Source organism: Lynx canadensis, chromosome F2, assembly GCF_007474595.2.
Source record: "Lynx canadensis isolate LIC74 chromosome F2, mLynCan4.pri.v2, whole genome shotgun sequence".
Classification (NCBI taxonomy): Eukaryota; Metazoa; Chordata; class Mammalia; order Carnivora; family Felidae; genus Lynx; species Lynx canadensis.
In genome coordinates this window covers 43,010,785-43,154,963 of record NC_044320.2, presented here as the reverse complement: position 1 = coordinate 43,154,963, position 144,179 = coordinate 43,010,785, and the positions used below count along the sequence as shown (strand labels likewise).

Genomic DNA, 144,179 nt, shown 5'->3' with positions numbered 1-144,179 from the left:
GTGGGTGGAGGAATGTATGAAATAGGTGAAAGAGATTAAGACTGCACTTATCTTGATGAGCACTATGCAATGTACAGAATTGTTGAACCACTATACTGCACACTTGAAACTAATATAACACTGTATGTAACTATACCAGAATTAAAATGAAAAACTTAATTTAAAAGAGTAATAATAATGCCTACCTATCATTGTGGCCAAGGTTATGTATCACTGGATCACATGCCCTCTAGGATCTATTCAAACTTTAAAATTCTGGAACACAGAATTTATATGTATATATTATATAATGTATGTATACATGTTATATATATATATATAATATAATGTATACGTTATATACATATATAAAATATAATGTATACATGTTATATACATATATAAAATATAATGTATACATGTTATATATATATATATATATTCAGAATACATACACACATAATAAAAGACAGGAGACACCTGCTATATTAAGCATTTACTCTTTTGGCTACTAGGCCAGATAGGTACTTTACATATTTTACACCACCTTTGAGTAAAATCTTACTTGGTGTCAATTAGGATCATAACATTTAAAGGCTTCTTGTTTTAAGAAGAATTGGTCCAAGATGAAAGCTGTATGACAAAAAGCTACTGGACTGTAATCAAGTTCTATTGCAGCCAATTAATCTTTGTACAAAAGCTGGAAGGTATTTCATCAACCAGAAATGAAGGAGAAAGTTTTATTATAACCCAGTAGTGAACTGACCCTTTCATACTCCAGGGACTGGGAAAAGTAATCAATCCATGGGTGTTTACCATGGGAAAAACTGAGGCTTTAGGAGGGAGAAGCTTAGCCCCAGGGAGGGGATCCTGTAAGTCTGTCAACTTCTTGATAGAGCTCCTGGCCTAGACCCAGCACTCCCCTGGCCTTCTAGCAATTGAGGCTGTATTTGACTTATAAAAAACAAAACAAAACAAAACAAAAAAACTTTATTAAACTAGCCTTTTGTCATTGAGACGTGAAAATTCACTCGGGTACAAGTATTTTTTCTTCGGTGTTCTCATTTGAAATGATATTTCGTTTTGTTTTTCTCTTGTTTTCTTTTCCCTGTCTGCTCTCTCTGCAGTTTCTGGTAATCATGAGAACCGTGGACATTATCATTCCACCAGCCCTCTCTCCATTTTTTGCCAATTCCAATTTGTTCTGAGTCCTGCAATAAATGAAATAAATAATACATGAAAAGGCCAGAGGCAACGGCACCATCACCCTGCACACCCAGGGGAGAACCCAGAGGTTGGAGGGAGCTCTCTGCAGAGAAGATGGAAAACAATGTCTCAGGGGCCCAATTATTTACTGTAGCTGCTGAAATGAGATGATTTATGTCGGTGACAAGGCTGTCCTGGAAATAGTACCCAACTGGTATAAATTTAGATCTATTATGAAAAAAATGATCCTTGGACCAAAAAGAGCCCAACTTAAAAAGAAATTAAATGACTGTGGATTGTACATACACATACTGTAATACGTGTGTGTGTGTGTGTGTGTGTGTGTGTGTGTGTGTACACATAGATACAGGTATTTGCTACATATTCAATATTTAACTGGTGGAAGTTCAAGAAGCTAAGAATATAAACACTTTGTATCTCAAGTTTGTAAGGTCACACAAAATAATTTGAGTCAGGTCACAGGTGGAAGAGGATAGACTTTTAATTGAGGACAGGCTTTAATTTTTTGGTGCGTTCTATGAATACCAAAGCATTTAATTGGCCATGACACTGGTAGCGAAACAGGCAAGGGTTAAACTCACTAGATTAAGATCAGGATTTGGTTACTTCAAAACAACACCCTCCAAGGTCACATAATGAAATGAAAAATTCAAAATGTCAAATAGCAGTGCTGGTTCCATTGGACGAACATCCAAAGGAAATTCATTAAAGCCCTGGGAGAGTCCAAAATACAAAATTCCCAGGCCTTAGAAAGTCATCGGGAAAGAGGAGCCAGCAGTTGGTTAAAGCTGAGAGGATCAGGTTGCTGCCTCATCAAGATAGCTGATAGTAAAGTTTTTTAAAGGTATACAGGATCAGTTAAAGAAGAGTGACCATATGTATCATGTGAACATGCGCATTTTCATTTACAAATACGTGCTCCACTGTATATCATATACGTTATAAAACACGTGCAAAAAAAAAAAAAACCTTAGAAAGCAATAAAAAATAAATATAATCCTACGTTCTTTTTCATTCTTCCACTATGTCAGCACAGGTTATAGCAATGTCGCCAAAATTTAGAGACGAAGATAAGTGTTATGGCATCAGGACAAGATAGGGATGGGGGACGAGAAGCAGGAGGATCGGGGACTGCAGACACTTCAGGTGTGCTCAGTACCTAGTGCTCAATAAAATAGTGAGTGGACTTTGGGGATTATTAGTGTAATTCCCACCCCTCCAAACTAACACCGCATTCCTTTCCTTGTGATTGTCAAGGACTATACCCACAAGGAGGTATGGTCCTGATTTGCCCTCACCCCACCACTCCTTGGACTCAGCTTTCCTGCTGTCCACATGGCAGCTGGGAGGCCAAACGCTGTTGTGAACAAACAAAGAAATAAAAGCCAACTAGCCCTTCCTTTGACTGTGGCAGCAACGGGACTGATACCAGGTTTTTCTCACAGACTGTCTGCCCATCTGTGGAGAGTGGCTGTCAGACCTAAATCACCTACACAGAATAGTTATTTCAACTGTGGATGTTGCAGAGGGGCACCTGGGTGGCTCAGTTGGTTAAGCGTCAGACTTCAGATCAGGTCATGATCTCGAGGTTCGTGTGTTCAAGCCCTGCGTCGGGCTCTGTGCTGGCAGCTCAGAGCCTGGAGCCTGCTTCAGATTCTGTGTCTCCCTCTCTCTGCCCCTCCCCTGCTCACACTCTGTCTCTCCCTCAAAAACAAATAAACATAAAAAAAAATTTAAATGTGGATGCTGGGGCGGCTGAGTGGTTCAGTCAGTTAAGCGTCTGACTCTTGATTTTGGCCAGGCCATGGTCTCACGGTTCTTGAGTTAGAGCCCTGCATGGAGCTGTGCGTTGACAGTGCAGAGCCTGCTTGGGATTCTTTCTCTCCCTCTCTTGCTGCTTCTCCCCCCCGCCCCCCACCCCATGCTCTCAATCTCTCTCTCTCTCTCTCTCTCTCTCTCTCAAAATACATAAATAAACTTAAAAAGAAATTGTGGGTGTCTGAACTCTATTTCCTCACCCTGGAAATTCTGCTTTGGTTGGTCTGCTATGGGCCTCGATTCTGCATTTTATGATTTCCAGGCTCTGCTGAGGCAGGTGACTGACTGCAACCATAAGGAAGAGGCTAGACTTGCAGATTCTGAATCCTTAGGCATCATGGCTCAGCCTCTAACCCTCCACACTCATTCTTCTGAAGACAACCGATCAGAAGATGTTGACATCAAGGAACTGTCAGAGACCCTCTAGGGAAAGATCCGAAAGGGTGGAGTTAAGGAGGTCCCCTGTCCATCGTTTCATTAAGATCCACAGAGGCCCTCCGACAGCATTATGACAATCTCCACTAGTGTCCAATCTGTGGCTGATGAGCTTAGCCACCCTACCTACAGCTCCAATTCCTAAAAACAGTCATTTCTGCAGGAAAACTGGAGCTCAGGAAGCACACTGGGTGAAGAGTCAAGGGACAGCCTTAGGATACAGGAAGAAATAGGATTAAGGAAGAGCATGAAGGGGTATGTGGAACTGAGAGAATGTTCACGACGCTGGGCCTGCAGTGAGGGACGAGAAGGATGTTGTGAACGGGTTTAGCAATCTACATGGGGCAGACAGGGAGAGTGCTGAAATGCTACTGTGGAGTCGAATATAACTCAATAAGCAATGGGAACCCCCGAAGGTGTTTTCAACAGGTAAACAGGTACAATGAGATGAGCTTGGAGAAATGAATCTCAGAGCAATGTGAGTGATATATTGGGGGCATGGGAATTTGAATGCAAGAAAACCAGACATACTTGCAGGTTCAATAACTTACTATTTTTGACACCTTATTAAGGAATTAACTGAGAAATTAATTAGGCCTCTACACCAAGCAACCTAGTGCTAGGGGAAAAAAAGTAAATTCTCATATATCTTATATATCTCATATATATCTCATATATAGCTGACTGCAAGGAGATATATGGCTACCTATTCACAGAGAAGTGCACATATACAGTCCATCAAAGTCTTAAAATCAAACGGCAGGTTTAATACAAAAATACCCCCTCCACGAACTCCCAGCTCTCTGCCTATACCACACCCATTATGACCAAAGGAAAAAAAAACAAATTTAGAGACCTTAATAATTGAATTAAACTTTGCACATCGAGAAATTCTTTTTGGTGTTGCTTTGGCTTTAAAAAAACAGAAGTATCAACATATCTTTTTGTCCAGAAAGAAGCGAAAATGTGCAAAATAAATGCAATATGCCCTGTCTTGCCTCCCTGAAAACAACCATTGTTGTATTGTATTTTACATATCTGTTTCCCCTTCCCAGATTCTTGAAAGCAGGGGCCAATCTGTTCGCCATGTTAGTTCCCAATAACAAGAGCAATTCCCCGCTGAAATGCAGGACATACTTATGAAATATCCTTGATTAAATAAATTGTTCACTCAGGTACATTAGAATGTCATAGAAATACTTTAAGAATTCATGCATGGGGACAGCTATTTTCAAACCCTACCGCTGGGGTACCTGGGTGGCTCAGTCAGTTAAGCCTTCGACTTCAGCTCAGGTCATGATCTCACAGTTCGTGAGTTTGAGCCCTGCCTTGGGCTCTCTGCTGTCAGAAGGGAAACTGCTTCAGATCGTCTGTCTCCCTCTCTCTCTGCCCTTCCCCCACTCATGCTCTATCTCTCTCAAAATAAACAAATAATAAAACATTGGGGGAAAAAAAAAGCCCTACTGCTTTGCCAAACAAATCTAAGCCCCTGAGAACTAAGACCAAGTGACCCAACTCATTTTTTACGGGGTGGGTGGCCCTCTTGCAAGTATGTTCACAAACACAACAGCAGAGCACCCTCCCCTCACATGACGCATGTGCCCCAGGTCTGGCACAGGGGCCATACTCTGACGTGTCCCATACGTGTGTCACATGAATCACAGCCAATGTAAGGCAGCTCCTCTGAGAACTGAGATCTGCGTATTGTTATGACCTATTTTATGCAAACTTGATACTTGGGAGTTACAATACTAACCTTATTCAGTGTCTGAAAACCTTAATTCATAGATTACATAAACATTTATTGAATTAACCCCGGTGTGTTATGTGATTATGAGGATAGATGGAGTGGTGCTGAAGATGGAAAATGGAAAAGCAACAGTGCTGACGTTATCTCATGGAAAGCGTGCTGGGGCAGAACAACCGCTGTAGCAAACAATTGCAAATGTCTGTAGCCTTGCACAGTGTTCGATACTGTCTCCCTCAGGCAAAGCCAGTGTGCACGATCCTGGTTCGCTTTCCTAGGGATCCCTCCTCGAAGTGTGCCCTAGGGACCCAAGCTCCTTCTGACGCCATTGTCTTTAACACACAGTCTCCATGGGGGAGAAAGTGAGACAGTCAAAGATCAATCATGGAAGGTTTTTTTTTTTTTTTTTTAACGTTTATTAGTTTATTTTGAGATAGAGTGTGAACGGAGGAGGGCAGAGAGAGAGGGAGAGAAAGAATCCTAAGCGGGCTCCGTGATGACAGCACAGAGCCCAATGTGGGGCTGGCACCCACAAACCATGAGATCATGACCAAAGCCAAAATCAAGAGTTGGAAGTCTAACGGACTGAGCCACCCAGGTGGCCCAAGCATAGAAGATTTTTATAGGCCAGTTCTGGAAGTGTCACATATCAGCAAGGGTGATGGGAAAGAATTCAATAGTGGACCCAGAAAGAAAACCAAGTAGATTTGGAGAACACATAGCATTATTTCTGTCTTAGAGGGTTGGCAACATTTCTATTTACCTCATCAGTCAGTGGTTTTCCCTGTAATTGGGCCTAAATCAAACACAAACTAAAAGGCGATGTGGTAGAGTAGGAAGCTATAATTATTTGATATCATATTGCTTATAATTAATTATGTACAATTATTTATTAGCACTATTGTTATTCAATCCCCATCTCAGTTTCCAAAATCTTCTTTCTTATGTATTTTATCATTAATTCATTCTGGTAGCCATACCAGAATCAAGCTGGTGCTTTTTAAATGGTTATTTTACAAGAGTGATCCACTTTTCCCATTCTAGTAGAGATGACCTTTATAAATTCTAAGGCCTAATCATTTTAGTTAATTCAAAACAGGTGGAAAGTACGTTATAGGAAGTCATTTGTTATGCACAAGATCAAGCTGAAATGTCATCACCTCTCTGTAGCTCTCTCTCCTTGAGACTTCCTTTCCCAGATATAATTAATTGCCCCTGATCTGTGTTTTCACAGCATTTTATATACACTCCGTTTTAGAATGAATCACGTTATCATATAGTTATTTGCTTACGTATTTGTCTTCCCCATAGACTTGAACACCTTGGGGTTAAGGGAGTTTTTATCTTCAGGGCCTAAAAGAATTGCTGGGACACAACAGGTGCAGAATAATTGCTCCCCCATTGTGCGCCACCACCTTTGTGGCACTGTGTCCACACCGCCTTTATGGCACTTAGAAAACTACACTGTAATTTTTTTTATATGTTTCTGTGACTCTCTCTGACTCCTAAATTGTGTAGATTAGGACAGAAATAATATCTTACGTGTCAATTGCCTACTATATCTTTGTCTATACATTCAAACGCCAACTCATTCTGAAAATGATTGTATATGCTTTGTATCATATGGAGCAGAAGAGGGTTAAAAATACATAACTGAGGAAATAATGACAAAGGGTAAATAAGGGTAGGAAAATGATGTGAAGAGTCCAAGAGTGAGATGAGTACATAAAATGCCTGGCAGAACATCCCTTACTGTATTTGTGCAACGTGAGCCATAAACTTCGCTCTGAGCTTTCTAGTAGCAAAGCAAAAGGGGCCACAATCTCATTTACAAAATGTAGTGTCTAAAATGTTTAAGCCAACTGTTTTCTTTTTTTTTTTTTTTTTAATTTTTTTTTTTCAACGTTTATTTATTTTTGGGACAGAGAGAGACAGAGCATGAATGGGGGAGGGGCAGAGAGAGAGGGAGACACAGAATCGGAAACAGGCTCCAGGCTCTGAGCCATCAGCCCAGAGCCCGACGCGGGGCTCGAACTCACGGACCGCGAGATCGTGACCTGGCTGAAGTCGGACGCTTAACCGACTGCGCCACCCAGGCGCCCCATAAGCCAACTGTTTTCTTGAGGCAATGGTGGTTTGCTCTGGCGTTTTAAATTTTTATTTCTGTTTTTCAGTTATCCAGTGTTTTTTCTTTCTTTTTGGAGGGGGGGTGTTGTTTTGTTTTGTTAAACCAGGTATTATAATGATGAGCTGCATATTTGCTGGAGGTTTTCCACATAAACCCAGGAACTGTCCTTAAAAGGTGAGAAGTGAGGCCTCTGCTAAGCTCTAAGAGGAAGTTCCAGGGGATTCACAGAGAACAAAAGATATCCACTTGAATTACAGAGCCCTTCAATTTATCTCTTTCCTCCTCCCCACTGATGTCACCAGTCCAGAAGTGAGAGCACAGGGGCCCTAGTATGCCTTCAATGAAAACCAAATTAAGGTTGAAGGTAATCTCTTCTACCTGGTCTGGAATGTCTACCAAATAATGGCATTTAGATATCAACCACCCACTACAAGGTAGGATGAGGCTTCTCACATGCTGGTATCAGGCTAGCTGCATACAAATTACTGGTGGGAACTTGTTTGTTAAATAGAAATTTCAGGAAACTCTAATTTATTAGGTCCTAACTCTAGCTCAGATTCTTGAAGGCAGGGCCCAATTTATTAAAATTCTCCCACATGATTCCAATCAAGTCTAAGTTTGCAGAAACTATCAACTTATTCCTTAATTTAAGAATATGAGTGCAATTTCCACCAGATTTATTCCCTAGGTTTCCATTTCACTAGTCACAGGGCTTGGTGATTTAACTCATTTGTTCCTAGAGCTACACATACAGGAAGTATCTTTCCCAGCCCTCATTCTGGGATGTAAAGCCCATCAACTCCATAGCCATACCCTTGCATTTATGGCTTAGGCAACAATTAACCTGTGGGCTCTAGATTATCCAAACAAGCATCATATGTCTTATTAGTGGAAATGCAAAATTTTTGGCAGAGAATATCCAATGTGCTAGCAAATCAATCCAGGAATCAAATAAATGGCTTTCATTGTACAATACCAACAATGACAACTGACATCTACCAAGTACTTGCTATGGTTAATATGGTTCAGGTGCTCTACTATGGGCTTTATAGGGCCTCCCACTTAATATCCTGAAGAGACCTAAGAAGTAGATATCATCATTCTTGCTTTACAGACAATAAAATTGAGGTATAAAAGAGTTAAGTAACTTGCCTAAAGTTATAAAGATAGAAAATGGCAAAGCCAGAGTTTGTTAGTACCCAAAATCTATAAAGAACTTACCAAACTCAACACCCAAGAAAAAAATAATCCAGTTAAGAAATGGGCAGAGGACATGAAAGGACATTTTTTCAAAGAAGACATACAGATGGCTAACAGACACAGGAAAGGATGCTCAATATCACTCATCATCAGAGAAATACAAATCCAAACCACAATGAGATACCACCTCACACCTCAGAATGGCTAAAATTAACAACACAGGAAACAACAGATGTTGGCAAGAATGCAGAGATAGGGAAACTCTCTTACACTGTTGGGGGGAATGCAAACTGGTGCAGCTACTCTGGAAAACAGTATGGAGGTTCCTCAAAAAGTCAAAAATAGAACTATCTTGTGATCCAGCAATTGTACTATTAGGTATTTATCCAAAGGACACAAAAATAATTATTTGAAGGGGCACGTGCACCCCAATGTTTATAGCAGCATTATCTATAATAGTCAAATTATGGAAGAAGCCCAAATGTCCATTGATGGATGAATGGATAAAGAAGTGGTATATACATACACGATGGAATATTACTCAGTCATCAAAAAGAATGAAATCTTGCCATATGCAATGACATGGATAGAGCTAGAGTGTATTATGCTAAGAGAAATAAGTCAGTCAAAGACAAATGCCATATGATTTATCTCATATGTAGAATTTAAGAAACAAAACAGATACAAGGAAAAAAAGAGAGAGGGAAACAAGCCATAAAAGACCCTTAACCATAGAGAACAAACCGAGGTTGATGGAGGGAGGTGGGTGGGGGATTGGCTAAGGGGGTGATGGTAATTAAGGAGGGCACTTGTTGTGATGAGTCCTGGGTGTCATATGTAAATGATGAATCACTAAATTCTACATCTGAAACCAATTTTACCATATATGTTAACTAACTAGAATTTAAATTAAAAATGAAGAAAGAAAGAAAGAAAGAAAGAAAGAAAGAAAGAAAGAAAGAAAGAAAGAAAAAGAAAGGAGGGAGGGAGGGAGGGAGGAAAGGAAGGAAGGGAGGGAGGAAGGAAGAAATTGGCTAAGCCAGAGTTTGGATCCAGGCAGTCTGACTTTAGAGTCATGCTCTTAACATCCTCACTATCTTTCCTGAAGCTGGAAATGGCAGCTTAAACTTAACAGATATTAGAACAGAAACCCTAGCCTTCCTTTGGATGAGATTATTTTACCTTTACAGACTGGGAGAAAAATATTTGAAACCTTTAATAAAAGTGAATGAGCCTACTAGAATTTAATAAACGTGTAATATTGAAAAACTACCCAGAAAAATACTACATATCAGGTTATCTACTTCATTTATCCCAATAGGACATGTTCCAGGAAAGGAATTTTAGTCCTGATAGGGCCTTGAATATTACAGGCTTCTAATTCACTCTTAATAATAAATGAATGCATGAAAGAATGAATCAATGAATGAATGAATATATTAGTATTGATTAGTTTGATTAGAATGATTAGCCAAATTGATGAGGGAAAAACATAGAGAAAAGGGATGGAGGAAGGATGTAAAGTATACTGTATCATAACTAAATTGCATTATATTTTCACACTAACAATCCAAAAATTAGGATATCCATTTCATCACTCTAGACCTTCTCTGTGAAGGGATTTGGCTCATATGATTACTGTGTTTCCTGGTAGCTCTTTTAAAATAGGTTTTATGTTCACTCAAATCTTGTGTCAAAGCAATTTCCAAGGAGGTCTGTAATTTCTCTCCCTATTTTGCATACATTATCAAGACAATTTGAAAGGGCAAGTGCAATACTATACACCCTTAAATACATATATTATACTATATCTATGCAATATTATAGACCCTTAAAACAACTTTAGAGGAGTTCATATACACACATATCATCTAAGAATTGCTTTCATATAAGCTCAGAGAACGGAAGTTGTTAGACAAATAATGATTCCTCATTAGGAATCATGTTAGTAGGTTTATTTATACTGGGGCCTCTGGGTTTAGGACACACACAAAAAAAACCCAACATGCTTCCCACGGAGCACATCTGAAGTGAATGCAGTTTGTTCAGCTGATGTATTTAACTGTCAGGAATCATCATCTGAATATGTGTGAATTTCTGTATGTTTGTAGCTGTAGCATGAGGGATTATGACTGAGATCCCAGAGAAGCAACCATTCATTCCATGAGACTCCTAGGGAATGAGTATGAATGAAAGAGAAACATGGAGGAAATTGCACTTAGAGGAAAGTATCAGGGTATTTTGCATCCCCATTTCTAGCTCTAGACACACTCATACCCATTCTCACACACTCACAGGTACTCACAAATATGCAACCGACATAAGTATGGGAAAGTCTCCAGAGTCAGATGAAGCCCTAAGGCCATGTGAAAAATTTAGGTTTGGTGGAAAAGTGGAAGCCTGGGATACCCCTATCCTAGAAACCAGATAGCGTGTTTGTCTCCTGCGGTGAGCGTCTTCAGAGATGAGTCTTGCTCACTCATTTGTATCCCTCACATCTTGCATAGGCCTGGGCACATAATCCGTTTTCAATACAAGTACACTGAAAGATTGAGTAAACAAATCAACAGATGTATGAACACTAGATTAGAATAGCCCACTGTAGACCAGAGACCCTGCAGAATAACCATCTCAGCCTCTTGATTGCTCTTGCTGCCTGGACAGGAGCCAGATAAAAATACTACCTTCCATTATTAGAGTGTTTTGAAAGTTACTAAGGAAGTTCATGACTATTAAATTCATTTTCTCCTCACAGCAACCTCTTGTTATGGGAAGGGCAGATACCTTGACCCTAACTTTGCATATTAGGAAGTTATAAGGCACAGAAGTAAAGTAACTTGTCTCAATCCACACATCAATGGAGTCTATTGATAGAAATGGAACTGAATCCAAGGGTAGTTATTATTCCCCACTTACTCCTCCACCGAAAGATGTTTACACACACACACACACACACACACACACACACACACAAACGCACAATATATATGTAACAGTTGATTCTCATTATTTGTGGTAGTTATGTTTTACAAAGTCTCCACAAACACTGAATTAGTGAGTTAGTGAACACTGAACCATTGCTCCTTGGAGATATATATATATATATATATATATATATATATATATATATCACATAGATCATAACCTTAAATCCCAAAACAACTCCAGTCAGTGGGTTCTATTTTCTCACAAGTGTTTCTCACAAGCTCACACAAGTGTTGAGTGATTTGCCTACAGGCTCTTCATTAACAGATGCTAGAATTGGGCTTCAAACCTAGTCCAAGGCCCCAGAGCAAGAGCTTCTCATACTACACTTCCCTGCCACATCTTGTCTCCATCCTCTAGTCCCTTCTGTTATGAGAGAGAGACAGAAACATAAGGATTCCTTGTTTGACTCCAATGAGGAACTTGTGCTTAGAAGGGCTATATCTCTCTCACTCTGCATGTATCTGTGAATGGTGAGCAAGGCACCAGAATATTGATTTGGAATTATGAATACATTTTAGTAAGTAGGCAACTGCACAAATATGGAATCTGTGAATGATGAAGATGACCTGATTATATCATATCATATTATTATATCAATTATATCATATCATATCATATCATATCATAACATAGGAATGACCTTTCTTTTAGGTCTGGTCTCTTGACAAGAGAAAAAAGACTAGTTTTGTGAGAAAAGCTGATCCACTGGTAGGCAAGAGAGACTTCCACGAATTTCTACCTCTACCTTCAGGCTCCAGTCTGTTAGACAGACAGTTAAACTTCTGGCCTCCACGCTTTCGTTACCCACATGATACTTGTGGGCACCGAACCAATGTAAAAAGATAGAGGGGAATGTATTTCACACAAAGGACTTTCGTTCCCTCTCAGATCACCTCATCTTTCAGCATAGGAAGGGAAAGACTACTGTCCACAGGGTGCATGTGGGAAGCACAGTGAGGCAATCACAGCAGAGCAGAGAAAGCAGAGGTGGAAAACCATGATTAAGAGGTGCAGAGAAGACAACCTTGCTGTGTGGCCATCAAGGGAGACAATGTTGACTGAATAGGCTTTGGGCCCGGCTGACATCTAAAGGGCACAAGTGCAATATGGCTGGGCTAGAAAACAAGTCAATGGTGGCAAGTCAGGGAGCAAAGAGTGGCCGGAGTGAGGAAAGCAGTACACCTCTATCTCCATCTCTGCACCATCGGGTGAGGAGAGTAATGAGGGCAGCATCTCAGCCAATTGCTGCAATTTCCAGAAGGCCTTATATGAAGCATTTTGCATGCACGTACATTTCATTCTCACAAGAGCACAACCAGGAAGTGTACTGTGCTCTTTCCACAAGGGAGGTAGTAAGTCTTACAGAAATGAAGTGATTTGCCCATGGCCACTCAACCAATCAGTGGCAAGGCCAGATTTCAAACCTAGTGCCATCTGAAGCCAATGGCCATGTTTCTTCCACTTTCTAGTTACTCAGCTGCCGTCCAAAGGTACTAGAGAAAAACATAAATATGAATCTAAAAATAGCTGGCAGGAGTTTGTTGGCACTAGAATTCTCTACCCTGTTCAATAATGAAGTCATATTAAAAAGCCTACTTTGAGAGAAGGGAAAATGCAATTCATCAAATTGATGGCTGTGTTCTTGTATTAAGAAACTGACTTTCTGAACTGAGTGTGTCAATGTGTGTGGTGATAATATTTATGTTCTAATAACTATAGATCTGTCATTCTTGTTATCACCAAAATAAGTAATTTGTTACAAAAGACGCAGTTCCAAAGTTATCCAACTATCCTTATTGTAAAAACTGTAAAAGTCTGGAAACACGTAAACTCCATCTTGCCATATAATGAATCAATTTAAAAATCAAATATGAAGCAATGTTCAGCTAAGGAGTTTGGTGTTTTGCTGAATGAAAGATGTTTGGAGAAACGTCATGGGATGTCCCATGATTCCCCAACATGCCTGAATTTACTCATCCTTACCCAGGTACATTTGGAACCCAGCCACCAACACATAAGGAAACATGCATTTACCCTGTGCTTCTAGGGAACAAGAGCATTACTTCAGTGGTCTTCTATCCTTCTGCCTCCTCAGTCTTTGTAGTCTGTGAAACAGGAAAATAGATGCCATTCCTCCAGCCCCCAAGTTTTATGTATTGTATTCTTTTAATGATGTACAATTGATTCAGTGCCTTTGAACTTCCTCTAAACATCTAAAGCACTTAGGATCATTAAGATGCTTTCAAAATGCAGAGAATGTATCCCTCAAGTACTCTTTGCCACTTGTTGTAGATGGAACGTTGCCTCTGTCTCACCCAGCCTGGGTGTCAGCTCGTGGCTCATTACTGTAAATTGCTAACATTAGAAATGGTGACTCACAAAGAGGAATCGTGGAAAACTTACACAAGAGGAGTTACCAGGCCACGTGTTTGTGGGGTGTGCTAGGTGTTAATGCAGGAAAATAAGATGCAAGCGTTCTGAAAGATACCCATCTTCTGAATCAATAATCATACTGCTGTGCTGGAAAGTAGGATGGAGTTTTTAAAAGTGGGGACCACCATCCTGATTTCCTTAACTGAGACGTCTTATTCCTAAGACATGCCTCAGCTTTGACAATATATAGTGCACAGTGGGAATGACAGCAGAGGGGCCAGGCTAGCTGGCCAAAGGTAGGAAGATAGAAACTACACTTGACTGTGTTGAACTAAGTCTATTGCCTTGGGCTCCCCATTTGAGGGATCCCCAATTTGCAGTAGTAAATGGCAGAGGGACAGGGACTCAGGGAGTAAATAAGTCAGGAGGCCTAAAGTAGGTAGAGCTGGTGAGTTTAAAAATAAATACAGTTCTCATAAATCACACAAGGAAATTAAGCATAATACATTTATCTATCATGTATTTAATTATTCTATGACAGGACCTTCTTAACTTAATTCTACTATTCTAACTTCTACTCACAAACTTTATACTTGTTAAACTTTTCAAGATTGCCCTCCTTGAGTTTCATCTTAACCTGACTTGCCTTTGTAAGAAAATATTAAAGGGGAATAGGTAGTCTCAGAACTCGTCTATGAGTAAGCTGTTGGCTCTCAGACGTTTTGGACCCTAATCCATAACAAGAAATACATTTTGCATTGTGATACCATACAAACATACAAATATATAAACAAAAGCATACACATAACACAATGCAATACTTCAATAAGTGATGACTATAGAAAGAGTACAACCAAAAAATGATGTATTATGCAGTCGATAATTATATTTACCTAAAATATTTAATACCATGGCACAATGCTCACAATGAAACAATAAAATGGAATCTAGAAAATGTAGGAGAACAATTGTGTATATACAGTATGTACCCAATTTTTAATTCAATGTTATCTTGATAAATTCAGACCACTAATGCAATTTTTCCTTAGGATTTAAAAGGAAAAAGGACATTCTTTTTTTTTTTTTTATTTATTTTTTTTTTCCAACGTTTATTTATTTTTGGGACAGAGAGAGACAGAGCATGAACGGGGGAGGGGCAGAGAGAGAGGGAGAGACAGAATCGGAAACAGGCTCCAGGCTCTGAGCCATCAGCCCAGAGCCCGACGCGGGGCTCGAACTCGTGGACCGTGAGATCGTGACCTGGCTGAAGTCGGACGCTTAACCGACTGCGCCACCCAGGCGCCCCAAAAAGGACATTCTTAAAGTGAACAGGTCCAAATCCTATTTACTCTACAGAAAACCAACAGAAGTGTGGCTTGTCAAGAAAAGAGATGAGAAACCATATAAAATTATAAAAAGGAACCCACAATTTCCTGATAAATTCAGACTGTATAGAATCAATTCATATTATTCAAAATATGAGTCTTAATTAATTAGAATAACAGCAGTAACAACTAGTAAGTACCTGCATTTGGGAATATTCTTATTGCCAACCAAAAAGAAAAATAAAACTAGGGTGATTCATAATTTATGCCATGCAACTAATGAGAAATATTGAGCTGCTTAACTATCCACTCATTCATTCATTCATCTGAGCATGTAATATGTTTGAGCCACTATGATATTCCTGGCTCCTTAATAGGATGTGGAGATCCCAGAGATAACTAAGACAGAGATCCTGTCCTCAAGCAGCTCAAAACCTAGTGGATGATCCAGGCAAGTAGACACTCACATTGAATATGGTGAGCAGGACACCAGACTCGAATATAAAGTACTATGGGGACAGCGACCCTGTGGGTCTTGGGAAAATGGGAGAAGGTTCAGAGAGTGGCTAACCTTGGACCGAGTCCTAAAAAGTGTGAGGACTTTGGCAAGTAGCTAAAGGGGGAGGGCATTCTCATAAGAGAGAATAACAAGTTCAAAAGCCCAGAGATGGGAGAAGATGTCCCCTGTCTGGAAACCCCTCTATTTTGTATGGCTGAAATATAATAGATAGTGGGGAGAATGGGAAGATATGAAGTAAGTTGGAGAAAACCAGTGTTTTTATGCTATTCTGAAGAGTTTGGGTCTCTTCTGAAGACAATGGAGAGCCCATCAAATGTTCAGGGACAAGAATTAACAGATTTCATTTGTCTTTCAGAAAGATTATTCTGGGATGGGTTTAGAGACATGCATGACAAGAGACAGAGACTTATTAAGGAGTCGGACTTAGATCTGCAGACACTTGTCATCGTTCAATTGACTCTGCCAAGAGAATCTGCAAACAGAGACCCTGCCCTCAGTGAATCCAGTGTCCAATGTATAGAACCCCAAATTACAACTGATGGAGAAATGCTCTTTCCCGAGATGAATGTGTTCTGTTTGCCAGCACTTTGACACAAAAGGAAGCACTGGCTTCATAGAAATAATTAATCCTCTTTTTCTGCCACTGGGATAAACAAAGAAGGAAAAAGAAATAGATGTTATAAAAAAATAAAATCCAAGGCAGATCAAAGGGGATGTGGTGGAGGATTGAACAACTGCTACCCTTAAGCAAAGAACAGTAATGAAGAAATGAGTTTTGGCAGCCCAGCCAATGGGATAGTAAAGAAATTAATCCAGAAGGGATGTAATGACCTGAAAAAAATGATGAACAAAGACCAGAAGCATCAGGAGAGAGAAAGGGGGAACAGACAGGTAAGAGCCATTTTCTTCTCTGTCCTGCCTATTTGAAGGATATCAGATTTAAGGCCTCAGTAAAGAAAGAAGATATGAAAAAGCAAGCCAAAGAATGATTTGGCAAAGTCATTTAAATTTCTTATTCTTCTTATTCATTTTTTGTTGTTGTTGTTAAGGCAAAGAGTGGTATTTTAATTTACTGTCACAACAGAGGAACTGACTATTGATAACAGCAGACTGGTTCAGGAACGATGAAGTTTCAGTAGACTCAGGATGCATTTTGAAATACTTTGTTTTTCCAGCTAAAGATTAGAGTTTTACTTTTGAGACTCAGACCTCTAATATAATGTACATTGATGGTTTTTATTTTTTCTTTCCAGAATGGACTTTAGTGCAACAGGGAATTAAACTGAAATCATTAAATTCTTTCTACTTAGCACTTTAGAGAACATTTATATCCAGCCTGCCTAAGGTTAGTGAATACTATAATAATAAATTGTTAATACTCAAGTCTTTGGTATTTATCTGATTTTTAAATGATTTTTCCACCTCATTAGGTAGAGTCTTATTTTCTTTTAGTTCTGTGAACTCGAAACAGAGAAGATAATCTTGATGGCCTGAAAATCTTTTTTTGACCAAACGCTCTCAAATAAACTTAGAAATGGCACGGATGTTCACAAGGATATGTCTGAATTTGTACAGTTCTGAGTAATAGCTCCAGAGGTTAAAGTTCTCATTTATGAACTGGTTTGTACTTCTTACACACAATTTGATATCTGTTTCTCAGGCTTCAAGTGAAGACACTCACTGTGGGAAATTTAAACCAGCCACTCAGTCTCAAATATTTTTCACAAACATCCATCCTTACCCATTGCTTTATGAATCAGGAAAATGGATTATTAAAAGTTCTGATTATTGAAAAAGCTGCAGAACAAAAATCAAAATAAGAAACCCTCAGATAATTTGACTTAATAGCGGTACTGTGCTCCAGAGTATGAGAAAAGCTATGTAACATTGTGGCCATTCACCTGTTTTTTAGTGTAAGATACCTTTTTGAAGCTGATACCCCAATATTGCTTAAGCCAGCCATCTGATTTCTTGAATTTTAACCTCCATCATCCCTCCTCAAGCCTCTCCACTCTGGTTACTGCTCACACTGAAGAAAGAAAAAATTTCTATCCACTCCCTCCAAATCAAGTCGGGGGAGCATTTGCCAAGAAACCTGCCCTTTACCAGAAGTGGGCAAAGTGGCAACCACAGCAGACGACATCCCCAGGGGCCTAGTCTTGTGGTCTGGCTGCAGTGAGAATTTTCTCAGCTTCCTAGGGGAGAGGGGCACTGACCCAGCTTTCAGCCTCAGCCTGCTGCTGCAGAACTAATTACTAGTGTGAAAAAAAAAAAAAAAAAAAAAAAAAGACTTGATTCAGGTCAGTGTTTCCTCAAACATTGTTTACATTTGATTTTAAATCCATACAATGGCAGAATTGACATTTGCAGCTTGCTCCCACATTCATTTGAGGGGTTTTATGTTATTTTATTTTCAGGTTAGAAATGTTTGAGGAGGCATTTATCATTAAAGCCATGGCCTTTGCTCCTAAAGCTTCACCTCCCAAGTACAATAACAAAAACTGCTAATTACAAGAGGGAAAACAACCAGGAGTGGATCACAAAGGGGAGCCCTTTCTTCATCAGCATAGAACAATAGAACAGCTCTTTCCAAGGCCCCACACAAGACTTGGGACTGGGAAGCCTGCTCTACCCACCCGGGTATTCACTTAATTCCACTGTCTAAGAACATGAGGGAAGGAAAAGGCATTATTCTCTTACGGAGTCATAATCCAAGGTAGACTAAGTTATGTGCAATACCAAACAACCCCCAAATCTCTCTGATTGAATCTGAGTGAAGTTCATTGTTCACAGTCAAAAAATCCATTGAGGGTCCAGGTAACACACTGGAGCCACTTGCCCCCATACAGTGTGACTCAGTAATCGAGGCTGAGAGAGGCCTCCATCTTGTGGATGTACCATCTGGAATATTGTCCTCCTTGTTCTATCCAGCAAGGGAAGAAAGTGCTGGTCTTACACCAGTGATTCAATGCTTCATCCAGGAAGTAAGGAATGGCGCATTTGCATTCACAAGATCTCACCTAACTGCCGGAGGGCAAAGAAATATCATTCTCTGATGATAGCTGAAGAGAATCAGATTAGGGTGAGCACTAAAGTCTATAAATAATGGCTTATGTATACCATACTCACATGCAGGCAGGGTGGAATAATTGTGTTTTTGTAATTTTTTTAAAGTTTATTTTTATTTTTGAAGGAAAGAGAGACAGAGACGGGGGGGGGGGTGGGGGAGGAGGTGCAGAGAGAGAGGGAGACACAGAATGTGAAGCAGGCTCTAGGTTCTCAGCTGCCAGCACAGAGCCTGATGCGGGGCTCAAACCTGTGAGCAGAGAGATCACGACTTGAGCCGAAGTCGGACGTTTAACCGACTGAGCCACCCAAGTGCCCCACAAACAGGGAGCCTTTCTCTTTTTCAATAAATTTTTAAATTCCTCAAAAATACTCCCTTTTTTTCTCTGATGTCTTCGCTTTTTGCATTGACAGGTGAATTTTTGTTCCTCGACGATGTCATATAAATCAGTTGAGATAAGAAAGTTGACTTATTCAAGTGAGAATACTTTAATATGTGTAACACTGCTCTCAAAAATACATTGTGGGCCGGGGGTGGGGGGGGCACCTGGGTGGCTCAGTGGGTTGAGTGTCTGACTTCGGCTCAGGTCATGATCTCACAGTCCGTGAGTTTGAGCCCCGTGTCAGGCTCTGTGCTGACAGCTGTACTGCCATGAACTATCACCCAAAAGACAATCTCATTAGCTCTACGTTACAGTCAAATAAAATATTTCCAAAGTTCTCTGAATTGGGAAAAGTTTGAATCAGGATCTTCCATTTTTGCATACGGGGAAAGAGGTTAAGTAACTTGCTCAAGATCACACAGATAATGAGTGGCAAGGCCGGGATTCACTCCAGGTATCTTGGGTATACATCCCCCTTAAAACACCATGTTACACAACCTCATCTACCAAAAAAAAATATCCAATATTTCTATTAGAGACAAAGTTAAAGAACGTGAATCTGGACAGCTACAGAGAGGACATATGTTGGAGGGCCTTCTGTGCTATGCTAAGACGGTAAGAAGGTTGGGGGAATCCTCCGCCGCAGGCCAGCAAATTTTTCCTGGAAAAGGCTCAGATGGGAAATCTCGTAGGTTTTGGAGACCCTATACTCTCTTCCAGAAGTACTCAATTCTTCATTGTTTATGGCTACTTTTATGCAATGGAAGAGTTGAGTTTGTACGTGAGTTTTATTTGTACAGAAACAGAAGATGGGCCAGATTTGGCCCATGAGCCACAGTTTTCTCTGCTCTGAGCCAAGAAGGACCTTGAAGAATTCTGACTGATCATTGACATGTTCAGACTTGTGGTGGATGGATGGTGTTCATAGTAGATGGCAGTGAGGGGCAAGACTAGAAACTGGAAGCAGCACAAAGAGGGCATAGAAGAAACAATGGGTGCCTAAATCTGGCAGAAGGAATAGGAAGTAGAAGAAGGTATGGACAAGAGAGGTCTTGCTTGGGCTTGTACAATTGATAAGACCATCATTCAGTTAGCTGTGTGGGATAAAGGAAGGGAATATATCCAGGAGTCCCATGTGTACATAGTGGTGCCAGGCACCTCTTTTAGGAAATACAAGAGAGTGAGTAAGGTGAAGGGAGTTAAAGGGGGGCGGGGGGACATACTTTGGGATGAAGCAGATTTGAGGAGTCTGGATTGGCCTGATGTACATGCCCATTAGACACCTGAACATACACGTCTGAGGCATAGGAAAGAGGTCTGAGTGGGAGATGTGGGTTCACAGTCAACAGGACAAAGATGGATTTTAAGCTGAGGGGGTTAATGAGAGAGCCCAGGACGGAATAAAGAAGAGAAATAGGCTGATGAGAAATTCATGATGTCAATATTTAAATAAATATCAATATTTAAGGGATGTTGTGAAAGAAGAGACACCTTGAAAGAAGACCAAAGAGAAGCATAAGGAGTTCAACGAAGAAATCAAATGAGGAAATGAAATTGAAGAAGGATGGCATTGTCAGCTGTGGTAAATATTGTAGGGAAACAAATATGATGCCTGAGAAATATCCATGAAGTTGACCATTAGAGGGTCAATAGTGGTGTTAGAAAGAAGAGTTACTTCAGACTGGAGAGGAAGAGCACCAGCTTATAATGAGTTGAAGACAGAGAGGAAGACAGGTTCTCAGGTGAGAAGGATTTGTACCTTACGTGCAGGTAAGGACTCACATAAACAAAGAGAGGGACACTTGGAGGTTACAGGCAAGAAAGAGAACGCAGTGGAACAAGATGTATAAGGTGGAATCCAGAACACAGGGAAACGGGCTGGCCTTGAGTGAAGGAGGCAGAGGAGCAGGACAAGTGCTAAGAGGGATGCAAAGACTGATGTTCTAAGGTGGAGAAGCAGAATGGTGAGGAAATTCCTAACTTAAGGGCCTCTGTTGTGTCTGTAAATAAGAAGCAGTGTCTTAGATGCCTGTATATCTGGAGACCCAAGAAAAATGGGGGACAGGACTACTTCACAGAAGCCACCAATAATCAGTACCTAGTAGTTAGAAAGTCCACCCATTTTCGACAAGTCTATGTGAGTGCAGAAAAGGCAGCTGCCACCACCTTCGGGAAGTTTTTGCTAAGGCTCCCCTCAGACTATTCCCAGTAGCTCTCCCCAGCAGCATGGCCAGCAAGTCCTTCATTACCATGGTTCTACTGAGGCCAGTTACAGTGCCTGTGATTCCACCATTAGAATGTGTCTCTGGAGAAGGCAACATTTTCCAGTTGAGGATTCACAGTTTAGAAGGATTAGTTGACAGCTGGCTGCAGGCAAGAGAGATGGTCTGAGGACCAGAAGGGTGTGGGGATGGCTAGGAATCCCAAAGAAAGGGAATTACAGGGAAGTGCAAATTCACTGCCTTCACATGGAAATTAGTGCTGGCCTTGAGCATGGGGGTTGGGGGGGGCGGCTGTGGGCTTGTGGCTGCTTGCAACCAACCCCACAAAGCATTCATCCTTTGCAGCATTATAATATCCATGAGAGTCAAGCTTGTGAAAGGGAGATAAATACTATTAGTTATTTATGAAAAGATATTTTTAACAATGTCCTGCAAAATAAGACAAATGTGGGAGGAAAGATTCATCTCTATGGAAATAGCAGTTTTGAGAGAAACAGTACTATTATTTTTGGAGATTCGGAAGATAGGACAGTCTTGGGAGAAGGAGAGCATTCTCAGTAGGAATCCACTGTAGTGCTGGGGTTACCGACAGCTACCATTCTGTTTAGGGGGTGATGAGCTTATGATATGCCATACAGTCCTCACACACAAACACCTGGACAAGTTGCAAGTGTAGAGTTGCGTGCTACCTCCTTATCTGAAGGGCAGGGAGGAAGCAAGGACAGGACAGTCTTGAAATGAAGAATGCTAGCAGAGCCTGGGGCCTTTCTTGTCTTGAGCCTTCAGATTCTGCATAACAGACACAATAGAGGAACATTAATCACAATAGGCCAGGGGAAGGTCTCAGTGGAGAGGTGGCTCAAAGAACCTTTCCTTATTTCCTTCCTCCTTCCTTCTTTCCCTGCCTGTTTTTCCTCCCTTCTTTCCTTCCTTCTTCCCATCCTCCCTCCCTCCCTTCTTTCCTCCCTTCCTCCCTCCCTCCCAGCACCCCATGTGACAGTCTGCTTATTTTTGACCCAGTTCCAACATCAGCTCCTTGTGAAGCTTCCTCAGTGTTCCTCCCACCTCAGCAAAATTCTGTGAGCCCACCTCAGTGTTTCTGTTAAACGGCAATACCCCCAACTTAGCAACTCGTTTTGAATTGTCCTGCTTCCTCACTGGACTCTGGACATGCAAAGACTGGCGCGTTTTCCCCCTCCTTCAACCTCTTTCCCTGGTTCCCCAACAAAGTGCCACACACCTAGAAAGAATATACTGAATGCGTGTTGAATTGAAATACATATGGGAATTTGGCAAATCAAGAATGTTTTTGAAACTTCAATTTCTTGGCTAATTAGACATAAAATTAAGAAAGTGGCTGAATGACAAATATTAAATTCTGAATCCTCTTCAAAATGTATAATAGTGTGTGGAGCAGCAGGAATCTTTATTCTCTCCCCCTGAAAATATAATTATAGAGCTAGAAATGACTAGAAGAATCATTCGCTCCATTCTCCTCTGCCTCCAGGTAGGTTATATTAAATTATCTCAGACAGATGAAAATCTATCCTTTTTTCATTTCAAAAAATGAGATTTTAATTCCACTATTCTAGTATAAAAAAAGGCCTCAGCTAAGCAACTCATCCTGATTTCTTCTCTAAAGCCCACATGGCACATTTTGAGTTGGATAAAGCCAGCTGGATAAGATTCCTTTTGTTATAGTTTTACAAATTGCATACATAGATTTATATTTATATGGAATCTATATTTGTATATAGATTTATAAATTTACCAATTACATACCTAGATACTATACAGATACAGATTGAGAGTGTGTGTGGGGTGTGTGTATGTGTGTGTGTGTGTGTGTGTGTGTGTGTGTGTAGGGAGAGAGAGAAGGAGAAAGAGAGAGACAAAGAGAGACAGAGAATTGGCTCTATTTAACTTAAAGTTTCTGAAATGATGAAGTAGGGAATATTTTTTTACCTGATGCCCCAAACTCTAGGAAGTTTTAGTCTGGACCAAATCAGGTTTTCAATATGAGGCATGCTGGGAAAACGACACATGAAGACAAGTCTTTAAGTCATTATATATGTAGTGGTCCCTTCTCAATCTCTCTTCCCTGTGCCTGAAATCCCAGGATGTGGGACTGTATCTACTTATTTTCTTTCTACTGCCATGAGAATTTTAGATCTGAACTTGTGGACATCAGTTGTCATTTCTGCTAAGAACTAGAAAAAAGAAAAGAACTAGAAAAAAGAACTGGGCTTTGGGAGAAGAGGAAGGTGGAATAGGGATTGAGATTATTGTGGTGAAGCCTCAAGAGGTTCAGGGCATAGAGGAGAAGCCAAGGGAGATTGTCCTGCATCAATGGATGGAAGAAGGGTCAGAGCCATGCAGCAAGAGCTCCAGCCTAGGAAAGCAGGGGCTCTCTAAGGAGCTACCCCACCTCCAAGCTACTCCAAGGAGGTTCAATACAGGTTTCCATTGTCTCTTTTACGGCTTTATTTCTGGGACTAAAGTCAGACTCCAGGAATGGATTCCATAACTAGCAGAGAAAACAACAATCAGAGAGGTATTGGGTATCTGGAAAGAGAACCAACAAGGAAAATAAACTACTTATTAGGACAAAAAGCAACATGATAGAGTTAAAAGAATAGAACTTCCGGGGTCAGGTTCAGAACCCAGTTCTGCAATTTATGTGTGAATTGGAGACGTAATTTGTTCTGTTTTAAGCTTGCTTTCCTCATCCATAATGGGGATAACGGTATCTTTCTTATAGGGTCTTATGAAGATTGGATAAAATAATAAATATCTGCAATACAGTATGTGCTCAGTTAATGGCAATTATCAATATACTATTTGTAACAGAGATAAACATATTTGTAAGTATCTTATTAAAGCTTAGGAGAAGGGAAAGAGATAAATAATAGATTAATTAATTATAGAGCATTAATTATAACTTATTTAAGGTGTGTAAAATATTATTGATAGCATGTGTTTGATTGTTATATTTCAGTAAATGTAAAACAAATAGGGATAAGATTCTTCCTAACCTTACTTGTAACCTTTATTTCTCTGCAAAGTCTTGGCTTCCTCAACTGGGAATTCTACAATCAGGGTGTAGTAAATGCAGTGATACCCCGCCAGATCCACCCTGGTTAGACCCAACACTCATTCCCCCAGCCGCTAGGCTTGTTGGTAGCTGAAGGGCCCCGACTGAGTTTCTCCCCAAGAGAGAGCTGCCCTTAGTCACAGGGAGATTCCTTACCCAAGACCATGTCCCTTCCTGGGGCAGCCAGCCCCTAGTGCCCTTTGAGGAAGGTTTTCAAAGACCCAGCTGTTCTAGATGGTGGGCTTCACATGGTGGGAGCTGAGGCCTTTGCTCCGGCTGCATCATCATTAGGTTCTTCCTCAGCCCCATCTTGCTGCCTTTACTCCCACACAGGAGGTGGGCCTGGGAGCCCTTCCCAGGCTCTGCCGCTGAGTACTTCCTGGGACCCAACCAGAGGCAGAGGGTTCAGGAAAACACACTTTGCCATTGGAGACAGACCACCAGGACTCCAGAGAGGAAAGAGAGAATTTGGGCAGTGGTAGGTGCCCGGTATGTGGCAGGGGTCACTAATTATAAAACTGTGAAAGAAGAGAGGTGGGCCAAGACGAGAATGGCAGGCCTGGCATGGAGCGGGGTGGCTTGGCCTGAGTGGGAGGTCCCGGCATCAGGAAAGGCCCACAGAGTATTACAAGTCTACAGGGAAAAACAAACATTGAGAGAAAGGCTAGAGTTCCACCTGGCATGGCCATATTGGGGGGATGAAATGCCAACCCAAAACGGGTTGCCACTATTCTGACACCTTGTTCAACAAAGGTGTTTTTTTTTTTTTTTTTTAATAAGTTTGTCCTCAACAGTACAGTAGAAATTCAAGAGAAGAAGGAATTTATCTGATTCCAATCCTCTTTCCAGGAATTTTCCCCTGGGCCAAAGCAATTCCATAAAGACACTCACTCCCTTCAGCTTTCTCTTCTATAGACGAGAAACAGAAGCTGTTTGTTTCCACCTCTACAGCTTGTCCAACTACTCTTTCTATTCTAAACTTTTACATTATAGAGAAGGGTTATAAGGAGTTTATAAACTGCAAATTCTGGCTTATAGCTTGAAGGGCATAAATGTGCTGTGCCACCAATTCGGTGCTATTCAAAAGGGCATATTTTATACTCTACTGTAAAAATACTCACCAGGTGTGCCGTAAACATGAGTGTTTGAGGGTTTCCTGGCTGGGCCTTCATCATCTTGGGTTTATTGAGCATTTTATTATTTCTAGCTAATAGTAGAGTTGTGTTTCTGGTTGCACTTAGAGGTAGTGGTGGTAAGTTTGAGAAAACCAGATTACTCTCCCCAGAAGCTCAGGATCAGGTCTCGCCTGGCAGTTCAAAAGTTCCTCCTGAGAATGATTTGAATGAAGCTGTTGTTCCCTGCTTGCAGGTGGTCGGACATGTTTTCTTCCTTCTCCTCATCCCATCACAAGGGCTTTTAAGTTATTAAGAAATCATCAATGTGTGCATTATTCAAGAGCCATGACAGATCATTCTCCCACCGGGAGTAGGAGAGAGAGAAAGAGGAGTCGGCTTGGAACCACCATCGTGTGTGTCTAAGAAGTGGGAGATCACAGCCACCACGCAGGCCACCTCCCCTTGTCACTGGTGAGGTGGCCAGGGCCCTACCTCAGTCCTAAAGCCTGGAGATGGGTTCCACTGGCTGGTGCTGCCTCGCAAGCGCTTCCGGCCTGGACCTGTCTCTCTCTGCTCCACAGTCAGCAGAAAGAGTAGCTCCAGCGGTCACTCAGAAGCAAGTCCCCACCAGCTACAATGTAGGGGAAACGTGTATTTGCTAGGGCTGCTGTAACAAAGTACCACAAACTAGGTGCCTTAGAACAACAACAGAAATTTATTGTCTGATGGTTCTGGAGGCCAGAAGTCTGAAATCAAGAAGTTTGCAGAGACGTGCTCTCTCCAGAGGCACTAGGGAACGGTCTGTTCCAGGCCTCCCTCCTTGTAGACTGCTTGTAGCTTTGGCTTCCAGATGGTGGTCTTCTTCCTGTACCACTTCACATCGTCTTACCTCTGTCTGTGTCCAAATTTCCCCCTTTAAGGGCATCTAATCATATCAGATTAGGTCCCACACTACCCACCTCACTTGGTTCTCTCTTAAAAGACCCAATTTCCAGGATGCCTGGGGGGCTCAGCCGGTTGAGCGACCGACTTAGGCTCAGGTCATGATCTCGCGGTTCGTGGGTTCGAGCCCCACATGGGTCTCTGTGCTGACAGCTCAGAGCCTGGAGCCTGCTTCAGATTCTGTGTCTCCCTCTCTCTCTCTGCCCCTCCCCTGCTCTCTCTCTCTCTCAAAAATAAAATAATAACAAAAATAAATTTAAAATAAAACATAAAAGACCCTATTTCCAAATACTGTCACATTCTGAGGTATTGGGGTTTAGGACTTCAGCATATACTTTGGGGCTGGGGCGCAGTTCAACCCATAACAGTATGCAAATGTTCTGGTTTCGATAACTGGGTAGTTGGCTTTCAATGGAGACAATCCTCTCAAGAATTGAGATAAATCCAAGAGAATCTCCAAATATTGCCTGGCAGTGTGGTTAGTTAAGAGCCCAGGGTGCAGACCTGGAACCAGACAAAACTGCCTGTAAGTCACAACTTTGCTAGTTCCCAAAGAAGTCACCTCTCTCAGCCTCTGCTTTCTTGACCGCAAACTAGCACAAAGTATGGTTTAGGTTTTCATGCGGCTGCTGTGAAGGTGAAGTGAGAAAATATAAGGAAAGCATCGAGTATTAAGACCTAGGCACCTGCTGAAGTTTCAATAAGGATACTACCTATTTTCAAACGTCAAGGTTTCTCCCTCCCTGTAGAAAGAACGTCTAGGGGCCCAGCCTGAGGTTTCTCCTTAAAGCGCTGTCTATAAAATCCAAAAGAGCTACCAAGGCATCAGTCCCAGCCTCCCTACAGAGACACTGCAAACAATGGCAAACAAATTGGGTAGGTTTGGATCTTATCTTCCAGCCAATCTAGAAATCTATTGTTTCCAAGTTCTTCAAAGTTTGTGTTTTCCAAAGAGAGAGGTCTTTTTCCCTTCCTTAAAAAAAAAAAAGTCACGTCTGAGTCAATAGATTCGTGGGTCATGGAAGCAAATTACAAAGCTAATACAATGGATTTGAGAAATTGCTAATGTAATCAGATTTTGAACAAGCTTTGGAAATGGTCCCTATTTCGCCGCACCAAGGGTATTTTTCTAAACCGTTCATTGCTTTCAACAACCCCATTATAAAACCAACTAAAAGTGAGAAAAGCAAATTCAGCAGCAACCTATCTTGTCAGGACAAAGAAACCTTCCTCACCAGGAAGCTGTTTTCAGAAAAATATTCAACACCAAATAATCCTATTTGAATTTTGCCACTCAAAGAAGTCTCAGAAAGAGGGACTTGTGGAAGAAATTTGGGCAGGGGTGGGGGGTGTGGAAGGAGGTAGACAGTCCTCCAGAAAGCCTTCATTTCTTTCTACCTAGAGAAATAGAAAAGATTTCTGTACCTTTCATTGTAGGAAGTAAAAATTATGTGATCCAACACCTCTGACTTTTAATATAATATTTAAACCTTGGGGCGCCTGGGTGGCGCAGTCGGTTAAGCGTCCGACTTCAGCCAGGTCACGATCTCGCGGTCCGTGAGTTCGAGCCCCGCGTCGGGCTCCGGGCTGATGGCTCGGAGCCTGGAGCCTGTTTCCGATTCTGTGTCTCCCTCTCACTCTGCCCCTCCCCCGTTCATGCTCTGTCTCTCTCTGTCCCAAAAATAAATAAACATTGAAAAAAAAAAATATTTAAACCTCATAATAAAATGTCGCTGAAGACTTTACCTGCTCAATCAGTAAAAGAGACACTAAAGTCTAGAAGTCCCTGAGGCCTTGCCTAGCACATAGTAAATACTGAATTAATGTAAACTTTTCATCATTTCATATGTAAGGTGATCCATATGTCCTAGTTGCCCTACAAAGTCCCAGTTTATACTTGTTACCTCAACAAAAATGTTTATGATGTCTTCTTTCACTATCAAAAGTGACCCAGTTTGGACAAAAAATCATATGGTCCACCCTATTGATAAGCAACTTTGAGAAGGTCTGCAAATATCCTACCACATAGGTTTCCTTTTATTTTTGGAAAGAACACCTGAAATTGCATTTAGGATTTTATTGGGGGAAGAACTTACTTCCTTTGATATTAGATGTAAGCATTTTCCCTTATGCAATGTTAAACATATGTGTTTAGGGTTTTGTGGGTTTTTCTTTTTTTTATAAATTAACTTTTTCTGAGCAGTTCTCTCAATCTACAAATATTTACTGAGTGTCTATTGTGTGCAAAACAATTTTATATCCAGTACCAGTCAAAATTCCAAAACATAATTGAAAGCTCTCATTCAACCAAAAAAAAAAAATACTCTTCCTATGTTCACTAAGTAATTTTTATAAATCTTTTTAATTTGTAACTATATGAAGACTTTAAACTGGTATGAAAATGAGGCAGTAATCCAGACTGGAAAAGACATCAGGATGGGCATGTGGTGACTTCAGTGCTCTGCCCAGCTGCTAATTAGCCGTGGAATGCTAGAAAGCCGTCTTCCCCTCGCTGGGTCCCAGTTTCCTCATCCATAAAATGAGAGAGTCAGATGAGATCATCTCTGAGGCTCCTTTCAGCTCTAAAATTCTATGATCTGATGAACCATCTCTTTTCAATTGATTAAAATGAGTGTTAAGAGATTTCCTAAAGTAAACAAGCCAGGCATGATTCCAATTTGTTTGGTTTTCCCATTTTTCTTTTCATTCATTCAGTTTTCCAGCTCAGAGCATTTGGGGGGGGGGGGATACAAAGTACGTATTTCTGAATTGTCATTTAGAGATGACACCTGAAATCTTCCCCATTTAAAATGCCTAACACGTTGCCATTTTTAACGTGCTTTCAAAGCATTTAGACAGCAAATTCAAAAGGAAATAGTCTGCACAAAAGTTGACTTAGTTTTAACCATGCAGAGATTCAACCACCTTATAGTTTATTTTCCAGCTTGTAACTTGGAAGGACAAAAAGCAAAAGGGGATTGATAAAATAATAATAATTGTTATTATTATTATTATAATAATAACAATAAAGTTCTAATATTCCTACCATCAGCCAAGGAATAGGTCAGTCCAAACCAGCTTAATGTTACCGGTGAACTAGCCCCTTTGTGGACATTCACGGTCTCTCAGCATCAAATGACCTTATTTGTTGGCTCAGTGGTTTAAAAGAAGCATTCTATTTCCCACGGTTGTACTTCAATATGCTCTAATCCATAGGGATTACTGTGGTAGAATGTTTCAACCCAGTGTAGCTTTCAGGCACAAGTAATTTTCATCAGAGCAAAATTCACAGTCAATTTATGATCAACAAAGATATTAAAATCTTAAAATTCTGTGGTAGATGCCAAAATCAAACTATCACAGGGACTTAGCTTTTTTTTTAATTAAAATTTTTGAAGTATTTTAACAGCACACACACACACACACACACACACACACACACACAAACCTGCAACTCGAACCTTGATGGAATCAAAAAGGAATTTGCATTTTTGATTTTATGTACAGCTGGTGGCCAATGTGTTTATCTCGGTAGGGAGAGGGGGCAGGTGGGGGATAAAAATAGTAGTTAAGATAAAAGAATGATCTCAGTATGGATTTTTTAAATAAATGAGAAAAAAATGGATGACAGAATTGAAAATCTATATTCTCCTCAGGAAGCAGGTATGGGAATAGAGGGAGCAACAGCATGCCTTCAGTGGAAGACCAAAGAGAAGGTATCATCAAAGCCCAACCCTCATTAGAAGTGGCCCCTCTAATCTCAGGTTAAGAATTTAGGGCTCTTTTGAGAACACTATTATGTGCCCGTGGTTGTGTGTCAGGCAGAACTGGCTACATAATTTAAGGAACTCAGAAAAAAATGAAACTGTGAGGCCCCTTGTTCAGTAATTATGGAGAATTTCAAGATGGCGACAGTAAAGCATTAAACCAAGGCCAACACCCTGAGCAACTGCATAGGTCACATACTCATAAAACTGACCCTGACACCAAATTATCCACACCCACATTAGCTTCCATCCTTTTACTGAATAGCACAACCCAGGAGGTGTGTGCCTCTATCCAGGCTTTACAGATGAGGCCATTGAAAATGAGAGCAGTGTTTCACTCAGTCAGCTTGTGAGAGCTCAGATCCTCTTCCAAGAGACCTAGCACTTTCTACCATCCTGGCTACACTTAGTACTCCACAACAGGCAAAGGTCAGTAAAATACTCAATATTATACCTGAATTTCCAGTCTTCCAAAGATCTGGACTTCAATCAGGTAAGTCTCCTAAGCATGCGCTACCTGTTCTATTTGTCTTTGCTTACAGATTTTGCCCAATAAGTGTTAGCTAAATGAGTGAGTAGGTAAACATGGTATTCAATATAATAATAATATACTTTGGTAGATAATTTTTACATTTTTAAAAGCATTGTCACACACTTATTTTTTTCTAGAATTTTATATTGCTGGGTATTTTAAGTAATTCTTACGACTTATAAATCCCTGATAGTCTGAGCCCGATATAGGACAAGAGAAATACCCACCCATATTCATTCAAAACTCTTTGCTAAGCACTGACTGAGGTAACCACTAGAAATAAATATACATATATATGTATGTACACATTTCCCTTAAAGGCTTTACCATCAGTAAGGCTTCCAGGATACTTTTTGAAGGGGAGTAAAAGGTATTTAGATGGACAACTGTGGGACAAGATTTCAAAAGTAGAACGACATTTGCAAATTGCAAGACACGGAGAAAGAATGCATGTGTCACGTGATGGGAAACGAGAATGAAGAAGACAGGGACAGACCATGAAAGGACCTTGAGCACCAAGTTCAGGATGCTGGCTTTCTCCTAAAAGCTCTGAGGAATCATTCTAGGAGCCAAATGGCATTTCCATGACAAAATATTGGCTCTCAATCTGGAAACACTTAGAGATGGGAATTGTAGGCTTCATAGCCAAAAGCTAGTCCTAATCATCCCAGCCCCATTCATCCTGGGTTCTCCATAATAGTTATCCCACAAATGTCCAAAGGTTCCTGAGAGTGAGAAGGAGCAGACTTCATGGAATTCTCATAAGAACTGATTTCATACCTGAATGCTCACCCATGAGCCCTGGTATGTTAATACCAGCCTCTCCACAAAGTTATAGGCAGGCAGTCAGTCTTGCATGATGGAGGGTCTTCAGGTCTCAAATGGAGGATCCAGTCTCTTCAAAGCTGAGTAAGTTCTGTGGCCGTTCTGAAAAATTAATGAGTCGCCTTCTATGAACTTAGTGCAAGCCCTTCCAGTTTAACCTATTAGGTATTTCTCAGCCGTAACCCCTCACCATCAGCTGTCACCACCCTAGTTCAGGACTTTTTCTTGGACAACTGTATCAGCCTGCTATCTGACCTGCAGCCTTACTTTTCCTTTGCTCAAATTCACCCTGTGCCCAGCTGCCCAAATGACATACATAAGGCACCAATCCGACCACTTTTACTCCCTGCATAAGAGCATCCCCATCCTCTACTTGATGAAGTCCAAGCCAGTTGCCACGGCATGTAATACTACACATACCTACCTCCGGGCCTGATTAAATCTCCCCAAACCTCCCCATCTGCTCTCCGGTGTGGCATGAAACAGCTTGTGATTCCTGCACACACACTACCTATTTAACCTTCCCTGCTTTTCTCATCCATTCCTTCTGCCTAAAGGATCCTCTTAACATTTCCTTTCCTGGCTGATTCTGACTCATCCTTAAAGTTAATTCTGTTGCCTTTTCCTCCAGAAAACCACCGTGGACTCCTCCAGCCCCAGTGATAGGTGTCTCTCCTTTCTGATGCCATAAAAACTCTTCACATATATCTTTTTAAATTATATCACCATCATTTATGTATATGTCTCCCCCTTTGGATGTGAATTCTTTGAGGATTCTAACGTATCTTCTTTATTCCAAGAGTTAACAGAGCACCTATACCCACTGGTGTTCATGTGTGCATATATCATGGCTTTCTAAGTTGGAGGGTCCGAAGAAGGAAAGGAAGAAGCAAGGTAGGTTAGGTAGAAGTAAATGTCACATGGCTATAAGGGGCCATAGAAGAAATAACCTTCTCCTTTTTTCCCCCTGCTGCTAAGGTCTAGAATACTTCCTAATTAATAAATATATTCCAAAGACATTCATGGAAAAGGAAAAGGAGGTGATCCTTATATTGGATCCCCACAGAACAGGGCTTCAAAATAATCACCACCCCCTCATGAACATCTAAAAACATTAGGAGCTCTCCAATTCCCCTAGACAAGATGAGCCATGGGAGGCAACTTTTTTTTTTTTTAATTTAAATCCAAGTTAGGTAACATATAGTGTAGTAATGGATTCAGGAGTAGAATGTAGTGATTCATCACTTACATACAACACCCAGTGCTCATCCCAAGTGCCCTCCTTAATCCCTATCACCACTTAGCCCACCCCCCCCCCACCTACCTCCCCTCCAGCAATCCTCAGTTTGTTCTCTGTATTTAAGAGTCTCTTATGGTTTGGGGAGGCAACTTTATTAAGACAAAATTGACATGTTATCGGCAGCCGTAATGCTCTTTCCTTCTGTCCCTAACTAAATTGTTAAAAGGCAACCATCCATTCTGAGATGGTAAGAAAGTCTTACTTGAGATGGCAAGACAGCCAGGAAAGGTAAACCTTTTTTTTTTTTTTTAATCTTTCTCGAGTATGGCTCAGTACTAATTTGAGGACGAGAAACGATTCCAGTGCCTTGTAAATTGCGATCCACATTGCAACTCCTAGCAGCCACAGTTCAGCACAGTTAGAAGTCAATTAAGGGAGGCCCAGGATTAAGACATCATGGAGACTGAATTATCTCACACCAGCAGGAAAGAGTCGTTTCTTCAGTTCAGGTTCATGGTCTTTGGAGCAGAAGTGGTTTTGAAGAGGAAAGAAAATACCGGCGACTCTGGTCTGTTACTTTCTGCAAGACAAGGAAATAGAGAAGATTCCAACCTAAATATATAGCTAGCTTTTCAATATTTTTTAACTAATGAATTTATCTTTTTAATACACTTTGAGTACAAATTTCAGGGCTTCAGGTTCATTGGGAACAGCTAAAAATACCAAAACATGGAATAAACCACAACATCCCGCAGTTCCCTCCATATGTTTTATTTTTTTTCCCCTGTTTATGGGATAAAATAGGTGAAATAAAAGTAAAAGTTTAATTACAAGAAATAAAGTGTCAGCAGTGAAGTTCACAGCCAATTTTTGTACTTGGAGTCATGGAGCATGTTTCCATGATATGATTGTAGGTTTTTGATTGTGCAATAAAATAATTTCAACAATAAAAACCATTAGTATGCAGGTGTTCTACAATTTTCTTAGGGAGTTTTGCAAGAGTTGGCATGCATTTGATAAATGCACTCTCAAACCCCAAACTCCTATGCAGAGACATGTGGCTTCACACGGAAAAGGCTTTTGCACACCTGCAGTAATCAAGCAAAAACATAATGGGAAGCAAGGGGATTGGGGGACACACACCCTTCTGTCTTCAGACGAATATTGAAGTATTAATGAAGCCTCATACACAGAAAGGCAGTATTGTCATTTGCTGACTTGGCCCACCCACAGTTTTAGTAACTATCACTTTAGAGATTCACGTGTGATCTTTAAATAAGCATAAAGGGAACAAATCATATTTTGACCTTATCGCAAAATTAAAAGTCACAACATGGCTTTTAAAGTACCTCTACTGTTCTTATAGTGAAGTGATATTCAGTTCGTTGGCCAACACACATTTACTGAGCAAGTTTCTCATGGTGAGCTCTTATTCTACGCTTAACAAATAAAGATGGTGTGCATTCACGTCTAAGCCTTACACTGCAGAATCCTTTACAGGATCCTTCTACGCATCACCCACATTTAAAGCAGAATGAAGCAGAGCTCCCTGGTGGGCACGGAGGCAGGAACCCTGAGCCCAGCTCTGCAGACACCTGGGTAGGCACAGCCTGGGAACTACCTCTCTATACTCCAGCGTGAGAAAATGCATTGTGTGTGTTACATAATAATTTCATTGAGGAAATTTTTACATCTCTTGTTTTTCAATGGTAGCAGAATACATTACTCTTTTCTCTTGATCCGATTAGCAAATGACCTCCAAGACCTAACAGCAGTAGATGTGAAGTCAATGTGCACGAGGTCCTCATCCACCTCTCAGCCCATCCTGGCAGCATCTCTTGATGGTTACTCCACGAGGAGCTAAAATTAGGTCACAGCAGCCTATCTAAGGCAAGTCTGGGTGGAAAGATCCAAAGGTGAGCCTAAGCCAGCATCTGTATGAATTACTAACAGCCCAAGCCAAGAATACTTAATAGCAATGCCAAGTTCAAAGGGAAGAGTAAGTAGGTTGTAAATGGAAAACAAAGCCAAAGGCCAGGATTCAGGAGGAAAGAGAAGAAGAGCAGAATCGGATCAGGAAGGAAGCAAGATGATTCCAGGCAATTGTTCTGACTCTCACTGGTCTGCTTTCAACTGGTTATTAGGCCCAATAACATCCATGGGCAAAGCTGAAAGATTCAGAGTTTGGGCTAATACTCCCTGCTGCCAAAACATTTAGTTTTTTTCTTTATCTATTTATATTGTCACCTCTTTAAGCAGTGGACACTTCTTCACTACCCATTGAGAGTCTAGCAATGAAATAGATGGAAAAAATCTGGTCCCCTCTGATTCTGAAGACCAGGGGTTAAAGACCACACCTGTTCCCCTTGTCAGGGGTGAAAAAGGAGGCAGGAACGAGGAAGGAAACCCTATGATAGGCTTAGCCAGCCTAAACTTTTTCTTCTGATATTCTTTTACTTTTTAAACTCTGTATTTCCAAACATAAGAATAATAGCCTCCAGCACATAAAAAGCATTCACACACTATCAATATGTACCCAGCCCTGTGCTAAGTGTTACAGAAATCACAAATATTGCAAAATGCAGTTACTGCCCTCAAGGTTTTTGCAATTTCAGTAAAAGACAAAAGACTTCTATATGAAGCCACAAAACTGGATTTTGTTAGGCAAAGAACCACCTCAAAACTCTGTGGCTTGAAATAATCATTTATCTTCTCTCAATTCTGTGGGTTGCAGGTTTGGGTTGGGCTCAGCTGAGACACAGGCACCTTGGCCTTACATAGCGTCTGATGATCCCACTCCTATATCTGGGGCCTCAGCTGAGACAGCTGGCAGGGTTGGGGTGGCCAGGCCTTTCTCTCCACAGGAAAAAGAGGGCAGGCTTATTCAGAGTAGACATGTTCCAAGAGAGCAAGTTCAGAAACTGCAAGGTCTCTGGGGGCTTAGACTCACAGTTTACACATTGTCACTTCTGTCACATTTTTGTCTGTTTGGTTGGTTGGTTGGTTGAATCGAGTCATGAGCCAACCACAACTCAAGAGGTAGAGAAACCCACTCCATCTCTTCATGGGACAAGCTGCAAAGAATTTGTGGCCAGATGTAATCTTCCACAATCACCCACTAGCTATAATTATTTGTATTATTTGTATTATTGTAATTATTCACTCACTTCCGAGATTGCTGGAAACTATCATATAGTTTTATCACAAACACAGAGTCCAATATCTTGGGAACTTCATCCAGACGTGGATGGTTCAGATGTGGACAAGGCCTCTTAGGTACAGCTTCTTGCATGTGGCTCCTCTTAGTCCGGAAATTTGTGAACTAAACAGACACATTTGTTTGCTCCCTCTCCCCACATACCCAACATGCAATGGTGAGATGGCAATAAGAAAATCGTAATAAATATCTCCATTCAAAAAAAAGAGAGGGGTACCTGGGTGGCTCAGTCAGTTAAGTATCCAACTCTCGGTTTTGGCTCAGGTCATGATCTCATCGTTTCATGAATTCGAGCCCCACCTCAGGCTCTGTGCTGACAGTGTGGAGCCTGCTTGGGATTCTCTCCCTCCATCCCTATCTCTGCCCCTCCCCAACTCGCACTGTCCCTGTCTCTCTCAAAATAAATAAATAAGCTTTAAAAATTTAAAAAAAAAGGAGAAATGGGAAGTAAATAGGAATCATTGGTGCATAGCAACTCAGGAATCCAGTCATGTACATATACAATAAGAAATAGCCCTTATTTACAGAGAAATAGCTTTTGTCATCCTGCTCCCTTTTCAAAGAAATTTGAGGGCCCAGAGTCATCTGTTTACTTTGAACTGTTTGGGTCCGATTAAAATGCAACCTTATACAGACCCCTTTAAAACTTTGTGGGTTTCCTATGTATCAGGGTAGATTCCATTTAATTAGACACAGAACACACACACACACACACACACACACACACACACACAATTTTTTTTGATGTGCTCTCCTTTCTTCTTTTGGCAGGAAATCAGGATGCTATAAATTAATGCCCTTGAAGTCTTTAGAAGTTATCTTGCCCTATTGAGAGAATCTGCTAGGAACCACCACAAGTCTTTCTGAGGTCTGTACAGGTGCTTAAAACCAACCCCCCCCCAAAAGATTTTAGAAGGGTCTTTTGTAGACTGAAGAGACTGTGACTGAAAACTATTTTATTTTCTAATTTAGAAAGTCTAGAAAGGCCCTCCATACTTCCTCTACTTTCTGCCTGCAAACTGAATAGTTTTCTTTAGTTCATCCCTTTCTTCGTATATGTTTTCAACACTCTGCCTGAAAATTTTCTTAATTGGATGCACAATCGTATTAGTTAGTTACATTTTCTAACTTCCAAGTCACCACATGCAGTGGTTTTGCCAATTACTTTGAAACAAAACTAGTGCCATATGTTTTAAGTTTTTTGTGATGGCAGCACCTCACTTCCTGGTACCAATTTCTGTTTAAGTTAGCCTTTGCTGTGCAACAAACTACCTCAAAAGTTAGCAGCTTAAAACATTGATTTGCTCATAGTCTTGTAGGTCAACGATTGGTGTTGGACCCAATGGTATGCTGATCTAGCTGTAGTCATTGCTGAATATGTAACCTGTCAACAGCGGGGGTCAACACTGAGCCCCTGATATGGCGCCATTTCTTGGTAAAACTGCCAGCCACCTAATAGCAGGTTGATTACACTGGACGACCTCCATGTGGTCTTCCATGCCTTTCCATTAGAGGCAGTACTTTGTTCTCATGGAATTGACACTTCCTCTGAATATGGATTTGCCTTCACTTCCCACAACACAAATGCCAAAACTACCATCCATGAACTTGCAGAGTGCCTTATTTACTATCATACTACTCTACATAATATCGCTCTGGACAAGAGAATTAATTTTTCAGCAAATAAAGTGGGTCATGGGCTTATATTCATGGAATTCACTGTGCTTACCATAACCTTCATCTTTCTGAGGCTTAACAGAATAGTAGAAAGGCCTTTGAAGACACAGTTAACGGTATCAGTGCGGAACCACTCTTTTGTGACACCCTCTAGGATGCAGTAAGTGCCAGATTAATGACTAATATATTGTACTGTTTCTTCCATAGAGAGGATTCAGGATCCTGAGAATCAAGGGATGGAAATAGAAGTGGCTCATATTACTATTACCCCTGTCCTCTACTAGTAAAATTTCTGCTTCCTTTCCTCACAATTTTGGGCTCTGCTGGTTTCAAATGCTTTGTTGCTAAGGAAGAAGGTTTCCAGGGGTGTGCCTGCATGGGTACACGTGTATGCACACACACATGTTTCATTAACTGGAAGCTGAGATGACCACCTGGCCACTTGGGCTCTTCACATCAGTAAACCAACTGTCAAAGAAGGAGGTTCCTTTATTGGTTGGGGTGATTGAGTCTATCAAAAAAAAAATTGGTTTGCTACTTGAAAGGTTTTCTCCCTCCCACCAACCAATTTTGACACCAACTGGGTGTCCTCCAAATCCAATTTAATTCTGACATTAACTATCTGAGTTAGTGTCAGACTCCACAGGTTTAAGGGCTCAGTCCCACAAAACTGCTCCCATTTCAGATGCCAATTGCGAGTATCGGGTCCCGGGTTACCCACGCTTCTGTCCAACTTGGCTACAAAGTTGGGGGGTTCCCATAACCCCCCTCCTCAGTTTCAGTAATTTATAAGAATGACTCATAGAACTCAGGAAAATTCTGTACTTACAATTACAGTTGATTATAAGATACAAATGAACAGCCAGATGAAAAGGTACATACGGCAATGTCCAGAAGGATCCTGAATGCAGGAGCCTCTGTCCCCACGGGGTTGGGATATGCTACCCTGCCTGCACATGTATGCATACACCAACTCAGAAGTTCCCCAGATCCCATCAATTAAGGGTTTTTAATGGAGGTGGCATTACATAGACATGACTGATTAAATTGTTGGCCATTGATGATTAACTCAATCTTTATCCCCTCACCCCTCCCTAGAGGTTGTGGCAGGAGACTGAAAGTTCCAACTCTCTAATCACATGGTTGTTTCTCTGATGACCAACCCCTATCCTGAAGCTATCTACAGGGCTACCAAGAGTGCCCTCAGAAGAACAAATGACATCCCATCACCCTTATCCCTCAGGAAATCCCAAGGGGTTTAGGAGCTCTGTGCCAGGAAACAGGAACAAAGACCAGATATTTTTCTTATTATACCACACTACTGCATAATAGGAGCAGAGGCCTCTTAATACTCCCAATGCTCTGTGATAAAGGAAATAGAAAACTGCAGTGGCCCATTATAGGTGAGACAGCTAACAGCACAGAACCTTCCGGAGTAACAGTTTAGGTCCCCCACCCACCATCAGACAAGAACCATGATGAGTTGAGGCCCCAGATTGGAGCAAAGGGAACATGGCAAGGTTACAGAAAGAAAGAAGCTTTAAATGCCAGCAATGACTGTGCGACCAGTTGCAGAAAAGAGGATGGTAGTTCTTACTACTATTTCTTCCTTAATTTGGTATGAAGCCCTATATAGTTTGCTTTTCTTTTTCTTCTCTTTTTCCTACCTGTCTGAGGTATATTCATAATGGTTTACATTACATATAATGTACATAATAATATATTACACATAATGCCAAGTTATCAAGGTATTGACTGCACTAGACTCTTCTATCATCAGTTTGTTTAAGCTGAGAATGACTTTTCCTGCAATCCCTCCCCTCTCTATGATTCCAGGCTAGAGTTGGCCAAAGGGGGAACTGGAAGAGAAGCAGCTTGGCATCAGGAAGTGGTTCTACACAGCTCTGTCCCTTCCTCCTTCTCTTGGGAGTGAGCCTGCCCACCCAGAGCACACCTTCTGCCTCTCTCACCTGAGGGCAGATCTCTGCAGTAGGCATGTCATTCCACTTCCAGATTATGAGATCCACGTGCCACATTCTTCAGCCTTATCAGAGTAAGGATGGCATTTGTCCTGTTTCCGTATACTTCTCAGCTGGTTCAGAACTCAGGTGGGGAAGAGAGGTCTTCATTATTGGGCTCCCCTGAACCCCGGGATTGATTCCTCAAGGAGATCCAGGAAAGCTTTCTACCAGATCTTGAAAGATGCCATGGGACTACAATAAATGAGAACCAAGGAGGCAGGCACAAGAAACAGTGTGAGCAGAGAAAGAATGTAGTGGGCAGGAAAAGGAAGATTCGTGTGAGGCACAGAACTACATTTTCTAAGCAAAAGAAAAATAACGAGGGATGCGGTTTGACAAGACACAGGACAGCGGGGCAGCTGATGGCAGCCTGGAAGACTAAGTTTTTCATAACAGTTACTTTAATTTTGCTCCAATTGTTCTGGTTCCTCCTAATATTAAATTTTATGATCAGCTTCACTCCCAATTTAATAAAATAATGCAATCGGCTCTTTTATAGATCTCTTTTGTGGCTAATATAGGCTTCTTCAAATCCAAATCAGAGAAATGACTTGCCAATAGTAATGATGTCCCAAGCTCTCCAATTGCCTGTCTCTCCCATCATCCTCACTATACCTGACTTGACTTGGAAAGCTATTTTGCAGTGTTGCAACATTAATAACGCTTACCAGGAGCAGAACGCCTTTTTTATGTGGTTGATGTTATTTCAGCATGCTTTACTAGAAAGGCAAAGAGAAAGAGGTCTGGGATGATAGAAACATTTTGCCCTGGTTCAGTATCTGTCAGGAATTTAACCGATGAATTGTATCTCAGCGTCCGAGCTCATGCGTATATTATGTATCATGCTGTTGGAAAATGTACCCATATTTCCCTTTGGTCCCTTTTCTGCCCTCCCCCGCCCCCTCCCCGCATTTCAAATTCATTTTTGTTTCTGTTCCAGGACTAATGAGACTGTGATCAATGCCTCTCTAGCTGACCCTGCCTTCAAGTCTTCAATCATAGCTTCTCTGTCTAACCCACTACCCTCTCCTCTTTGTCAACCGATGGATTTATTTAGTTAAGAAAACTAAAATACGATCATGCCTCAACTCCACAAACAGGCCTCTGGGTTGATTTTCTTCATTTTATGAAATCCAACCAACCGTAGGCGCTAAACTCTGTCTTTACGGTGTCTATGTCTGGGCTGATAATATTTTCTTCCTTTGTGAAGATGTTTTAAGGTCTGCCTCTTTCTCCTCAAGTCAGTTCAAGAGTGCTGTGCTCTGCAGGGTCACTTCCTGAGGCTGAGGTTCTGAGACTGGATCCAGAAAGCTCTATCCCTAAGCAGGTTTTTCGTATGAGTTAGGTGCTCACAGTTCTCCCCTTCCTAAAAGGGGACTCCAGATGAGGTAAGCACCCACCAAGGGGTGCTGGGAAGAGCCTGGCAGCCCAGATACCCACTGCCCACTGCGCACCGATGAGCCAGATGCCCCAGGACGGGGGAGGGGTGTGTGACTGCAAGCTTCAGAAGACCCCTCCCTGCAGGCTGCCTTTCCTGCTTCCGCGGTTGCGCCAACCTCACATCCAATCCTAACAGGACTTCTAGGACAAAATGCTTTTTACACACCCCATCTCACTTGTTACTTCCAACGTTCCTAAAGTCCACCCGATTCCTTCGCTGTTTCCGGAAGTGTAGAGCCGGAGCTTCCGGCAGTTCAGTCCCTTGCCCTAACTGCAGGCAGCTAAGTGAGGGCCCATCTCTGGCCAGCTTCACACTCCTCCCTCCTGGGCCACTTACTCCCACCGCCCCACTTTCGGTCTAAGCCCTGCCTCTCGCACAGTGCTCTCCATTCCGAGCCCCCAGATGCCATCCGCACACGCGCTGCCTTCGCCTCCAGTGGCCTGTACCACTGTGCTGCATCCTCTCCGGGATACACAGCTTCCGGCTACTTTTTGGCAGGCTCTGGGCCATGGGCGCGTCCCAGGTTCCGAATGCTTTCGGGGGGAAACGTGGGGAGGCGCCTGGGGGCTCAGACGGTTAAGCCTCCGACTCTTGACTTCAGCTCAGGTCATGATTTCACGGTTTGTGAATTCGAGCCCTAATCCAGTGTGGGATTCTCTCTCCCTCTCTCTCTGCTCTTCACACACACACACACACACACACACACACACACACGCGCGCGCGCGCGTTCTCTCTCCCGCCATCTCAAAATAAACAAACAAACAAACAAACAAACAAACATTTTTAAAATTACCAAAAAAAAAAAAAGAGGGGGGCACCCTAGTGGCTCAGTTGGTTGAGCCTCCCACTTCAGCTCAGGTCATGATCTCACGGTTGGTGGGTTCGAGCCCCGTGTCGGGCTCTGTGCTGACAGCTCAGAGCCTGGAGCCTGCTTCAGATTCTGTGTCTCCCTCTCTCTGCCCCTCCCCGGCTTGCGCATGCTCTCTCTCTTCTCTCTCCGTCTAAAAAATAAATTTAAAAAACATATAAAAAAAAAAAGAAGAAGGAAATGTGGGTATTCTAACCCCCTCCAAGACATGACATGGAACTAAGCCGCATGCCTTAGATTAACCCCGACACTTGAACAAACTGGAATAATGGAGGCTCATGGCATATGGAAAGAAAGCAGAGGAATGGCATATAATCCTCTGTCTTTCTCTCTCCCCTTTATCTTAGTCTGCTTTTATTTTATTTTATTTTTTTTTTCAAGTTTATTTATTTTGAGAGAGAGAGCTTGAGCAATGGAGGGGCAGAGAAAGGGGAGAGAGCATTGCAAGCAGGCTTCACACTGTCAACACAGAACCCGTCATGGGCCTCGAACCCACGAACCCGTGAGATCATGACCTGAGCCAAGATCAAGAGTCAGTCACTTAACTGACTGAGCCAACCAGGCACCCCATCTTACTCTGCTTTTAAAAACAAAAACCACACACAAAAAATAAATAAAATAAATACAAATAAAAACAAAAACCACATTTTTTGTCTTTTCTCCCCTTCTAGGATAGAGAAGTTCATTTTAACTCAATTTGACCTAATTAAGGGGACACACTGTAATTTCTCCCACCCTTTATGTCTTTGCCCAAGGCCTTTCTTCTTTACAATAACTTACACTCATGCACCTACAATAGCCATCACCAAGATGATGCCACATACTTTGGGCTGTCAACCTTCCCAAGCGACCTTGCTTCAACTCTACTTCCCAAGGGTGGGCCTGCAACTCACAGAGAGAAAATGGAAGTTCCATCTTACTAATCCAATTTAAATGAAATACTCTCCAAAGCAACAGATCTCAATGAAATCTATTTTTCTTTTGTCATTTGCATGCTCACGATTTTGATAAATAATCATTTGCATTTGAAAGGGGAAAAATCAAGTAAAGCATAATTGAATTCTGATACCACTTGGGAAATACGGTCATAGATGTGAGAACGTTACGATGGTGCAAAGGACCCTAAAAAAATCATTTGTGCAACTAGCACACTGTATATTTGATCTACAGATTCCTGGACAAGCTTCATGAGAGAAACTTTGAGAAAACACTCTTGGGTCACAAGTCATGTATGTTTTCGGTAAGAATGAAATGCATCTTACATCTGAGGGTACTTTTTAGGAACAAAGCATTTGGAGAAATACCTGGCTGGTAGCTGCTTTAATACTCAACAAGGAAGATAGCCAAAATTTAATGACAAAATACAGGATAAAGAACAACAGGGAGAATGAAGTCTTTACTCTTAAACAATCTGTACTGCATTGGTTTAATGCAACTGCAATTAGCCAAAGAAGAAAGTTTAGGACTATCTCATTCCATTTTCAAAAATCACCAATAGCACATATTACATGCAAATGATGCTTCATATCATTCTAAATACTTTCATGTATTCCTTAGTTTTATTACCCTTGGAGGTGATCAGAATGGGTATTATTTTCACCAGTGAAGTAGCTGAGGGAGGGAAATCTCCCACCAGGGTTGACACAGCTGCTTAGTGACAGCAGTGGATTGGAACCCAAGTTTGTTGAACACCCACCCAGAGCACCCAGTGTCCCATCAGCCTGTTACGTCAGTTCCATACTGGTCGTGAGATTCCAGGCATTCCTTCAATCCATATAAATTGTATTTTTGATTGAGATCCTACTGATAAACCATGCACTTCATTAGGGCCAAAGAATGCCATATTTAATCTCAAAAAAATGGAGGTTTACATGTAAATGCAGACAACGCCTTGCATAAAAGCCTCCTGCCTTGAATTTCTTGTAACGCCTCTCTTTCAAAGAGCTAAGGAAACTTTGCAGCCACTTGCTAACCCTCCCAACATGCCTGTGAAAGGCCCAGTGGGCAGTTTTAATTATGTCCGGTTTACAAATAGAAAAACTGAGACACAGATGGTGAAAAATGAAGCTGAGTAAGGGGTTTTCCCAGAACCACCCGGCCTGTCGGGCCCCGGCCACTGCTTGCCAGGCCCGCACAATCTCCACTTGGCCACATTTTCTAAGTAAGATGCTTCGAATGGCAGATGATCCTTAAAGGCTCTGGTGTGTTTCGGCTGTAACACACACATACTTTGAGAAGTAGTAAAATAAAGCGGTCAGAGCCCTGGGGCTGTTGGGAGGGGGGCCGGTAAACGATAGGTATGGAAAGTGCTTGGCACTGAGTAGCTCGCAGGTAGTATGGGCACAAGAAATGGTAACAGGGAGATGAGTCTCTGCCTAAAGAGAAATGAGGCTGCTAATGTAGATACTTAATATTATTTATGAAAGGAAAGGAGGGAAAAAGAAAGAAGTGAAAGAGAGAGAAAACTTTGTAAATGGGAAATTGGGCTTACTCTTCTTTGCCTGTGACATGTGAGAACTTATAAAATGGTTTTCTCCTCTGTAACATGAGGGTCAGGTGGGCATGTATCATTAACACTGCCCTTCATAGAAGTCAATCTCCACCTCACTGTGCAGGCTTCTTTGCTTAAATTACCTATAGTTACTTCAACCTAACCAATACATTTTAGGCAGACTCACTCTAATATGGTTTGTTTCAACTTCAGTATAAAAGAATTACAAGCCTTTTTTTTGGGCGGGGTGGGGGGCCTGGATGGCTCACTCAGTTAAGCATCCGACTTCGGCTAGGATCATGATCTCACAGTCTGTGGGTTTGAGCCCCGCGTCAGGCTCGGTGCTGACAGCTCAGAGCCTGGAGCCTGCTTCAGATTCTGTGTCTCCCTCTCTCTCTGCCCCTCCCCTGCTCACGCTCTGTCTCTCTCTCTCTCTCAAAAATGAATAAACATTAAAAAAATAAATTAAAAGGGGCGCCTGGGTGGCGCAGTCGGTTAAGCGTCCGACTTCAGCCAGGTCACGATCTCGCGGTCTGTGAGTTCGAGCCCCGCGTCAGGCTCTGGGCTGATGGCTCGGAGCCTGGAGCCTGTTTCCGATTCTGTGTCTCCCTCTCTCTCTGCCCCTCCCCTGTTCATGCTCTGTCTCTCTCTGTCCCAAAAATAAATAAACGTTGAAAAAAAAAAAATTTAAAAAAAAAAATAATAAAAAAATAAATTAAAAAAAAAAGAATCACAAGCCTTTTTAAAAGTAACTAAATAGGTTTGACTATATTGCAATAGTTCCTGATGTACCCATCATAAAAAACAATCCTTTTCTGCTTTTTAATCTCCCCAAACCAAACATCTTTCTCTTTTTTTTAATTTTTATTTTAATGTTTATTTGTTTTTGAGAGAGAGACAGAGTGTGAGTGGGGGAGGAGCAGAGAGAGAGAGAGACACAGAATCCCAATCAGGCTCCAGGCTCTGAGCTGTCAGCACAGAACTGGACGCGGGGCTTGAACTCACGAACCAAGAGATCATGACCTGAGCAGAAGTCGGACGCTCAACTGACTGAGGCCCCAAGGGGCCCCAAATATCTTTCTCTCTTATATACCAACTGCAGCCAGATACATGGTGATGTAGGTAGGGCATACAATGAAGATTCTGAAAACTTTGCCTAGCAGATTGAAAGATACTTGAAAATTCATGTAATTCACTGGCTTTTTGGCTTTCTTTCTGGCTAAATTCAATCTTGACCCCTCAGTTCTAACACAGAGTCCCTGGCCCCTGAGGAAGCCTTGAAATGGTTACGTGTCTTGCAGTTTGTCAGACTCAGTTGCTCTGCTCAATGTGATATTATTAACATCGTCTGCATTAAAAAGCAATGAGTAAACATGCTTTATTGCTTAAAAAGGAGGGATTGCTAAATATGAGAAAACTGAATTGCTTTTAACCTTGCCCAGGTAGGTGCATACAACTTCTTTTGTGTTTAATCCCATTATTTAATGTGTGAAAATAAATAAATAAGAATGGGCTGACAGAAGTGGCAATATAATATCCTTTAATCTGCAGTTCACAGTGCATTTAAAAAATAATAATTTTGAAAGGAGCATTTGAAAACATTTGATCTTAAAAATGCATATTTTGCTTATTCTAGTGTTTGTTGATATGAAGGCTTTGAGGTCAGCCCAGTAAATATTCAGTTTGCTCGGCACAAACTGTGCAGGAATCTAATAGAAAGCAATATTGTTGAAAATGGATATCAATTGAAAACAGAGAGCAGCGTCAACTATTCCCCACTGGGAACAGACAACAATAAAACCAGTCAAGCATTACACAGCCAAGCCTGCCAAATGTCATTAGAGTGGAGAAAAAAGGAAAGGAACATGGTCGGGAAAGAAGCACTTTGCTTTATTTTTTTTCCCTCCAATTTAAAAAGACAAAAAAAAAAAAAGACAAAAAAAAAAAAAAAGCTGGGGGGGGGGGGGGAGTAGAACATTTAAAGAACAAGGACAATAAAATTATCCTAAAATTGCCCGAGCCAGTGTCACCTTTATCCTGGGCCTGATATATCCTTTTTTTCCTTCCAGAATGACTATATGATAAAGATTTTCAAATAATTTTTCTGTCTCTTCAGCTGAGCATTTTCCCCTAGTGACTCTCTAATCAGGTGCATTTACAATCGTAAAGTTCCCAATTTTTAAACTAGCATTGTGATGTCATTCACAAAAATCACATTTTTATCATCATGTAATTAATGGATCTGAGGTCATATTGAAAAAAAAAAAAAGGCTTTGTAAATGTAAACTTTTTCATTGTTACCACCAAGCTTCAGTGGGGAGCGTTGAAGAAGGAATGGGCTACAAAGAAGCTCTATCTCTGGGTGCAAAGATCTATTTACAGTAGCTCTAAAAATCTGCTACATGATGGCAATGTAGAAAAATAATTGCTGAGCAATGGGCGGGACAGACAAACACATCACCATCGCCATCCCCACCTGAAGGCAGAACTGGGAGCCAGTGACTTAGCCCCAAAGCTTCTGCTATATCTATGGCATTTTCATTGATGATTTGTAAATTTTCAAACAAAGAAAAATTGTCTCCTACAGACAATGGTCAAGCCTCTGAACAGCCAGCCAAGAGCTCCCCCTAGTGAAGTTGCACGCATATCAGAGTGAGCTCCCACTTGTGCACATACATACACAACACACACACACACACACACACACACACACACACACACACGCACAGCCTTAAACCTGACTCTTTATTCCAAAATGTTGTCCAGACCCACATTCTTTAAAAACAGCATGAAAAAAAATCCCCCACACTCTCCTGGATTACTCCTCCTGCTCATTGCCCAACCCCACCCTCAGCGGTAAAGAGCCTAGTGAGGACTCCTGTAAGAAGGTGAAACTGTCATTCTGATCATATCATTTTGAAATAGTAATAATAACATATTGGCTCCAAATCTGCATCCTCAAGTAGATGCTATCAATGTAGAAAGTCCTCAGGGACAGCTTATTACCATGTAATTAGCATAATAACTCTGTTGTGTAAACAAAATAAAAGACAGGCTTGAATATAAAAAATATATCTTACACTGGATCAGGATCTACAGCTTCTACAGAAAAATCTATTGTCTGCTAGTCTTGTATTTCGTTGCCGCATCACTGTGATAAACACCTAATGAAACGTGCAAGCAGCTTTCTATGTAAGTGTACTGCATTCGTACACGTGCATACACGTGCCCATATATTTTACTGCAAAACAATATACAGAACACTCATTCTACTCATATTTAACAGAACTAATTTGCTATAACGCCAGCGTTGCATCTCCCAGATCAACCCTAATTCCTTCAAGTACATTTTGGCTTCTTCCAAAAAGATATTTTATTGGTTTTATGAGCCTTGATAGGGCTCTGAAGGAAGAAAAGGCATTCTTTGGGGGAAAGAAGGTAGCAAACGTAGAAATCAGACACAGAGATGAAAGGCATTTTATGTCTTCCGAAAAATTCTTTGAGGGCCATATCAACATTTTTAGTAAAATACAAACGACTCCCATTTTATAATTAACAGCTGTTTGTGTTAAGTATCCAGTGCTTCCTAGCTCCGGCTAATATGCTTTTTTTTGCTGAAATTATAGGTCCACAAGAAAAGGGATCATAGGTCTAAAATGCTAAAGGTGACCCTATTTCCCTGGGAGTCTAACTCTAGAATGCACTTTGTGAAATGTTATATATTAATGCTCAAGCTCTGAAATCTTTAGACACCGAAACAACACAGGATAGAGTATTTTTTATGAAGTGTTACTTTCATCGTCAAGCTTCTTTGAGTAAAAATATATACATAAGAAAAAGTAATTTTAAATAAACCCACTGGCTTATAGACACTATTACTTAGCCTCCCAAGAGGATGGTAACAATTAATGCGGAAGTCTTCGCAAAGTTTTGGTGGAAGACGCAATAAAGTTTTCGTTTTGGTTAAAATATTTTCTAGGGACTATTTTAACGAGCTAGTTTAGTATACTCAGATCTTTGTTCTTTCCGTAGCTCTTGCATCTCCTCAAAACAAAAGAGACCAGGTAAGGGATTGTGGTGGGGGAATGGGGAATATAGCACAACTCAGCCACTGAATGGGACACATACGGATGTCACCAATTTTGCCACCATCGGCCAAATTATTAGGGCCAAAACTTCACTCCCCTAAAACCCATATCAATGATGAACTCTTCTACACTTCATTGTTGGACTGTGGGTATATATCTCAGCCTGCAAAAACTGGGTTTCTTTCCTTATAAATGGGGGAATTATAATGTGCAACACCTCCCTGAATCAAAAGGAAACCACTATACAAAGAACTGAAATTAGACCTATTACATTAATTAAAATTCTGCCAGCATCTCTGAAAGTGTAATTTGGCCCAATGTGTTTTAAAAAAAAACCAAAACATCATGAAAATTAGCTAATGAATATTGTGCAGTCACTTCCCTAACATAAAATAACTCAACCATTTAAATTGCACAAATTCCAAAATGGTCTAATTTACAATACGTCGTTGTTTGCTTGTTTGTTTTAGAAGTGCTTAACCTAATAACATGGTGAGATTGTATTTTTTTTAATTCCAATCTTTTATAAAATAACAAGAGACTCGTGGTTGAATTTTCCCATGAGCTTAGTAACTACAACCCTAAATACTTAACTCTGACAATATTTACTCCTTCTTAAATTTATTATTTAAAATTTGGTCCTTTCAGTTTTCACTAGGTTGAGAGTCAGGAGACTCAGGCTTTTGAGTCAATGCTGACAATTACCCACTATGTGACCTTGAGCAAGCCACTGTCACCTTGGACTCCTATAACACTATCTACCCTGGTGGCCTCATGGGGTTGCTGTGACCATTAAATGAGATAGTACACGTAGTAAGTGTTTTAAATATTAGAAAGTGCTAGACAAATATATGCACTGTTATTTTGAAAAGTAATGTCTTAATCAGTCAACGAATGTGTAATCATCTTTTAAAACTTTCTCCAATTGATTTCTCTAAATGGTTCTTTCAGTTTTTCATTTTTTGGAAAACCATATATGTTGAGTTACTTATCTGCAGAGATTTATTTTTTTTAATTTTTTAAGTATTTATTTATTTGAGAGACAGTGGGGGTGCAGGGGAAAGGGGCAGAGAGAGAGGGAGACACAGAATCCAAAGCAGGGTCCGGGCTCTGAACTGTCAGCACAGGGCCCAACTCAGAGCTCAAACCAACTGACCATGAGATTATGACCTGAGCCGAAGTCGGACACTTAATGGACTGAGCCATCCAGGCGCCCCTGTAGAGATTTATTTTTTAAAAACAATTCCTGGTACCATTGGAATCTTAGTTTGGTATCTAGCTCTGTTCCAGTCAGTCTTTCCTGCTCAGAATTATCTCCCAAATTATATGAGAGCACAGCCTATATATATATATATATATATATATATATATATATATATATAAAACCATTGTGCTTCTTTGGTTTGGGTTCTCCTAGCCTAAAAAGTGTCCAAGAGGTTCTCTCTGAAGAATTTCCAGAGAAGGTACCATTGCCACCAGATAAAGGCTCTGCCTGACCTTGACTCCATCATAGCCCAGATGGAAGAATTAGCCCCCAGATGCATCCCTATGTTAAAAGTGAAACCATGTGGAATACTATCCAGCAATCGAAAGAAGTGAACTACTGACATCCACAACAACATGGATGAATCTCAAATACATTTATCCTAAATAAAAAAGCTAGACTCAAAAAAGCTGTATGTGGTATGATTCCATTTACATGGCATTCCAGAAAAGGCAAAACTATAGAACTATAGGATAGGAAATAGATCATCAGTGGCCGGGGGCTGAGGGTAGAAGGGGGAGCGGGGGTTGACTACAAAAGGGCAGGAGGAAATTTCTGCAAGTGAGGGAACTGTGCTATGTTTTGGTTATGGCAATGACTACATGGTGACATGTCCACCAAAGCTCCTACTCAAAAGGAGGGATTTTACAATATGCAAATTATAGCTCAATAAATCTGAAATTTAAAAAAAATCATGGAAAAGTCAACATGAGTTTGTTACCCTGCTCAGATTATGATTTTTCCTTTAAAGCAAATTGTATTTCCATGGCAATTCAAACTGTTTTCTGGTAAGATGAACCCATATAAAGCTAATCAGACACTTCACCAAATATGGTTAAATTTTGAAATAAAATTTCCACTACCTATCTATCACATCCGTGATTAATTGCCAGAGTCCAAATAGTGTTATTTCTGGCACAATGATCCTCATGTCATTTTTATTGTTTTCCAAATGGGAGGAAAAGATTTCAAGTCCTAAGTTAGCTCTATAGATTTTCCTTCTTCTCCTTCCTTATGTCCCTTATGTCGCCATCCAGTCCTTAAAGAATTGTTGATAATTGTTTTATAGGTATTGCTCGCAGGAATGGGAGTGTGTCCCCTCATACAGGCTTGTCAGTCAAAAATTTCAGCTGGTTACAAGAGGACCTCACTTAAATCGAATTCTGAGTAAAATATGGCCCAGATAAAGCTGATGAAAGGCCTATAAAATGAGATTTCAAAACAGACCAAGCAAATCTAGCTAAGAGAGTCTCTTTTTAAAATCAGGTCGGGAGGCCATTAGGGAGGAGGAATTTATGCACATCCTCATCAGAGAAAGCATGAACTTTTTAAAAACCTTTCAGCCCGCTTCAAGCCCTCATCCTGGACTTAGCCTCCTCCTCACCGTGACATCTGACTCCTGTGCCCTCTGCACTTAGAAAGGAGCCAATTCGATTTAAGAAGGTTCAAGTTTTCATTTGCATGTGAACTCGACCAATCCCAGTGAACCTAGTTTCAACCTGTTTTGCATAGAGGACCTGAATGAGAACTACACTCAGAGCCTTTGCCTCTATAACTCTGACCCCTGTCTATCTTCCTCCAAACCCAATTTATGTTTCTCCTTGAATCAGTGTCGACTGAGTTGCAATTCTAATTGCCCAAATAAACGCCTCTTTGCTTAAATTTTTCACTTAATTTCTCTTCTTGGCCCCCCAAAAGAGCAAATAAAGCAAATGAATCAAAAATAGTCCTAGAACTCAGTGAAAAAATGCAACCCATGTACAGTACAGACGTACTGTAAAATATTAGTACCGAGACTCTTCCTTTTTAAGATGGGGGTGCAGCTTTCAGCTGCAATGATTTTATTTTCTTATCAATCAAATTATATGATTTAATAAACAGGCAGAGAGGTCAGTAGGCAACTCCTTCCTGGGTCATGATTGCTGCGGGGGCTTAAGGGGAGTGCATCTCTGGAGAGAGAAGGAGGTGTGAGAAAAGAACCCCACCTCTCTGGATCCCCATTCTGTTCCTTCTGCTGTAAAATGCCATATAAAACAATGCCCGAACAATCTATCGCTGGAAACACAATTATTTGCAGGTGTCTCAGAGCCATTTCGGCTCATTCACTGTTCCTTTCCCCTCATTGACATTAGTTTAATCTGTGAAAATCAGATCACTATTCCGCCAGACTTTTTACCTCATTAGGTTTCTATTGTCTGTTCTGAGGCATTGCATACATTTCTACCTCCAGGCAAGACTGGTTCTTGTCTGCACTCAGTTTTTATCCCTTCCCCCTCTTCATTCTTATGAGGAAGAAACACTTTTAATCCAATAATTTAACTACTTCTGGAGCTAATCCAGAAAGATCCCACCTGTATTAAAAAAAAAAAAAACTGGCAACTTTGGGATATAAATCCTAATCATGCATGAGATATACATGAAACACCCACACCCCCAGGATTTGCTCTCTAGACAAACAGCAATTCTCCGTAGATAGCAAATTATATTAAATACATATAATTCCATTTTTTTCCATTGTGTTAAATCACAGCAACGTCGTTTTCTTGGTAAATTTGTGTCTCCTGTATGTCATTACTACTATGATTGGAAAAACATTGCCTAGAATTCTTCCAACTATATTTAGATTGGAGTTAAAGCATCCACTTTGTACAGCCAGATCCACGGGACCAAACGAAGGACATTAGTGAGAGTATGGAGCTGTTTCCTGCAAACCCTTGAATTTAAGCATTGAAGATCACAGCGATGTTTACCTCTCAGGATGCCGTTCTATATACACAAGTAGATAAGATGTTGAAACATCTTCTCAATTAATTATACAACAAAACAATGTGTCTCTTTCATATCTTGGCTACTACACTGTTTCTAAATGATTTTGATACATATTTAGGGCTCTCAAATCTAATTTTTTGATTTGGGGCTGAGGGACAGTTAGTAACTATAACCCTCAGAAATCAGGGTCACGAAAGAAATTTGCGGACAGTTCTTTGAGTGACTGCATATTTCAGTATTAGCTGTGCTATTAACCTTTCAAGAAATCTAAGTTACATTTACAGAATGTCGTGAACTGTTACACTCATTGTTTATTTCCTTATTGGATATCAGCAGAAATTATCTGCCATACCAAGAAGCATCGGAACTCCTGACTAAACAACTTTCCTTCCTTTGGGGAAAAAATAGTAATAATAACCTTTGATGGTGTAAGAACATCATAATCCACATTGTCATTCCTAATTCAGCCCATGCCAAGAATACAGGACGATTTACATATGCTCTAATCAAATATTTGGGGGCTGGGGAATCTCACTGCATATCTCTAGATCAAGATTATGTGACATGCCTTGGATTCCAGCCAGGATTGAGGCTCTTCATTTTTAAAACAATAACCACCTGCTAAAAGAAGAAAGAAAGCCATTTCCTTCTTGACATTCGTTAGCTTAGGATCAGCAGAATCTTCCCGCTGCTCAGATTGAAATGTAATAGCTGCAAGGTTGAAAACTGAAATCTTGCACTAAGCACTTCATTGCTGCTGGCTTGTAATTTTTTTCTCTTCAAAAATTACATACACAAAGCAGTTTTAGACTCTGTAATCAGATATTTTGCCTCATACTACTGTGTGATTTGGGTTGTTTTCTTGGGATGTTTTCTTTTTTTCTTTTCTTTCTTTTTCTTTCTTTTTTTTTCTTAAGAGAGGGAGAACCGGATCTGCACAAGCAAGGCTTTCAGGGAAAACGTACATGCTACGCAGGACCCTGGACCCTTCCTGCTGCTATATGACATTTGTGGATTGTGACCAAGCTAAAAAAGTAAGATGGACTCCGGCTGTCCACTTTCATTGGACCCCAAACCCACAACTCAGATCGACTCAACTCTTTTTCATTTGCTTGTTGTCCAGCTCGGCAGCAGTCAGGAGATGCAGGGATCTCCGGAAGAAAGGTCTTGGCGGCAGGGAGGCAAGGAGCATGGAGAGGCCAAAGGGAAAAAGGACTTGATCTTAGCCCCAAAGGACTGCCATGCGGTGGGTTCAGACTTTGCAGGGATATGAGATGCATCCAGCTGAGCTGAGACTTGGTGACTTTACCCAGGTGACCTCTGGTTTTTCTGCATGCCGAGCAGACAACGGCATTATTATCTTACACTCTCAACAGTCCAAGTACCTAATGTGAGAAAGCTCTTGAAAAATATCAGATTTATAGAATCCACAAACAAGCAACAACAACAAAAAAAAAAAACGTGAAAAAAAGTAGTATGTTTAATTTGCAAAATGTATGGTTAAAATGGCATGGAATTTGCAATTTTACGCACCACCACCACTTTGGAACTGACGCTTTCCCCCTCAGAATGGGTTATTATTTATAAGTGCACTCCATGGTTAATATCTGTATTTTTTTTTAATTTTTTTTTAACGTTTATTTATTTTTGAGACAGACAGAGACAGAGCATGAACGGGGGAGGGGCAGAGAGAGGGAGGGAGACACAGAATCGGAAGCAGGCTCCAGGCTCTGAGCCATCAGCCCAGAGCCCGACGCGGGGCTCGAACTCACGGACCGTGAGATCGTGACCTGAGCTGAAGTCGGAGGCTTAACCGACTGAGCCACCCAGGCGCCCCTAATATCTGTATTTTTAAATAGCATAATATAATGCATTGCTTTGGCATACCATGGCAATAACCTTTCATTTACAGAAATTTTAATTTACAAATCCACTTTTTTCAAGTTCCTCAAAACGGAACTCTTTCTTTAAGCATCTATCTCTAAATGTACGTGTGTGTGTGTGTGTGTGTGTGTGTGATATTCAGTTTTTTTCTTAAAGGTCTTCTGACCTCAGAACTTGCCCCCCCCCAAAAAAAAAATCATCTACCCCTTTCTTCTCGGCCTTCCATATCACATCTCATTCACTCACCCAGGATGAAAACTTTGAAATCATCTTGAAATCCTTCTCTCCCTCCATCTATTTACATGATATCAGAGAATAAAGGATGTAGGCAACAGAAATGGATCAGGAGATGCTCACACTTCAACTATTTATCTTATAATGTATGGAGAGCAACTACGTGGTAAAGCAAACTTAAGCTAAGATGTGACTCTGAATCCATATTTTAATAGCCCTCTTGAAAATCAGGAAAACCTTTTGGCCGCCTTTTTGGCATACCTGATTGGAGTGTCCCAGATTCTCTACCCCTACTTCGAGATAGAGGCGAAGAAGCACTTGCACCAGGGGCGTGAAAAATATCTGCCAATTCCACTTTCCAGGTGAGCTTGCATTATTAGCATTCGCTTTCACCCATACAGTCTTTGTGAAGATCATCTGAAACCATTTTTCCACTGTACTGGGTTTGATTTCGCTAATATTAGGTAGTATCCATAAATACACTTATCTTCAAATCTGTTAATGTTTATTTATTTTTGAGAGAGAGAGAGAGCATGTGCGAGCAAGTGGGGGGGTGCAGAGAGAGAGGGAGACCCAGAATCCAAAGTAGGCTCCAGGCTCTGAGCTGTCAGCACAGAGCCGGATGCGGGGCTCAAACCCAGCAACTGTGAGATCAGGACCTAAGCTGAAGTCGGACACTCACCCGACTGAGGCATCCAGGCACCCCCATTTAACTTTAAGTGTATGTATAGGTAACTGAAAAGTGCCTGAATACACTAAACACCAATAGGTGTGGGAAGGCACCATTGGCAAAAGCCCTTCGCTTCGTCATCGCCACTTTTTGACCGTAAACCTTCAGGCCTGGTACGTGAAGTGTGACCATCTGATTTACACGGATCCAGGGAGGGTGCTGGTGTCAATCTGCATATTAAACACTAAAGAAACAGAACTTTTTTTATTTCTTTGGATTAAAAAAAAAAGGAACTCTATAGGTTGAAGTTCTAATATTTCTTGTATCATCTCAATGGGAGCATCTTGAACCTCTCCTGGTATATAAAAACTCCCATTTTTTATACCCCATTTGAAGGATCATTACTGTATTAGTCAAGATTCTCCAGAGAAACAGAAGCAACCAGATCTTTCTCTTAATTCCCACCCTCTCTCTTCAGAGACATAATCTAAACTACTAGACCTCTGTCTCTCCAGAAAGAGAGAGAGAGGAAAAGATTCATTTCGAGGAGTTGACTCGTGATTGCTTTGGCTGGCAAGTACAAAATCTGTAGGGCAAGCCAGCAGGCTGGTGATTCAGGTAAGAGCTGCTGTTGCATTCTTGAGCTGAAGGCTAGAAACTCAGGCAGAACTTCTATGTTACAGTTGGAGGAATAATTTCTTCTTTGGAAACTTCAGTCTTTCTCTTAAGCCCTTCAACTGATTGGATGAGGCTCACCCACATCATGGAGAACAATCTGCCTTACTTAAAGTCAACAAACTGTAAACATTAATCACACCTTAAAGATATCCTTACAGCAACATCTAGACTGGTGTTTGACCAGACAACTGGTCACCGTGGCCCAGCCCACTTGATGCATAAAATTAACATCACAACCTATTACCATCCACTGTGCTGTGGTGACAACCCATAGATGTGGGAGAAGGACCTCACCATGGATAGTCAGACAAAATGACAAACTGCTTTCCTCTTCTACCCTCTCTCAGCCCTGAAGGCCTCAATGCACAGAAGAGAGAAGGGAGAGCAAGAAGGAAGCAACCCTACACTCTGCTCTGGCTTCATGCGGGGAACTCTTCCCTGTCCTGAGACAAGGGATCTTGGAATCACATCAGACCTGAAACTAAGAAATCAGCATGACTGAATCTTACTTAATTACTTAAACCGAAACTGTTCATCACTGAAGGGATTAGATAGAAACTTGTGGAATTGGACCAAGATGTTATGGAGACAAGTGTGAAGCAGGGAAGGGGAGTTCAACACAGCAGAATGGTAACCCACATTAGAAATACAAAATCCCAGGGGCGCCTGGGTGGCGCAGTCGGTTAAGCGTCCGACTTCAGCCAGGTCACGATCTCGCGGTCCGGGAGTTCGAGCCCCGCGTCGGGCTCTGGGCTGATGGCTCAGAGCCTGGAGCCTGTTTCCGATTCTGTGTCTCCCTCTCTCTCTGCCCCTCCCCCGTTCATGCTCTGTCTCTCTCTGTCCCAAAAATAAAATAAAAACGTTGAAAAAAAAATAAAAAAAAAAAAGAAATACAAAATCCTAGGGAGCTATCATGTGGAAACTTCACAGGTATTCAGTTCTGTACACGTGCAAGGAGCAGAGAGCGAAGACACCAGGAAGAAAACTGGGTCAGGATGACGGAGGACTGCATGGATGCGGTGTCACTGTGGGTGTAACACAGACCTTCCAGGTGGATCAGGTGGATGCCTCGGCCAAGAGCCTGGCTTACCTGATGTAGGCAAGGGGCGGGGGGTCATCCATGATCAGAGCACAGACTTCAACGTCCGGCACATGTTGGTTTGGAACCGGACTCTGCCACTTTAAGCATGTTGCTTAATCTACTTAGGTCTTCGTTTCCCCCCTCATAAAATGGGAATGACAGCAATATTTGTTTTATAGGGCTGCTCTGAGGGGTAAATAGTGGTGCAGGGTGAGTGTTCCAATAAATGGTAGCTGGAGTCATCATCACCATCATCCTTTTCCTCATCAGATGCTAGAAGATTCTTCTGCTGCTAAAAGTGAAGGATCTGGTAAACTCCTGATTTACTCTGTTGAAATTTTTTTATGTCTTGAAAGAAGATATTGGCTGCCACTTACAGAACTTCTGTGTCATAACTGGCCCTCTGCTAAAAGCATTTCTCATATAATTGCCACAGTAACCTCACAAGGTAGATGCTGTCTGCATTTTACCGATCCAAAACATTACTGAGGCTCAGAGAAGTTAACCATCTTGCTCAAGGTCACACAGCTCACTAGATGCAGAGCCCTACTATTCCTACCATAGAGCACTGCATCCCACTGAGTATGGACCTCATTCTGGAGAACTTGCCGATAGTGGAGGGGTTGGACACTAAAAGAAAGCAGCTGGGCTGATTTCAAGCAGTAAGTTTGAATTCTAACAAAAAGAACTAAAGGCATAATCATAATTTAATGCCCTTGCTTTTAGGCGAGCAGACTTCAACGTGTCTTTGATTTCAAGTGAACAGATTTCAAAATGTTTGGGGTAGAGAGAGGATGGGTGGCTATGTTACTATGGACATTAGACTCTATAGATGGGATTCTATAACCAAGCAAATTTCTGATGGTCAAGTGAAATATGGTCAAAGGGGAAAGCAGGAAAGAATGGCAATCAAAGAAGCAGGTGTAGCTACCAAGGGGCTTCTCTGATGAAGTTGGATTCTAAAGGCTCTTGATCAAAATGTGTAAGTCATAAAATTATGAAGAAGCGGCACAAACCAGAAAGATTAGTGTTCACCTGGCCAAGTATAGGACAAGCAAGGACCACAAAAGTTGTTAAACTTTTGTGGGAACAAGAAATATGAAAGAAGGGATTGATCCATTGCTTGGAGGAAGTGATAGAATGTTGAGGGAATGGCAGAGAAGAGGCACAATTACTCATCTCCAATTTTATTTCTTTTTCCCTTCCAAGAAAAACAGCCTTCCAACTGTAAGTGTCGAGGTGCTTACAGCAAATGAAGACAATCTATACCTGCTTTCACCTGAAGTCTCCAATCCCAATTATACTTCATCTCCAATAACCTGCTGACAGAATCGCAGAATCACCGCTAATAATCCAAGAGAAATCAAAATTAGGGGGGAAAAAAAGAACCAGTCAAATAGTCGTCTTCCCAAAATTCCAAATTAAGTGTGCCAAGGTATGTTCTGGTTTACCAGAAGCATCGAATGATGCAGGTTGAGCTACCATAAGGAAGAAGGGCAGGGACAACAGAAACTATTGAGGAAAAAAAAGTTAAGTTATCATATCAGTATTTATCCTTTCATGGCAAAATAAAAGATGTCATTGCGGGAGTCTTAGGATCAAGAATGAGTAGATCTTGGCATCGATCTCCAGCAAGATTACATGCACCCATTTTCAACTTCATGGAAACTGAGTATCGACACTGAACCAAAGCCAACATTTCTACAATACTCTCTGTCTCTTGTGAACCCATGTCTGCTCTTTAGCACAGAGTGCTGACTGTGTGTCCCTGCATGGAATTTAGCCTGCAGCCCTGTTTTGCTAGATTGGGATCACTGTTTGTTTGCTTGATTGTTTTTAATGCTTTTAAATGGGTTATATACACCTTACAATCTCCAGGACTCCTTACTGTCCCCCATCCGCTCTCTAATCATGTACACTACCTACCTACTACCACGGGCATTGCTTGAAATGGCAACCCTTCTCTGGGCCACATATGGTAAATCTACTTTTTTTTTCCTTTTGCACCCCTTCACATCCTTAAAGTCTGATGATATTTTGAACAAGATTACACCAGAGACTGAGCCCTTCACCAGGTCACTAAGGAGGCTTTGTATAGGTCACTCTCAGATGTTTCTATTCTAGTCTCAGGGCCAAAGATCCTGTGACCCATTTCACCAACCCTTTCCGCTGTCCAGAACTTAGTAGTGAAAAACAATTACAGAGGATCAAAATGTAAAAGTTGTAATAAACTGATTGCTAGCAACATAATTTAATTGCTCATTGTTTATTCCACAGAGCAAAATATCTTACACATAAAATTTTCATTCTACCTCTGTCTTTGTAGACATTTTTGGTAAATGGGAGTACTTGTCCTTCCGAATAACCATAAGCACAAAATGAGGCTAAGTATATTTTTAAATGTCCTGTAAATTAAAAAGAGCCTGGTTATCTGACTATACTGATTATTTAACTCACACTATTAAGTATTTTAAGTAGCACAAATTTATAGGGAGCATATCGCCAGAGAAGTGTTACTTTCTAAGCAAATTTTCAGCGGAGGATGTATACATTTTCTTTAAGAAAAATATACAGATTATTTAAGTTTGAACTACAATACATTATGCTTTAAAATCAAATGATTAGAAAATTATAGGCCAAAAATAGTGTTGAGATAAATACGCAGCCTACCCATTCAGGATAAATAAGCCGCAGCCAATTAAATGGATATGAAGAACCCAAGTTAATAATAATTGATCATTAAAAACCAGAATAAAACTAGAATAAAAGTTGAAAGGACCAACCAACCCGATCGCACTGATAATAAAGAATTCTCTCTGAACTCGGAGCATTGCAGCTTGCTGGATGTGCACTTGCCTAGCGGGAGCTGGGTACTGTGGCTGGCAGTCAAGCATTCAGCAGAGGAGAGAATTGCTGCTCCCACCTCGGGGGAGGCATTCATATGACTCTATGCATACTAAACCTAGTATTCTTCACTAACTCACCTAGTTGTATAAATGAAAGGCAGTGAACCTGCATGCCATTCGTCTAAAGAGCCAAGGAGCCTGGCTGATAGAGCAGCCATTCTTTGGAACATTTTGGCAGAGAGAAAAGAGCACTCTGGAGAGTCCTGCACCAACAATTCAGACCTTGGTCCAGAAAAGACACGCATCACCTCTGCTCACAACTCATTGACTGCCACTGGCCACAGAGCCTCTCCAGCCCCAGGAGGCCAAGAAATATCATTCTATACTATGTTCAGAAAGCAAAGATTGGGTGTATTTAGTAAAAAGAATTAATTTTCACATCACTAAGAAGACCCTTTTAATGGACCTTGGCAGTTTGCTTTTAAGCTGATAGTAAGTTGGAGTTTTAACCTATCTGCTGCTGGCCTTACGTATGGTGCCTTTCTTCGGTAGCCATCGTGGATGATGATGGCTTTTGTCACCATTTTCCTTTTGTGAAGGATCAAACAGCTAGCAATTATGGAGGGCTCACAATATGCCAGTCATTGCACTAAGCTTTTTATAATCACTATCTCAGTTTATCCTCACAATAACCTGAAGTAGCAGTTACTTTATTGCTATTTACAATGATTTCCACCACAGCTAGAAATATGACCTACACATATTAAGAGTTGGAAGGCTGGAGTTTTGAGACGGAAGCCAGGTTGCAGGGAGATGGGAATTACAGAGGCCATGAGAAAACAAGCAATACAATTGGGCTTCCAAGAAAGAGATGCCAAGAGAAAGAATTAATAGCATTTAGGAGAACAGAATAGGAATCTGCTAATTTGGGGATGGTAAAGACTTAAGGAGAAGAAGTCACTAGAGTAGGAGAGGTTGAAAATGTGGAGATGACAGGGGATGGGCGCAGTCCCCAAAAAGACAGAGGGGATGGGACTTGGGGCCAAGTGGGCATCTCAGCTTTGGTCATCTCATGCATGCGTGGGCCAAATAGGTCTCCTGGGGTAGGAAATGCTTGCTGATGCTTTTACCCACTTTTTGTTGTTTTTTCTCATTGATCATAGGAATGTTAACTCCAAAAGACCTTTTCCTTCAGAAATAAAAAATATAGATGGGAAAAGAAACAGAAAAACCCTAGAGCAGAAAGCTGAAATCAGAGGAAATTATGCTCCACACTTTAATGAATACAAGGACAAGGAGCAAGGGAATGGGTAGCTTAATGAAAATAATTAAATTTTTAAGGAGAGTTTTTTATAATGTTTTATTTATTTATTTATTTATTTATTTATTTATTTATTTATTTTTGAGAGAGAGTGTGTGCGCAAGTGGAGGAGGGGCAGAGAGAGAGGGACAGAGGATCCAGTGCAGGCTCTGCACTGAAAGACTGACAGCAATGAGCCTGATATTTGTCTCGAACTCATGAACCATGATATCATGAACTGAGCCGAAGTTGGTTGTTCAACCAACTGAGCCACCCAGGTGCCCCTACAATAATTAAATTTTTGAACTGCCATCAGGGATGGAAATTGAAGCCATTCAGAGATGAATGGAAGATTTACTGAGCATCAAGTTCCAGGCTGGACAACTACTGGGTGAATTGTGCGATTTTCTCCATGAACCTCAATGTAGTCAAGAAGAGAGGTGGCCATACCAGACCCAGAGTAGGTGTTCAATAAGTGTGTATCGAATGAACAAATGAATGATTTTGAAGACTTGAGACATGCATATTTGCTCTATTACTCTGTGAATTTTGTCTTCAGACCAACTGATCACCTTCAGTTGTTCTTCTTCAGTTAAGTCTGCCAACTCCTTACCCTCTCTCCATCTTACTACAGCCCCAAAATATGGACTTAGCTCGTCCTTTTATTCCTTCAGGCGGTACTAAAGTAAGACCTAGAGGGAGCCACAATGGTGAATCAACTTCACTGATGACTTAAGGATAACATACAGGAATTGCAATTTGGAAAAGACAGTTAAAACCGAACCATTAGATTATCACTGAAGACCCCATCCCTGTCCCCAAGAATATTCTGCCTCTCTCATCTCCTCACGCAGGCCCATTTCATTCGCTTTCCCTTCCACGTAGAGAAAACAAGAAACCATACAAAAGGGGAACAAAAAGGGAACACTGTAACCATCTTTTGTCTCAAAGAAGATCTATCATAAAAAAGCAGCTTAGTTCCTCATTGTCTCAACTCTCCCTTCCAGAATATGCCTGGCCTTTACATAAACGAAGGCCTATTAAATTGCTATATCCCCCATCCCAAAAGAGAAGCTTCTCTACAGCTAAATCCAGTTTCCAACCTTAGAATAAGGAGAACAAACAGCTCCGCAAAAAGACAACTTATTTTTATCCCCACCAGAAGTACTACTGAGGACGAGAAATAGAGAAGAGTGTGGCAGACAGAGAAGGAATAGTAGGGCGTTACAAGGAAATACCCTCAGGTGTGGAAGGGTCCAGTGTGTTCTGGGAGGGAGAAAAGTTCAGTTTGCCTGGACTTTGAGATTCCTGGAAAGGAAGTGCTGGCAGATGAGATAGATGGACAGGGGGCCGGAGTTTAAAGGGGCTTCTATGCCACAGTTAAAAGCCTTGCTTTAGACAACAGCAGCGTTTTATAACCGGCAAGACACGTGTCCCAATTTGTTTTTAGATCGTTCACCCTGGCCCCAGTAAGGAGGATAAACTGGAATGGAGACTGGTGAGAAATGACGCAGGCAAGGGCAGCAGGGAAGAAATGTAGACAACAAAACTGGTGTGGTTTCAACATGCAAACTTTCCCTACCCTGAATGCATTCTCTTTCTTCTGCACCTATGACTCTCAAACTTACTTTAGAAAGTTTCCTGTGGAGTTTGTTAAAAATACCTTTTCTTAGGGCCACCTGGGTGGCTCAGTTGGTTCAGCGGCTGACTCTTGATTTCAGCTCAGGTCATGACATCACGGTCTGTGAATTCAAGGCCCGTGTAGGGCTCAGCACTGCTGGTATGGAGTCTGCTTGGGATTCTCTCTCTCTCTCTCTCTCTCTCTCTCTCTCTCTCTCTCCCCCCCTTTCTGCCTCTCCCCTGCTTGTGCTCTCTCTCTCTCTCTCTCTCTCTCTCTCAAAATAAACAAATTAACATTAAAAAAATACATTTTCCTAGGGCCCATCCCACAGACTCTCATTCATTAAGGGATAGGGGGAGAGTTTCAGGAATCAGCATTTTAAACAAGTATCCCTGGGGAGTGGCTTTCATGCAAGTGACAGCTTAAGGCAAGCGGGTCCACAGTGCTTAGAGCCTACCCTCTTATGTCTGTTGTTCTCTATCAAGCCTTATCCCACCATCCCAGCCTACAAGGACCTCACCCAGAGCTGGCTTTCCCCAGTGCTCACTGCTTTTATGGGAATTTCTTAAACTTTAATGCATGCAGATCACATTTCTTGCACTCTCCCAGGTAATGCTGATGCTTCTGGTCCACACTGCACACTTAAAGGACCAGAGTCACTATATCATGGGTGTTGTCACCACATGACAATGATGGTTTCTTGGTTGTTTAATGTAAGGGAGTCTTGCCTCCCAACTTCACCGTAATTCCTACAGACCAAGTTCTGAATGCCTTTGGGAAGCCCTTACATCACCAAGGACTGAGTGTACAGCTGGTGCTTTATAAACACGAGTTGAGTTGAATAATTCAAAGTAAAACAGCAATCAACTCCTAGATTCCGTGTTGGGAATAAAGAAATAAATGGAGACTCCTAGCCTAAGTTTTCATTATTATTGCTCCTAACTAGTACTTTCGTACAGCCACATAGAACAGCCAGGAAAAAAAAAAGACATGCTCCGTGGGACATTCAGCAACAATAATCTTAAATGTCTACATTAGAAATGCAATATGAAAAAAAAGAATAGCTTTAATAATGCAGAAAGAAGATGTACTTTTCTAAAAGTTTCTGGAGCATCTTCTCAAAAGATTTATCAGTTGTCTTAATGATAGTCTCCAATTCATTGGCCCCTTATACTGTAGGCAGATTGCTATGTTCCGTGACATGTGAATCAGGTCTCAGTCTCAGAATAAGTAGGATGTTTTCCTTTTAGAATGGGGAAATTCTATAGACTCAAATGGGAATCCCAGATTTTCATGTGTGGCTGTGTACTGATGGAATGATATACTTGCCTGAACCTGCTTTATGCTGCTGAGTTTTAAATATTTTTATTCAGACATAAATATAGAATTGAATAGCACCATTAATGCTACATACGTTGGGTAAGGCCTGCTAAAACCAAGGCAACAAAGATCCACAAGGACTTTACAAACAAGAAGGAATGGGAGACAGCTTCTTGACTGGAGACAAAGTGTTTACAGAAGAGGAGACACATTTTCACCACCTAGGAGTGCTTTGACATCCAATCAGAACACCAGAACATGATTTATTATCCCAATTATATCTTAAAACCACAGCATAAGCCAAGGCCATACTGCATACGAAACTATTTCCTTCCTTGGGTCTGCTTCTAAGAAGACGTCCTAGAAATCAGAGGAGAAAATTGGAATATACTAACATCTCCTCCCTCTGAAGATCATTCACTTCAAAATTCTAACTACAAGGAGAAAAGCTAGATTTAGTTGCCAAAAATTTTTTTTCATTGCTACCTTATATATGAAATGAAATAGTTCAAGTCTGTAGGAAACTATACTAGACATTACATACTCTAATATAACAAAATATATTGAGGCAAGATATTTCAAACCATTGTCACTAGTGAACGGATGATTTGACTTTAGCAACTGTTTATGGGGCATTGTGAGGAAATTAATCCATTCTTTTGTCATAAAATACCTCATTTCATAATATCAATTTTGCTATTAGGAGTTAAAGCAAGAATTTTCCTAAGGATATACATTTTTACATGACATTAAGGTCATTTGTATATATTATAAGCATAACTGTGATAATTATTCTTTTGTGCAAAAATTTCAAGTAATCCTTCCAGCAGAACATTAAAAGATTATAATGTTATGTGTGCGATTATGTGTGTGTGCGAGTGAGAGAGACTAATTCACTAATGATGCTAAGCCCGTTAGGTTAGCTTGAGAATCTTGGGGGTTAGTGATTTGTTATGAAAGGGCCATGTCTAGCACAGTGAGTAGGGGGTGGGGTAGCATGGGGCAAAGCAGAACTTGAGTGAGTTAGAATCGTCTCCTGGCTTTTTATGTTAGAACTCTGAATGGATGGCATAAAAATCAATATGCATCTATTACTCCCAGAAAGCAACTTAGTTTGGAAAACCCAGTTATGCGTATGCCTTTGGCAGTTTTCCAGATATCTGGCTGCATTTCCATCGGTGTTGCATGCCGAAAGACAGCATGAAGGGAAGTGGCCAAATGATCAACTCCCGGGTCTCTCGTATCAACCCTGATCAAATGGGAAGCTGATGGCAATGTCTTCTCACCGATACTGTTAGCAAATTCTGATGTACTCATAGCAGCAAGGTGAGTAGTCCGCACAGGCAAAGTCACACATCTATGGTTAATGTTTTCCATCTAATCCAGAAAGCTTGATATTTTAATGGAACCAGCATAGTATTTTAATGGATAAATGGCAGCTATAGGAAGACATCTGGGATGGAGCGTGGTTAGAAAAAGAGGAATTTCTTGGAAGATCTATTTATACGCCTCTGATCGGTTGAATAAATTTAGTCACAAACATCGCAAAATAGAAGCCAATCTTGTGTATGGCACTTTGGATGAGTATGGTTTGCCCTGAACTGAATGTTTTTAGGGCATTAGAAGGCTCCCATCCATCCTAATCAACTTTGTGTAGACATGATTCAACATCCAGTGTTGGCTCCGATCAGCACAAGTGTCAGTCACTGAGCAGACTCTGGCCCACAGCCCTCTGTCCTCATTTCCTCGGGGCCGAATGTATGTGGTTCTCACAGGACAATTCCCTCTTGCCTGCACTACAAGGCTGCCTGCCCCTGACAGGCTTGCCTGGCTGTGGCACTGACCATATGGCTAGGCTCAAGTTCACCTCTCTCTTAACAATGCCATCTCCCTGTCTCTCCAGCTCACACTGTCTTCGTGGAGAGCACGTATTTATAGACTCTCCCACAAACTAACCAATCTCACAAATGTATCCATGGCTCCAGTTACATGAGAGGTTCCTTACATTCACACACTCACTGGGATGTATCTTCTGGACCATGGCTCACATAAGGGAATTTCCGAAAAGAATTCATTCCAAACTCATATAAATACGGTTGCCTTTAATGTCCTAGATTAAATTCCATTCCATTAATTCCTTACATCATGGCATATATTTGCTTTGTGCTCCTAATTGTCTAATGCTATTGCTCTTGATTCTGGCATATGTTAGAATAAATTGTGTCTTGGGGGGTGGGGGAGAGAGGAAAGTGGGTGATGGGCATTGAGGAGGGCACCTGTTGGGATGAGCACCGGGTGTTGTATGGGAACCAATTTGACAATAAATAATATTTAATATATAAAAAAGAATAAATTGGGTCTTTTCTCAAAATCTGATTTTAAAGGAATTTTAAGTATCATTTTTAAACTTTTCTTTTTATTTGATATATACCCCAACAGAAGTATAAACATTCATGGCAATATTTGAGGAAATTCAAGACTATGAAAGGCCCCAGGAAGTACGAAAATAATGTTTAACTATTTACTGTAGCTCTTTACCACCCACCCACCTCCAAGATTTCCCAAACTTATTTCCTTTAGTAGGTCTTTTTTTTTAATCCAATATCTATTGTCTTGGACAGGTCCCTACAACAAAAGACCACAGAGTGCATTGCTGATAAACAACAGAAATTTTATTTCTCACAGTTCTGGATGCTGAGGAGCCCAAGATCAAGGCATTGGCATGATCATGTCCTAGTGAGGGCCCTCCTCCTGGTTCATAGCCAGGTCCTCACGTGATGGAAGGTGCCAGCAAGCTCTCTGGGGCCTCTATTATAAGGGCACTAATCCTATGTATGAGAGCTCCCCCCCCCTCATGATCTAAGCACCTCCCAAAGTCCCCACCACCTAATACCATCACATCAGGCATTGACATATGAATTTAGGGGGACATAAACATTCGGACCATAGCACCTATTAAAGAATGCATGGTTCTAGGAGAACTGAGCAAAAACCTATTTTCAAATACCGTGCTAGGGGGAAAACAACTACTCATACTCTGCTGGGCTCTTAACTCACTATTTCCAGGATGATCCGATCCCACACCCATAGCCAGTAACACTTTATGCAGCCGGAATGAAATAAGTTGGAGAAACAAAACCCCATGGCCCCTACACTCTGGAGAGGCAAAGTTTGCTTGCACCATAGCAGAGATGACACAAGTAGGACCTGTTAATGTGCAGCACCATGAAAAGAAAATGATGATGAACTCCCCCTGTGTGTTCCTTGCTTGTCCCATTCCCTACATGTTCTCCCTGGAAGTTCAAATATGTTGGTCAGATTATAATTGTTCTTTTAGATTCCCTTCAACATATTACTGAAATAATAAGCAAATCAGTTGTTTGAGAACAGACTATACCTTGGGTCACCACGCTCCTTCCTACTGGCCTTTCCACAGGTCCAAAGTATGACAGGGTGCCTGGGTGGCTCAGGCGGTTAAATGTCCAACCCTTGATCTTGGCTCTGGTCACGATGTCACGTTTCATGAGATCGAGCCCTGTGTCGGGCTCTATGCTGACAGGAGCTTGCTTTGGATTCTCTCCCTCGCTCTCAAAATAAATAAATAGGCAAATAAATAAGCAAACAAATAAACAAAGTATGCCAAGTTCTCCCCCACCTTAGAGGCTTCACATATGCTGTTCCCTCAGGCTAGAACACCTTTCTCTTGGTTTTTATTGCTAGTTCCTTCCAGCTTAGATGCCAACCCCACTGAGAGGCTTTCCTTCATCCCACACCCTGCTATTATTCCCTGTGTCTGGCTCTTTTCCTTCATAGCACTTATCCCAATTTATAATTTTGTGTTAGTTTGTTTTCTTGTTCATTGCCTACCTTCCTCTTCAGATTCCAAGCTCCATGGCGCAAGGGTCACATGTCTCTTTTATCCACCAGTGTAGACACAGCCTAGTACAGGACCTCACCCAAAGGAGGCACTTTAAAAAATAACAGTTGAACAAATGAATGAAAAGTCTGACTCTTAAAGAAGAGCAGGAGCACTATTTCCCATGTTTGCTGTGGCCTCTCCGAGCCTCAATAAAATCCTCAATTCATCAAAAGAACCCCTTTTCTGCCTATCCTACTTGGACCCTTCCAGAGACACAGTCTCTAGGCTACCTCTGATCAGGGAGCATTTAATTAATTCAGGGGGTTCGCAGCCAGCTTATCACGTTTGTGTTTGTTACACAGTAAGTGTTGGCTAAATCCACAGGCTGAGAATTCTGAGTGGTCTAAACTTTTTTTAATTGAGAAATGTTCCATGTCATCGGTGCCATTTCCTTCACATCCACGTCATGTAGCTCACAGTCTGTTGTGCGACAGCAAGAAGAAGCAGACAAGAAAACATAGAGCTGCTTTTCTGGGTAAGAAACTAGGCCAAGTGACTTGTCTATGTTGTCTCACGTAATTCTCACAACAACACTGGGAAATTGGAAGTATCCCATTTTATGTATAGGAAAACTGAGGCTCATCTAGAGAAAGTATCCACAAACAGGAGGAGCTTGTGGGCAAGAGCACATCAAAGACTTTCTGAAAGAAATGACAAGGACCAAGTCTTCACCTACGCTCAGTTCCTTCGGATATTATTCTGCTAGAATAATAACGTGAAGCCTTTTTGATCAGGTACATCTCAGACTTGATAAATCCCATTTACATGATCCTGAGAGAGAATTTTTCATACGTTCACACCTGGAATCAAGATGTGCTTTGTAAGTGGTTCAACGTGTTACTGTTTCTTTTTCTTTCCAAAAGTTATGAATTTGATGATGCTACAATCCAGGGAGACTTGAAATCAAAGAAGTGTGGTTTAACGGCTTCTGTGATAGCGCCAGGTAAAGGAGAGCCACAGAGTTTTTCCATCTGTTCTTAATATTTAAAATAAAATTACCACCAATAGAGCACAGACGACTCCTGACTTACAATGACTTGACTTACGATATTTTAACTTTACGATGGTATGAAAGCAATACGCATTCAGTAGAAACCCTTCTTCCAGTTGTGAAATTTGACCTTCTCCTGGGCTAGTGATATGCACGGTGTGATTCTCCATCATGATGCTGGGAAGTGAGAGCCACAGCAACCAGTCAGCCACATGACTACGACAGTAAACAACGACACACTTCACAACAGTTTTGTAGTCATACAATGTTGTTTTGCACTTTAAGTACAGGATTCAGTAGATCACATGAGATAGTCAATGTGTTAGTATAAAATAGGCTTTGTGTGAGCCCGACTCTGGCTGATGTTAAGTGTTCTGGGCACATTTAAGGTAGGCTACACTAAGCGATGACGTTTGGTGGGTCAGGTGTATTAAATGCATTTTTGACTTGCAATATTTTCAACTTAGCAGTGGGTCTATCTGGATATAAGTTGAGGAAGGTCTGTGTTTCCTGTATACCCAGATATTGTACCATGTAATCTTTTAAAAATTATCTTATTTACTCCTCATCAGGATACTACCACAGAGTGGGTAATCGTATTAGTCCTTATTTTATAAATGCTGAAACTAACAGAGAGGTTAATTAACACGTCCAAATACACGCAGCTATAAAATGTCAAAACTGAGATTCAGACGCAGGTCTACCTAATGCTGAGATCACGTTCTTGATCACAGTAAGATGCCGGTTCCCGGTCTAGCGGCACAGTGTTGGAGGCTGTCCACCTTCCGACCAGAACACAGGCAAATGGCGGTGACGTTTCCGCCTAACGGGCTATGCGCTCGCCCGATCGGCACTGTGGCCACGAGCAGAAGATCACGGACAGACAGCATCCCCTCCGCTGCCGCACAGCTGTTGTCAGGGCTGCTGCTGACCTCAGCGTTACCAGCAAACTTCATGGCAGGGGTGTCAGACTGTCACTCCACACGACACCAACAGTCGCCAGCTAATACGGTATTCGAGTCCCACAAGGACGGGGACATCTACTACTTCAATCTCCCGCAGTAGATGCCTCTGCGCAAAGCAGCCGGAAATTCAGCCGACGTCTCTACCTATCACTGCCACAGCCCACAAGGTTCAGGCGTGACCTCATGTACCAGGAGAGGCAGATGTACTGATATCTTTCACCTTTAACCTACAATCCCTGCGGCATCTGCGTGGCGCAGTCAGTCGAGCCTCCAACTCTTGATCTTGGCTTAGGCTATGATCTCGCAGTGCGTGAGTTTGAGCCTCGCACCGAGCCTGGCTGGGATTCTGTCTCTCCTCTCTGCCCCTCCCTCGCTTGTGCTCTCTTTCTCTCAAAATAAATAAATAAACTTTTAAAAAAAAATTTAAAAAAGCATACAATCCTCAAATAGGCATTATATCTGATACTCACTGTTTTTAAAGATATTGAGATTTTTTTTTAATGTTTATTTATTCTTGACAAGAGAGAGAGGGAGAGAGAGGAAGGGAGGGTGGGAGGGGCAGAAAGAGAGGGAGACAGAAGATCTGAAGCAGGATCCATGCTAACAGCAGAGGGCCTGATGCAGGGCTCGAACTCATGAACTGTGAGATCACAACCGGAGTCGAAGTCAGACAAGTAACTGACCGAGTCACCCAGGTGCTTAGTTTATTCTTCACAAATTTCCCCACCTGAGGAGATTCCCTGACCTGCCTTGGGATACTATTGATTCCTCCTCCCTGGTAGACAGGAGGTCAAGTGGTGGTTAACACAGGCTCTGAGTCTGATTGCTGGTCTAGAATTCCCCGCTCTGCCCGCTGAGTGATGCGGGCAACCACTAATGCTATCAGTTTCTCAGTTTCCTCATCTACAAAATGTTAGCTAATATTGAGTTCTACCCAATATTAATGTTATCGGTTATCACAGTATTATCACAGGGCTCTTATGAGGAATTAATGAGATAATAGATGTGATGTGTTTAGTACAATATAAGGCACAGAGCAATGGTAGGCATTACAGATAAATATTCAAACGAACTATCTAGCCATTTAATTCTATGTACCGTGCTTAGTGCTCTCCACTCATATGTACAGTTGTCCTTAGAAAGTCCTAAATTAAAAGAACCTTTTCAAGTGTTCAGGAGAGTTACCTGAACTGGATAGACCCAAATGACCTTTACAGCCACTTTTCTGGAACCCACGTTGGGTAGAACTCGAGTAAGTAACCCTCCCCATAGAATGGATCTTCTTCTGGGTTGGATTTGCTGACTCTAAACTTCTGAATGATATGTATTTGGTATTTATCTAGTGCAGAGGCCACAAATTATCAAGCCTATGGTAACACAAATGAGTTAAGTACAAGAAAGATAGTATAGTATAAGAAAAAAAAACCAATATAGTATAAGGAAAACGATGAAGTGAATGCCAAGATGAATGGCAAATGCACTAATCCTGAGAAGTGGGAGACAATAGAAAGTGTCCTACCCAGAACTGGATGGAACTGGGACCCCAGCCTCTGTCTAAGGGGCTAGCTATTACTAGGCCCCAGCTAATTATTGTTCATGGAAACGTAAGTCCACTGACACCAGACTTTCCTATTTTTCAAGTAAAAGGAAAAATCTACCTTTTCATATAAATCAGCAATGAAATTCAAATTATTTTTTAAACTATCTTCAGGCCAAAGAAAGTAAGACCAAGAAATATCTATATGCCTCTGGTTTGTATGTTCCACATGTGATCTAAGCAACTTCTGCTTTCGCACAACTTTTTATTAACTCTGAATGTTGACCTATTGGTTCAGAAAGACTCTACTTTCATGCAGGATTTACTTCTATTATTCCTCCATTCTCTATTAGTTTGCACATTCCTTCTGTAGCCCAGCACACTCTGGAAAGGAAAGAATCTTTAATTTTGGAGTTCCTCATTTTTTCTATGACAAAACTGAGGTCAAGAGCAGCTCGTCCAAAAGAGCCTCCTGACACCCATTCCACTTGTCTTCATGGGACGACAAGCCAGGGATGTCATCATGCCCCTCAAGAAATCACTTTAGATATATTCTAAGAAAAAAACTATGCTGAGCTCAAGAAGGTATGTGGAAGACATGAAACTTAGTGGGCGCCTCCCACCCTCAGGTGGAAGTGTAGTATCGCCTCTGGCATGAAGGTGGGAAGGACCTGGATGGATGGGGATAGGTTTTCCCAATAGATGTGATCTTTATGGTCTGGTTGGTTGCTCCAGTGGGCTGAGGTGTTCAACATTTCCACTTGAACCAATATGGGTACCAAGGAGATTCTAAATCTAAATCTAAATCTAAATTACTATTTATCCATGTGTTGAATTAATTACGTTATTGCTCCCTTCCATGAACTTCCTTCATTTCCTAATCTTCCAAGTCATGGCTTGCTTTCAAGTTTACTACCAGCATCTACTCTAGTTCAGAGCCTGTTTCGTTGACATCTTGGGGAGTCGCTATCAACAGTTACTACTTACATCCGTGTTGACTTCTCAACTCTATTTATCCCTTTGTATAGGTAAACCATTTGAAGCATAAATACTTCATCAGCTGTGGGCCAAAATGAAGAATAAAAAAGAGTAAATCATTCATTGTTTTAAGAGAACCTGGAGAAAGGTTCTGGATTCAGGTCTATAGTCAAACCTCTCTCAATAGATGTCTGAGTTTGGGCAAGTTACTTAACTCCTCCTGTGCAAGGGAGACCTGCCTAGTAACCACGTACTTTCCTAGTTAAGAGAATAAAATAATCTAATATTAAAAGAAAAATCAGTGGTATTAGAGTTGTATTAAGTCACCTATGTGTATGTCAATTACTAAGGGCTTCCCATGTGGCCAGTCAGCACGTGAAACATTTTACATATATTATACCATTTAATCCTCACCCTAACCCTATGAGTTAGGGATTACTGATTCCCATCTCAAGGAAAAGAGTGAGACTTGGAGAAATTTCCATTTTAACCATGGGAAGCTGATGCTTGGCAGACTAAAGTGATTTGCCTGAGGAAGGTTGGCATTTGAACCCAGGCGGCCTGCCTCCAGAGCCCATGCATCTCCATGTGACAGGTACATTCAATGAAGAACACGACAGACAGAAATATATCGTTTTAATTGGGAAGGGGTGCAGAAGGAGCACTTTAAAATATCGAACCATGCAGTATGCTAGAAATGAAAAGATCCAGTGCCCAGATAGAGGGCAGGCAGTGAGAAATCAGAGCATAATGGGGCTGATGCATGGGGGGTGTGGCCAGCGTCAAACAAGTATGATCCAAGGGAGGGATCCGGCCACAAACCTGGAGCCTGATGAATCCAGGATAGCTTGCCAGGGCAGGGGGACTCTGGGGCTGAGGTTGGCAAGCTAGAGGACAGCGAGCTGTCCAATGAGCTGAGAGTGACCGTGCGCCAGCTGTGGCTGATTACAGAAGGGAAAGTCCTACCATCAGTGCTCGCACTGCTGTCCCTTTGCTGTCTGTTCCCAGACATCAGAGACCATCCAAAGGTTTAGAGGTCCCTGGGAATGGGCAGACAGTTTGGAAGGTGTCCCAGGAGGCACCGCATTTATCTTGCTCCCCCCGCCCCCGCCCCGGGGCATGTGTGTCTTTATTTTCCCTCCCGTGGGTTAGTTTCCTCAGTCGAGCAAGAGCTCTGCCCTGTTTCTTCCACACCCAAACGGAAAACCAATCTCGGCCACGGGGGACGCGAAGTCCCTCAAATACTTGCAAACACTTTAAACATTGGCACACTTCTTGCAGGAGGGGAGATTCCCTAGCTGAAGGATAAAGGCTAATTGTTAACAATCATTTTTTAAAGTCTCCCCTTTCACAGGAAGGAAAATGTGCCAGATCCTGCTAACATAGGAAGTGGTCCCAGATCCCGTTCTTTTTTTTAAAAAAGAAAAAGAAGACTAAGTATACAATGGTGCTTCAAAACCCCTGATTTACCTCTTTTAACTTAACACGTGAGTTAAGCAGGAGGCTGCAGGAGACCATGTTATTACTAAATTATGCTTTTATTTTCCTTTGATGTGCCTGATGTGGCTTGCTTGCACATATTGGGGTATTTAGTAAATGAACCCTGGGCCCTAGTTATTTATTTATTTACCAATTTCCCTGGCATTATCAAAAGCGAGGAGCAGCTGTGACTTCCCCAGTTCAAGCGCGCAGCTGAATGTTTAAAAGGCCTGCCTTTGCCCGAGCTCCTGCATTCTGCAGAATTACCTTCACTAATGCCTGGCAACTGGAGAAAGGGTGTCAGAGCGAAAGCTGGGCTTCCAGCTGTGGGAGGTATGTTCTCCAAAACCTCTGGGCTCGTAATAGACTGCTTACTGATAAGCAAATGGAAAAGGTAGCTGATTGTGGCCACTGGGAGCCTTGGACCCATGGATGTCTCCTCAGTAAATCAGAGGAAAGAACAAAAAGGAACTGCTACCTCCCCACTCCTGCCCGGAGTCTGGGCCTTCTGATGCAGATGATACTATCTGAAATGAGCTCCTTTGAACTGGCCAAGGGCTGATATCCAGGAGGGAGCTGGTTGTTCAAATAGGGACATGTTGGTTCCAGTTGGTAATTAACCTCTTCCTGAGCCTCACAAGTACCTGTAGGGTGGCCCACCCCCTCTCCCAGAACTTCCCGGAGCCCCTCATGACTAAAGGGGATGTGGTGCCATGGCCCTGGCACCACAGCATGCCCCCAGCACCCTTCTTGGTGACAAGGCTACTTTCTGTTTGATTGGCGTCTGTGCCATTCAGATTTGTTCAATATTTTATCGTTACCTCTTCATTGGCCTCAGTTAGTACTCCTTACGGGATTGCAGGACAAACGTACCTTTTCCCAAATTCCTTTCTGTAGTAAGCAGAATTAGTGAAAGAGTCCCGTGTGGTTCAGTTTTCCATGTTGTATTAATTGTCTATGGCTGTATAATAAAACGCTCCAAAATAGAATGGCTTAAGACAACAACACGCATCATCTTGCAGTTTCTGCGAGTCGGGGGTCTGGGGTGGCTTGCTGGATGCTCTGGCTCGAGGTCTTTCACAAGACCACAGTCATGGCACCAGCTGGGGTTGCAATCGACCTCAGAGCTCAACTGGAGAAGAACTGCTTCCAAGTCCACATCGTTGGTGGGATGCTGTTTCTCCCAGGCTTTTGGTCAGAGGGCCTCAACTCCATCCTAGCTGCTGGCCAGAGGCCACCCTCAATTCCTGGCCACGTGGGCCCCTTCCTAGGGCAGTTCACAGCATGGCTTCAACAGACGTGCGGGGAGAGAGAGGGAGATCATTTAGTTTACCCCTTCCCACTCCAATAGGAGACAAACGATTTATTGTCCATAGTAAGGACACCAGATAGTGTCTCCTACAAATTATATCCGACATGCAAATGAATCAGATCCCATATACAATAGCAAACATGTGTTTTAATTCCATTAATCTACCCAGAAAATTGTCACTTTCTCATTGGGCCAGGGACATGAGAGTATTGGGGCTTTTTAACTTAGGACAGATAAGAAGCTGCCAACGGAGCTGGTAATGGGAAAACAATGGGCCGCTCTTAGGAACACACTTTTTTCTGCTATGAAGAGCTTATCCTAGAACTTTCGTCTTCTCCCTTTTTATTCCACCCACCCTGTCTTCCCCCCCCTTACGAGCAGAACTCAAGCACACATTATCCACTTCATGCACTGCCCCATGCCTTCCCAGGGAGCGAGAAATTGGAAATGAAACACACTATATGCAGATTGGTTTTAATCACCTGGAACAGATGGTGCAGAAAGTGGCAGGTAAGTGCAACTGCGAATTTCCTTTGGATGTTTCTTAAAATGCAGAAACAACAAAGAAATTAAATGGACTGTCAAATGTCAGCGTCAGCTCTGGCTATGAACAGCCAGGCTTCCCCATGTCTGTACATAACCCTAATACTATCTAAATCTATTTTTCCACTTCTCTGTTAATTAACTAACATTTGATGGGCTAAACGCAAGAAGATATACACAGAAACAAAGCAAACACGTTTTACTCCTTGGCTGTGGGAGAGTGGAAGGGAGCCCCGTAAATGCATGTGAGCCCAGCTCACCTGAGCTCTGCACTATAACAGGTAATTGCAATAAATCATCCTTTGCCCCGTGATCCTAGCCTAGTGAAGATTAATGGCAGTAGACACTAAAGCTGCCAACTTGGAAGATTTCCGTGGTGGTGGAGAGGAGGCTATGCGTAAGGAATGTGTGATAAAATGCTACGCTGGGACCATAATAAAAGGGCTGGAAGGGAGCCGAGGTCCTCCTCTGTAATGCAGAGACATTAAGACCTGTCTGATTGTGATGACAGACAGGTATTTGACTGAGCACACTGGCAGCTATAAAAAAAATAGCTAAAAGCTAATGTCAAGATGTGATGTAGACCTGCCACCTGCCATCAAGAGTAATTATGGCCCTGACCGATTGCTCGTAGGGAGGGCAGAGGAAACAATATTGTATCTGACTGCAACGAAGCGGCTACGTTTGATTTGTGGCCCTGATGGCACGACTGGCCCCACTGTCACCCTCCTTGATGAAGCAGCAGAGTCAGACACTGGCAAGTGTCCTCACCGAAGGGGATTTGAGGGCTGACTTGCTTTCACTCAGTCCAGTTAGGAGGAAGCCAGGGAAGAGATGGCAAGGTGGTCTGGAGAGATTAACTGGATACTTTATCTTCAAAGAAAAGACCAAGCTGCATGGATAACTTAGAGATGTAGACATCAGTCCGGGAGCCCTTTCAGAAACGCACGTTTTGCGAGCCAAGAGACCAGCCAGGTACAGGCCAAACACGCTTCAGAAAACCGTGCGCTGCGGACCCAGAAAGAAACCTTACCTCGTGGATGTCGACAGGCTCCCCACCATAGAAAGAGCGAGTGCCACCACACAGGCTTTGAATGCTGTGGAAGAGCCGAGAAGAGGAGTCGAAACCTGTGTAGGATGGGGTCCCCCATTTGTTTGCTAGGGTTTCCATCATGAACTACCACAAACTGGGCAGCCTAAGCAATAAAACCAATTTGTCTCATGGTTCTGGAGGCTAGAAGTCTCAAATCAAGGTGTTTGCAGGGTTGTTCCTTCTATGAGCCATGAAGAAGGATCTGTTCCATGTCCTTCTGTGTACCCCTGCATATGCTCATGGCGCTCTTCCTGTATATTAGTCTATCTCCAATTTCCCCCTTTCTTAAAGGACACCAGTCAGCCTGGATGACAGCCCACCCTAATGATCTCATTCCAACTTGACCATCTCCACGAACACCCTATCTTCAAAGAAGGTCACAGTCTAAGGCACCGGGGATTCGGACTTGAGTGTATGAATGTGAGGAGAACACAATCCAACCTATAATAGGCGCCTAGAGGAATAATCCACCTGGCCAAGTGCATATGGGAGTCAAAAGTTCTCACTAGTCTGAGGGGAAATGACCAGGTGTTGCAGTTGAGGTCAGATCAGTAGGATGTGGTTGTGAGGCAAAGACCGCAGATATGTGAGGCAGATGTGGGCATGATGTCCATAGGTATAAGGATACAGGCAAGACCAGGCATGAGAGGGCACAGACCATTAGCAGAGCTCCAGGGAAAGCAGGCAACAGAATGAGGGGCCACCAACTGAGAAGCAGACTTCAGGGTCCCAGATAGCATCAATGGATAATGTGGAGCTGGGCTCTGAGGTAACCCAGAAAGACACAGGAATCTTTCTTGGTGACGATGAGAGCATTTTAAGGGCCTTTGGTTTGCCCTGGCTCAGATCTTCTGTAGTCAACCCCATAAAGGACAGGGTTGGTCATACAGACCCTGACCCTGCACGGGGAGCACATCCTTATCTACCCAGAGTTTATACGCTTAGCACCTCTGGGGGTTGGGCATTTTACTAGGAGGATCTGATCTTCCATGAACTAGGTAGGAAATTCCTTCAAAATCCTCACAATTCACTTCATGGAGGTATTTGTCCTCTGGGCCTTACTGAGCAAAAGGCAGAAGACTTATTTGTGGATTCTTGGCCAGATTTTGACAGTACTGTTATGAACTAGGGGTGACATCACCAAAGAAACATCTGACACTCTTATTTTAGGGATAATTTAGATAAATTACAAGAGGGTGGGTAGAGAGGAGAGGGGAACAGAGAGAACAACTTTGAAATGAGAGGAAAGGAAATACAATCACCTCATAGGGTCTATCTCCTCCCATACAATAACTAAATTTGAATAAAATATTGTATTTTCAGTTATTTAGTCTGGAAATATTGTGTTGATAAGTCACTAGGAAAATGAAGATACACAGATATCCCACCTTCGAGCTATGACTTCTCAACCGTTTTCCAGGTAAGGAAAATATGTCAAAGAAATTGTTTTCGGAAAACGAACGGTCCTGTTTTCATTAACTCATGACTTTTTAAGATGTCCTTTAGGACTTAAAAGTTTTAATGTTGTCTCTCCCCAAAGGTGTTTTTAGGGTTTGAAGATGACATTTGAGCCTAAATCATTTCAGCTGTTAAATATTAAAGAGAAATACACAATTTCTGCTTTTGACATAAAACATTCTTTTCAATAGTTCAAGTAACTAAAATGTCTCAAATGTTCAAGTAACTAAATTTGAAACCTGGAAACTTGCTTGTCTATGGTACTCCACGGAAAAGAAATTCTACTCAAGTTGGAAAGCATCAGAGTAGACATTTTTATGATTGCAAATATTATAAGGGGAACGACTGAGCATGTGTCAAGCATTTCTCTAAATTTCATATATTTTTCTACTCAGGGATATTTTGGGCATGCATGTGGCCTACAAAAAGCTCTTATTTCTTTGAGCAACAAATTAAAAAAGAAAACTCTTGATAGAAGTCCCCCAAATAAATTCTCATTTATGTTTTAATTCAACTACTACTACTATTAACTTTTAATGCTTTTATTTATTAAGCACGTTCTATGAGCTTAATAAACTGGGAAAGCATATTGATAAGCTTAATAAATACTGTTACATAACATCATTTCAAGTTTTCTTTAAAATCCACCTATAAGAGGGGTGCCTGGTTGGCTCAGTTGGTTAAGCATCTGACTTCGGCTCAGGTCATGATCTCTCGGTTTGTGGGTTCGAGCCCCGTGTCAGGCTGTGTGCTGACAGCTCAGAGCCTGGAGCCTGCTTCAGATTCTGTCTCTGCCTCTCTCTCTGCCCCTTCCCCACTCGGGTTCTGTCTCTCTCTGTCTCTCAAAACTAAATAAACATTAAAAAAAGATTTTAAATCCCCCTATAAGATAGATAGCATCATTCCTAATTTGAAGATGTGAGTGAGGCTCAGAGAAGTTATGTACCCTGAGGGGTGCCTCGTAGGTAAGCGACCTGTGCAGTCACAAAAAGCCTTGCATTGAAAAGGACCTCATGCTTGGTTTAATGGTCTGATGCCATTAAATTAAAATTCTTACTAAGTTTTGAACAACCACTCATTTTGCCCTGGGCCCCACAAATTATATAACTGTACTCGACCAATGTCCCATGGGTCTTAGGGAAGCGAAATCTGGATTCAAAACCAAGTCAGCATGGTGCCAGAACATGCCACCATTCTGTTTTTATCTTGCTGGATTTCCAAGAAGGTCTTAACAGTGATAGTATAATTTTTTGGAAATAAAGACTTCATTCATACACATAAAACAACTAAGTACTAGGTTAAAAGCGTTGTGACAAATTGTACTTTCCATAAACGCCCACAATAATATCTCCCATTCCACATGTTCTGCTACAGCATGACTTTGCTACTTCCCCATCATGGAGTGGAATCTAATTCCCTTCCCCTTAAACTTAGGTTGCCCTTTCTGACTTGCCTTTGACCAATATAATGCAGCAAAGGTGACATTCTGGGGGTTAAGGGGCATAGCTGACTTGCAGTTAGCTATGCTTTCTTGAAAGGCTAGCTCTTAACACGCTTCTTTTGGGAGCCCAACTCCCATGGCTGTGAGAAGCTCAAGCCACATGGCGAGGCCACTCGAACACATGTAGGTACTTCAGTGGACAATCTCAGCTAAACTCCCAGCTCATGGCCATGATCAACTGCCAGCCATGTGAGTGAGTCCATCTGGTCAAGCCTTTAGGTGAGAGAAACTCAAGAGCAAACCATCCAGTTGATGCCATGTAAGATGGGGTCCTCTTTAAGTCACAGTCAACCCACAGAACTATGACAGAAAATAGCAAGTTATCCTAAGCCACTACATTTAGGAATAGTTGGTACATACATTAGGTAGTCAGAATAAGTATTAAGACACTCAAATAATTTGATTCCTGATGTTGTTAAATTTACTGGAATTCTTTGTACTGACTCAAGAGTAATCAGCCTGTGTGCAACATAGCAATTGATTGAATGATAAAAATTATTTTAAGCCCTTCAAACATTAAAGTCCCATTTAGATGTTACTAACCTAATACTCTATAAATGTGTTTATTGTCGACCTGTCATCTGCAGGAGCTAGCATGATTCTGAAGACTCATAACACAGTCTTCATACACACAAGCTGAGAAGACATGTTCTACCAGCAAAGCCAGTTAAGTGACAGTTCTCCAAAATTAACTGACCAACATCACCCATCTAAGAGCTGACCCTCACGATTTCATTTCTCTAGACTCATGCTGAGAAGTAAGATGTCTCTTCAAACTCTATTTAGTCTTCAAAGAAGTAACAATGCATTTGTCTACACAACTATATCCATGCATCTGCCCATCCTAAGGAGTTGTTTCCAGAAAGCACAGCAGAAAACTGACCAATGGGTGATAAGGCACACATCAATTATTAGGTATTAGTATTATTTTTCCTCTGCCTTTTGGAATTGTCTCTTAGCAAACAAGTAGCAAGTCTGAAAAAGACATTAGCATAACCATTTCCCATCTACCTTCCTAACTCTACAAATTACCCTTTACACCCACACACACCTGCACACATTCATACACATGAGAGTGTGAAGTAGCATACATTCTATCTGGGATAGGGTCAGGCTCTACGAAATATGTAGTGAACAGTAAAACAAAACAAAACAAAACAAAAAACTCCAAAAATCATTAAGTGCTTGAGAATGGAGAAAAATCCTTATAAATCATCTGATAATTTGCCAAAAGTTTCCCTGATGTTCTGGAACACAGAATAAATGAAACCAACCTATAAATTCTAGTAAACTTTATCAGCTTTCCTATGTCTTATGTCTACCTGCCCTGTTTCTCTCAATTATCAAAAATTGCATATTGGCCTTCTGATAGAGCATGCTATGTTTTGGTTATGTCTTGTGAGGTTAAGTTTTATATTCTGTGTTGAAAAATCATTAGACCTCATCATTCTAGTCTATTCCTTCCCTATGTAGCCATCTTGACAAAATATTCCACTTAGAAGGTATCTAGCCTCTACCAACCTAAGTTATTTTCATATTTCACATACTCTCCTTCTCTCTCTCTCTCTCTCTCTCTCTCTCTCACACACACACACACACACACACACACACGCACACTTCACAAATAAGCTTTCAATGCATTTTCTGTACGTTTCTACTCTCTTACTGTCAATGGGAATTTGTGTCTGGAATTAGGACCATTCACCATGAATTCACAAACAGCTTACACGTTCTCTAAGTCAGCAACTATCAGATCTGTTGCAGAAATCCTACCAGACATGATTTCTGGAGGACAGCCAAGAGGGCTGAGAATCTGTTGTGAGTTAGCCAGACTGTTTCCATTGAGCACATCTGACTTTGCTAACATTTAAGATCATGTATCTCCCTAACCCAGAGCCTGTGACTTGCCAGCAGGAATAAATAGTACAGCACAGGCCCTGAGCCTGGGCCGAGGGTTATGGTTTCTGAACAGAATCAAATCATGGACTTGGACTTTCCTTTCTCCTCAGGGATAAAGATGATTCAGGCTGAAGCAGCTGAAAAATATGGAAGTCATTAGGAGGCTAAACTGTACACAGCAACCAAAGTATTAAGAACTCTCAGTAAACAAAATGACCAGCATTTCTGATCCCCCCAAGCTCCCTAAACTAAGAAACATGGCTAAGAAGACCCTTAGCCATCCCCCGATGCAATTCTCTCATTCTGCAGGTCAGAAGGAGAGTACTCAAGATTACACAGTGACTTGCAACCCAGAGAACACTAGACCCAGACTCCCCTTCCTTTTCTCCAGTGATTTTTCCACCACTAAATGTTGGTTCCTCCCTTCTTGCTGCTTCCCAAAGCACCACTTTCTGGCCTTGCTTCCGGCCATCTTGGATTCTACCCACAGCTTAATTCTGGGGTGAGAACGACCTTGTCATCCGGGCCTTCTGTAGGTTCTGTGCGTTAAATTGGGGGAAAGAAGGGCTATATTCTGTTTTTCTGACTGTCTTCTATTCTTCCCTACCTTTCTGCTTCATGATACTGTTTTAACAGTAGTGGAGGCTGCTATATGCATATCAGCCCTGCAATTAATTGAGTAGTACAGAAATGAGGATTTATCTGTCCACTTATCTCTAGGGATCATCTGTTCTCTTTCATGGAGTAAGGACTACCCCACCCAAGAAAGTGACCCCCAGACATGCAAAGGGACATTCATTGGTTGTCACAATGGCTAGAACACACTACCAGCATTTTGTGGGTGGGACCAGGGAGGCCAAGCCACCAGCAATGCCCAAGACAGTTCCTTACAGTGAATCATCTCGCCCAAACTTTCAGTAGCACTCCATCGAGGAAACAGTGATAGAACCAACTAGCTGAGGAAAAATCCTTTCTTTCTCTGTGTGGACAAGGGAGGCAGGAGGGAGGGGGAAAAGCATCAGAGCCAGGGTAAAAAGCAAAGGTTCTCAACACAGCTCCCCCAGTGATAACCTGGATAAATTATGTTACTGAGTCTTTTTTTTTTTCCTTTCATCATAAAATAAGGACAGGAGCGCCTGGGTGGCTCAGTCAGTTTAGGTCAAGATCTCGCAGTCCATGGGTTCGAGCCCCACATCTGGCTCTGTGCTGACAGCTCAGAGTCTGGAGCCTGTTTCAGATTCTGTGTCTCCCTCTCTCTCTCTGCCCCTCCCCTGCTCATGCTCTGTTTCTCCCTCTCTCTCTCAAAAATAAATAAACATAAAATAAGGACAAAACATCTAATTCCTAGAGTTATTGTAAAGATTGAATGACAATTACATAAAATTGTTAAACACCTGTTAGTGCAGTAACGGAGAGGATTTTATTCTCCAGATTTCCCGAAGACAGAAAAATAGGGAAAGAGAATGCATGTTGCTTCATGGGAAAGCTTCAAGAAGAATATCCAGTAGAGACTCAAATTTGGACTTTCATTTATTTTTTTTATCTTTTTAATATGTTTATTTATTTAGAGAGAGAAAGAGAGCATGCATGAGTGAGGGAGGGGCAGAGAGAGAGAGAGAGAGAGAGAGAAAGATTGAGAATCTGAAGCAGGCTACACATCGTCAGCATGGAGCCTGATATGGGGCTTGAGCTCATGAACTGTGAGATCATGGCCTGAGCTGAAATCAAGAGGTGGATGCTTAACCTACTGAGCCACCCAGGCGACCCTCAAATTTGGACTTTTAGAAGATCAGGAAGTGTGTGTGTGTAGGATTTGGGGGTCTGGGGCTAGGTAGCAGTGGAAGGGGCAAGTGAGTTGGAGGGCCAATGGCCAGCAGGATACTAGCAAAATATGTTAACTGTGAAATGTGAGCCTAACAGCTTCAGGAAAACTACTAGAGAAACATGGTATTGTGAGTTTAGATACTTTGTAGAAACTTGCAGGGGGTAGATTTTCCTTCAAATCAGCTCAGAAATAGTATCTGTGTGGAGGCAGGAGAAAACGGTTGGGGTCAGAAAAAGTATTAACCAAAATGTAGGACTGGTGATTCCAACCCCGGTTATCCGAGTTTCAAAGGTATAGAGAAAGGGCAGGTCACAACAGCATCAGGCAGGTACTGAAAAAAATTTCTAATTTGAATTAAAGCTCAATTCTCCCATCCCCCACCCCACTCCACCACAGAGCCTCAAACTTCTAACTGACCAGTATTTATCGAAAACTTAACCATGGACTAAACACAGTGGGAACTCGAAGAAGTCGACAATGCACTCATACCCTCAGGGCTGTGGATTTAAAGCCTGTGCTTTGGGGTCAAATACACCACACCTGCATACAATCCAGGTCCCTTACGGTCTTGCAGCCTCATCTGGGGCCTGTGTTTTAACTCTAGATTCCTGATATCCTCGTCTATAAAATGGCAGCAAATGTAGCCCTGACCTCAGAGGAACGAGCTGAGAAGGACGTGAGACGATCCATGTGAATGTGCACTGTTGTTAATGGTATTTCATGTGACTCAATCAATGTCCAGTCAAGTAAAAGGCGCTAAAGTGAACGTTACTGAGGTCATCTCTGGTGGACTTAAGTCACAATAGATCCTGAGATGCAGAAGCCTGGCTTCGTATGCCCACTGATTCCTTAAATTTTTACTGCAATCCCAACACAACATTTTTGGGGAATGAGAAACAGGATCCCATTAACAGAATTCTTTGTGATCATGTAAATTTATAGAACTATACTGCTCTCAAGCTACTGAAAACAGCCTCTTTCCAGAGAAATGAGACTTGATGCTTCCAAGATCCTGCCAGTATCTGCCATAATGTGAGTATGCCATTAATGTCTGTAAAAAGAATACTGTACATGGATTCTGTAGCTATTAAGATATTGATGCTGATAAACCTGCTTCCCAAAGTTTATATGTTGAAATGTTTCCATCCTATTTTTTTAATGCATATTTATTTTTGAGAGAGAGAGAGAGAAAAAGCATAGGAGGGGCAGAGAGAGAGAGAGAGAGAGAGAGAGAGAGAGAGAGAGAGAGAAAGACAGAGAGAGGATCCAAAGCGGGCCCTGTGCCGACAGCAGAGAGCTCAATGCAGGGCTTGAACCCATGAACCGTGAGATCATGACCTGAACTGAAACCAAAAGTCAGATGCTTAACTGACTGAGCCACCCAGGTGCCCCACATCCTATTTTGCAGCAAGTATGACAGACAAGTCTGAATAAACTGAGCCAAGAGTTTATGGGACTTAGTATGTGATAATATGACCTTACAAGGCTCCCCCTTCCTCTAATGCATAGAATTGTGCCATTGGACATGAATCCAGCCATTTAATTCTTTTACACGAACATAAAAATGTCCTCTATGCACGGCAAGAATAAAGAACTGAAGAGAAGCCTCAGCATCTAATCGAATGATGTTCTCTCAACCCATTTATACTTCTCTGGAGGCTCTCTCAGTGGTGCTTTCCTAATGAGAAAATGATTTTGGGGAGATGACCAGTATCCTGTAAACAAGTCACTAAAACACCCCCCATGCTTAGCCATCAGACAACATCCTTAGACTATATGCTCCATTAAGGTAGCTGTAGACTCTGTCCATTGGATCCCTTCCTGTACCCTCAGTGGCCAGCCAGCACAGTGTCTGGAAAGTAGGAGGTATGAGATAAATATTCTTAGAATAAATGCTTCCTGAACTCCAGTCTAATTATTCTACACCCAGACAGACAGCTTGGGAAAGAACATGGCCTTCTCCCCAGGGTTTTAGGGGAGCTGTTGTCTAATGTCATTGTTAAGGTGTTTAGTGCTTCAGCCTTCAGGAAAGAAAGAGCAAGGACTATTTTTAAACCCCACTGGCAAGAACTCCTGACATCTTTGAAAGATGAAAAGAAAGTTGCCAAGCAGTGAAAAGCAGTAATTATGCCAGGCAGACACTCATCATTCGGACCAGGGATCTTCATTTAATTTACCTCAGTTAAGACTGAGTAATTTGTGCAGAGGAACCTCATTCAGACTTTCAGCTAAATTTCAGATTGAAAGGATACTGCCGGCTAGTGAGGAGCCCTGATGTGGAAAGTTACAAAAACCATCAATATGTTTTGTGCTCTTCATTACTTGATACATTACCCCATAGATATCAATAATAATATGAAACAGCAATGGCAGGGGATGTTTATAGAGCACTCTAGTAGGTCTTTCACATGTACTGTCTCACTTAATACTCAGTAAGATACCACGAGCTACATGCTATCGCCCTATTTGTTTTCAGTTGCAAAAACCCATCATTCAAAGAACGTGAATGGCTCCATGGAGGCCTCACATGTGTTAAATGGTAGAGTCAGAAGTTAAATCCAGGCTGCCTGATTTCAAAAGCTCTTGACAACTAGATGAATTTCCGGTTGAGTAATGCCTTAAGATTTGTCTCCACCTTCTTTCTGCAAATTTAGATGAACATTTAGAAGACAAGTAAGAGGAATCTGAATATCACTGGGTCTATTTTTCTCTATTCCTTTCTACAACAAGTGTTAGCATGATCTAGACCACAAGAAGGTGCAACTACAATGACCTCCCAGGCCCTGTCTCACAGCAGGTCTCGGGATAGATAGACCAGAGTGGGGTAGCCATATTCAAAAAGTAAGAGGCGCCTGGGTGGCTCAGTTGCTTAAGTGGCCAACTTCAGCTCAGGTCACGATCTTGCAGTTCGTGAGTTCAAGTCCCATGTCCGGCTCGGTGCCGACAGCTCAGAGCCCGGAGCCTGCTTCAGATTCTGTGTCTCCCTCTCTCTCTCTGCCCCTCCCCCACTCACACTCCATCTCTCTCTTGTGTTTCAAAAAATGAATAAACGTCTAAAAAAATTTTTTTTTTAAATTAAGAGTTTTCTTTCATCTGTCATTGCACAAACAGAGCTGTTAAGGCATTTGCCATTAGAAGACTTCATCAAGTCACCCCCCTCTCTGAGCCTCCTCCTGGGGAAAGAGCATGAGCTTTGGATTCACACAGACAGAAGGACTCCTGGGAACCCACCAGAAACAGAGAGAGAGTAAGCTGTAATTCTTTGGTCACTCCACCTAGTACGGTGGAGTCATCGAGAGTTTCTGCGTTCATTCATACAGTACAGAATGAACTATATGATGTTCATTCATCATATAGAATGATGAATTCTAGGGGCGCCTGGGTGGCACAGTCGGTTAAGCGTCCGACTTCAGCCAGGTCACGATCTCGCGGTCTGCGAGTTCAAGCCCTGCGTCGGGCTCTGGGCTGATGGCTCAGAGCCTGGAGCCTGTTTCCGATTCTGTGTCTCCCTCTCTCTCTGCCCCTCCCCCGTTCATGCTCTGTCTCTCTGTCCCAAAAATAAATAAACGTTGAAAAAAAAATTTAAAAAAAAAAGAATGATGAATTCTATATGATTCATCTAGAATCATAGATGAATCTAGGCCTAGATCCTTGCTGCCCAGTCCAGTAGCCACCAGCCACATGTGCATATTTCAGTTGAAAACAAATAAAATTAAAAATTCAGTTCCTTAGTTGCACTGGCCACTTTTCAAGTGCTCAGTAGTGCGTGTGGCTAATGGCCACTGTATTGGACAATGCAGATCTTGACCATTTCTAGAATATTCCAATCATCACAGAAAATACTATTGGACAGTGCCAGTCTAGATAAAAAAGGAGAGCAAACCCTTGCTGGCCAAATAACTGGTATTTAAAGGAAAAGGGGACACATGCTCCAATTTTAGTGTTAGTTTTAATGAGAGGTTTTTTTTCCTAATGATTAGTCAGGGCTCACTCAATCATAAGAGGAAAAATGCAACTCAAAAATAGCTTCAACAAAAATAGAGAATTGATTTGTTCTTACATTTGAGAAGTCTAGGAATAAAGCCCAGCTGGATCCAGAGGTTCCAATCTCTCCTTAAAACTGTCTCTCTTCTGTAAGCCTTACTGTCTTCTATGTGGGCTTTCTTTGTAGGCTGGCTTTAGTATATGGAGGGGGGGGGGCGCAAAGGTGACCCCCCAGTAGACTCAGGCTCCTATCATTCTTGGTACCCACAATCTCAAGTTTGTCCTTCTATATCAGTCTCTGGTTGGCTGGACCCTGATCCATCCCTATGTTCAGGAGTATGGAATATTCTATTGGAAAGGATCGGGTGCCAGCTTCTGAGGAAGGGGGTACGGAGAAGGTCACACTTACCTCAATTACATGGACTAAGAATGGAAATGGGTGGTTCTTCCAAAGATGTCTGAGGCAAGCAAGCAAACAAGTGCACACACACACACAACACACACACCACAAAACTTCTACAGCCATCTGCTCATATGGAGCCCCACATAGTAGTAGTATTCGTACGAGCAGTAGTAACAGTAGGTAGTAATATTAAGGTGGAAGTGTCTCCAGAGTAGTTTTCGCTGAAACACAGGGATATTATTTCAACTACTGCTATTCATCACAGTTTATTGACTACTGTCTCTGCCTAACAAAAGAGGCATTATCTTTGCACATTTAAAAGATAACAAGCATCCAAACACACCTGGTACCAGGCCAGGTTCTCTGATTTGTTTGCTGTATGACCTTGGGCAAACTCTACTTTCTCAATGCCTTAATCTTCTTATCTTAAAATGGGGATAACAATACCAGTTTTATGAGGTTCTTTTTGAGGATAAATGGGGTAGTCCATAAAAAGTGCTTAGCACAATGTGCAATGAATAGTAATCACGCTATACATGCTAGCTATTGTTAGCTCCATTATTGTTACAACCTTCCAAGACAGTACAGGGGAAGGCTAATGAATAGTGAAAACACTCTGTGTTCTAGGAATGAGGAAAGCGAGCAGTCCCTGTAAGCTGGTGGGTCCCACGAGGATTTCCCAAAGCACACAGGACATGAGCAGAGTTTTTAAGCATGGGCACACAGGCAGAGGGAAGGGGGTGCAGCGCTTCTCCCTGGAGCGCCCGAGAAACCAATGCCTGCATCTCTGAAGCCCTGTCTCTCACTAGGGAGTAGGAAGCAGTAGAGGGTAGAGGTAGGAGTTTCCCTTTAACCATCATCCGCGGAAAAAGTTGAGAGGCAGCATGATTTCTTGAACATTAATAAAAAGAGCACAACAAAACTGCATCCGAACAGCCAGGCAGGCGTGTCTCCTGTGCCGTTCCTGTACTGAGCCCTCAGCACTGCCGGTGGCTGATGGTGGTGAGGTCTTCCCAGAGGGGCGAGCCTGAGCAGACTGTCTGGCAGGGCTCGGTGCATCTTCCAAATGCCTGTCTGTCCAGGGGGGTGAAGGCCTCCGAACAGCTGCTACGATGCTTTGTAAACAAGTGGGGGACACACTTCTTTAACCTGGAATCCTGCGGCTGAAAAATATGTTTACCTCTCCAAGGATTTGGCTGGAAATGCTTCAAAGATTTCTGCTTGTCCCAGAAAGCTGGAGCTCAGTATGAAGTGATGTGCTTCATTTCTGAGAACAGTGCTGTCCTTGGGTGAGAAGAACAGTATTTTCCAGCTTGACAGTAAATAACTTTCTGACTTGGGCAAGAGCACAGGACCAGATTATCTCAGAGGTAGATGAAATGCAGTTTAGCTCACGCGCAAAGTGGATGTGAAGAAAATGTTCCCATCCGAGGTGGGGGCCAGCACTGTGCCAGAGCAAGGCACACAGGAAGACATTTCCAGGGCATGTTGTGATGACTGGATCATTTCCAGAGACCACTGCCAAGGCGGGCCTCTGGGCAGCTGCAGCTTTAGAGAAGCTTTATCATCCCCTCTGCCTGCCCCCCACCAAACTGTGTGCATGAGTGTGTGTGCATGTGTGTGTGTGTGCGCACACACACACACATGCACACACACACACACGCACCAGCTAAAAGCATTAATTAGCATGCTTTTATGTATTAGATCTTAAAAGCCATCAGGGCAGCTGTTGTCTAGAAGCCAGGGAGCTAAATTCAAGTCACGGCTCTGTCATTTGGCCATACAACCTCTGCCAGGTCGCCTCACCCCTCTGAGCTTTGATTTCTTCATTTGTAAATGAAGATGATACGATCTGAACCAATTAACTCAGGGTTTTGATGAAGAGCCAAATTAAAATGAGACAATGTATAGGAAAGTCTTCTGCAAATGCTAACGCCCTATTTTTCAAAGTATGGACCACAGATCAGCAGCACTGACTTCACCTGGAAGCTTGTTAGAAATGCAGCTTCATGGGCTCTGCCTCAGACCCACCGAATCAGAACTTGCATTTTAACATGATTCCCCAGTTAATTAATATGCACATTCAAGTTTGAGAAACACTACTGTAATGCACTATAAAAATGGATTTACAGATTAGTTGCAAAGTTGAATAAAACCCATCTGACTCTTGGTTACTGAGGAAGGACGGCTGACTCAGGAAGTCAGTGGCTCAGATATTCCCAGAGAGCAGCAACCACTGTCATTTACCAATTCTTGGAGACATCCAATGCCATGTGAATAAAGCTTGCCTTGTAATAGTGTGACGAACAGCATTTTTATACAAGATTTATGGTGTTTTTTTTAAGTATCCGGACTTGAAAAACCCTACGGGACAATTTGGCCTTCCATCACTGACTGCATTTACTACCCTCCCCAACCCCACTTTGGCCCCTCCATCCCCTTCCCCTCTTGCTCACTCTACTGCTACCACAATGGCCGTCCTACTAATTCTCAAACATGCCAGGCACCTCCTGAAGGAGAGCCTTTGCATTGCTATTCCCTCTGCTTAGAATGCTATTCCCGTCAATAGCCACAGAGCTCAGGCCCTAGTCTCCCTGAAGTCTTTGCTCAGATGTTACCTTCTTGATTTCGCCCTCCCCAACTCCTCTATTTAAAAGTGCAACACCTCCCTTTACCAGGATTTGTTTTTCTCCATACCAGTTATCACTTTCTAGCACACTATCTACTAATTTATTATGCTTTATTCCTAACCCTTCCTACCCCAAAATAGAATATAAGTTCATGAAGGCAGGGATTTTTGTCTATTTTATTCACTGCTATATCTCTGCTCTTGGAACATTCCTGTCACCCAACTGCTTGGCATTTATTGGATGGATGGATGAATATACAAAAGAATGGCTTTGAACATGGGCTCTGTAATCAGATAGACTTGGGCATGAACTTCAGCTCTGCCACCATGAGCTGCCTGGCTGTAGGCAAACGGTGCATATTAACAGTTCTGGTACAGGGCCTGGCACTTAGGGATTGGCTCTATACATATAGGCCATCATTATTAAAACATAATTATTATTGGGGCGCCTGGGTGGCTAAGTTAGTTAAGCATCTGACGCTTGATTTTGGCTCAGATCATGATCTCACGGTTCCTGGGATCAAGCCCTTCATCAGGCTCTGCTCTGACAGCACAGAGCCTGCTTGGGATTCTCTTTCTCCCTCTCTCTCTCTCTCTGCCCCTTCTTTGTCCATGCTCCTGTACTCTCTCTCTCTCAAAATAAATAAATAAACATTAAAAAACATTATTATTATTACCATTAAATATAAAATATAAACCTCATTCTCCTAAGAGAATGATTAACAATTATCACTTATTTTAATAAATCAAACTTTCAAAGAATATGCCACATCAGCCAAACAGGACAAAGGACGGGGACTCATTTCTCAGTAGTCAATTCTTTTTGCATCAGTGAAAAGAAACAAAAAAATAAAATAATAATTTGCATGCGTGAATATACTTCACTACACCTAAAGAATAAAGCTCCATATCTTCTTTTTAGGGGCAGACCAGGAAATATTGGTTTCTTTTATATTTCCAAATAAAATAGAACATCTGTCATTGGACAAGTGAACACTTGGGCTGAATATCAAGGAATGACTTTACAGTGTTATTGGCCTGAGAAACTGAACAGATGAGGAGGTGGCTTTCCCAACTAATGAGTCACTCAAACACACAGGAAAAGGAACTAGAAACTTTTTCCTACATGCTCAGACCCATTGCAAATATTTATAAAATAAATGGTGAGTGGGGTGCCTAGGTGGCTCAGTTGAGCATCTGACTCTTTATTCCAGTTCAGGTCATGCTCCCAGGGTTGTGGGATCAAGCCCCACATTGGGCTCTGTGCTGAGCGGGGAGCCTGTTTAAGATTTTCTCTCTCTCTCCCTCCCTCACTGCCCCTCTCCAACTCACACTCTCTAAAAAATTTAAAAATAAATAAATAAACTAATTAATAATGAAATGGTGAATTTCTCATAATAGTTATTCTAAGTATTTTTCTTAGAGGTAAGAATTAAATATAAAAAGACTATTTTAATTCTGTTGGCTCATTCTTTTGACCTTGAACATCACTCAGTTCTTTACCTGCAGTAAAAGAACTATTCGTGTATGTAAATCACCTCACCTCTCAAATCCTCAATTCCGTTTGCTCAAAAATGGGGAGTTGAATTAGGAAGCACCTAAGGTTCCCTCTAGGTCTTATCAGTCAGAGACTCAGTGACATAAAGCATCTCAGTCTCCTTCATCCCTAACCCTGGCTCCATCCAATCCATCACTAAGTCCTACTAGTCTGACTCTAAAATATATTTTAAATCTGCCCACCTCAAAAAATAAAAAAATAAAAAAATAAATAAATCTGCCCACCTCTACAGTGAGCACCCTAGTACTTACTCACCTGAACTAACTTGAGAGCTTCATAATCAGTCCTTCTCTCCTGTTCCTTTCCAACCTATGCTCCCACAAAGCAGCCAGCATGGTCCTTTTGAAATAAAAATTTGATTCTACTTATTCCTCTGCTTAAACCCTCCAATAGTTTCCTTTGCACTCAAAATAATGTCTCAAATCCTCAGCATGGACAACAAGATGATGCACCATCTGGCGGCTCTCCCACCCTTACCCCCTTCCTCTGCCTCATTTTGTAACCCTCTTCCCCTCTCACTGCCATCAGTGCCACACGATCCTCTTAGGTCATTCCCAAGTGCTGCTCATCTGCGTGCTACTCGGCCTAACTCTTAGCCTTCAATCCCACAACAAATGTCTCTTTCTCAAAGAGGCCATCTTGGATTCTTCATTGTCCATTGTATCCCTCTTAATTCTTTTACTTCATAACACTTGTAATCTGAAGGTATGCATCCCTTTACGTGTCTCTTTGCTTCATGTCTCTATCTCGTTTTAGGCTCTAAGCTCCTCAAGGAAAAGGATCATTTGATTTGTTCATATATTCAGCACCCAGGAGAGTTCTTGGCATACAGTTGGCAATAAATGAATATTTGTGGAATAAATGAATGGATGAATGAAGAGTATTAGCAACTCCATCTATGAAGAGAAAGACAAGAATAGGACTTTTTTTTTTCATTACCATCTTATGAAATTATTATTTAAAATAATACATGCAAAGCAACTTGAATTCGTAAAAAAATAAATTTAAAATCAAGGCATTATTCTTAAGATAATTGTTCAGATTAACTTGTCAGAGGGTTTTACTAGGAAAAAATTGTAAAATCATGCTTAAATTTTTACAAAATGATACATTTATGGACCACATAATAAACTGAGTATCAACAGATATGGATTCATATTTTAATGACTCAAACACTGTGATCACAGTGTTATCGAACCAGTGACTTTAACCAAGTCACTTAGTAAATAACTATGTGCTTAATATCCATCTTGAATAACTTGGTAAACAGTGATTGAGGATATATTAAAAACATGCAGGGGTACCTCACTGGCTCAGTTAGTTAAGGGTCCAACTTCAGCTCAGGTCATGATCTTCCAGTTCGTGAGTTCAAGTCCCACATTAGGCTCTCTGTTTGTCAGCGTAGAGCCCACTTTGGATCCTCTGTCTCCCTCTTTCTATGCCCCTCTCCTGAGCTTTCTCTCTCTCAAAAATAAAATAAACATTTAAAAACAAAACAAAATGCATGTTTCCTGTTTCAGTGGCATTAACAGGGCTAACTAAAATGAATATACCAAAAAGGGAACTTGCAATTGCAGTAACTTTAAATATCTGTTATGAGAAAGGAGCTAACTACTATTATAATTATTTTTAATTTTTTTAATGCTTATTTATTTTTGAGAGAGGGAGAGAGAGACAGAGCAGAGTCGGGGAGGGGCAGGGGCGGGGGGTGGGGGGTGGGGAGACACAGAATCTGAAACAGGCTCCAGGCTCTGAGCTGTCAGCACAGAGCCTGACTCAGGGGCTTGAACTCGCGAGATTATGACCTAGGGCGAAGTTAGACACTTAACCAACTGAGCCACCCAGGCACCCCAATGTAATTATTATCAGAAAACTGACCCAAAATTCAGTTTGCATACTTTTTTACCTTCTTTATTCCCCTATGGTTAGGTTTTCTGAGTTCCTGGGGCAATGAATTAGACAATGAGTAAGCTACAACAACATTTTATTACAGAAGATTCAGAATGTGGTGTGACCACTAGAAGGAAAGAAAACTAAGAAAAGGCTTGGAGACTGACAAAGATGGGGTGGAAGCTGTAATCCACTTGAAGTAAAACTTGGATAGACGTTAAGATGTACCATAGGAAATGGCATGGCCATAAGGATAAGTGAGTAGGCACTTTCCATGCCCAGTTTGCTGAAAAATAGAGAGAATGATCCCTGGTCCTAGCAACCAATGAGGAATATTTTGAGAATAAATTAGATACAGTTTTCCTTTGGTGGAAAAGCACGATATAATTTATGATATTGTTATTATAATCATTAGTCATCTTTGTCTAGATTTATGGAGTGACTCATCCTAAATTAAGCCTTTGGAACAATGAGAAGAGGGAAATTTATGAGACCTACAATGATTTTCTGGTCTCATAAAAGATTGTAGTACTTGATTCTTGAGATGTTGAAATATCTCTGCCTCTTAACAGGAGGCTACAGGGACCATCCTTTGATTCATTATTTGATAAGTGTTTCAGGTCTCCCTCCTTCTGCTCCTCTGGGACTAATAATTCAGCAAGCATTTTAACAGTCACCTTGGCTGTCAATAAATTATTTTAACTTACCTTTACAGTGCCTGCTATTTTTCTCCTTTTCCCATGAGAATAAAAATTGCTACTTTTTTTAATTCCCCATAATTTCTCTACATATTCATTTAATATTCTTGGAGCACCTATAACATCAAAGCAACAAGCTAGGTGGAGAGATATAAGGGGAATAAGATCCTGTCCATCCCTCAAAGAGCTTAGAATCCAGTTGGGGAATATAACTAAGAGCACCAGATCTGGTGGATATTTTCAAGAAGAATGATCAGGTCACGGGGCCTGAATGGATAGAGTGTGAAAGAGGGGAGAGTACAGGTTTTCTCTCCTAGCAAGAAGAGATGGAGAATTGGGCAGATTTGAGGAGGGACTCATCAGCTCAACGTTAGGCACACTGAGGTGAGGTTGATAAGATATCCAGCAAGAAGCTTGACCCATGGGTCTGGAGCTGGAGAAAGAGGTCAGGACTGGAGACCGAGGTTTGGATTTCACCCAAGGAGAAATCCTGGGACCGGGTGACATTCTCAGTGAGAGAATATGAAAAGAGAGGGAAGATGAGGGAGTCTGATGACGAAAGAGATAAGAAACAAGAGATATGTAATTTTTGGAAGAAATACAAGGGCTAATGAAGAGAAAATAAAGGACGGTAAAAGGTAGAAAACGGCAGAGAGACGAGGGGGGAAGAGGAATCTCGATGTGAGCAGAGTGGAAGAATCACCCTTGGAAAGGAGCCTCCTTCTTTCTCTCCAAGCAGAACAATGAGGAGCAGACACATGCAGACATACTCTGAGGTGAGATATAGGAGACTTAAACAAGGGAGAAACTGTTGGCTGAACAATGCAAAGTTGAATCAGAAAAGGTGTGGTGCTCAGAGAAAAGGACAACGTGTAGAGAAAGGAGCATGGATATTGGCATTGGCCAGCCCTGGATCCAAACCCCAGCTCTTAAACTCATTATCACTGAGATGTTGGACAAGTGCCTTTCTTGCGTGGAGCCTCAGTTCTGTCTCCTATAGAAATGGCAAGTAACAAAGAAATACTCCAGGAGGTTGTTTCGAGCATTAAGAAAGAGCAAATGTGTGAAGCACCCAGCTCCTGCCTGGGCTTCAGTGAGGAAGAATAGTCAGCACAAACTGGGCAGAAAAACAGAACTTGGGCTCTCACACTTGACTGTGCAACCAAAAAAGAAATCCAGATTGCTAGGCCTCAGCCAGAACCAGTAGGTCTGGGTGGGACTTGAAAAATATACATTTCTTTTATTTTTTTTTAATGTTTATTTCTTTATTTTGAGAGAAAGGGAGAGCAAGAGAAAGTGAGTGAGTGAGGCAGGGGCAGAGAGAGAGATGGACAGAAAATCCTAAACAGGCTCCAGGCCATCATCACAGAGCCTGACGGTGTGGCTTGATCTCACAAACCATGAAATCATAACCTGAGCAGAAATCAAGAGTCAGAAGCTTAACTGAGTGAGCTACCCAGGTGCCCCAAAAAATCTGCATTTCTAATGAGTTCCTAGGTTATGCTGATGCCAGGGGCCCAGGACCACTGAGGCAGGGAATCCTCTGTGAGGAAAGATCAGAGGGCTAAGAGATTTTGTTGGCACTGGAACGCAGGTTCCAGAAGAATGGGATCACATCTCTTTTTAGAGTTATTTTTCCATGAATGCACTGTATCATTTTGTCTCCGGAACCTTGGCCACCTGTCTTACGAGCAAGCACTCTCTTAGAACTCATCCGGCTTGGTGGCTGGAGTGGTGGGTGCAGAGAGAGAGAGAGTAGCTTCGAGTTGCCTAAAGAGGGAGATCAAGGAGAGTCCACCCATTCTCAGTGTTGCCCCCAAGGGCTTTGAGCGAGGGCCATCAGGAAGGTGTCAGTATTTGGGAGTGGGGCTGAAGCAACATGGCTTTTTTTTAAAAAGTGGAAACTGTCAAAGTTTATATATTATTTTAATTTTGTTCTGTCTTTTCAATATTGCATGGCCCAGGTGTTTAATATTTCACATGTTTCTCTTTTTTTTTTTTCATCTTAAATTACTTTTTATTTTTCTTATTCCTTTCCCTGGCCCAAAAGTACCTTTATTGCTAAAAATGGTAGTTTATAACCTTTTGCCATGGATCAGATTATCTCTGAGCAATTTCTTTTCCCTTTTTTGTTCCTAATTCCTTCCCATTGTATTATTCAGTTATTCCATTCTATTGCATCCATTATTCACTACTTTTTTTTTTCAAACATTGATTCTGCAGAAATCGAACACCCTCATTTTTCATTTCTTGGTTGGAGTTACTTTAGAAACTCAACTAGATTATGGCTCCTAATGCACTAATGCTCTGCTGAGTGCACGTTGCCCGGCATTTTTATAAGTTCTGAATATAAAGTCAAGTCAAACCCTATTCCTTTTCAAGATTCTCCTTTCATATATCGTTTAAGAAAATTGCTCAACCATCTAGCTTGCTTCTACTTAGTCCCTGACTCATTTCCTCACTGCTGAATGCCCCATCATCCTTCCTACATTTATATTTTCAGTCAAGGAAAGGAAAGTTAACCTGACATTTAGTTGCAGACTGTCACTGAAACTGTGTTCTGCAGCTGGGGTCTGGGGATGGGGGGGGGGGGGCGGCACAAGGACGACACCGGTCGATACATCAGTCAGGCATCACCCCCTTTCTCTTCTCTACCTCCAGTGCCAACGACACCTCACCTGTGCTCTTTCTCATCAACAAGTCAACAAATGTTTATATTTATTCTTAGCTTCCTTTAACATATGGTGCTTAGTCTCTTGCTTTGTGCATAGTAAACACTCAAAAACCACGATAGATGAATGACTGAATGACAAATGAATGGAACACAGACCCAACACAGCCTGGTCCTGTCTACTTGCTTAGCTACTGTTTCACCATCATGCCCCTTTCCTGGGGGTATGTAATTCAGAGACTCCTCCAGTTCCTTAAAAGTGCCATGCTCTCTCACGCCTCTAAACTGTTACATGGGTCACTCCCTTCCAACGCCACTTTCTCTGACGAGCACGGCATTCCTTTCTTCTCCAGAAAATCACCCCTGAGCCCCTGCCTGATTGAGTGGTCCTCCTGTATGTGCTGAAAACATCTCAGCTTCTTTGGTCTAAAATAGCACTTATGTTGTCTGCTCGTCTGTCCAACTCCTTAACTAGATTAAGTGCAACTTAAAAGCAGGGGCTGTGTCTCACGCATAATTACAATCCCAGCTCCCACCTTAATGCTCCAATGGTGGTGTTTAGAATGAATGAGGATGTGCTGATATCCAGGAGAAAGGCAAGGAGAGTTGAGTCAGGAGCGCTGCCATGAACATGGAGAAGAGTGGAAAGGTATGAAATATGAAAGAATTTTTCAGATGGGACAGCTCATTAGATGCAGGGCAATGGGAGGGGAAAAGTAAAACGTGGCAGCTGGGGGCCAGGGGCTGGCAGGATACCTTCCCATCTGCCGCTAATGATTTCAAGTGCCCATTCCTTTAACAGAGGCCTGGGGATTTAATTTCCTTAACAGAACACCAGCAGCTCTACACCATACAGCCTAGTCATTGTTTTTAATAGAGAAAAGTATTCTTTACTGGAACAAGACAATAAGGTGGCTAAGTTAACTGGTAGCCATTCCAAATAATACAAAGCAAGATACAGGTAGTTTAAAAATAAATTCATAGAATCAAAGGGGGCAGACACAGGGTGTCATTCACCATAAAGCTAGTGTTCTCACTTCTTTACCTTCTTCCTTTCAAGCTGCAGTCCAGTACAGGTATTCCTTTTTTAAGCTTCTTTCCAGCTGTTAGGTGACATTACCCCTGTTAAACACTGCTGTAGCTTTTTAAGGCTTCTAAAAACAACATCTCAACTCTTAAAATTGCAGGATCTAACTTGTCTTTTTCAGAGTAATTAGTCCCTGCCCCCTGCCCCGCCCTCCCCTGTTTCATTGTCTCCCCTTTCTCCCCTTCTCCCTCTCTCACTCCCATTGCATGTTTGTTCCTGCCATCTGAGTTGTCTTTGCATGGATAGAAATGTGTTAGATAGTAACACCTACCCAGACCCTGGTCCCTTCCCATTCTATTTTGGTGAGATTCCTGTGATTTAACACTGGTTCTTAACGACAACATCGGATACAAGCTGGAAGAATTTAAAATCTATGCCTGCCTCATGATCCTTCTTTCTCTATCCCTATGTAAAATCCTACCTTCCCTTCCAGATCTGGCATCCAATCTGTGTCACTCAGCTAACAAACCCTCCTCTTAAATCATAGAGCACATATTTTCTGTAACAATAGACACTGAGCGCCCGTCTCCTACATTTTCCATGGAGGGTTCCTCGAGGGGCTGGACTTTGCCCTAGCAGTGCCTGGGATGAGACCGCACACAATAGCCGCAGTAACGACTAGTTATGTTTAACGGACTGCCTCTGCGTTTCAAGCAGCTTCACACCGTCTTGGGGATAAGTGTTTGGTGATGTTTCTGAGAACATTCCACAATAGAAGTTAGTCCCGCACATGACAGCTGGCTTCCAACCATGCAGTTTGGACTCCGACTTTGCTCGGATCTAGCTAGAGAGCTAAGTGGCCTGTGTTTTCTCATTGTGCCCTGTAAGATAGCACCATTACTCTTCGTATGAGAAGCCTTCAGGCACTCCCAGCAGCCCAGTATATTAGGAGGCAATAGCACTTTGGTGAGCAAGCCTCAGTCTCGCCCCTTCTTCCCAAGTAGCTCACTGCACAATCCCGTGCGGGAAGCAAGCAGTGCAGCCCGCGCTGCTGGCTTGTACACAGAGCCGGCTGGAGCCAGCAAGACGGAAGGAGCCAGAGCCGAGAGGGCCGGGACCCGCTGCCTCCGCCGCCCCGCGCGCTGCGGCGCTGGAGCCAAGTGCAGGTGCGCGAGGGCTGGCGTCTGTGAGGATGATTACCCTCATCATGGAAGCTGCCAGACAACTTCAGCATATTCTGTGGCATGTAAACTGCCGAGAAAGAACACTGTCAGCAGTGTCATTTCTAACGAGGGAGAAACAATATATGAAGCAGAAAAAAAAAAAAAAAGATAAAGCCCCAGCCCCCCCCCTCCACCCCCCCCCCCGCTGTACCCTGAACATCCTGGCAGGGGTCTGTACCTTCCTGCCTGCCCCCCCACCCCCGACCTTGACTCCCTATGGCAGGAAGAAGCCCCCAGAGGGGCCCTGCTATTAGCACTGACATTGGCACGTAGGGGTTAGGAAAAGTGGAAACCATGTAATGGTTGAGCCCTGGAAATCTAGACAGTTGTCACACAAGTCCATCCGTTTCTTGGCCGCCTTCATTTATTTTGTTCAGGTTTATCTGGAGAGTGTCTCGTACCATATTCAGTTGTTGTTGTTGTTTTTCCTTTTCCGTTGGTTAGTTTTAATTCAGCTATTTTATTGTAAAAAAAAGTTATTTTGGTTAAAGAGAATTTCTAGCCTTAACAAAGGTTTTGAGGTTGTAGAAAGTTTGATTTTTTAAATAAAATTGATTAAGTAGTCAGGATATGGTATACACACATACACACACACATACTAGTGACACACAGATCGACACACATACACTGCAACATCTATTGTCATGTGGCAAATAATAAATAGCCAATGCATTGCGTGGTAGGGATGCTCCTTCTGGAAGCCCTTTCCATGTTGACAAACGCCCTTCTATCTTGAACTTCCTCACAGAACACCGCTGCCCATCTTCACTGAAATCTGGCTCTATGAGGTTACCACATCCCCTGCTGCCTTTTCAAATGGGTGTGTTCATTCTCCTACATTCCACACACCTTAGAGGATGTCAGGATGCGGGCTTCATATCCTCCTTGTCCCCCAACTGTCTTTCCCTCTCTGTCAGCAGAAGTGTCCAGTGTTAATCTCACTTCTGGAACAAGACATATTTGTGCTTATGTTTCTGCTTGCATTGAGGCAGAATGGAAAACATCGTCCCCTCCATAATTCTCATTCCTTGACAACTCTGTTATTCCAGTTCTTGGATTTATGAACTTTATTTTTCTTCCCTAAATACATCATTCTGTTCTTGATCTTATAGTACTATTATACTTATTCCAGTAACCAGAGCATGCTCCCCTTTAAAAAAATGTCACATTAATTGTCTATGCAAAGACAGTTGTTTATTTCCTGTATGCAGCTTCCTGATTACTATTTGAGTACAGTCAAAAAGAAATTGGATTTTTTGTGCATGCCTGATTCCCTTGCATGCATGCTTTTGTCAAAATTTTGACACAGTAAATACAGACCTCCTCCATGTGGACCCCAATTGATTAATTAAAGGAGAAATTCATTGCAAAATTGCCAGCAGCTGTTGGCTAGAACAGAGGCTGGGGAGTCATACACCAAAAAAGGCAAGCAGTGGAATAGGACCATTTCTAGAGGATGTGTCTGAATTTTGTGGAAAGTGACTTCTTCTCAATCTGAGCCTTTTTTCATTCCATGGACTATTTCAAATATTTAATTTAATTTCCATGTAAAAACAACTTACAGTAAACATTTTCTCTCTCTCTCTCTCTCTCTCTCTCTCTCTCTCTTTTCTTCCTTCCTCCCTCCCTTCCTCCCTCCCTTCCTCCCTCCCTTCCTCCCTCCCTTCCTTCCTCCCTTCCTTCCTTCCTTTCTTTTTCTGGAACAAACGTAAAGAAGTGCATAACAAGACACATTGTCCACTACCAGGGCATTTCCTTAGCATTGTAAAGCACACCCAGGAACCACAATTCGCTTGGTGCAAGATGGTTGTTAAGACCCAACACCTCTGAGGGAGAGAAAGCTAAAACAGCTTCACTTTGCAATCCCATATTCTGAATTCTACCATCAACAGGGATGCATGGCCATATGGAATTTCAGATCCACCCCAAAGGGTAGATAAAAGAAGTTTCCAACAGAGGTCAAGAGCAAAGAACATCAAAAATAAGAGTTAGGGGCATAGGTATAATTAGACATTGTGCGGAGGCTGGAGGGGAAAAAGTCAGTGGAGAAGGGGAGTTACACAGGAGAAAGGGTTCAGGGCGAAACTGTCTAATAAGTCACGGCAGTGACAATTCCTAAAGGTACTTCCTGATTCCCTCACAAAAGCTAAAGTTGAAATTTTCTCCATCTGCACTCTACCTTGCCAGGAGCTCATAAATCTAGGCTCTGACCTCACCATGATGGAGAACTCAGCTGGGACAACAGGTTGTCCCCCGAGCCGCTGCACACGGCACCAGGGGCCACCTGTGAGTCACAGCTTGTGGGAGGTTGAGGAACATCTGGCCGAGCTCATCTCCCACCACCACCAGCGGGTCTGACTCTATGTTACTTGTGTCTGTTTTAAATGTGCCTCTCTCTCCAACACAGCATCTTTGCAACATCAGGATGTTGCATAATGCCTGAGTGGAATCCAAGAACCAAGCCACACATGTAGAACTATGAGAAACCACATGTGGGAGAGAAAAATAACTCAGCTTGAATATTATTTTTCTCCTCAAAGCAGTAAATGTGTTGGAGACCACATTGAATGTTTGATACAGACTGAGAAAGGGCGTGGATGTCTGTGCTTATAAACTTCTGCACTAAAGGGACTTGGGGTATGTTTTCAAACTAATCTTCATAGTTACCATTCATCGAGTGCCTACTAAGTGTTGGACACCTTATAAACATTATCTCTGATTATCCAATATGACCACAAGAGGTTGTTATTATGCTCATTTTTCTAATGAGAAAACTAACTGCTGAAATCATAAATGACCCATCAAGGTTCCACAACTGGTAAAGGGAAAAGGCAGGTTTGGGCATAGTTTCTTTTGCCAAAGTTCGTGGTCCTCCTCATTATGCTTTTTTCTAAGTCCATCTAGAAATGCTTAAAGTGACTAGTGTTGATTCCCTGTTTGCTCAACTCTATTAAGCAGGCAGAGTGTCCTTTTCTTCATGGAGCTCATTGATCCTCAGCTACAGTGGGTAATAAATTCACCAAACCTGCCCAAAATTTACCTCGATTTACTCTAATGGAGTCTACCATATCCTGTAAGTAGAGAAGCGGGAGTACCACCAACTCAAAGCCAGCTCACAGCAGTAGCTTTCAGCGGGACCTTTCCTGCCTCCCTTACTCTCCTTCCTTTGCACTTTGTTCCAGCCACAAAGGTCCAGAAGTCATAGGTAGCAAAATGAGGGAGAATGAACTAGGATGCAGAGGGCAAAAAAAGAAGCCAGTCAAAATCCCTGCCTAGTCACAAACTTTGGGCCTCCAATCTCAAAGAGACTCAGCCTCCAGTTCCACATTTTGAGGGGAAAGAGGTTAACATTAAATCAAGGTCAGAGGGTTTTTTGTGTTTTTTTTCTTATTGTTTTAACACCAGAGTTGATATATTATGAATTTACTTGATACTGTGTTTGGGACTGAATGGCACTGTAGGGACTCTTATTACCTACCTAAAAGTGACTAGAAACTACAAATACCTAAGTGAATAGAATGGAACATGACCCTTCCACAAAAGATTTGAGACCCTTTTGGTCAATACCAAACAAGATTCAATGTGAAAATATTCCAGTCCAAATAAGAGTGATTGGGCTCTATTTTACCTCTTGGCCAAGGGTTCTTGACCCAAGGTCCATGGTGCCTTAAAAAAGACCAAGGAACATTTTATGTATGTATGCACATGTGCATTTTTCTAGAGAAAGAATCCACAACTTTTTATCAGAGTCACAAAAAAAGATGAAAATTATTCCAAAATGAAGAACTTCTGGAGGCCCAGGGCAATCTTAGACCTTGGCTTTATATATCTCCTTCAGATGCACGACTGGTCGGTACCCAGCCAATCTTATCTTAAAGTGAACCTAAGAGGTGGGACACAGATTGAATCATGCTCCAGAAAGTCCTTTGGATGAGATTCCAGGACATCTACAGTTTAGATCAGGAGAAGATAAAAACTAGCGTTGAAATTCAGGATATAGTTTTCTAGGTTATAGAAACAACATCTTCTAATAATTGTTGGCTCATTGAGGTCACCTCTATTCTGATTATATTTTGACTCTTTTCAAGTGAATTGTGATATGCATGTTTTCTGAACCTGTGTTTTGGCATAAAATGCATGTAACTCAACTGGTTTGGTTTCCTGATGCTCAGTTTCTGGTTACTAACCTTCCAAGGCCTTAGCCTTTCTGTCGTGTCCACAATTAGATTAGGTGATGCCTGGTCTGCCTGTTCTAGCTGCATCCTGGAAGGAAAGGCTAGTCCAAAGCATCGGGTTTTAAGTAAGCCGATATCTCTACCATCCCCACTCACCCAAATCATGGGTACCTTTCCCCCCATTTGATGCCACTGCAGCCTCGGGCAGCTAACAGTCACAGGAAGTGAGTCGTTGGCATCCCAAGCTAGAATTTAAGAAACGCTTGCATAGAACATCATAGGATATCGTTAATTTGATACACAGCAAAGTAATTGGGCAAACATTAACTCTCTTTTAAGAATCAAGCACAAATAATAAAACTTAAATTGATCTACGAAAGAGATCAATTAGCTGCTAGAAATAATAGTTTACAGTCAGTTCTCAACTATCCATATTCATAAAAAGTGGCAGAGCTAATCGAACACGGCAGGTAATTTTCAAGTCATTAGTATTTGGCTTTAGAACCCTTTATTTATTTATTTGCATCCAAGTTACTTTCCTAATAATGTTTTGCTTACATTAACATTTAAATGAGGATGGAGCTCCATGCAAGCAGCTGCTGATTGCACAGGAAGACAGCCCATATCCATACCAGGTAAGAGTAGTAGAAATCAAACGAGAGGTTAACATTTTACTGTGGATTAAATTTTCCAAACTCAAATAATTGAGAATGAGCTCTAATCCTCTCGAACACGACCTCTTCAGAAACTGCTCTCTGACCTTCCAGTTAAATACCCCTGTGTGTAATTCTTTGTTAAATCTCTGTTTTCCACACTAGAGCCTGAACTCCAAGGAGGCAGAACAGAGTCTGCCTCGTTCTACATTGTACCCCCACACCTGGAAAGTTTGTTGGTACACAGTAGGTGCTCACCAAATGTTTGTTCATTGAATGCATAAAAGCTGCATCACTCTTTTAATGAAAAATGAGAAAAACTTATCTAGCATTACACAGAATATGTAATCAGGTCCCTAAGAGAAAGCCTGATCTGGAGATGGATGCTCCATGAGCTGAGGCACCCCACTGGTCTGGTTCACTGCTGTGTACCAGCTTGGGGTTCAGTGCTTGATACATTGCACGCATGCAGCGAATAGAACCAGGCCAGTGGCCCTGCCACCTCCACTCACCCAAACCACAGATGTTTTCCCTCCACTTGAGAGGTTATCTCAATTGTGTCCCTAGCCGTGGCGTCATTGGCCAGCTAACAGTCACAGAAGCCGTTTGGGACAATGAATGAGAATAACCAAGAAAAAGCTGCAAGGCTCTGACTGCACATCTTTCCCACCAAGTTGCAGAGAGACAAAAGGGAAACGTGACAGAATTTTAAAGAGGGCTGGTAAGTCTAAGAGATAGCATAGATTCGTGCATCTGGGAACAAACAGAACCTAGTGTTACTAATGTTTGTTTCTGTGGTATAGGCATTAGGGTCTATCTGCTTCCTCTCTCTCTCTCTCTCTCTCTCTCTCTCGCCCTCTCTCGCCCTCCCTCCTTTTCTCCCCTCCTCTCATCCCCTCCTCCTCCCCCTCTCCTACTCCCTCTCCCATTCCTTATCTCTGTCTCTGTCTAAAGTTGGCCTAATCTCTATTCATCTACACTTGAGCTATCTTCCTTGGGCATATCAGGACTTCTGAATCTGTGCAGCCAACCCATCAAAGTATTCTTTAAAAAAAAAAAAAAACGTTTTGTTACTATGCCACCCTAATGTTTCCCTCATGTGGAGTTTTCAGAATGGTAACCTTGACATCAGAATAAAAGCAATCAATCAGTGGTATGCATACTTCTGCTCTGGAATCCAGTGGGGGACCTGAGAACAAGTCAATACAGGCCTTACTAGTAAAATGAATGGACAGGAAATTTCCATTCATGAAAACCATCTTGGAGACCACCCAGTGTAGTGTCCTCACTTTACGAACAAAGGAAATTGAAGCCCAGACGGGCAAAACCACCATAACTTTGCAGAACTCATGTGAGAGCCCAAGAGTCATCTGGCTGACAAGGGAGACATTTTCTATTTGTGGCTACGCTCTGACTCGACAGATAGCTTCTTCCCCTCATCAGGTAGGCAGACACCTCCTCTAGCAGCCATCCTATGTACCCTAACTTTCAGAACCAAACTCCTAGAAGTAGAATTTGGTACCTACTAAATTTATTTTCTCCCCTCAATCTATGGCCCTATTCAAGAATAGCTATTCAGAACCTCCTCCTCCTCCTCTCCCAGCTCTTATCCAGCTGCTAAGAGATTTGCTTCAGATTCCAGAATTTAAGTTACCACGCCCCTCCTTCCAGATACATGGATCCACTTTTCCCCTTGGAGGATTTGCCAAAAGCCGAAGTAATAATCCTAACAATCTTTCAATTAAGTAAGATAATATTTATTACTTTTAACCTAAAGGACCCTTGTTCAACAGGAATACAATTTCACATCTGTGCAGATGGGACCCAGCTGACAGTGGACTCAGCAGATTGTGTGAGACTTGATAAAATCACCTTCTTCTTCCTGACGTTTGAACAGCCCCTTCTCCTGCCATATGTAGCCAAGAAAATAAGCCAGAGCCTGGTGCCCTAGTGATGAGCTGGCATGTGGCTCCTGGGTTTGTCCCCCAAATAAGCAACGTGTTTATTCAAAGGAGTTTATTTATTCTGCCTGCAGAATAGGCAAGGTGTCAGCCAAAATGAATCCTGGCCAATTATTCATGCCATTCAAATTATGTGACATCCTTGCTCTATCCATTGCCTTAAAGTTGGAAAGGAGAGGACAGGCCAGCTCTTGACTAGAAAAGTCCAAGCTTTGCTGTTGATATTTTCACAGTCACCAGCATCCTAGGTGGGCAAGGGAGACAAAGAAATGTCTCAGCCTGGACTCCACTGAAAACAGAACCTGACAGGGGTGCCTAATTTGAAAGGTGAAGTCCTGAAGCAGTGAGAGTTAATGAAAAGAGAAGTGTGACAAGGAAGGTTACAGAGCCACAGTGTGTCACTGTACTGGCCACTGCTTTACCATAAGCCTCAAAGACACACAGCTGGTCGCTCAGCAGGTGCAGCTACTCAGCCACCTGGGATGTCTCCAGACAGGCTGTGCATCGAAGCTGCTCAAAGCAGTCTCTTCAAAGAGGAAGGAGGGGAAATTTATCTGCATGGCTACTTCCCCTCTCTAGTCTCCCAGATTCATTACAAAGGGAGTTCTTTTCCCCAAATCCCAAGTCATGTCACCTAGCTCCCTCAGTAGCTGCTGAAGAAGCCCGTCCCAGTACCGCAGTGTCCTGCTGCATCCAAGCCTGGAAGTGGTCGGAGGGGCCAGAGACCCCACGGGTTCAGCTGACCGGCCCCAGGTGGCAAAATTGCACAGGCCCGTGAAGGACCAACCGATCTGTCTCGGTGGCAGCTGAGGGCCTGGCAAGCAGGTGCAGTTGGGGATGCTGATGAGGTGCTGAAGATTATGGCATGAAACGGCAGCTAGGATTACAATCGTATCCAAAGCACAGAAGTAGATCTTCCTTCTTCAGCTTTTGCCAAATATCTCCTTGTGCTGAGAACCTGGACTGTGTCCCTAATGACAAAAGTATAGCAGACATGCCAACCTAGGCATTACAAAATCTTCAGTCAAAATGATCTGTTCTGCTAGATGCAATAGTGTTTATGTGCGTGCTAAACCCGAGAAACAGACCTTGTGATCTATTACAAAGACCACCAATGAGCTCCTAAGCACCAAATCCAATGAGTACCTTCCAATGTTTACTTAACTTGACCTTTTTACAATGTTTCACACAGCTGAACATTTTTTTCAATAGGAAACGTTTACCTTCTTTGGATTCCACATGCAGATCTCTTCGATTCTCCTCTACCTTTTTTGTCTCCTCTGGTGGGTACTTTCCCTCTGCTAACTCTCAGCCTGATGCACTTTTTAGTCTACATGTTCTTCCTAGGGAACCTCATCTGCTCCTCTGTGCTAAGGATTCCCACAGCTCCAGACTTGTGAGTAAGACATGATCCTGGCAAAAGGAAAAAGACAAAAGGTATCAAGTATTATGACAGTGTGTATGAAATGCTATGCTAAAATGTGTTATAATAGCATGTGCACACAGAACACACTCAGCCTGAAGAATCTGTTTAAACCAATTCTGAAAGGATAAGAAGGAGTTATTCCGAAAGATGAAAAGAGGGAGAAAATTCCAGGGAAAAAAACCAAACAGAACACAGGCCTAAGACAGCATGGGATCGGAGAATAAGCGATGAATCTGAAAGGAGACCTGAAAAGGCTACAGAGACACGACTAGAAAGGCAAGCAGGGGAGGGTCATAAAAGGCCTGACATGACAGGCCGCAGCGTCTGGACTTCATCCTGAGAGCAGGATCAAGGCAGGGTCAGCTTTCTATTTTATAAATATTCCTTTGTGAAGACGGGCTTGGAGGAGATGCCAGGGGAGGATGGAGACCAATGGGGAGGTTGTTGTCCCACCCAAGCAAGACACTCTAAGACATTAAGAGTTTGGCAGTAATGACCTTCGTTTCTCCCATCTAAAGTAACTTGTACAAGGTAAATCCTGAGCTAATTCCAACATTTTTGTCTTGATACTTATGGAATAATGAACTGCTGTCTTGATTCTCAAACATTTACTTGATTTCTGGGTATCCCAGGCAACTATTTGTTCAGGGTTCTCCAGCAAACCTGGGAAATAAAAAGTATTTTGTAATGGCCCAAATCACCTATTTTTCTATCATTTTTTTTTTGTTCATTAAAAAATGTTTATCAAATAGTTACAGGAGGAAAAGTCCTCTTTCAGTTACTGTGAGTTATAGAAAGATGACTAAGACGCAAGTCCCCAGGAAGTAATATTTCAGTGGGATGCAGTCAGAAAGAGCATAAACTGTGAAATGGGGCAGATGAAAGAGGAAGGAGGGACCAAGAGAGAGGTTCTGGCAGTGTGCCATGCATGGCTGCAGAGGAAGAAGGGGGTAACTGTGTTTGGGAGGTTTGATTCAGGCTCGAAATGACTAGGATCTCAACTAGGCAGAAATGAGGGGACAGATATCCCTGACAAAGTCCCAAGGGCCTGACATCACTGTTGAATGACTAGGTTTGGTCAGAGTGGCAGGTATCTAAAGGAACATAGTAGAAAAAGAAAAATTGGCGGACAGTTCAGGAAGACCTTAATATCCAGGTTAAGGCAGTAGCAGCCGAGCTGCTTAAGCAGACATCTTTTGGAGCATCCGTGTGTCTCCATGAGGGCACAGAGCCATTTGCAGTGTACTGACTCAGCAAAATTATTCCTACCACTGTTTGAATTGAAGCAAATTGAATCCATTTTCACATCGACAGCACTGCCTTGTTATTAACCCTAAGAAGACGAGAACTTTCTCACAAGCACTGCTGTCAGAGCAGTTACCTTGGCACATCCTCAAACGTCCCCAGTCCCCTCATGGCACCTGGATACGAGACAGCTCCATGAGCCTGCAGGGTTGTCCAGATGTGTATTTCTTCTCACTTACAGGAAACTCCATTACTTTAAATTTTAGAGGCCAGGGCCGCTATTTTATGAAGCCTATGTGAAGTCAAAATTACCTAATAACACATCGAGATGTAATCTACTTAAACCCATGGGGCCGAAAATGCACTAGTTACGAGACAAGTTAATAGGTTAAACTAACATCCTAAATTGAATTCACTGAGGAGACCTAGAAATAACTTCAAGAGGCTCATTCAGGGAACCCTGAGGAACCTTACCTGAAAGGTATGACTACAGAGAAAAAGAGAGAGAGAGAGAGAGAGAGAGAGAGAGAGAGAGAGAGAGAAAGATAACAGAGAATCAGGGACCAAGAACAAAGTCTCTGACTTCAATAAAGGTCAAAACAATATACTCCAAACTGTTCCAGACAGATAAAATAATCTGTCCAAAATTAAATGATATTATGTATGGTCATTGTTGTGAATCTTTATACAACAACTTGGCAAGACAGAGAGGGAAATATTTTCTCTCTTAATTTGGTGGTATAGTCTATCTACTTCATGAAATGTTAAGGTGAAAAAGTCTCAACTCTTCCATTGTTAATTTATATCTATCCTGGGTTTCTATCTGGCTTGTTGTTGTTGCTGTTTGTGTTTGTCTTCAAAATGTCTTTGTCTGGATACCATAATTATATGTTCTTATCAGAGAAGAGTCCTTACTATGTTCAGCTTACTCCTTACTGTGTTTTAATTCCTTCCTCTCCTTGTGTCTCACCTGCCCTCCTCTTCCCAAGGCCAAAATGGTGGACAGGAGGCAAGAACAAAGGAATCAGAAAGATACTGTGGTAAGCGTGCTGACAGAAATGGCTCCTATCTTCCCTCACTTCAAAACTAAAGACACCTTTACAATCTTGGATTTGGAATTCAGAACCACTTTCTCCATCTTGTTGTCTCCTCCCAGTGAGTTATTATCACCTCATGGGAGTGTAGAAGGATAGAGGGTGAGCAACCTAGACCACGTTCTACATGGGACCCCGGTTTTTGTTGGTGGTGGTGGTGGTGATGGTGGTGGTGGTTTTTGGAGAGACGGAGACAGACAGACAGACAGACAGACAGTGCACATAAGCAGGAGAAGGGAAGAGGAAGAGGGAGAGAGAGAATCAAGCAACGCGGGGCTTGATCCCATGACCTGAGCCAAAATCAAGAGTCAGGCACTTATTCACCTGAGTCATCTAGGCACCACTTGGAAACCTGGTTTTACTTTGGTGTGTAGGAACCCCAGAAGTTAAAGGTTGCTATATAAGTCTTCTGTCACGACTATAACAAATTACCACAAACTGGGTGGCTTAAAAAATAAAAATCATTTTCTCACAGCTTTGCCAACCAAAAGTTCAAGATCAAAGCCACATTCCCTCAGAAGGCTCTAAGGGTGAATCCTTCCTGGCCTTTGCCAGCTTCTGGTGGCTGCTGGTATTTCTTGAGTTCCTGGGCTTGTGGCTCCATCATTCCAATCTCTTCTATGTCTAATCATCACCTCAGCTTCTATGTCTTTTCTACCTGTCTCAATATCCCTCTGCCTTTCTCTCATAAGAGTATTGTCATTGGATTTAGGTCCTACCCAGAGAATCCAAGATGATCTCTTCATCTCAAGATCCTTAACTTAACTTTCATCTGCATTGACCCTTTTTCCAAATAATATCCACAGAGTTCACGAATTAGGACATAAACCTATCTTTTCGGAAGCCACCATTTGTATGGTTTTACAATGTCCACATACTAAGACATAACGTTCTTGCTGGTTACCAGAGCCTTGCCTCAGGGAGTCAAACACTCTCCCAAGCCAGCCAGTGCCACAAATATCATCCCAAGTCTGAGTCAGAACACTTGACCAGTTAAATGTGTTTCCAAGACAAACAAATGGAAGCCTACTCCTATTTGAGAGTTTAGACAAAGCCTGAGAAACATCAGATGAGCAATTCTTTCAGCAGGACATAGAAACACTTTGAACACTAGGATTTAGGTACTTCATTTACATGCCACTTGTAAACTATTTTAATATGTACAGGCTATTGTTAGTGTGAAGTCTTTGGGAAGAAATATGCTCAAAGTGGTAACATTTTACCTCAAAAATGACATAGAACCCTTTGCCTTCATGTACATTACATTTCAAAAAAAGGTAGATATTATACTGTCTTGTACCAAATGCCCTCAAGATTTTTTTTTGAAACCATAATATAAAACATCTTTTTCTCTGGCTCTAATCCAATTTCTTTGAGTGATGTGTAAACCGTACAATTGTTTGTAGCTCTGTGTCAGTATCCATTACTTTTGAAATGACCCCTACATTTCACATTCTATATAACATTTTCCTGTCTTCTTTGGGAATTGCAGAAGATCCTTCGTAGACACACTAATTGCTTGTGACACCCACAGTCCTTTTGAACACTGACGTTTTCTTGGTGAACCAGTAAATACTCTGTTATTTGGAGAGGACATTGTTGCAAAACACTTTCCCTGATTCTTGCTTTCTACTTAAACATCATAATCACACAAGGCTGAGTTATAGCTTCACTGCTGCCCATGTATATTGTACTCTTGGCATTACAGGAGCTTCAGAAACTGCTCAGTCCGTCAAAGTACCGGTAATGATTTCTTTTGTGGGTATATTAATCTCACAGAAACTAAGCATTACATTTTAGACAATAAAGCTTGCAAAAGACCTGTCAAATCTATATTTTTTAAATGCTTTATATTACGTTCTTCCAAAACACACCCCACTGCATTGACCTTTAAGCACATTAACCTCTGCAGGGAAATTTCTTAAATCCATATTATATGCATAAAACCTCTAATTCAACATTTAGCGAGGAAAATAGATCGTAGTTGGTGCTAAAATGTCAATGAGTCATCCACATCTGACAGTAGATTGCTGAATGACAAACAATAGCATTAAGCTTGTCTTAAAAGAAAATGTAGCATGGCTAAAAACACTGTTAGGTCCAAGGCAAATGTTCAAAAAATAGGCACTCTCTAACACACCAAAATCTGATTTACGAAGATTCCTAAATATAAATTGGGGGTTGCAATCTGTCACCGGCACCAACCACCATGACTTACTCAGCATTGTTTCCCCCAACCCAAGTTTCAGTTTCTGGTTTTTCCTCCTTTTTGGTCATCAAATAAATACCCTTATTTGCCCAACCTCCTCTCCTCTCTCTCCCATTTCTTGGCTTTCAACTCTTCATAATTTGGTGGAGTTTAGACAGGTTTTCTTTCTTTTTAAATTGAAATATATATTCACATATAACGCTGTGTAAGTTTAAGGTGCTCAACATGTTGCTCTGATGCATTAAGATATTATGATTGTCTTTGAAGCGTTGGCTAACACCCTTATCATCACATAATTGTCATTTCTTTTTTGTGGTGGGAATAATTTACATCTAGTCTCTTAGCAAGTTTGGTGTTTATAATACAATATTGCTGTCTATGATCACTGTGCTTGTGCATTAGATATCCAGGACTTTTCTCTACTAGTTGTACATTGGGTCTTCTTTCTGAAGTATCCACATATCCTTATCTCCCTCAGTCCCATGCTTCTTCTCAGCCCTCCTTCAAATCTTTGTGGTGACTTCAGAAAATATCCATGCCCTCTTTTCTTTTCCTTACTTTGTTCCATTTATGAGTTAAATAAACTCACCATAGGCACGACTGGGAAGCATTAAGTGTGGAGTCCCGCAACATTGTAAAATCAAAAGAAAGGAAAGCCATACGCTTACAAGTGAAATAGGGCATAGTAAGTAATCAGCATCTTGACCACTTGAGCCCTTCAAAGCACCTGCAAAGGCTTCTCTCTCCAATTTAGCATCTAATGTCCCTCCGGTTTGATCGACCTGCTGCAAGTGCAGACATTCAAGATAAATTCAAAACTATTTCTTGCCTATTTGTGACTTCTCTGTTTTACTCACTAGCATTGTACACATATTGTTTTCTCTCCACTTTTAAAAGTTTGACTATACACTAACTTGTTTCACTGTGCTAATAAGGCTTTGTAAGCTTTCAAATTAGTTCCATCACATTTGGGATCCTTTTCCTGTCAACAGATTCAGTCAAAATGCAAATGAATGCTTAAACAGTGACCCACTGTAAGTCGATGCTATGTTATTCAGTGTTTTCCCCATAGACAAACTTCATCTGTTCAATGCTGTGTCTAAGACTAAGAGTTGCTCATTTTTGTGTGTAGATTTTTTTTTTTTTGGCTACCCAAATTTGAAAGAGTTAATGATTGGGGCGCCTGGGTGGCGCAGTCGGTTAAGCGTCCGACTTCAGCCAGGTCACGATCTCGCAGTCTGTGAGTTCGAGCCCCGCGTCGGGCTCTGGGCTGATGGCTCAGAGCCTGGAGCCTGTTTCCGATTCTGTGTCTCCTTCTCTCTCTGCCCCTCCCCCGTTCATGCTCTGTCTCTCTCTGTCCCAAAAATAAATAAACGTTGAAAAAAAAAATTTAAAAAAAAAAAAAAAAAAAGAAAGAGTTAATGATTTCAAAGATTCAGAATTCCCTAAGCCCCTTTCAAATTATTTTCTCTTCCTTATTTCCACATAGGCGAACAGAATTCTGTAAATCTGCTTAAAAGGCGATCCTCAATAAGAAATCTGGGGATTTAGAGGAGGGGAATGTATGGTCAATTTGGTGAATCTAAAATCTCCTATTTTATAGCACACGTCTATATTCACTGTTTCTTTATTCACTTATTTGCTTCTTTGTTGTCTTGCCTACTAAGGAATGAGCTCTGTAAGAGTAAGGATCTTGTCTATTTTGTCTTCCCCAGTGTCCCCATAAAGTTGATATTCCAGAAACAATTTTGACCAAACAAAATATTTAATTTATCAGTTATTTTGATTATTTAGGTTCTGGTAGGCTTTGCCTTTGCTTATTTCATCATTTTAAAAAGAAAAAGAAGACCTGAGCATGTGTGTATGCTAGATTTAGAATCCTGGAAACTAGAGCTGGAAGAGATCCTAGAAATTGTGTCATTTAAAATATTGATTTTATAGCTGAGGAATAGGGTGATAGGGAAACAGCCTAAGTCATCTAATGCCCAAGGCCCCTCACAGCTGGATAACGGCCAGGATGCTATCCTAGCCCTTAAACCAGTGAAGTCTCATAGGATGAGGTCTCCCCCGGGGACACAGAGCTTATCCTTCCCGTAGGAGCTGGTGTGATCCTGTTGGCTCAGCAGAGCATATGTAGATCTCTATTTACAAAATAAAACAAAAAGTGAGATAGAGGATTGTGTGATGAAAGTAGAATATCATCTTGCATTTCTTTCATTAGGCAACATTATTTTCTGCATTATTTTCATTTAGCCAACAAACTTTTACGTGCTGGGGACAGTAGCTTAGGGGAAAACCAAAACAAAGAGCACAAGCACCACGAGATGCACGAGCCTCGACGAGGTCCAGATCTCAGACACGTCTGAGCTCGGGAGGGAACGCAGGGCTCCAACACATATACACTGCAGATTCCAGTAAACAACGTGTTTTCCTAGTCATTGTTTCAGTTCGTCCTCACAGCCACCCTGTAAGGCAGCAGGGAAGACATTGTGTCAGTTTTACAAACAAGGAACCTGAAGGTGAAGGTCATTAGTAAACTGCTCAGGGTCACACAGGTAGCTGGTGATGAGAGACAGAATTAAGTCCTCTGATCCCATGACAGTTCAATGTATGTCTTCACTACTCAAATGCATGTACTTTCTTAGTCTCACACTATCCTTTTTTTTTTTTTTTTTTTCCCTGAATTCGTTGGATTTAAACGTACCTTCTATACATCTATCCCTCCTGTCTCCAGATCAGGATCTGAGCTCCTGGCTAAGATGTTTACACACTCTTTATTTATTTATTTTTTTTTTTGTGCCTGAAAAATAGTAATGATTTTCTCTCTTAGTGCTCTTCATAGGGAATGCATTTCTCTTAGGAGTCTTCAAACGGTTAATTGACAAATATCATAAGCCCTAGAAGAAAACAGCAGCTTCAAGATTCTGTGGTTTCAACGTATCCGTTGCAGAATATACACAGAAATTTCCCCTTCTCTCTCTGCTACCCATAAATACATATACACACAGTGTGATTATACCACACTCCCCTTCCACCTGAAATTGTTATCTCAAGCACTACTGGATTAGCCTAAGGCAAATATAATGGAAGCCATGGGTGGGGCCGAAGTGGAAGATCACAGGGGGTATACCACAAGAAAAAAACCTGAATAGATGTTGCGGTGGGAACAGAGGCAATATACAATGGCTGGATCACTGAAGGGGGACATTGGCAAAAAAGAAATAGTCAAATAGGAGGAACCTTAGGAGATGCTAAAATAAGAGACAAGTTGCTGAGACTAGAACAAAGGTACACTAGTGCAATTACCCCTTGTTGCTTCTGATAATCTCTGTAGTAAAATGCCAACGGGGTACTTCAGTTTTGAAGAAAACCACTGGAGAATGTTGGTAAGAAGGCAAAGTGTGTCTTCACTGTCCTTTTTTAGGGACCCAAGGCACAGGCAGCTCTTCTCATGTGGCCACGACCATGGCTGGCTACAGCAATTGGCAGGGCCAGTACAAATAGAGGTTCCTAACTGTGTGACAAGGCTAAGTTGTCCCATCCTCCCTACCCCCGTCATTTGGCCCCTCTGAGAGGCCTGGGTGCATCCTGCATGTCTAAGCTCCATTCACTCTTCCCCCTGTTCTCACTCTCCCCCCTCTCCTTGTCTACTCCTTAGATCTATGGGTGCACACACCCACTGTACCACAATCCACTCTTATGAGGACAAACTGTTACCTTGAAAGCCAGCTCACAGGTTTAACCAGGAATTTTGAATTCCCCAGAGCATGGTCTAGAAGAGGAGCTAGGCACTGGGTGGGCACATCCCCTTGGCCATCTCCCCACTGTGTCCTGTCCCCAGTAAGAGCAACCAGAAGATATCCATGAGTATTGTGGGACCAACATGGGATCCTGACTGCTTGGGACTAGGGGTTACATTGAAACCTGGAGCCATGGGGGCAAAAAAAAAAAAAAACAAACCAGTAGGAGATTTGCAGGTTCAGAAATCCTGACGCCATCCTCACAAAACCAGCAATTGTGGCTTGCAGGATTTCTGACCCTGCCCAGCTTCCTACTGAGACGATGAGGGGAAAAAAGTCACAGAAATTGTGAAGGATACATTTAACCTGTAAACCAGCCCCCATCTTTTAGACTTAGACGTGAAAAAAGGGCACGAATGTATCCCCCAAATTAAAACAGATGTCTTAGACAATCATAGCCTAAAACTAAATAATCTCCCCAGCTTTATTATCTTATGCTTCTATTTTCCATTAATTTGAAGAGGAACTTTCAACTTTGGATTGTAAAACAATTATGAGAACAATGGAGGCTTCCTTTGGTTCTTCCCTGGAGGTAAAAGCCTAAAAGCAGAGCTTTAAAGAGCCTATCCAGCTTGTTTGTTAGTGTAGGGAAACGGAGGTTAATTAATCTAGTTTTGGGAATGCTAGATAATATCTATGTTCAGTTGCTTACACATTATGCTGTCCAATTAATTTCTCCCAAGGACTTTGATACAAGATTATTCAGCTCAAAACTTCTGGCTTGAAACTCTTCAAGGTCCTTGGGGTGACCACGAGAAAGAACATATTTAAGAAACTATCACCTTCTTTTCGTCTTTCATCCTGGTTGGAAGCTGTGCTCTTCTCAAAGGTTAACGAGGTTGCAGAACCTTCAGGGAGTGTGGCCAGGACACCCATTTCCATTGCTCTCACGTGCTTCTTTTATTCAATTCTCGGAAGCATGGTCTGGAGCTTGTGCTCCAAGATGCCTGCCTTTCAGCCCACCAGGGCTTCCTTCAGAAGCTGGCTGGGCCCAGAAAACAGTCAGACGCCCTTGGAATCTTTAAGTGGTTTTCTGACAGAAGGTTTAGCCATTTCTTCTCCCGGTGCTCATTTTAAAGTTAAGCACATGAACACACATTTTTTGAATCCCAAAGAAGACTTTTAATTGATTCCCTGAATATTTTAAGGTCTACTAATTCCATTGATGTTGCAAACACTGCAATTCATTCCAGCTGCTGGTCTAATCACATTCATTAACAGGCTTATTTTTACCTGCCAGCTAATATTTTACCTTACATCAATAAGTCTTCAGTTTTCTAGTAAAATTGTGTACAAAATAAAATGGATCGCCCGACCTTCTGATTGTTCCACAGGGGTTGGGTCAGCCAACATCCCTCCTTCTGAGACAATAAACTCAAGAATGCACATGCTACTCATTTGTGACAGACAAATACAACGTTAGATTATTCCAAGGGCAAGTTTTTCTAGCATAGTCTACCAAGTTAATTTTTTCTTTTATATTACATAAAATAAAAAAGGAACATAATTGGTCACTCAGATGTAAACAAAAGACCTTACAGTAGGTTAAAATAACTCATATGCCAATGTCCTCTATAGGACATGGTTTCTTTTCAGTAATGATGTTTTATTAAGGTTTAACCATCCATGATGTCTTTGTCCATTCTTGTGTATGGCAATAGGCTTACGAAAAAAAAATGGCCCAGAATCGAATGTGTAGCATGTGTCATTAAAACATAGAACAGGTAAATGACCCACATGACAAGCCAACCAAGTCTCTTGGGATCATTTGCTAATGCTTTGTGTACTGAAAGAAGAAGTAGGAAATCCCATCCACAGAGTTCAGAGCTAGATCTCTCCAGGTAAACTCTCATTAAACAATAAGAGTCCAAGAAATAATAGAATTATGGTTAAGAGACCACATGGCCTTGACTTCTAGAATTGCTACATATGAACTGTGAGCTTGGGTAAGACAAGCTGTGTGAAACCTACATTCTTATATTAAATATAAACTAAAATTTTGCATGTAAGGTGCTTAGTACACTACCTGACATATAATAAACCCTCTAAAACTGCAAGCTAAAAGAAAAAAAAGTTGTATTTTGTATTCAACTACCATCACATCTCTTAAACTGGGTTTTATGTCATAATCACAAGCCAAAAATTTTTCTACAAGGCCATAGTGACATTATTTGACTCCCAACTCACTACCTCATTATAAAAACATCACTACAGGGGTGCCTGGGTGGCTCAGTAGGTTAAGCATCCAACTTAAGCTCAGGTCATGATCTCAACAGTTGGTGAGTTCGAGCCCCACGTTGGGCTCTGTACTGACAGCTCAGAGCCTGGAGCCTGCTTCAGATTCTATGTCTCCCTCTCTCTCTCTGCCCCTCCCCTGCTCATGCTCTGTCTCTTTCTGTCTCTCAAAAATAACTATTAAAAAAATTTTAAATGATAACAAACAAAAACATCACTACTCCTCTCATTATCCATTTCTGCCCTCCCATACTCTTAACTTCAGCCACACTGGCCTCCTACCTAATCTTAAAACATAACAGGTACAGTTCTGACTGAGATTCTTCTTATGTACAGTTCCCTGTGCCTAGAAATAATCTACTACCAGATTTCTTCATGGCTTATCCCCATAACTCCTGTATGTATTTGTTCAAACTTCAATTATTTAAGGAGGTCTTCCCACATCACCCTCACTTAAAATTCTACCCTTGCTTCCCAACCTTCCATATATTATTTCCCTGCTTTTTCTCTGAAGTATTTATCACCATCTGACATACAATACATTTTAGTTGTTTATGTTTTTGTTGACTGTCTCCTCAACAGGAATATAAGTTTTGTAAAGACAGTATCTTTTTTTTTCTGTTTTTGTAAGTAAAGAAAGAAGAAAATAACAAACATGAAACACAGAAAGGCAAAATAGTCGTGCATAGAACTGAGATACAAGACAAAAAAAAATAGTATAAAAGTTGACAAAGGATTACATGGAGTTAAAGTATTTTAAGACCACTCTCATATCAAGAAAATGGATAAAAAGAATCAAAAAATATCAGTCTTTGATATTTTAAAAATACATATTGTATTCTTCAGGATAACCACTGAAAAAATAGTAATTGTACAACTACCAAGCTGACATGATTAGGGAAGTGGGACAAGAATACATGACTAAGAAATAATCTATTGAAACACAAGGCAAGAAAGAAAGAAAATAGGAGCATAAAGAAAGTTAGGAAAATTGAAAACAGATAAAATGGGAGATTTAAACAAATGTATCACTGATTATATTATAAGCTCATATTAAAAGACAAAAATGGTGGGGGCGCCTGGGTGACTCAGTCGGTTAAGCGTCTGACTTCAGCTCAGGTCATAATCTCAGTTTGTGAGTTCGAGCCCCGCATCAGGCTCTGTGCTGACAGCTCACAGCCTGGAGCTTTCTTTGGATTCTGTGTCTCCTCTCTCTGCCCCTCCCCCATTTGTGCTCTGCCTCTCTCTATCAAAAATAAATAAATGTAAAAAAAATTTTTTTAAAGAAAAAAATGGTCATATTAAAATTTAAAATTTATAATATGCTGATTATAAATAATATATCTGAAAATAAGGAACCAAAAGTTGAAAATACAAGGATGGAAAAGATACAACATACAATCATAAAACAAAAAGGTTGATTAAATTATACAATACCAGACAAAGTAAATAAAATACATAACTAGAGAAAAGTGGGAAATGTCATATGAAAGGGGGTTAACCATCTTAATCCATTATTAATTTGTATTTACCTAATATCATAATTTCAAAATATAGAGAGACAACAGAACTACAAGGTGAAACATAAAGCCAATAATCATAGTGGAAAACATAATCACAATCTTCTCAGTAAATGGTAGAATAAAAGATAGTAAATACTTGGAAGATCTGAACAACATAATTAAGAGACTTTAAGTAATTGACTTGTAGATAACAGTACCCAAGAACTGCAGAATATACCTTCTAAGGCACATACCAAGCATTGATAAAAATTAACCATATGCTGAATCATCAAGAAAAACTCAACAAATTGCATAGTATTTAAATGATCAGAATATGTTCTGTGACACAATTCTATTAAGCTTGAAATCATTAACAAAACAAAACTAGAAAATCTCCATATCTGTGTGAATTAATATGTATAGTTATTATTTGATTAACTGATGATAAACTGTGGAATGTGGATAAGCCCATTCTCACAAGGAAATGTATAGTATTCATTACAAAAGAAGAAAAGATGAAATTAATAAGTTAAATATTCATCTCACTAAGTTAGCCATAAAACAGTAAAATAAACCTAAATATAGTAAAAGGAACTAAACAGACAGGAATAGAAATAAAATAGAAAAAAATACGATAAATAGGATCAACAAGACCAAAACTGTTTCATTATAAAATCAATACATTGATAACATTCTCCATAAGATGGATCAAGAAAAAAGGAGAAAAGGCATAAATAACCGTGTTAGATATGAAATAGGTAACACCACAAAACATTAAAGAGATTATAAAACAATATTGTAAAAAAAGATCTTAGGAAGAGATTGCTGAAAATATGGTGAAAAGATTACCACTCCTTTTCAACATTGTAGTGGCAATCCTTGCTAATTCAATAAGGCAGGAAAATGAAATAAAAGGTTCATAGATTGGGAAGGAAGATATAAAACTGTCCTTGTCCACAGATGGCATGATTGTCTACATAGAACAACTCAAAGAATGGACAAAAGAAACTCCTGAAACTAATAAGTGATTACAGCAAGGTTCCAGGATACAAGGTTAAATAAAAATGTCAATTTCTTTCCTATATACCAGTAATGAACAAGTGGAATTTGAAATTAAAAACATAATATCATTTGCATTAGCACCCCCCAAATTAAATCGTTAGGTATAAATTTCACAAAAAGTGTACATCTATATGAGAAAAACTACAAAAGCCTAATGAATGAAATAAAAGAAGAACCAAATAAATGGAGAGATATTCCATGTTTGTTGATAGGAAAACTCAGTATTATCAAAAATGTCAGTTCTTCATAACTTGATCTATAGATTCAATTCCCAATCAAAATATCAGCAGTATTTTATGGATATTAACAAACTGGTTCCAAAGTTTATATGGAAAGTCAAAAACACAGAATAGCCAACACAATATTGAAGAAGAAGAACAAAGTTGGTGGGCTAATGGTATCCAACTTCAAGACTTACTATAATGCTATAGTAATCAAGACAGTAATATATTGAAAGAATACACGAATAGATTAATGAAATGGAATAGAGATCCCAGGAATAGAACTCCCATGAATATAGTAAACTGATCTTTGAAAAAGGAGTAAAGATAATACAATGGAGCAAAGATAATCTCTTTGACAAATGGTGCTGGAACAACTGGATATCTACATGTAAAAAAAAAAACAAGAAAGAAAAGAAAGAAAAAGAACAAGAGCATAGACACGCAGATCTTACTCTCTTTATAAAACTTAAAATGGATCATAAACCAAAATGTAAAATGCAAAACTATAAAACCCCTAGAAGATGACAAAAAAAAAAAGAAAACCTAGATGACCTTGAGTATGATGGTATCTTTTTTGACACAACACCAAATGCATGATCCAAAAAGAAATAACTGATAAGCTGGACTTTATTAAAATTTAAAGCTACTGTTCTGCAAAAGACAACTCAAGAGAATGGGAAGACAAGCCACAGATTGGGAGAAAATATTTGCAAAAGATACATCTTATAAAGGACTATTAATCAAAATATACAAAGAACTCTTAAAACTCAACAATAAAAAACAGCCAGATTAAAAAATGGGCCAAAGACCTCAACAGATACCACACTAAAGATGATACACAGATGGCAAATGAATATATGGAAAGATGCTCCACAGTATATGTCATTGAGGAAGTGTAAATTAAAACAACGATGAGATACAAGCACATACCTATTAGAATAGCCCAAATCTGGGACACTGACAAAACCAAATGTTGGCAAGGATTTGGATCAACAGAATCTCTCATTTGTTGCTGGTGGGAAAGCAAAGTGGTATAGGCACTTTGGAAGACAGCTTAACAGTTTTTTACCAAACTGAACATACTTTTACCATGGAATTCAGCAATCATGCTCCTTGGATTTACCCCACAAAAATGTGAAGATTTATGTCAACACAAAAACCTACATACAGATGTTTATAGCATCTTTATTCATAACTGTCAAAACTTGAAAGCAACCAAGATGTCTTTCGGTAGATGAGTGGATAAACTGTGGTACATCCAAACAGTGGAATATTATTTAGTACTAAAAAGAATGAGCCATCAAGCCATGAGGAGAAACTTAAATGCATATTACTAAATGAAAGAGGCCAATTCAAAAAGATTACACGTTGTCTGATTCCAACTATATGACATTCCAAAAAAGGCACATCTATGGAGACAATAAAAAAAGTCAATGGTTGCCAGAGATTTGGGGGAGGGGAAGAAATGGATAGACAGAGCAGAGAAGATCTTTAGGGCAGTGAACATACTCTCTATGATATTATAGAGACATATATTATATGTCATTATACATTTATCCAAACCCACAGAGGATATACCAAGAGTGAATCCTAAGGTAAACTATGGACTTGGGTAATTATGATGAGTCAATGTAGATTCATACTTGGTAATAAATGTACCCTTCTGGTGAGTGATGTTAATAATGGGAAAGGCTACGCGTGTGTGGAGGCAGGGGGTACATGGGAAATCTCCGACCTTCATCTCAATTTTGTTAAAATTGCTGCTCTAAAAAAAAATTCTTTAAAAACATATACAATAAAAACTCCAGATCGAGGATTTGTTGGTGAAGAAATAACTACAATTCCACACAAACTCTTCAGAAAGTACAAAGACGGTTCATTTCTATGAGACTGGCATATGACTAGCATTTTTATGAGGCTTGATGCCAAAGCCTGACAGAACCATTATAAGAAAGAAATTATGGATCAGTTTCACTCATTAACACATGATTCCAGTAGCACACATAGATAGCAAGACTCAATATTACAAAAATATTGGTTCTCCCCCCAATTTTTTATATATTCAAAGAAATCATGTTTAAAACTCCAACATTTAGAGGCACTGGGGTGGCTCAGTCAGTTGAGCCTCCAACTCTCATTTTCGGCTAAGGTCGTGATCACAGGGTCATGGGGGCCAGCCCCAAGTCAGGCTCTGTGCTGAGCGTGGAGCCTGCTTGAGATTCTCTCTCTTCTTTCTCTCTCTCTCTATTTCTGCCTCCCTCCCTCTCCCCGGCTCTGTCCCTGCCCCACCCACCCCCAAAATCTAACCTTTATTTCTGAAGAAACTAAAAAGCCATTTCTCAAATTATATAAAAATGCAAGCGGCTAAGAATATGCAAACTGTCTTGAAGAACAAGATAAGAGACCTTGTTCCACTAGATAGCAAGACTTATTATAAAGCTACTATAATTAAGAAAGGTGATATTTGTAAAAGTTTGACAAATAAACCAATGGAACAAAATAGAAAGTCTAGAAGTAGATCCCCAAGTGTACGGACACTTGATTCAATTAAGTGCAATGCAATTAACAATGCATTTAATGCATTAATGCATTTAATTAATGCATTGATAAATTATTAATAATAATTAATAATTAATAAATTATAATTCATTATAATTATAATTTATATATATTTATATATTGTATATATTTATATATAATTTATTATAATTATAATTATTAATAAATTATAATTTATTATATATTATATATAACTAATAAATAAATAATAATTAATAAATGCATTAATGCATTTAATTAACAATGCAATTAAGAGGTAAAAGGATAGTCTTTCCAGCACATGGCACTGAATCAGCTGGATATTCTTTTTTTAAATTAATTTTTTAACATTATTCATTTTTGAGAGACAGAGCATTAGCGGGGGAAGGGCAGACAGAGAGGGAGACACAGAATCCAGAGTAGGCTCCAGGCTCTGAGCTGTCAGCACGGAACCCGATGCAAGGCTCCAACTCACAGACTGCAAGATCATGAGCTGAAGTTGGACGTTTAACCAACAGAGCCCCCCAGGCACCCCTCAGCTGGATATTCTTATAGGAAAAAGGAAACTTCACTTCCACCTCCTGCCATGCACAAAATCAATTCCCAAAAAATAAAGACAAAGAATGACACTAGTATATGATATAGGAGAATATTTTCGTTAGATTGAATTAAGGATTTTTTTTTTTTTTTTTTAGCAACACACATACCACAAGGAAAGAAAAATTTTTGGAAAATCTTTGAACTGGACTACATTAAAACCAGGAATTGTTTTCATCAAAATATAACATTAAGAAAGTGGAAAAGCAATCTATAGATTGGGAGAAAATGTTATATGTATGTAACAAAAGGCTTGTATCAAGAATATATAAAATGATCTCAGAGCTCTCTAGAGCCTGAATGAAAAATGGGCAAGAGACTTTGACAGATACTTCACAAAGTAATATTTCAATAAGGAAACATATTCAGGAGTCCTTGAGTAATCAGAAAAATACAAATTAAAACCCCAATGATACACCACTATGCAATTAGCAGAATGTCTAAAAATAAAGTGCCATTACCAATATTTGAAAGAATGTGGAACAATGAGAATTCTTATACACACTGATATGAATATGATTTGGGGAAACATGTTGGCATTACTAGAATTTAACACACATGGAATCCATGATACGACCACCCCACTCCTAGGGTATGTACCCAACAGTAATGTATGCATAGCCACATTGTTCCTAACAGCCAAAGAACCCAAATGTCCACCAGCAGAAGAATGGATAAATGAATTGTGATGTATTCATTCAATAAAGTAATATATACCAGTAAAAATGACCTATCTACAGTTACAATGAAACAATAAAACAATACACACAGCCTTCACAAATACGGTGAGCAAAAAAGCCAGACACAAAAATGGCACACACACACAAAAATAGTCCATTCAGACTGCTATGACAGAATAGCATAGACTGGACATCTTGCATAACAACATTTATTTCTCAAAGTTCTGGAGTCTGGAAAGGTGCCGGAACATTCAGTGTCTGCTGAGAGCTCTCTTCTTGGTTCACACAAGGCAATCTTCTCGACTGTATTCACATGGGAGATGCGGTGAGAGCCTCCCCAAGATCTCTTTTATAAAGGCATTAATCCCATCATGAAGGCCCCACCCTTGTGACCTCATAGCCTCCCATAGGCCTACCTCCTAACACCATCACATTGGAAGTTAGGTGTCCACATGTGAATTTGGGGGAACACAAACATGCAGTCTATAGTACTGTGTAAATCAATTATACAAAGCTCAAAAGCAAGAAAAACTATAGTATGAAAAGCAAGTGGAAGAAGGAAACAAGTAAGAAATGGAAGCTGCCAGGAATGGGGTCTCTCAGGTGGTGGCAAGTCACTCTTTTTTTTTTTTTTTTTTTTGATGTTTATTTATTTTTGAGAAAGAGAGAGAGAGAGAAAGTTGGGGCGGGGCAGAGAGAGAGGGAGACACAGAATCCAAAGCAGGCTCCAAGCTCTGAACTGTCAGTACAGAGCCCAACGATGTCAGGCTCAAACTCACGAACGGCAAGATCGTGGCCTGAGCCGAAGTCAGAAGCTCAACCAACTGAGCCACCCAGGCACCCCAGCAAGTCTCTTTTTTGACCCAAGCAGTGGTTCTAAGGGCGTTCCACTGGCAATGATTCACTCACCTTTCTTAAGTGTGTTTTATTGAAATCTTGTGATATATCCATAAAACTTTATTTCTAAGGATTTTGTTCTGCAGATACAATGCAAATACCTAAGCATGTTAAAAATTATGTGCAAGTGTGACTTATGAAAGCAAAAATCTGAAAACCAGTGTAAGTGCTCATCAGTAGATGACTGGCTCAATAAATTATGACACATCCAGGAACACTATGGAAACTTAAAAAAGAATAAGGCATCTCTATGTGTACAAATATGGGACAATCTTCATCCATTTAAGTAAGCAGGAAATATAGGAGAGAGCAGAGATGCCATCATGTGATTTGTGTGTAAAAATGAGGTAGAGCATATATGCATATGTATTTATATATGCGTATATTTCTATAAGAATGGGTAAAATATAAAACCCAGTAACAGTGGCTATCTCTGAAATGGGGAATTAGAATACCAGCAGTCAGGTCATGGATGGGAAGGAAACTTTCTTTTCAGTGTAACTATTGGCATCATGTGAACTTAATCACATATATGCTACTTTTTCAAAAGAATAAATTAAAGGTTGATATATGCATATACATATGTATGTGTAATAAGCTAAAATGATTTTGTGAGCCCAGTTCCCAATTGTTGCATTTGGACATTTGTATGTATCATAACACCCTTTCTTTTGGGAACTGACATGGCCTGGAGTGGAGGCAGGGAGGCAAGTATGCATGAGGAGTGACAAAGACAAGGTAAAGTAGAGAAGGTTCAAGAAGCCGGCGCAGGGGCGCCTGGGTGGTTCAGTCGGTTAAGCATCCGACTTCGGCTCAGGTCATGATCTCACGTTCCGTGAGTTCGAGCCCCGCGTCGGGCTCTGTGCTGACCGCTCAGAGCCTGGAGCCTGTTTTGGATTCTGTGTCTCCCTCTCTCTCTGACCCTCCCCCATTCATGCTCTGTCTCTCTCTGTCTCAAAAATAAATAAATGTTAAAAAAAAAAAAAAAAAAAAAGAAGCCAGTGCAAGTGCAAAAGGCACCAGTCTGAAGAGGGCCAGTGGCAGGGATGATAAAGCCATAGAAGAAGCCAGGATGCTCGGGTCAGGCACGCTAGACAGAAGCAAATGCATCATATGCAAAAGACCTGCAGACAGAAGATTGTCCAGGAGGGGAAAATCCCGTTGATAGTCACCGCTTGCTCTCATGTGCCGGATATTGCTGGCAAAGTGTCACAGGTCAAAGAAGAGAAGATACCATGCTCTAACCCATTTATTTGTATTGATCCAAAATACGATCAGCCCCAGAAATGAAATCTTTCTCTCCTCCACAATACCTGTTTTATAGTGCTGTGCACACCATGGTCTTAAAAAGGAGCTGTTGATTCACCCCATTTCCTAAACCATAAAAACATAACCCTTTCTTCCAAGTGGTTTAGCAGGTTTTCACACCGTCAGCTTGGCAGTGGGCCTGAGCCACTGGCTGACGGGCAAATGAGTAGTACATAAAAAGATACTAGCCTTTGACTATCTTTGTTTTTGCCTCACTCATCTGATCATTCCATATTTCAATTGCATATTCCACACTATTTCTGTGAAACAGATTCATTCTGTTAACAGTCATCATGTCAACATTTTATCTTGAAAATTTGTTGAAGGAATGGGGTTTTTGAAGAATACATTCCAGGGTATCAACTGTCACACTAACTGCTCAGATGCATCAGTCTCCAGGACCCTACAGACTCTCATGAGGGCAGAAAATCATGGAGGGGAAACAAACTGAAGACAGGGACAGTGCCAAGGCCACAGTACAAAGCAGATCCACTTTCCAAGTTATCTTCTAGCCAACAGGGTCCTTTTGCCATTTAACACATCCATAGCTTCTGTATAGTGATGCCAAGTTTATTCTCGGTGCAGTTTTCGTAAATCACATCCAAAATATGATTTGGAAAAAAATGCACCTTCTTATGAGCCCACTGTGTACTTGAAAGACCCAGTGCACAAATCATTTGCACCTGTACCATTTCCATCCAGTTCTAAGCTAATTTTAAAAAGGCTCTGAAAGCCTGCCAACAGCACATGTGCACAGAAGATAAAATGTAATAGCAATTAATCCAATCATCTCTGATTTAACGTTAATTTAACCCAGTGGATTATGCCTTGTTTTGTGTGCAACTGTGTTGATCCTGCTACATTTCAGAGAGCCCCCAAATCAATCAAGTCACAATCCCTAATTGCAGTCAAAATGGGGGATTCCACTCAGCAGGGCCCTTCTCTGGAGTATCTATTCCTCCCAAGGAAGAAAGGGAAGTCAAAGAAAGAGGCGTCTCTAATAGCAGGCTGCTAACATCACAGCTGATGGTGTCAGGACTGGCTCTGAAGAGTGGCCTCGTGTTTGCTGGCATATTCAATTGCACAGGGGCTTCTTGCCAGAATGAACAGGAAAGGGCCATCGGAGAAAAGCCAATAGAAGTAGAGTTGCTGTTTAAACTAGAAACGAACAACAACATAAAAAATTCTGGGGGTACAATGCTTTCCTTTCTCTTTATTTGCAATATTGATTGAATGACTATAGCAGTTAAAGACCTTTATTAGGACAGCTGAAATTGAAAACTAATACCATGCAACACCTGCCCACCCACCCCACCCCCCCATCTCGAGTCTGATTTAACTGGGTTACAGTGTAGACCTACGTTCATGGAGCCAAGGCTGATTGGGAGAATATTTGTATCATCATGTACAAGGAATAGAGAAATGTTCAGGTTGCTAATTCCTTCTGTTTGGGTTTTATTGAGAATTGAAATAATGAAAAGTGTTACCTGAGCTCAGGGGCAGCCCCAGAAGTTCAATTGTAGTTCAGCTTTAGTTAAGGATTAGTTAATAGATACTTCACATAAAGTGCTACCATGTTCTTTTTCATAATTTTTCTCTCCCCTCCTCCCTTCCTTTGCAGCTGAGAATAATTAACTGTTCTTTTGTGAGTGTCATTTGTTCTCAAGGAATTAAATGCCACCTTATTTCCCAGAACAAGAATTCAACTGTCATAATTATAGCTTCATTTCAGAAGCAAAAAAAAAAAATCATAATTTATTACAGATTGTTCAGCATGTGAGATAGGTTTAAATGTCATTGGAAGTAAATTGTGGCATGTCATGAAGGGGTTTTAGCCACCACTGTAATTGATTTATAATTTCACATTTAAAATGAACAACATTCACCCATTGTTCTTGTGTTATATAACTCTGACAGCAATCCCTTGAGAATGAGGCATTCAACTTGGTCAATACACAATAATAATAATAACAATAACAATGATATGCCAATTTTAAAGATAAGTAGTGAAATTTGCATAAGCACTAAGAACATATGTGTTAAAAATGGAAGCTCAATCTCTATGATACAAGGTAAAAATCTATTTTGGAGGGAATGCATTTTGATATTAGCATTGAACTCCATAAAATTAAATGACTCTCAAGGGTTTTAATGAAACTCATAAAATTAAGGACCATCAGAATTAAGGTTTAAACTGTTCTCTATCCAAAGTTATAAAGAAAGATACAATAATTGGAGAAGGTGGAGACGAATTTTTCCATTTCTAATTTCAAGCAGATTTAGAATCAAGTCCACTTTCAACAGTCGTTTATTAGGTTTGCAGTGAGACCCTCAGCCCCTAGGATTACACAGTGGCCATAGGTGGGATGGTGGAGCAGTGGAAGAATTATGCAAATACTTGATTAGATCGCTAGGCGCCTACACATCTATTTTGTGCAAGATGAAGTGAATCCTATGATGGTTCTCATTATTCAAAATCTTAACAATAGGTTTTCATCACTTGGATTTGGATATAGAAACAAACACAAACTCACAGAATGACAGGGACAAACCGCAGTTCATAACCAAACTGCATGAGCCAGGCTTTAGGCAAATCAGAATCTTCACAACCTACTCCTCATTCCGCAATCTGTATATACAGCCTTTTGAGATGCCTTCTTTTCCCTCTGGGAAAGCCAGTACTTTATTCTTTGTTTTTATAAAGTCAATATGATAGTCTAGAAACAGAAAAGCTTTTGAAAGGCAAGGCATGGTAGGCTGAGTAATGGCACCCCAAGATGCCCTAATCCCCAGAAACTGAATATTACACTATATGGCAAAGGGACTTGGCAGATGTGGTTAATTTAAGAATTTTTGAGAAACGGAGATTACTCTCGATTATCGGGGCAGGCCCTAAACGTAATCACAAATGTCTTTATAATAAGGAGATGGAGGGAGTTTTGACTACAGTAGAAGAGAAGGCAATGTGACCACAGAAGCAGTCAGGAACCTGGCTAGAACTGGAAGAAACAGGAAACAGAGTCTCCTGTGGAGCCTCCAGATGGGACCAAGCCCAGCTGACACCTTGATTTTAGCCACATAAGACTCATTTTCAGAACTACAAGAGAATATATTTGTGTTGTATTAAGCCGCTCAGTTTGCGGTCATTTGTTACAGTGACAACAGAAAACACACACAAAGAAAGAACCTGATTCACTAAAAAGTTTGTCCCAAGATTAAGTTTTCTCTGTACTGAGGACAATCCACAGTTCTGAACCCCACTCTGGCTTGGTGTGGAGGCTCCCAGCGTCATCAACACCTGTACTCCTCCTTTGCTGACACTCAGAAAGTTCCCATAGCTGTCCTCATTGGGGGACAGGGATCCAAAAATTCGACAACATTGCCAATGTAAGAAAGGAGTAGCACTGAGCTTGATTTAAAAGAGGCTCTGTTGGAAGAGTTAAATAACTGTAGTGCTTTAAAATGAACTGTGATATTATTTATGGCTTATGGAAGAGAAATTGTATTTATTTGAAAACATTAACTTAGTACAAGACTTTTGAAACATATAGCTTGTGATTTTTTCCAAACAGCATTCTCTTAATCAGGTAAATGATTGCTCTGTAGTTGCCACTTACCATTCAATAAACATTTGCAGTATGTCAAGGATTTACGGTGCAAATTTTAGACCCAGTCTTTGAAATAGTTATTTGTTCAGTCTGCCATAATGAAAGGAAGAAGAAATAAGATACTTCTAGTAAACTATTGGGGTGATACATAAAATGGTGTTATCTGGGGTCTCTGGACAGTAATTTTTTTATTACAAATATGTTAGGAGAATTTTTGTTCCACTTTCTTTGATCCTCTACTGGGGGACACCTCTCAAATGTTTTTGTAACAGTTTCCATCTCTCCCTGCCCTATCACTAGATTTGGGACCCCCACCACTAGACCTAAGCCATTAACAATCTAGGCAAACTCAGCCTCAGGGAAAAGAACCAAGACTCAGTCCAGCGTCATGAATTTCCCTGAAAGGTGAGCCTCGTGGCCATCTTTCTAGCATCATTCTATTACGCATTAATTCACTCAACAAATACCTTCATTTTACTCTGCGCAATGTCACTGGGGAGATAGAAGGGTGAAGCAAAGAAACCCTACCCAGTAGTACCTAACTCTATCAGGTAATGACTTTCATTTATTGTGCACTTCCTATATGTGAGGGATGGTGATCAATCACTTTACATAACTTATCAAATATGTCCTATGAGACAGTTATTATCACCCCCTACTTACAAATGAAGTAATTGAGACTCAGAGGATAAGAATTTCAGCCAGTTTTGCCCCGCGTCAGGCTCTGGGCTGATGGCTCGGAGCCTGGAGCCTGTTTCCGATTCTGTGTCTCCCTCTCTCTCTGCCCCTCCACCGTTCATGCTCTGTCTCTCTCTGTCCCAAAAATAAATAAACGTTGAAAAAAAAAATTAAAAAAAAAATATAAAGGGGCGCCTGGGTGGCGCAGTCGGTTAAGCGTCCGACTTCAGCCAGGTCACGATCTCGCGGTCCGTGAGTTCGAGCCCCGCGTCAGGCTCTGGGCTGATGGCTCGGAGCCTGGAGCCTGTTTCCGATTCTGTGTCTCCCTCTCTCTCTGCCCCTCCACCGTTCATGCTCTGTCTCTCTCTGTCCCAAAAATAAATAAACGTTGAAAAAAAAAAATTAAAAAAAAAAAAAAAGAATTTCAGCCAGTTTTGAGAAGTAGTTCAGCGGCAGAAACTTAGTTCAAATTCGGTTCTAACTGTACAAACCCTGCGGTCCTAACCTCCTTCGCAGGATAAAACAAATGAGTTGCCTGAGGAGGAAGATAAAGAGCATGGTGTCAAAGTGTGGCTTGCATCCCCTAAGTGCCAAGGAAGACTGTGTGAGAGAAGTAGTACTTAACCTAGGTTGTGAAGCCTGAGAAGGATCTGAATTGATGCTGCTAGGACCGTGGGTCATCTCAGGCAGAGGCGATCACCAGAGCAAAGACACTAAGGGGGAAAACAGCACACATGGGGCAAGGCTCAGGGTGGCTGGGTGTGGTGCACAAGCACCATCACTTGGTGCCAGATCACAGAGGGCCTCCAGTACCAACCTTGAGATTTGCTGCGGAGGAGGAAGTGGAGAGCTAGCATGAAGTCATCGGTCAAGATTAGTTGGGGAAATAAGACAAACCTCTGTTGACTAGAGTTCTGTAGCAAGCAACCGATTAACACATTCAAAGGAGTATCAGGCATTAAATATTTAATGGGGAAAAAATAATAAGGGCTTTTAAATAATTAGATCACACAAACTGAAATATAACTGATGGCACAAAAAAAGAAGAATGTGATATTCCAAATAAGTCTCCATTATTTCTGAAGCACACCACCTCTGCTCTTTATTTCAAAGATAACAAGTAATATGCTTTGGCCAGGCTCCAGGGTTGTGAGTCAGAGAACACAAACATTCCTGCCCTCCAGGAGTTTATGGTACAGTGGGGGAAATGTGATAGGCTACATTATTGTTCACAATATTTGCTGCTGCTCTCCCCCATGGGAATACAATATATCTCCACTTAGGACTTGCTTTGGCTAAGGAAATATGGGTGGACGCAATGTTTCTAGGCAGAAGCATTAAGACCAACTGTGAGGAGTCTAAGTAGTAAAGTGAGAAGTAGAGTAAGCATAAAAAACAAACAAAAATGAAATGATAGACACGGGGAACAGAATATTGGTGGCTGCCACAGGCAACGCTCGGGGAGGGCAGCGAAATGGGTAAAGGTGGTCAAAAGACATGAACTTCCAGTTAAAAAATAAGTAAGTCCTGGAGATGTAATATACAGAACTGTGACTATAGATAATAATTCTGTATTGTATATTTGAAAGTTCTCATCACAAGAAAAAAAATGTATGTATGGTGATGGATGTTAACTAGACTTATTGTAGTGGTCATTTCACAACATATACACCTCTCGTCGAAACTAATACCATGCTATATGTCAGTTATATCTCAATTTTTTTAAAGACCAGATGGGCACTTTGCATGATTTCCCTTTCTCCCCTGCTGTGAGCCCAGCAACACCCCAGACAGAAATGGGGGTTTCTCTCCATTAGCCTGGATCCGGATAAGGAGCAGAGCCATGGCCACCCCGTGATGGAAATGCAACATGAGCAGGTTCCATCAGTAAGATATAGAGGTTGTTTGTTACTACAGTATAACTCATATAAGCCGACTGATACAACAAACTAAGATGAGAGCATATGGGGCGCCTGGGTGGCACAGTCGGTTAAGTGTCCGACTTCAGCCAGGTCACGATCTCGCGGTCCGTGAGTTCGAGCCCCGCGTCGGGCTCTGGGCTGATGGCTCAGAGCCTGGAGCCTGTTTCCGATTCTGTGTCTCCCTCTCTCTCTGCCCCTCCCCCGTTCATGCTCTGTCTCTCTCTGTCCCAAAAATAAATAAAAAACGTTGAAAAAAATATATATAATTACATTAGTTCATGTCCATAAGGGAAATACAGGATTTCAAAGGAGGAAAAGATCATTTATGCCTGAATTACAGCAGCAGCAGCCCAGCCAAAACATTTTCTCCTTTTCTTCCAGTGGCTTTTTGTTTCGTTTTGCTTGACACTGCATAACATTTAGCACTGAGTAAAACAGATCTGACAACTAACTCATCAGCTGACCTCAGCAAGCCAACTACCCTTCCCCCATTCTCTCCTTTGCACCAGACCCTACACACTTTAAAGGTCTGTCATCAAGGACCAGATAAAGTGCCGTCGGTCAGTGAGTGAATCACGCATTCACTCAACGCACCTTCATTGAACATCTACCACGAGCAGGTTATATGAGCACCAGAGACTCAGAGATGGAAGAAGAGTCCCCGAAGCTGCTCAGCATCTAGTGAGAACTCATACCAGAGCCGCTCAATCGCAGTGGACTTAGCTGAGTATTCTGGGCTACCAAAGAGCACATGGCACACGAAAGAGAGAGATCTATGGCACCTGGCCATGGGATGGTGAAGGAGTGGTGCCAGGAAACACTTCCTGAATGAAGTGAAACCTGAACTCCATGTTGAAGGAAGAAATGGAGTTAACCAGACAAAGGGAAGTAGGAACTACCACTTGCAAAAGTGCAGAGCCAAGGGTCTTGGCTTCTGGAGAGCTGCCCTGTTTGGACCGAGAGCGAGACAGGAGGGTGAGGCAACGAAGAAGGGAAGATTGAGAAAGGCCTTGTAAGCCACACTGAGAAGTCTGGGGACGCCTGGGTGGTTCAGTCAGTTGGGCATCTGACTCTTGATTTTGACTCAGGTCTTGTGGTTTGTGGGATCAAGCCCCAAATCGGGCTCTGCACTGATAGTACAGAGTCTGCTCAGGATTCTCTCTCCCCGCCCCCCTCTCTGCACCTTTAGCCCTCAAAAATAAATAAACATTAAAAAAAAGAAGAAGAAGTTTGGCTTTATCCTACAGCCAATTAGAAATCTGGGGCAGAGCATGGTCAGATTTGCATTTTGGAAAGATTTCCCTGGCAGCTCTAAGAAGGAAGGATGTGAGAGGGGTTGGATCAGGGAAGTTAGTTAGGAAGCTCTTGCTATAATCCAGGTGAGAAATTGAGAGGGTCTGAAGTGAGACAGGACTTGTTTGAAATATGAAGGAGATAGAGCTTTTCAAAGATATTTAAGAAGGAAATTAGCTCATAGCTGGTGAATTGCAAAGCCGGCAAGGAAGCACCGAAGCTTTTCTGATTCCACTCTGCCTCAAAGAAGATCTTTGAATTTTTTTGAATTCACATCGTATCTTTTGTAATTAAGTTCCAAACTCATAGCTTTATTAGTTATAAAATTATTCTCCTACTCTTTTCCTCTTTCTAGGCCCCTTTCTCCACTCATACATGTAAATATGTTCCTAAGAAATGTGTTCATTCATTCAGTCATCCCCCAAATTTTTATTCACCATCCATTATGTAGAAGGCACTGTACTAGGTGTGGAGTACATAAAAAGAAGAAAACAAAGTCCTTGCCTCGTGGAACTGGCAGCACACATGATAAATATATAAACAAATAAATAATTACAAAATGCAGATCTCTATGAATAAACAGCAACAGAATGCCAAATTCAAAAATAGAAGCTGTACATGTATACTCATAAAAATGTCCTGGAAGGCTCATCCAAGAAGCCAATCAGTTGAGATGTAGGTATTAATATATTTACATTCAATCTGTATCAGTATCATTCTAGGAAAAAAAAGTATTAGTACATCTAGGCTGGTGCTATTATCCCCGAAACACTAGCATTTAAAATACAAGGTCACAGGGGTGCCTGGATGGCTTAGTCAGTTGAGCATCTGACTCTTGATTTCGGCTCAGGTCATGATCCCAGAGTCATGGGACTGAGCCCTGCATCCAGCTCCAACCAAGCTGGAGCCTGCTTCAAATTCTCTCTCTCTCTCTCTCTCCCCCTCTGCCCCTTTCCCTTGCTTGCAATCTTTCTCTCCTAGATAGCTAGCTAGCTGGCTAGATAAAATACAAGGTCACATTCTCCAAACAGCAAGAAAGGCCTCCAGTTGCAGGGACAGGAGTGGGAGTTTAGGAATAGGAAACTCTAGCCCTTTCTATACCTGGGCTCACTGAGGCCATAAAGCGATCTCTGCAAGGAGCTTAATGGAGCACCTCGGTATTGACCGAGCACCGCCACTAGGTCTCACAAGAGGCCATGGTGAACCTGGCCCTGGGAAGGGTGATACACTTAGGGCTGTGGTCTGAAGTTAGACTGGCTTGCACAATTGTGGCTCATTTTCATGAAACAGAACCAAAATCCTTATTAATGCTTCTTTTTAAAATTGTCACCAGTTAAATTCAGTGAGTTCTGCCTTAGTAAAAAGTTCTCTTTGTTGATCAAGCTCAAAGGTTCCAATCCCAGATCACTCACCCAACAGCATTAGTGCTGGGCCTTTCGGCAGCAGCCTGTTCACAGAGTCAACTAAAGACAAAGAGTGTCTGATGGAGAGCTGGTTGCCATCAGGGACCCACGAATTCAAGGCTCTTCTGTAGACTGTGGAGTCAGCTGACAGCCAGACTCTGACCACCAGCCCACAACCAGCAGGACAGTGACCACACTTAGCACCAGCCAGCAAGGTTGGATTTAAACCACTGACCAATAGGTAAAAGGCCTTCTACTTCATCTTGGCTCTTCCGTACCACCCTTTCATCTGTCATATTTCCCCAGGCCCAATAATTTGATAAAAAAAGGATTTGATTAAGTGCAAGATTTATGAGATTCCACACTGAAGCAAGCGGTAATTCAATAGAGGCCCATTCTAGAAAGAGGGCTAGAATATGAACCAAATTCTTTATTCCTTCATCTACACCTCTACATTCACACATACACACACACACACACACACACACACACATGCACACATACATGTGCACACACATACTCAGACATACTGTTTGGCAACTTGTCACTCAGAAAGACTAATGATAATTATTCACTTTGCACATTTGGCAGATATAATGGGACACTACTTTGGCAGTGATGAAAAATCATCTTCCTTTACGGTTCTTAATCAAAAATTTATTTCCCATTGACTAACCCCAGGAAAAGGTTATCATCCACTTCAGTCTGTACTTATTTCCCTACTAACAAGAGATCCTTTTCTCTCCCATCCTCAGCAATGCAGAATTACCATCATTCCCAAGACCTCTTTGGGTCCCTTGACCAGAAGAGGCATTTAGCTATGTCATCCATGATGTATTGCACATTTAATTGCACTATGCAGCTATTCAAAAAGCATTCAGAAGTAATCATTTAGCATTAATATCCCAGGGCAATCCAAGGTCACAGTACATTAAAAACTAATTCACAGTGGTTCAAGAATGCATTTTTCATATATGGAGTAACATAATTCTTTTATGATAAAAATGATAGTGGTGTTACAGAATGATGAGACACGAGATATTCTGAATATCCATCATTGGACCTACTGTACAAATGGCAAAGTCAGACCTTTGTTCTTCTCATAACTCAACATACCACAAACCTGTATTAAATACTATTGACCGTGTTAACCTTTTGTACAACTGATCGTGTTTTAAGGGGCAACAGCTTCTTATTTGTTATCAGAGACAATACAAGCATTTAATACTTCTTGTGATAGTTTCACCCTAAATTTTATTATTTTTTATTTTCCATAGTTATTCTAACATCTAAAGTTATAGTATCCTCCTGGGTAACTAAAGGTTCTTCTGTGTGTGTGTGTGTGTGTGTGTGTGTGTGTGTGTGTGTGTGTATCCTATCAACTGTCTTCCAGGAATGCTGTGGGAGATGAAATTATTATAACTTACGTCAAACATCTATCATGCTGAAATAATAGCATCCTGAGGCAACAGGCCCTCTATCCAATGTAGAATGGGCACGCTCTATGCCCCAGACCCTATCATCTCTCACATCCCATACCATTAGCAGTGCTGGAACACTTTGCTGCCATTCAGCAGGCAACATATCAGGAATTATTTCAGCACTTCACAGGCAATATTGTCATTTGTTAATATGCCACACTCTGCATCCGAGGATACCAGATTGCATTACTAACCCACTGTGGTTTTTTTCCCTATTTCTTTATAGTTCACTTTCCCTAATCCATCTTTACATTCATTCCATACAGACTGGACAGAAGTCAGAAGTTTTGTCCTATTCAGAGGGTCATTCAAAATAATCAATACGTATCATAACCTTGCATTTTAGGGCACTGTTCTAGATCCTGAGTGTGAGTTGAGATTGGGCATACCTATAATGGAGATAAGATATCTAATCACAAAACACAAAATGTAGGCTTTGGCCAGTGATAACAGAAAACTGGAACATGTACTACATGCCTAATGGTCAGTGAACAATGCAGGTGTTCAAATGCTGAGTTTGGAAGCAAAGCATCACTGGTCTCCACTTGCCCTTTCCTCCAGCCTCCAGGACAGCCATGCTATAGCTCCTGGAACATGTATTCATGAATCACCACCTAAGCTCCCTTTTTCCAGACCTCTGGGAAGATCTTTTTCCAGCACTGCAAGGGAAAGGAAGAGCCCTAAGAATCTGATGAAATGAGACATGAATGGGATCTGGGAAACTATTCCTAAGGTGAGCCAGGGGATAGATCATTTAAACTATTAGAAACCTCTATTTTCAAACAATGTTTAACACAAAAATCCACCTTTGGGTAAATTAGGAAAACCAGTAGCTCCAACTGCAAGTGTTTTAAATAGAAAGGCTCTATATCTATATAACTGATGATCAGCTTTCCTAGCTACCGTCCATAAATCCACAGCCCAATGAAACCTGGGGGATTCTTCAAACACATGTACAAGGTGCTTGGGCCTCCTACCCTCTTGGGGATGAAGACTGAAGCATTTCTCCTTCCAATTATTCCTTTTTTTTCTTTTTGCCTTTTTGCTTCCTCTTACTGGATTCGCTATGAACCTACTGTGAGGACTAGACGGATTATACCAAACTCAGAAAAGAAGAAGTTAGAAAAACTGGAATAAAATATGGTTGATAACCCAAAATTTTCTCAAAGGAGTCGCATTAGATCAATCTCCACTGTTTCCAAGCAGTTAGCTTCTCCATCATAGATTTGGGAAAACCAGCAAGACTGATTGAAACAAAAAAATCTAACATTAGTATTGATTTTATTGGGGTCTGCATTTTAGCATTTCCCATTTGAAGAGTGTCTTAATTATTCATACCCTGGCCCTTCCCACCCTCCTATCAACCAACAGTCTTAGACAAATCTTATACAGTCTTAGCCTTATATTGGCTTCCCTCATGAACAGAGCAAGGGAAGCAGGGCTTCCTAATGAAATAAGTTCCTTATAAAATAAAGAAACTTCTATAATTTCTTCAAGGACATTTATTGTTATCTCTAGGAAATGACACAGAGAAAAGAGAGAAGAAAGCTGGACAAAAGTTGCCAATCCTGAGTTCTAGTGTCTGTCACTATCAAGCTTTCTGATAGTATACAAGTCACTGAAACACTCTGGGCCTTCTGTTCATCATCTCTAAGATGGAAGTGTTGGATAAACTCTCTTGTTTCCCTTCTGGATTTAATGTTCTCTAATTTTTTGCCTGGTGGCTCAGTCAGTTGAGTGTCCAACTCTTGACTTGGGCTTAGGTTATAATGTCATGGTCATAGGGATTGAACTGCACATCCAGCATCATGCTAAGTGTGAAGGCTGCTTAAGATTCTCTCTCTCTCTCTCTCTCTCTCTCTCACTCACTCTCTCTCTCTCACTCTCTCTCTCTCTCTCACTCTCTCTCTTTCTCTCTCCCCCTCTGCCCCTCCCGCGCTTGTTCATGTACATTCTCTCCCTCTCTCAAAAAAAAAAAAGAAAAGAAAAGAAAGAAAGAAAAATAAATAAATAAAATAAACCAGAGTTCTTAACAGCTTAATTACTTGCCTGACCTAGTCAGTAAGTTTATGAGTAGTGGGGTCAGTAATCAAATTCTAATAGGGTTGAACAGAACCTATGCAGTCAGATCTGGACGTTAATTTTGGTTCTATTACTTGCTGTGTGACCTCAGGCAAGTTGCTTAAGCTCTCTGAGCATTGATCTTCCCATTAATACAAATGGTAATAATATGTCACCTACCTCTCAAGGCTGTTAGGACTTACCACATGTGAACAATACCTAGTTAATGCTTGACACATAGTAGGGGTGCAGAAGGGTTAATTTCTTTCCTTAGCTATATCATGCTCATGGTATGCCAAAGGGAAGGTAAGTGTTAGATCTAACACTGAGTAGTTGTTAGCAGCCATTGTTGTACTGACTGGTGGAGTGGGATTTAATCTCTGTGTCCTACTGCCCTCTTCTGGATCTCGAACATCAGATCTACTTGTGAATTCAGTTTGTTGGTTCATAAGTGAGCAAATGCTGGACGTGACTCAATAATGCCTACTCTATAGATTCAACGAAAGCAATTACTGGATGCAACAAGTGTACGTTTACAGCAAAAAAGATAAAGTGATTACTAACTGCCATGGTTGGTATGTCAAAGCTCTGATGAAGTGGCTTAAAGCACACTTTCTTTCAAGCATGTGCCAGGTACTCTAACTCCATCTGACAGTTCCAAGTTCGTCACAAACACTGACCAAATGTGTGGATAAACAGATATGAGTAACCCACCAAACACTTTGAGATTGACTTGGAAGGGAATTGTAACCTATTTAAGGTTAGTCATAGCTCCTAGACTGACTGTTCAGCCATTGGTTTTAGTGAATATTTTTCTGCAAGCTTTTAAACCCTTAATTATATTTATTCACAGAAATATTATCCATCTGTTTCTAATTCACTTACATCTTTTGTAACAAACTGTTGTTTTGTACCAAGTTGATGTCCAAAAAGCCAAAGACATCCTTATAAGTGGTTCAGATGTTTAGAAGTTTTTCTTAGGTAAACATGGTGAAATGTATCAAATGGAATACAAAATATTTGAGGTCCAAGTAGTAGGCATACAAAGAATAATTTACAGAGATTTGAAATATTGGAGAGTAACACTCATTTCAAGCAAACACTAAAATTCAAATTTCTACCTAAAAACGAACCAAAAAGAAATAATCGGTTGTATTGCCTGATGAGTTACTACAAGTATAAGTATATGGGTAATCCAAATTTTAATTTTGAGAAAAATGTAGAAACAACTAGAAAATATCTTAGATTTTCAATACTCAATATTAACTTTTAAGTTTGTCGTACTCATTATCATTATAACTTTAGGAAAAAATAATAACTCTTGACTTGGAATAGAGAATGGGTTAAAGGGCTGGATGGATGGATGAATGGTTTAACAGAAAGGATACCTTTAAAATTTAAATTCAGTATATTTTTTCCAATTGCTTCCATGATCCATAAAAATTATTTTTCTCTATTATTTCAAATATTTATATTATGATCAATGTTATCTAAGTGGAGATACAAATTGTTTTAAAAAGAGAAACATACCACAAAAAATTAAGTCAAATTACAATTGAAATGCACTAAAGAGAAATTATAAACATTCTGAAAATAAATCCTCCTATAAAATGAAGAGTGATTTTATGTGTCTAATCACAGCCTTATTTGTGTTTTATAAATCTCTATTATCACACATTATATGTGTTTAAAGAGTTTACATTTTGATGCCTCTAGCTTTACTTTTCTTTTTCAAGACTGCTTTGGCTATCCAGGGTCTTTTGTGGTTCCATACAAATTCTCTTAGAATTGTTTGTCCTAGCTCTGTGAGAAATGCTGGTGGTATTTTGATAGGGAACACAAAGCTGGAGGTATCACAATTCTGGACTTCAAACTATATTACAAAGTTGCAGTCATCAAGACAGTATGGTACTGTCACAAAAACAGATACATAGATCAATGGAACTGAAAACACAGAAATATACCCACAATTATGTGGTCAACTAATCTTCAACAAAGCAGGAAAGAATGTCCAATGGAAAAAAGACAGTCTCTTCAGCAAATGGTGCTGGGAAAACTGGATAGCACATGCAGAAGAATGAAACTGGGCCACTTTCTTACACTACACACAAAAACAAACTCAAAATGGATAAAGAACCTGAATGTGAGAAAAGAAATCATCAAATTCCTAGAGGAGAACACACACAGCAACCTCTTTGACATCAGCCGGAGCAACTTCTTACTAGACACATCTTGAAAGGCAGGGGAAACAAAAGCAAAATGAACCATTTGGACCTCATCAAGATAAAACACTTCTGCACAGCAAAGGAAACAATTAACAGAACTAAAAGGCAACCTACTGAATGAGAGAAGGTATCTGCAAATGACTTACCTGATAAAGGGTTATTATCCAAAATCTATAAAGAACTTATCAAACTCAACACCCCCAAAAAACAATAGTGAATAAATGGACAGAAGACATGAATAGACAATTTTCCAAAGAAGACGTATTAATGGCTAACAGACACATGAAAAGACGCTCAACATCACTTATCATCAGGGAAATACAAATCAAAGCTATGATGAGATATCACCTCACACCTGTCAAAATGGCTCAAATTAACAACACAGGAAACAACAGATGTTGGCGAGGATGTTGAGAAAGGGGGACTCCCTTGCTCTGCTGGTGGGAATGCAAACTGTTACACCCACTCTGGAAAACAGTATCAAAAAGTTAAAAACAGAACTATACTATGACCCAGCAATTGCCTACTAGGTATTTACCCAAAGGATACAAAAATACTGATTTGAAGGGATACATGCTCCCCGATGTTTATAGCAACATTCTCAACAATTATGAAAAGAGCTTAAATGTCCATCAACTGATGAATGGATAAAGAAGATATGATATGATGTATATATACATGTACATATGTATGTATGTGTGTGTATACACACACACACACACACACACACACAATGAAATATTACTCAGCCATCAAAAAGAATGAAATCTTGCCATTTGCAATGATGTGGATGGAACTAGAATGTATTATGCTAAGTGAAATAAGTCAATCAGAGAGAGACAAACATCATTTGATTTCACTCAGAATGTGGAATTTAAGAAACAGAACAGATGAACATAGGGGAAGGGAAGGAAAAATAAGATAAAAACAGAGAGGGAGGCAAATCATAAGAGACTCTTAACTATAGAAAACAAACTGAGGGTTGCTGGAAGGAAGTAGGAGGAGGATGGGCTAAATGGATGATGGGTATTAAGGAGGGCACTTAGCATGAGCACTGGGTGTTTGTTATATGTAAGCGATGAATCACTAAATTTTACTCCTAAAACCAGTATTACACTATATATTAACTAACTAGGCTTAAATAAAAACTTGAAATAAGTAATTAAATAATTAAATAAATAAATATTTTAAAAACTAAATAAAGAGGACTTTGCAGAATAGTATTATTTATTAGAAAACACTAAGAACTGCCTTTGTTTAGAGTTGAGGCTCATAGATGGGAAATATTTCCAACATCACCTGGCAAAGAAGGGATGGCATAGGAGCCAATCTCAGGACTGCAAGATACTACACCTTTGCTATGTTCCTTTCAAGAGTACGTGCACATTCTGAAGCACACGTGTGCACGCACACACACATATGCATACAGTTCATATACCTAGGTATTCATTCGGCAAACACTAGAGGTCTATAATAAAGACCCATATCAAAAATCATCTTCTTAGCAAATCCTCAACATGCTTCATAGAATGAGTGGCCCTTTTCCCTGCTACCTGACCCACTCATTCATTCTTCTATCATTGCCTTTATTGCATTATAGTTATTGCTTACATGTCTGTCACTTATCCAGACTACGAACTCAGCAAAACTATGGGCTCTATGTGTTATACATATTTTTATCCCAAACACTTTGCCTGATGCCTAGAACATAGTAGATACTTCAACAAGTGTGGTTGCAAACAGGATAACTTGTTTGAAATTCTGTGGTTGTTTTGTCTATATGTTGGATGCTAAATATCTGAGTCCATTGACTTGTAAAACACTTCTCTGCCCACAGACAACAGCCAAGTTACAGCTGAGTCAGTGGAGCTGGTGGGTTTTCAGTCACAGAGGGCATTCAGCCATAGACTGAGCAACAATTTG

At 41.1% G+C, this 144,179-nt stretch overlaps 1 long non-coding RNA gene across 1 annotated transcript; it reads right to left on the bottom strand.

Annotated features, from left to right (window-relative positions):
- Window positions 1-31,646: 31,646 nt before the first annotated feature.
- LOC115506215 lies at window positions 31,647-108,158 on the bottom strand. Its single transcript, XR_004343182.1, has 3 exons — window positions 107,992-108,158; window positions 33,189-33,506; window positions 31,647-31,788 (listed from the first exon to the last, which is right to left on the bottom strand). It is a non-coding gene; the product is annotated as an uncharacterized LOC115506215 (long non-coding RNA).
- Window positions 108,159-144,179: the final 36,021 nt, after the last annotated feature.